This window comes from Sabethes cyaneus, chromosome 1 (assembly GCF_943734655.1).
Source record: "Sabethes cyaneus chromosome 1, idSabCyanKW18_F2, whole genome shotgun sequence".
Lineage (NCBI taxonomy): Eukaryota > Metazoa > Arthropoda > Insecta > Diptera > Culicidae > Sabethes > Sabethes cyaneus.
In genome coordinates this window covers 31,755,975-31,878,086 of record NC_071353.1, presented here as the reverse complement: position 1 = coordinate 31,878,086, position 122,112 = coordinate 31,755,975, and the positions used below count along the sequence as shown (strand labels likewise).

Here is a 122,112-nt window from a genome sequence, read left to right as displayed (position 1 = left end):
TACAAATGACCCTACAATTAGATTATCATCTTATTTTCTGCTCTTTCCACAAACAAGGTTTTGTTACTATTTAACCATTTCTTTAGTCTACTGTAAAAATTGTCGTTATCAAAAGTTACTCAAAATGTCTGACTTTATTATCAAGTCAGTACAAAAGCACAAGACTAAGTCTATCGGGAAGTTTCCGTTGAGCTCGTCTGTGCGCTGCAATTTCGATCTGGTTGAGTCATCGTGAACAATGTGCTTCTGCTGCCGGAAGGTCTCCTGAGGAGAAGAAGCCTTTTAGCCGAATTGTTGGTCGATAAATTTGCGCTGCATCCGGTCCACCTTAGTCACCTTAGCGCGTATAATTCTTGATTCATGCTTCGCTATGCTCCGTCTTACGTAGATAGTCCGTAATATAGCTACTCCTATATCTACTCCGTGGTACCAGCCGTGCTACAAGCAACCATCAAGTATCCAATTCCGTTGGAAACTGAGGAAGGAGGTGTAACAGCTTCAAACTAGACGGAGATATATGAAACACGTGTGGTTCGAAAGGTAGATTCAGTAAGAATGTATTATGTCTTTTATAGGTTTTATAACTAATGCGCATAGCCTACTATGATGGTCAATGTAAATGCGAATGAAGTTATTTGTATTACAGAATTACGATACTACATTTACTATCTATTTTTTTTTTATTATTAATCCTAAGCATCATTGGGATCAGTCAATACTGATTGTACATAGTCTTGCATATAAGCTGGTTTACGGATAATTCGTTTACATCTATCAGATTGCTTCTCATTGCTTGATTTAGTAGATAATCCTAGTTCATTAGTTTCTGAAAGTGATTCTCGAGGAATTGGTTTTAAATGAGAAACGTGTCTACGGTACTTTACGCCTGAGTCTTTTGAAGATACTATAACTTCTCCTCCTTTTCTTTTCAGGACCTTGTAAACCTGCGGTTCGTAATATGGGGATAGTTTATTTGTTCTTGTCATTTTCTTTACCAGAACATCGTCTCCCTCAGCAATATTATTTGGTTTAGCATTTCGTCTTATGTCTGCATATAACTTTCCTCGTTCTTTAGCCTCCTTATCACGATCTACCACTTCCTCATCTTCATCTGCTGGCTGATAAATTGACGGAAGCCGATCACGTATGTTGAAGCCAAGAAGCATTTCAGATGGAGTTTTTTTTGTAGTTGAGTGTGGAGATGAACGATACATTAGTAAATATTTATTTAATTCTGCAATCCAGTCAGAATTTGTTTCTTGACTAATTATCAGTCTCTTTAAAAGAGATCGGTTTTGTCGCTCGACTTCGCCGTTTTGTTGGGGCCAATACGGAGTTGTGTTAATTAGTTTTATATTGTTGGAACTACAAAACTCTCGGAATTCATCACTTATAAATTGAGGCCCATTATCAGCGGTGATGGAAAGCGGCAGACCAAAACGAGCGAATATTGCATTTAAACGTTTAATAGTTTCAGTTGTATCTGTTTTTGTCATGATTTCTACCTCTATATAACGGCTGAAATAGTCAACTATCACGAATAAAAAATGAGCGGACGGCAGTGGTCCAAGGAAATCGATAGCTACATGCTGCCATGGTCCTGAGGGTAATTCCCTTCGCTTAATCGGTTCTGGTGCAGATGGTGCTCCGACCAGCATGCATCCTCGACAATTTCTGACGTATTGTTCAACTTGCGTATCTAACTTTGGCCACCAAACCTTTGCTCTCAATCGCTGTTTCATAATAGTCATACCAGGGTGACCCTCGTGAGCTAAGTCCAATGTCTGTTTTCTCAGTGATTCTGGAATTACCATTCTAGTTCCTCGTAACAGAATCTTTCCAGCAAAACACAATTCTGTAGCAAATACCTTAAACGGTAATGCACTTTCTGACCAAATATCTTCTTCTATGCCAAGACGGACTGACTGAATAATATTGTCAATTTCAGATGCTGTTTCAATCTCTGTGATTTTCAGAGCAACCGGCGATGCATTAGAAACTACCCAAGCTATGTAATGTTCTGTATATTCGTCAAAAGATTTTCCAGTCACATTATCTGTAACGGACAACCGTGATAATGGATCTGCTATATTTGATTTGCCCGGGCGGTAGACAACTGTTGCTTTGTATGATTGTAATCGAACAACCCATCTTTCAATCCTGGCACATGGTTTGGATCTTGGACCGAAAAGTGCCTCCAACGGTTTATGATCCGTTATTAATTCGAATGACCGACCATATAGATAGAAGTGAAATCGCTCAACTGCCCAAACAAGAGCAAGTGCCTCCTTTTCGATCTGAGCGTACCTCTTTTCAACATCGGATAAGCTTTTACTTGCGTAAGCAATAATCCTTGGACCTTGTTCATTAATTTGAAGCAGGACTGCGCCCAACCCAACCGGGCTGGCATCAGCAACCAGCTGCGTACGATCAGATTCATCGAAATATCCTAATGTAGTAGGACAAGTCATATGCTCCTTTAACTTAGCAAATGCTACTTGTTGCTCGAGTCTCCAAACGAAACTTTGTTTTTGAACCGTTAATTGTCGTAATGGATGCGTCAAAGTTGCCAGATCGGGAATAAACCTGCCAAGGTAATTAACTAAGCCCAAGAAACTTCTTACCTCTTCTGCAGATTTTGGTTCTCGGAAACGACGGATGGAGTCTAATTTATCAATGTCTGGCTTGATCCCATTTGCTGACAAGATATGTCCCAAAACTCTCATTTCAGATACTCCATAGATACATTTTTCTTCGTTTAGGATCACATTCCATTCATGTAATCTTTGAATGACTTTTTCCAATCTTATATTATGCTGACTCTGATCAGATCCATGAATAATTATATCGTCGATATAAATCAAACACCCTTCGCACCCGCTCAGAATCTGTTCCATTGTTTTTTTGGAACAGTTCAGGCGCGCAGTTTATACCAAACATTAGTCGGGTATAACGAAACAAGCCTTTACGCGTAATGAACGTAGTAATTTCGCGGGATTTCTTTGATATTTCAACCTAAAATAAAACATTAAGATCTTAGCTTCCGAAACTTGAAAATTTATTTGATTTAATTCAACAATCAAAACCAAAACTGATGCAATATATATGTTATATATACTAAATATCGTCAGACACATCACCTACCTGGTGAAAAGCATTTTTTACGTCTAAACGAGAGAAAACCTTTGCCTTTGCCAAATGTGGCAAAAAATCTTCAAGAGTTGGTAAAGGATGATTTTCTCTTTCTACAGCTTCATTTGCTCGACGCATATCTACACATATGCGCACGTCGCCATCATTTCCTTTGGGTACCACTACTATAGGAGATATCCATTTCGCTGGTTCGTTCACCGCTTCGATAACACCTTGCTCAAGCAAGTTGTCCAGTTTATTATCCACTACCTTCTCTAAAGCCACCGGTATTCGTCGATACGGTTGAACAACTGGTACAGCATCTGCTTTAATCGGAATATCTACGATTATATCTCTGATTGTTCCTAGCTTCTTACTTTCAGCATTAACTTCTACTTTATTAACAGGCATTCCTATCTTTAGGACACCCATAGCCATTGCTGTATCTCGTCCAATCAAAATTTTACCATTTCCTTTTATAACATAGAACTCAGTCGATAAGCTAGCATCACTCAACTTGACCGTAGCTGTAAACACACCAATTAGCTGTAACGATTGTCCTCCATAAGCTTTGAACACCATTGACGCTTCTCGACGTTGGTTTGACACATTTATTTTTTTTTCTTTTAATCTTTCCCAATTTGATTCACTAAGCAAGTTATACTTAGAACCGGAATCTATCACTGCTGAAACAGTAACGCCACCTATTTCACACCGAATTTCTACATTGCCATCCAATGTTGTAATGTTGAAAACGTATTCAGTTTGTTCATCAGCTATGTGCTTTACAACGTTCATTTGGTCGTTCTTATGGCCCATATCAGTATTATTAATATTTACTCGGCTTTCAAATCTTGGATTACTATTTGTTTTCCTCGACTCATTCCTTGATTGCTTGCTACGGCATTTCTTTTGAAAATGGTCCTTTCCACCGCACTTATTGCATAGCTTCCCTTTTGCTGGACAACTATCATCTTTAGCAACATGTCCAAAGTAACCGCAACGATGACATTCAAACTGTTTCGGCGCGTCGAATTTCCTCCTTTTTCCATATGTTGTTTCAATCTTATTACCATCCTGTGATTTCAGTTCACCTACACCGGCAAACGATTTTTCTTGTTGAGAGACGGTTTCGAAAATTTTTGCTATTCCTAACACCTGGTCGAGATTGACATCCCCTTGTTTTAGTAATTCGCGACGTAGTTTAGTTGATTCACACTTCTCAATAATTTGATCTTTTATATTTTCTTCCGCTCCATCACCGAACCCACAACGTTCTGCTTGAACGCGTAATCTAATAGTGAAGGCGTCAATATTTTCCCCAGTTCGTGGCTTCATTTGACGTAGCAAGTGTCGTTCATAGGTAGAATTTTCCTTTGGCAAGAAAAAGTCATTCAACTTACTTTTAGCTTCATCGTAAGCAGTCATATTCGGTGTATAATGCTCAACATTCAGCAACGGTCCACGTTCGTTAATTCCTGGTACCTCGGGTAATGTATCGAAGAGTTCCTGAACGCTCGGTCCCGCATAGTGCAGTAATAAATCTCGCTTCCATTCGTCATCATCAATCCGGCTTGCACGAATCATGGCCTCAAAAGATCTTAGCCACTTACGCCACTCTATGCCAACATCATTAGTATACGACGCGTATTCAAACACTCTTAGCTGCAGTCCAAGTGATCGCATTGTTTCTGTAAAACATCAAATCAATCAGCACATCAGTCACTCGACTCCTCAGTTCAATTTTTTTTTAACTTGATTTAACTATAAATGCGTCTCACTATAAAACAATTCTTCAACGTATATCTATTACTTTTAAACAACTAACCGATTACTTGACATAACAAAAATATCTTGTATGTCTTGACAAATATGTTCTACTTTGCTCGGCTCGTAACTACTTTGTCTCTGCAAGTTTCGTTCTGCTTTCATAACTCAACCCATAGTTACCGTAGTAACCATTGTTACTAAGGTAACCATTTTTTGTTTATCGCCAAACGGTTCTTGTTCGAACTGCATTATTCTGATTTTCTCGCATCATCAAAGTAACCATAGTTACTATGGTAACTATAATTGTGCATCACCTAACTTTTCTTGTTCGAAGTGCATTTAAGCGGACATTTTGAAACCAATTTCTACAAAACAAAATTCACTTACTGCATTTAAGCAACGAGTCTCTTTTTCACAAATCACAATTCTGTCTACTGCATTTAAGCAACGAGTATCAGCTTGTTTCGCTTTGTCACAAATTAAATTTTCTGTCTACTGCATTCAAGCAAGGTATCTCAAACCAAACAGTCCTTTTTTTTATTTTATAATTTGATCGTGCTAGAATCATTCACATCAATATATCTGCATTTAAGCAATCTACTCGCGATTTGTTATTTTCCTAAGTATTTTATACATACCAAACGAATTTGCCGATCCCATCCTCGTCGCCAAAATGTAACAGCTTCAAACTAGACGGAGATATATGAAACACGTGTGGTTCGAAAGGTAGATTCAGTAAGAATGTATTATGTCTTTTATAGGTTTTATAACTAATGCGCATAGCCTACTATGATGGTCAATGTAAATGCGAATGAAGTTATTTGTATTACAGAATTACGATACTACAGGAGGCATTCACGCTTCCGCTGTGTGTTGGCGAAAGCAATAGGCTTGCCAGTCGTGGGCGCCTGTCTCCAGGTTAAGGGCGGCTCATAACGGTGATCCCACTGCAGGGTGGTTCGTCGTAACCAGGTACACGGCAGACCTGTCTGGGAGACTAGACATCGCAGCTAAGGCTAAGGCGATATGCTTAAAAAATGTATACCAAATTTTTTTTTCGGAAATGAATCCCAACGGAATAATCGGTATACACTCAGGCGAACTAAAAAGGAAAACGATTATTGGTAACTCTGTACTTGGAATGTCAGGACTGTACTTGAACAGGCACGCGCTGGTATCCTGACAAGAAAGCTGCAGGAAACGCAAATTCCGCGCAGTAGATCCTACTGCGGGCACGACATTCAAGCATCACATCTACTATAAAAACGGCAATTAAAGAAAGTATGAAGCCGAATTTACAATACATGGAAAACAAATAAAGTGTGTCACTAAGTGGAGGCCTATGCTAGTCGAGCATCAAATGCAAATTCGTTAGCTACAGCCTGATAAATCTGTACGCACCTACGAACGACAAACCCGATGACGTGAACAAGGAGTACTATGATCTCGAAAGGATATATGTGTTTGACATGACATAAAAATAGTCATCGGGAATACAAATGCACAGGTCGGACGGTAGGAGTTCTTTCGCCCCGTTACCAGTAGCTAAAGCCTCCATTCTACTACAAACGAGAATGGCCTGATGCTAATCAATTTCGCAGCCATCAGATCAGGCTATTTGCTCTCAGATCGACCATGTTCTGGTTAATGACCGGTACATTTCTGACGTCGCAGACGTGCGGTCCTTCCAGGGACAAAACCTCGACTCGAACCAATGGAGACAAGCGCGGGAGATATGGCTGAACACGCGGCGGTTATCTTTGGGGCGAATGACCGTTCAATGGTCAAAGCCCCGTAACCAAAAAAACTCGGCGGTTATCAGCGGAACCTGGAACTGCTGATCGCTGAATTTCGTTGGTTGCGACAGGGTGCTGCTCGATCAGTTAGAACCCCGAAAGTTTGGCATCGTGGCACTGCAGGAGATCTGTCGCAAAGGCGAGAAGGTGTAAAGGATCCGTGGCGGCAAAGCCCAATTTTTTCAGAGCGGTGGAGCAACCAACGAGCTGGGAACGGGCTTCGTAGTGTTGGGCAAAATGTTGAATCACGTAATGGACTGAAATGCGATCAATGAAAAGATGCGCATATTGAGGATAAAAGGCCGTTTCTTCAACTACACCATCATAAACGTGCGTTGTCCACACGAAGGTAAACCCGACGACGAGAAGGAAGCATCCTATGCGCAGCTGGAGGCAACGTACGACAGCTGCTCATGACGAGACATCAAGATCGTCATCGGGAATATGAACGCCAAGGTTAGCAGGGAAGCAATGTATATACCGGTGATCGGATGCCTTAGCTTGCACACCGACACGAACGATAACGGCCAGCGATGAATCAACTTTGCAGCTTCCCGAGGCTTGATGATCAGAAGCACTTTCTTTCCTCACAAATATATCCACAAAGCCACCTGGAGATCACCTGACCAACGAACTTCGAACCAAATCGACCATATTCTCATCGAGGGCCGGTTTTTCTCGAACGTCACCAACGTACACTCCCTACGGGGTGCGGATATCAACTCGGATCATTACCTAGTAGCAGTACACGTGCGCTGAAAACTATCGACGGTTTATACCTCGCGCCAAAGCCGCCCCCCTCGGTTAAACATTCGGCAGCTAAACAACCCGCTAGTTGCCGAAAACTACGCGCGTACTGCATGAAGTTCTGCCTTCCTCTGTGGAGCTAGATGCTTCGACCCTCGAAAACGGATGGAGTATGATACGCTCGGCCTCGGTGTGGAAACCTCGAATGCACGAAATGATTGGTTTGACGGGAAATAAAAACAAGCGATAGAAAGAAAAAAAAACTATTTAAGCATATCTACGAGAAAAAATTTAGTCAAGTATCGACGAGCACGGAATGCGTTGACCACAATCCTGAGAAGGAAAAAGCGCCAGAAGGAGAACAGGGATCGTCAGGAGCAGGAACAGCTATTCCGGGTTAATAACACGCGCAAGTTTTACGAGAAGATGAACCACACTCGTAAGGGCTACTCATCTAAACCTGACATGCGTAGGGACGAGGGTGGGGATCTAATCACAAACGAGCGCGAGGTAGTCGACATGTGGAAGCAGTACTTCGATGAGCACCTCAACGGCAATATAGCAGAAGGAGACGCAACAGAAGTTTACCTAGGAGTGCCTAAAAACGACAACTCGAAGAGACCCGGCGAGAAATTCGTCAGCTGAAGAATAGTAAAGCCGCCGGAAAGAAACGACTCCCGGCAGAACTCTACAAAAATGGTCAAGTACCGCTGCTAGCAACGGCACTTCACTGGATAATTTGAAGGATTTGGGAGGAGGAGAAACTACCGACGGAGTGGATGGAAGGTGTAGTCTATCAAATCTGCAAAACGGGCGACCGGCTAGATGGCTGTAATTACCGCGGTATCACGTTGGTCAACGTCGCCTACAAGGTTCTCTCCCAGATTTTGTTGTGTCGCCTATCCCCAATAGCAAGGTGCTACTAGGGATCACATTTTTACTCCCCGACAAATCCTTCATGTCAATGTCGAGAGTATAACGTGCCCTCGCCTCATATTTTCGTCGATTTCAGAGCAGCTCGTGCATTATCGTATGTTGAACGCAAATAGCTATGGCAGGTAATGCAGGAGTACGGTTTTCCGGACAAACTGACGCGGCCGATCAAAACTAGCCTGGAGCGAGTGATGCGCTACGTACGCGTTTCGGGGACACTCTCGAGTCCTTTCAAATCGCGCAGGGGGTAGCGGCGAATTGAATTGAATTGAAGGCGTGATCCGGCGAGCGGGCATCGAAACGAAAGGAACGATCTTCAGCAATAGTAGCCGACTCCTAGGCTTTGCAGACGATCTCGACATCATTACTAAAAACCTTGGAACGGTTGGGGCAATTTGCGTCATACCAAAAACGGTGGCTAGGAGGATAAGGTTACAAATCAATGCGTCGAAAACCAAATAAATGGTAGGAAGTGGCTCCAGAGAAAGCAACATTTGCCTCGCACGGACAGTGACTATTGATGGTGATGAACTGGAAGTGGTTGATGAGTTCGTATATTTGGAATCTCTGGTCACCGCCGACAACAGTACAATAGATCCAACGACGCATTCAAGATGGAAATCGAGCCTACTTTTCCCTCCGCAAAACGCTTCGATCAAGGAGCATACACCGTCGCACAAAGCTGACCTCGTACAAAACGCTAATCAGACCGGTAGTCCTCTACGGACTTGAGACAGTAATTTTGCTTACGGAAGACATAAGTGCACTTACCGTATTGGCACGAAAGGTGTGGCGGACTATTGTTGGTGGATTATAAACGGAAAGCGGAGAGCGGCGAAGGTGTATGAATCACGAGCTACAGGCACTGCTTGGAGAGATTCCCATCGTACACCTGGCGATTGGCGAAAGTTGGAAGACTACGGTGGGACGGCCACGTCGCAAGGATGCCGGACGATTGGTCAGCAAAATCTGTTCTCTTCAAAAACCCCGCCGGCACTATGAATAGAGGGCCCAATGTGCTGGATGGCTCGGCCAGGTTAAAGCCGACTTGCGACGAGTAGCCCAAGACCGAGTTCAATGGAGAGGAATTCTTGATACGGCAAGAGCCATCTCGGCTCTCGCTCGGCTAGTAAAAGAAGGCAATCTTTTGTGCGATCTATGGACGGAACACCTTTGATAGACACATTTAAGTGTGGCAGCTACATCTTGTGCTGCGTTGTTGGTCTGACGTATGATCCGGAAGAATATTTGAGAAAACATCATTAAAATTTTTTTGCAGAGAATTCGGCGGTAGCTTTCGTGGAGTCTGCGCAAGCGTCTTTGTAGAACACATCGCTAGAGTTTTGAAAATTATGCTTCTTCTGCTGCAAAAGTGTGCGCTAAACCTAAAATCTATGGATCCCCATTGAGCGCCCTTGATATGACAGATGAAAAGTCAGAGCCAGTATTACATTCTTTAAAAATTAGTTTTTCATACTTAGCTTATGTTGGTTGCATTTTACAGGAATATATGGTTCTAGGCGATTATTGAAAGGCTCAAAATACACATTTTAACAGAAGGTTGCTGATCTCTAGGACCTTTCTTTACAAAGTTATTGCTTTTGGACCGTGAAGTTAAGGAAAAATAAAGCTTAAATAGGCGATTGCTTTGTAAGGAAAGGTCCTAGAGTTTTGCAATCTTCTGCGAAAACATGTGTTTTGAGTCTTTCAGTAATCGCCTAGAACTATATACTCTTGTAAAATTCAATCAACATAATCTAAGTATGAAAAACTAATTTTTAAAGAATTTCTAAAGACAATGCGCTACAGCTCTGCACTCGATAGAGATAGAAATGTCATTTCTTTAGCAAAATTGTTTATCTTTATACTTTCTATACGTTCTATAACTTTGCCGAAGAAATTATGTGTCTATCTAAAACACAAAAAAAAACGAACGTGTATCGAGCCTTTCGCGAACGCGAAACACATAAAACGTATTCTTGCCATACTCTCATTTGGGTGGTTGAGGACAAGCGGAACGCATACAAGTTTATAGTACTCGACTTAAGCTTTAAGATGAAGCGCTGATTTTATAAATCCGCTTGCCCCATTTTACCCCATGGGATCGTAAAGCTATGGAAATTTAAAGCTTGAATATACGATAACTCAGCAAGTAAAGGTCCAATAGATTTGCGGTCTTCTGCAAACACGTGTATTTTGAGCGCTTCGATAATTGCCTAGAACATTATATTTTTGGAAAATGCAACTAACAAAAGTCAAGTATGAAAAACCAATTTTTAAAGAAATTTTAAAGGATATAGGGCCTTCAGCACTCGATAAAGATAGAAATTTTATTTTCTTCACCTAAGTTGCTTGTTTTTACAATATTTACAACTTTGCCGACGAAACTATGTCTATATTTCCTAACACAAAAAAGTTATTTTTTTATTTTTATACGCGATAACTTTCTTTTGACAGTTTTATATTAGGGGGGATATTCATACGAATAAAAGTGCTGAAGACCATAAATGATAAAATGAAAACAAGAGACACTATGAAAAAAGTTCCACTTTTCGCTCTTTTGGACTACTGTGCAGTGTTTTACCAGAGTTTTACAACTCGTAGAGTATCGTAACTGTGCAGGACCAGTTCGAGCAATTTCTTCAAATTGATAAATTTAATTCATCAGAAACACGAGGGATGTTTTCGCAATAACCGATCGATAGGCAGTTCACACAAAATTTCGATATCATAACGAAAAATGCACAGTTTCCTATTCATGACAATTTATTTGGTTGACTTTCTATCATTATTTACAGCACTTGTCTTCTTTCACTTTGTGTGGTAGTAAAAACGTTTCCTATTCTTAGCTTTTCGGGCCGTTTTGTTGTTTTCCGCTTTCGGTTAGACAAATATACAAGACAAAAAGCGACTGGTTGGTTTACAATACATAGCGATTATGGTTGTTTTGTTTTCTGCTCACATTTTTACTAGAACAGCATTCGTTCTCCGCTAGTCTGCTACATCGTTGCATCATTTTTTTTTCATTTCTGTTGTTACTGAGTATCACAGATTACAAAAATTTTGTTTATTTACTTTCGTTTGACAGTGGAAAAAAATATTTTCTTGAAACATGCGACCTGTTTGCTGTTGCTGAAAATTGCACTGACTGTTTCCACAAACGAAGGTAGGATAGTCTATTGAATGAATTCTATTCTGTTCCTTCCTTTTCAGATGGATGCTATGCATTATACTGTGTGTTTCTATGATCATATCCTGTTTTCTTTTTCCAACAGCTCAACATACGTATCAGTAGTGCCTACTACCAGTTCGTCACGTTCATTTGATTTATCTTTTTTCTATCTAAATCCTGCATAGGCATGTTCTATGTTTCGCTAAAAAATAGTGTATACCTGAGTTTAATTATACATTTACACATACTTTGATTTTATAAATTTATTTGTTATAAGTCAGTTACTTGGTTCTTCAGCGTTAGCAATGGAATTCCTACTTGTTTGTGTTCTTATGCTTTAATGAAACGTATTTGTTGATCTTTCAACCGCATTGTAATTTCACACTTTTGTTACAGCTGCAAATCTACTATTAAGTATGCAGCACTACATAATGTCTTCCAATCAAAACAATTCACGGATAGTTACGTATTAAAAAGAAATGGACAAATGCACTAGAAATGGCAAAAATGCACTTTTTGGGTTTGGGGTTTGTTTTTCTCTCTCGTTGATGTTCTTATACTGTGCAGTTACGGATAATCCTGTTCGCTTGATCGCAACAAGTACAAGTTGAACAAAAATTTTCAGGAAACTGTTGATTTACACCAACAATAATTAGAAAAAGATCAATCGCTTGAATTTTTCACGGCTGTTAAGATATCAGAGATCTTTCCCCTTTCGTTTTCTAACATGCTGTGACAATCCCCTCCACCAGTTTGGCCTTGCTGATCGAACTTAGTCCGTTGACGGCCGTTTTCAGTAAACTGGCGGGAGAGTAATTGACGCTGATGTTGATGGGATGCAGTGGGGGCATCTGCGTGTAATTTTTGCCAAACAGGTCGATTCCGTTCAGATATGGCAGTAGAGTGTCATAATCCACATTCAGTGGCACGTAGAAGCCTTGCGTGTGACAGGCAAAGATTGGAACAGTGTACGAGGCAAAGGCGCTTCTCGCAAGGTGTTCAGTTTTGAACTCGGTCAGGCCATTTTTGGGCTTTTTTTCTACCATGAAAAGCTCATCGTGCTCTCCCTCATGTGCGATCGGTAGCGGAGATTTTTCCAGGGGGGCTACCTTTCGTTTTAGAGACAGTGGCTCTTCGCTCTCCTCTGCACTTGGAAGGCATTCGGTTTTACGCTTCGAACATAGGCCATTGGGAACGGAATTGCCTTGAACTTGCGATGGTGCTTCATTCATCGTATGATCCTCGGGAATTGAAGATGGACTGTGCGGGCCATCCGTCATGTGGCCGTTCTCGTGACCGTGGGTATCCTGCGAGAAGCGCTGCTGAATATAATTCTTGAACTTGTAGCTGTTGTGGTTGTGCTCGTGCTCTGGTGATTGTGTCTCTGAGAACTTTCGCATACGAATGTTTCGCAGTACGCTTTCATGCTGAGCATTGATGTTGTTGTTGGTATCTTGCGGGAAGTGATGCAGTGGTCCATTTGCGGAACTGGTGGAAATTCTTGAAGGTGATGATGCCTCAAAATCAACCGTCGAGTGATTGCTTGAGGTATCCAGATGCTGCACACTGTTCGGTGCGGTCGAGGTGATAACGGCGGCTTGAGGTGGATTACTACTGTTACTATTGGTGCTGCTGCGAAAACTCAGATCCTTCACATCGTGATGGTCGTTACTGCTGTGCTCCAAGTCGGACGGACAGGAGAGCATATCACGAAGCTGCGATAAAGGTCCTGGATGCAGGTACACTGGGCTGCCACCGTTGGGTATCTCGGAAGCACAACGGGATTTTAACAGTTCACCTAAAATGACGATAATGGCTTCATTACTACACAAATCAATTTGGCAAACGGGCAAGGTTTTAGCCTACCTTTCATAATTTCATTGCAGTGCTCCTTTAAATGAGTCACCATCCGGTAGCACATCTCTTCGCCTCGCTCGCGGAGGATAAATTTGGCGGCCTCGGTCAGGCAGTCGTTGTATCCCGACCGGTACTGTTCCGCGTAAGAAGACTCGCGAACGCACTCCTGGCTCTGCAGATTCTTCAAGTGGCGGATTGCCATTTCGATGATTTCCGTCTTCTCGACACGGCCACGGCCCTTGCGCATGTAGTGCTGTGGAATCAGGCGCGACAGATCCGCCAGGCAGGAATTCATTCGATCACGTCGCCGTTTTTCTATTATTCGATGTGACAGTGGATCTTGCTGGAAGAAGGAAGAAAATAACAGGTTAAGCTAGTTCATAGTTTCCATAGCAAAGAAAAGAAAAAGTCATTTTATGTAGGATGCGCGATTTGCCTAGCACCATTATTGTCCGTTTGTTATGCATAAACTAGCTGACTCCTTCTTCCTCTTTTTAACGTTTCTCCCTTGTCACCTTCCCTCATTTGTTCCCCCTCCACTACTCTCCCAGCAACGTTTACATTTGTTATTGAATCATAAATTCGTATAATGCAGCACAATCAAAGGGTTTTTCCCCTATTTGGACCTCCTCCACTTTGTTAAGGATAACCTGCCCTCCCGCCTTTTTATCAATCCGCCTTTGCTGATTCCGTTGAAAAGTTATCGAAAATGGAACGTGAGAGCTGCGAAAAAATCTGCACACTCACGTGGAAAGTCCTATGTGGTCAGGAGGAATGATCGCCATGGTTCTCAAAATTCCTAAATCGACTGTGAATACCGTACTCAAACATTACCGGGAAACATTGACTTTATCTCGCGCACAGCAAACCAAACGTAGTAGTGGAGCATATGATCGGAAACTATAAGCGAAGATCGTTAGGGCAGTCCGAAACAATCCAGGGGTTTCAGACGTGATTTAGCTAAAAAGGTTACTGCGGCGCACAGTACGGTTCAGTGAATCTGCATGTAAGGAGTTCGGTCATACCAAACCAACGGATATCTTAACAGGACGTTGAAACATAACCTGGTTGCCACAAACTGTGCGAGGAAACCGTACGACCAAGATTTTGGCTAAAAAAATTTACCTTGCTAAACGTAAGCAGAATTCTTCGGGTAAGCTAAAATTTGTCTTCGCAGATTAATTCGCTCACAAGTCGATGATTTGGCAAGGCAACTGTAGTTGTGGAAAGAAAACATCGGATTTCATCACTGGAGCAACTAGGAATGGACAACTTTACATGGAGAAAAGTCTTCAGAAGATAATTTTGCCAATTCATTCGATCACACGAAGATCCCGTGAACTTTCAGACCGACTTAGCCAGGTACTACTGCAGCCCGAATGCCCTGGAATGGCATGAGCAGAAATAATATGAATTTTATTGAAAGAAGTATGAATCCACCAAACTGTCCAGATTTTCGTCCCATTGAAAATATTGTGCAATGGTTTAACGTATAATTTTTTTTTTCAATTTCTTAAAGCTAACCAAAAACCCAATATATTTTTACAAATTTTGTACTTTATTTTTTCATGGAGAAAGTGGAAATTTTGTGCAACCATACTAAATGGAGCAAACTTTGTTACATTTGGTAAACAAAAACGTAGTCCTATGTCAAAGCAGACTTTACCGAATATAATGCACAGTATCAGAAATTATACACGATACTCAAAGCTCACAATTATGCCGCAGCGAATTGAGGCAGCCGACTTAAAACTGGCTAAACAAATACAGACGTTTAATTGTGTTTATTTGCTTAGTTTACGGCTTACTACACACAGCGTATCAGTGCTGAGTTGGCAAGATATAGATAAGCTTTATTATAAACAACTGTGTGACTATTCAGATATGCTTCATTTAGCTCGGTAATTTGGTTTATGATTTTAATTTTAGGTTACAGTCTGTTATTTCTGTACTTGTTAAAAAACAAAAGATAATAAAGATTGTACATACTACATTTTCGTAAAAAAAACTATTCAAGAAAATGTATCCCTCCAATCTGAAAATGACAATACTGTGTCCAATATATCTAGTCGGTGTTAAGTCAGACCGAACCAAGTGACAAAACTCTAATTTCGAGAAAAACGCTTTCAAAGTTTGTTGCTCTGTAGAGTTTATAGCTATCAATCATTCGAAATCATCTCATAACTCTGGCTGTTTGCAACATTTATGTAATCTGGTTAGAGTAAAATGTAGCTTGGAAATTTCTTGTTCGCTTGCAGTCATTAACTCATTTTTGCGACTTGGTCCGGTCTGATTTAACACTGACCATCTTTTCTTCTTCTTTTCCTTCTTCAGCATAGAGCCGGGGTAGCTCGTGCTGTTTTAAGCACTCGTCTCCATTCAACTCGGTCTTTGGCCACTCGACGCCAATTTCCTAGTCGTCTCAGAAGTCGCAAATCGCGTTCGACCTGGTCGAGCCATCATGTACGTTGGGCCCCCTGTTCCTGGTGCCAGTGGGGCTGTTGAAGAGGACTATTTTCGTCGCACTGTCGTCCGGCATCCTTACGACGTGTCCGACCCACAGTAACATGCTAACTTTCGCTAGATGTACGATGGGAGCAAGCCCCAAACAATGCCTGTAGCTCGTGATTCATACGCCTCCGCCACTCCGCTTTCAGTTTGTACTCCGCCAAATATCGTCCGCAGCACTTTTCACTCGAAAACGGCAAGGGCGCGTATGTCCTCCGTTAGCAGCGTCACGGCTTCAAGTCCATAAAGAACTACAGGTCTGATAAGGGGTTTGTACATTGTTAGCGTCGTGCGGCGGCTTATGCTTCCTGATCGTAGCGTTTTACGAAGGGCAAAGTAGGGCCGATTTCCCGCTTGGATGCGCCGCTGGATCTCCTTACTAGTGTCGTTGTCCGCGATCACCAGCGATCCCAAATACACGAACTCCTCTACCGCTTCTAATATGTCGCCGTCAACGGTTACCGTCCATGAGGGACGCGCGTTTGTTTCCCTTGAGCCTTTTCCTTTCTTGTATTTGGTCTTCGACGGTAGTTTTAGCCCAATTCTCCTAGACTCCGCTTTCAGTCTGGCGTAGATTACTGCCGCCGTCGCAAAGTTCCTGGCTATGAAATCGAAGTCATCTGCAAAGCCAGAAGTTGGCTACCCTTGGTAAAAATCGTGCCTCTCGTTTCGATGCCCGCTCGTCGGATTACCCCCTCAAAAGCGATGTTGAACAGCATGCAGGATAAACCGTCACCTTGTCTCAACCCTCGCCGCGTCTCGAAGGGACTCGAGAGTGTCCCAGAGATGCGTACGAAACACATCACTCGTTCCAATGTAGCTCTGATCAGTCGCGTCAGTTTGTCCGGAAAACCGTGTTCGTGAATTATCTGCCATAGCTTGTCTCGATCGACTGTATCGTATGCTGCTTTGCAATCAATAAAGATGTGATTAGTGGGCACGTTGTACTTCCGACATTTCCGCAAGATCTGTCGAATAGTAGGAAAATTTGGTCCGTAGTTGCGCGAGCCTCCATGAAACCCGCCTGGTAATTCCCTATGAAACCTTGTGCTATCGGTGACAACCGGCGTATACCGCGATAGTTGCTGCAATCTAGCCGATCATCCTTTTTGTAGATGGGACAAACCACTCCTTCCATCCATTCCTCCGGTAGCTTTTCCTCCTCCCAAATCCTAGAAATAACCCAGTGTAGAGCCTTTGCTAGCGTTTTTCCGCCATGTTTAAGAAGCTCTGCCGGTAGGCGGTCCTTCCCAGCGGTTTTATTGGTCTTCAGCAGCCCGATTTTTCGTTTGACTTCTTGGAGATCAGGTGCTAGGACATTACTATCTTCCATGGGCGCTCCTAGGTTAATTTCCGTTCCACCTCCTTCTGCGACTTCGCCATTGAGGTGTTCATCGAAGAACTGATGTCAGGTTTCGGTGTGTAGCCCTTCCGAGTTTGGTTCACTTTCTCATAAAACTTGCGCATGTCATTAGCTCGGAATAGTTGTTGTAATTCTTCACGATCTCTGTCCTCCTTTTGGCGCTTTTTCCTCCTCAGGATCGTGGTCAACTGGTTTCTAGCTCGTCGGTATTTGGCCAGGTTCTCTTTAGTGACATAGATAATTTTTCCAAGCAGTTTTTTCCCATCCACCGCTTGTTGGCATTCCCCATCAAACCAATCATTTTGTGTACTCCGAGGCTCAATACTTAGTGGCTCTCCGATGGCCGAGCGTTTTCTGTCCCAACCGTCTTCGAGGTTTGAAGAACCTAAATCCTCGGAAGAAGGCAGTGCCTCATTCAGTACTCACGCGTAGTTCTAGGCAGCTTGCGGGTTATCTAGCTGCCTAATGTTCAGCCGAGGAGGGCGGCTTTGACGTGTCCGGTATACGGTGAACAGCTTTGAGCGCGCATGTACTGCTACTAGGTAATGGTCAGAATGAATATCCGCACCCCATCGGGAGCGTACGTTCGTGATGTTAGAATTGAAGAAACGGCCCTTTATCCTCAATACACACATTGTCTCGTTGATCGCCTTCCAATCTATTACGCGATCCTGCATTCCGCCCAACACTACAAAGCCCGTTCCCAGTTCGCTCCCACCACCACCGTTCTGGTAAAACTAGGCCTTTCCGCCACGGATCCTCCATACCTTCTCTCGTTTGCGACAGATTTCCTGCAGAGCTACGATGCCGAGTTTGCGGGGCTCAAGCTGTTCAATCAGCACCCGCTCGCAACCTACGAAATTTAGCGATCTGCAGTTCGCCGTCCTCGTTCCGTCGCCTAGGTCGAAGCCAAATATTTCGCTCCGAAATTGCATGAATTTTGAAAGTGTGATTTAATTTAGGTGTGTAGCCATACTGAGGCAACGCTACCGAGTCTCGCGATGAGGCTGCCATCTTATAGTGGCGAGACTTACTATGCATCCTTCCCGATTAGTGTACGACCTTAGTTTCCATCGGGTTTGGTTATCCGGTCTCCGCTAAGGTTGCTCGTATTCGGCCTGGTACCACGAGGAGGTCGGGATCGGAGTTGCTGGATAAGAGGCTAACGACCACTATGGGGTCTATATTCCGCATTATCCAGCCATTTACCACTTTCAATATATCTCATCAGTCTAAATAATGATGCTAATAATGAATTAATAATTGATTTTACAATAGGACTCCGTGGCTTTTCACGAGATGACGCTTTTCTAGTGGCAGTAAAATCAAAATTTCTCACTTATCTATGTTTACCTGCCTAAAAAACAATCACTAATCCCATTTGTGGTACGGTTACTTTGTTATGCTTAATTTTTCATAACTTCAGCCTAATTTTGATAAAAATGAGACTTTTCCTATGCTCTCCATTGCATCTTACAGTACCACCCCGCTAATCCGACAAATTCATAGCCGGATTAACGAATTTTGACTCGATAATCCGGCAGTCAAACTAACGTCAGTAGGGTTTTGAAATGTCGTGTTGTTTACATCCAGACGTAAACAACTCCGGAAATTTCCGAAAAAATTGTCGCAAATACGCGATAAATTTGTGTTGAACTAAGAAATACTTAATTTATTCTATAAAATACCTTTAAATTCTTGTTTAGTTTAGAAATAAGCGCAAGGCCGATAATCTTTTGAGAAGAGTGATGAAAAATGGAGCTCCTGGCAAAATAGAACGCAGTTATAAGGAGCATCATTTACCCTTTCCATTTAGTTGGAACGAGTAACATCTTGACCCAAATGAAGAGCCCCATGAAAGGCAGTGTTCGGTTGAATGAAGCTGAGTACAACGCTTTTTAATTCGGAATTTTCCGGATTAGCGAGATCCGTACTATCGAGTCGTCGGATTAGTGGGGGGGAGGGGAAGGGGGTACTGTACTACCATTCTTCCGTGAACCCGGAAGGGTGATTTTGATGCCGTGCGAGAGCTGAATATTTTTGCGACATTTCAATTCGAAAAAATTAAATTTCGTGACATGGACGCGATAAATAAAAACGATGTTGACCAGCTATTTGTTGGTTCAGGTGTTAAACGTTATATTGCCTTTAGCGATATAAACACTAAAAAACTGACAGAGTGCTGTTGTCACGCTGAGTAAATTTATTGTCGCGCAAAATTGGGTGGTTTTCAATATGTACAATATGCGTTACCAAGTAACGATATCTGTTGTATTCAACAGCGCATGGCGCATGATGAAACACTAGCGCCAACTTCTGCTTTTTATTATCAGAAACTAGAGGCGGTGTCCTATTGAATTATTTAGAGTAAAGTCTTGGTAATAAATTTTGCTCTTAAAATTCAGAATCGCTAGTAAAAAATAGTCGCAGGCTCGAGATGTGTGAATAAAAACAGAGACAAACAGCCGACAAACACTGGCGTTAATTTCATCGTCCACGCAAGACGACTCATTTCTTGAAAAGGTATGTTTCGCAATATGGCCACATCGCGGCGCTAGAGTGTTGCCTCGTGTGCTGAGTATAAAACCGTACAAATGTGAACCACCTGCAGTAAAAAACCCTACAAATATAAGTTACTCCGCAACATGCATTGTACAGAGGGCGTTAGTGTGCAAACGGAATGTGTAGTACAATGTCTTTTTAAGGATTTTCTTCTATGTCAGTTCGTCAGTGATAAAAAAGTACCGAATGAAATTATTTCAACGCCAGTTTGATTCACACCAACAAGCTTTCCGATACCATCAGCTATAGATAGGTATAATCCATTCAGTTCACTTAATTCCACCGGACCTACTCTATAATGACATTTTCTAACGTAATTGTGCTGTTACTCACCCTGGACGTTTTTCCCCGGCGACCGGGTGCGTAGTCGGCGTCATCCTCGCTGTAGGTGGTGTTGGTTGTGGAGAAATTTAGCTGCTCGCTGCAGTACGAGTATCCGGGCACGGATGCTTCACTGGAAATAGATAGTGCAAGAAAGAAAGAGAGAGAGATATAATATGACAATCTGCTCGATGTTCCGGTCAATTTTGACTAACGTAGCATATATTGTTTCTATCATGTGTGGCGGGACAAAACTCTATTATTGGTTTAATTGGGTTTGTTTTTCTATTATGTGCGGGTTCGTGAATTGATTCTAAGAAAAAAAATGAGGGAACTAAACAAGATGGCATTAAGTAAAAGTTCGATGAGATTCTGGTTCAAAATTAATTCAATTGCTGGAACATTACCGATATCCAAAATGACTGATGTGATGTGATCAACAACACATGTGTGATGTGATGTTAATCCACAATCTGCTTATAATTGCGATCTCTGCATTTGTGCGTGCATAATTGCGCATGATTTTAACAGTTGGTATACCTTAACATACTTGGGTAAAGTTCGCCTGCAAATGAAATTGGCCAACTGACCTAGTAAACAATGCGAATGCATAGTCAGAACTTATTTCCAACAATTGCATGAATAATAGAGAGTTCTGTAAGCTTTTCGTAGCTGTATCACTTTGTAACATTTTTCTAAGACAAAGTAACGCAGCTGAGTTCACATACCTAGTATTTTAAATTCGTGAAACGAGACTGAATGCAACGATTTAGAAATTCTCTGTTCAACTCTATACGATCAGCATTGCTGTGCGCCGGTAGATAAATATTTCCTGTGCTGGTTAATTGCCTTGGGTTAGAACCATTCTATTGAATCATATTGCACGTAACACGATCCCACGTTCACCGTATGCACCCTCGCTGCATTAGGGTCAACAACCGTTGCAGATGCTGGCCGTTGCCATAGCCGTTCCTCGGTCGGTGCAGTACGTATGGCTCGCGAGCAGAGAAGGTGACACAATGCTCTGAATTAACAATGGACGTTGCAATCGCTAGAAGATCATAATGAGATTTCGTTCTTTGAAGAAAAAACAACTATATGACTCCAAACGTGCTGTACACGTTGAGAAACATGCACTTGCATCGGAAAACGTGGAATTCTGCTTGAATGATGTTAAAAGATAAGGTGTTGCCTACATATGTACATAGCTGCTTTGTGACTCCACAACGGCGTGAGGCGAACAGCAGCGAAAAGGCTGCCACGTTCTGTTGCTGCGCTGCTGTCTACTATTATAGGAACACCGCCTCACTCGTTGCGATGTCGTTGGAAATTTTCTGCTCACCTGTGCTTGTGCGTGATTACCGGTAAAAGCACGTGTGAGCGAATTGTTTGCTTCGCACGATATAAATACGTAGGTACCCACACCGCACCGGTAGCTTCCGATCACTGCTAAGGCCGTTAAACGAAAGTTCGTTCACGTTAATGCGTTGCGTGATGCTGACGCTATTGAGGCGGCATTCGCTGTCGAAAATTGAATTGAATTGACTTTCTTAGATTCGGTTGGAAAATTTATAAATTTACTCACTCATGCTTTAGTATGTCCCTGACACCATTGTGTGACGTTCTTGTGGATTTTGAAACGACACGTAGATACGGTTTTAAAATACTTTAGAGTACATATTTAGACGTTTAGTTTTGTCAGCTATTGACAATTTTTGGCAATTGGATAATTTCTAGGATTTGAAAGGAGGAGAAACCACTGGAAGAGTGGATGGAAGCAGTAGTCTGTCCCATCTACGAGAGGGGCGACCGGCTATAGATTGCTGTAATTACCGCGGCATCACGTTGGTCAACGCAGCCTACAAGGTGCATACCCCAGATTTACTTGCGTCGTCTGTCCCCAATAGCAAGAGAATTCGAATGGCAGTATCGGGCGGGCTTTATGAGGGCCCGTGCTACTACAGATCACATTTTTACTCTTCGACAAATCTTCTAGAAATGTCGAGAGTATAACGCGCCCACGCATCATATTTTCGTGGATTTCAGAGCAGCGTACGATATAGTTGAACGAGAACAGCTATGGCAGAAAATGCACGAGTACGGTTTTCCGGACAAACTGACGCGGCTGCTCAAAGCTACCCTCCGAAGTAACAATATGAATTTTATTGTACACTTATGGTGGTATTCAAGACCATTTTTGGTCTCAAATACCATTATAAGAGTGTAATAAAACCCAAATTGTTACTTGGGCTGGAGCGAGTGATGTGCAACGTGCGCGTTTCTGGGACACTCTCGAGTCCTTTAGAATCGCGCAGAGGGTTGCAGTAAGGGGATGGACTGTCCTGTATGTTATTTAATATCGCTATTCAGGGTGTGATCAGGCGAGCGGGCATCGAAACGAACGAGAGAAACGACCTTCAGCAAGAGTAGCAACAAGACCTCGACATCAGAAACCATGGGACGGCGAAGGCAATCTACGCCATACTAAAAACGGCGGCTGGGAAAATAGGGTTACAAATCAATGCGTCGAACACCAAATATATCGTAGGAAGAGGCTCCAGAGAAAGCAACGTTTGCCTTCCACGGACAGTGACTATTGACGGTGATGAACTGGAACTGGTTGATAAGTTCGTATATTGGGGATCTCTGGTCATCGCCGACAACAGTACAATAGATCCAACGACGTATTCAAGATGGAAATCGAGCCTACTTTTCTCTCCGCAAGACGCTTTGATCAAGGAGCATATGTCGCCACACAAAGCTGACGATGACAAAACGCTAATCAGACCGGTCTTGAGATAGTAATTTTGCTTACGGAAGGCATACGTGCACTTGCCGTATTTGAACGCAAGGCGTGGCGGACTACTTGGAGAGGTTCCCATCGTACACCTGGCGATGGTTGGAAGACTACGGAGTGACGGAGACGTATAAATCACGAGCTACGGGCACTGCTTGGAGAGATTCCCATCGTACACCTGGCGATAGTTGGAAGACTACGGCGGGACTGCCACGTTGCAAGGATGCCGGACGACTGTGCAGTGAAATCCGTTCTCTTCAAGAACCCCACCGATACCAGGAATAAAGGGGCCCAATGTGCTAGATGGCTCGACCAGGTTGAAGCCGATTTGCGTGTGTCGAGACGTCGAGTAATTTCATAAAAAGGGGAAGCTTCAAATCGATTGCTTGGAAAATAACATAGTTCTAGATATTTATCAAAGTCGGGCCACATTGTATAGGTTGGACCATCTATGAAAATCGAAGAAATTTATATTGAAAGGATATGCGGTAACATGAAAGGACGTTTTTTAATTTTTTATAATAGTTTTTTTACCATTGACGGAAGGACGGAAGAAAGTAATGAAACAACGGTATTGATACCCAGCTAGCACCAACTCGTATATCAATGTACGAAAACTATCGTAAATATCTCCTAACAAACTCGAAATCGTAACTAAAGCTGGATAAAGTGGGATTAAGGTGATTTTCTGTCGTATATAGTGATAATGACTGACATACATACGATTTTCAGCACAAAATCGTAGAGCAGTACGGAGCGACTCGCGCTTAATCGGATATTATCGTATATAAATACTTATATAGTCGTAACGCTTAAAATTATTCGTAATCACGTATATCGCCTCCAAAATAGTACGGATATGCCAATTTTGCGCATGAAATACGGTTTGTTTAGCATGTATATCTGTACGTAATGCTGATTTTTACCTTTTTTATACATATAAAAATGCAAATCAAAAACAAAAGCGGGCCTAAAATTGACCCTTGCGGGACTCCACTTGTTACGCTAGACAAGTCCGATTTTATGCCATTGAACTCAACATATTGTGATCGGCTGAACAGATATAAATGAAGGAAATTGATAGCACAGCTTTGGAGTAGAAAAAACGCTTTAGCATTATACAAAGTAAGGCATGGTTAATTGAGTCAAAACCTATGCTAAAATCACGGAGTACCATAACTGTAGCAAGCTTTCGATCCAACGCGCAACGAATATCATTTTCAATTTTGATGAGCGCTGTGGTTTTGCTGCAATGTTTGCGGTATCCTGAGCAGACTGTCAATGCGAATAGTATCCAAAGCAAAATATGGTTGAATATATAAAACACACAAGCGTGAACGATGTTAAACAAAGCGAGAGCTACAAAGTTAAAAATTTTCGCATTCTATGAGAGATACAACACGATGCTATATTGTTATTCACGTGCGCATTCGTAAAAAATATACTTGTGCTACAGTTTTAGCTTGGCGTATTGTTATTCCCCTAGGACCTCCCAGGGCCTCCCCCTGGCTACGTGGCTGTGATTAGCCAAGCTACCGAGGTCTCCAGCCTTATCCCCAATCACTGTTTTGAGCGCGTGACGCATTTACAAACTGAGCACATCCCCCATACCAACGGCTGTGGTCAACCCTAATTTTATACGTTGAAAAATTTCTCGAAATCTCACGGTGTTTTCACACTAGTTTTCAAAATAACACGTTTCCCGGAGCACGGAATCTCAACGAAACAACACGACTGTTTTACCGTTTTTCACACGGTTTCAGCCAAGTAATTCATTCGCACATAGCGATCATACATCGGTCGAATTTACCTATCTAGCGTCTACATTCGTGTGACCTTCAACAAAGCTGCTAACTTTCTAGCGACGGCGACGGGAGTTAGCCAGAGCCACTCCCTGTGAATGAATGGAAAATCCTCACTCGCGGCGGATGGACCGGGATTGGGCAAGCACACGTGATCGAATCGACGCAATACGACACGAAGCGGCAGCAAAATAATGCCGAACAAACAAATTATCCCGGACGACAGATGCAGAATAGGACACATTCTGCAGGCGCACACAGTACAAAAGCGTAAGGAATTAATAGCCCTACTCAAGGCTAGGCGAATCATGATGAACGCCGAAGCCTGAACTTCTAGAAGCGTTCGTTACCGTCGCCGTCGTCGTCGTCCAGTTGACTTAGGTGAAGGGGAGCAGACCGAGAGTGAAGTAAAAGTGTTTTTATATTTATTCTACAATTATTCCGAGTAGCCTCCGGAGGGAACACTATTCCAGCTTAAGTTGCATATTCCTCGATGAATAGCGCGGCGAGTGAAACCAGTAATAGAATTAATTTGCAATCAGTCACGAGGCGAGCTCGCTGGTAACTGCATTCAGACTGGTTCGCGTCATGGCGTCACGTGTAAGCCAAACATATACAATGCGGGTGTGCAAATTGCCGGCCATTGTATTCGAAACGTCGTAGACGGCGAGCGATATTGGAAAACATCATTTTAATCGCTACGAAAATAGATTCCATGCGGCAGAAGACGGCATCAGGGGTTTCTGCCTGGCTGGACGATGCCATTTCCGTCGAGTCTCAGGTTTGACGAACTTGTTAACGGTTCGGTTCGGACGGTGGTGGATCAAATTGTATTGGAATAATATTTGTCGTTCAGTTCATCAATTTCTGTTCAACGTGTGGAGATCTTGGCACACATACATTACGCACAAATTATTTCCGCAAGAACGGTTTTATTTATTGTTTTTAACATGTAAAAAATGATATCTATTTATCTTTTCAACAACACGATGTTCACTTCTAATGCCTGAATTAACGATGGAGAAAATAATTTAAAAACATGCTCATTTTTCTCTCAATGAACTGATTATTTTGTGCACAGTATAGCATGTGGCGCCGTCTTGTTGAAACTACATTTCTTCAACATCGATACCAATTAAATGTTGAAAGAAAAAATCGTTGATTATCGCCCGAGAGTCAACACTACCGATCGGGAATTGGCTACGAATTAATTTTTAGAGAAATAAAATCCGATGCTTCCTGCTACGAGTAAAGCAAAATGTTGGTTATAAACATCTTTAAGACCTGATCCTTCTTTATAGACAGACTTCGGAAATTTGAAAAGAGTGAAAAGCCACCAATCAACACTCTGACAGGGCTTTCGATAGGAAAAGTAAATGGACTAAATCTTTCATATTTACAGGAAGTTCCTACTTTAAAAGCATTGCTAAGCTTAATGCTAAATGTTTAACGCTTGTCCTCACCCTTCACCCCGCCGCGTGGCCCCGCGAGCATCGAGCGAGTAGGAAGTTCTAACATCGGTGCTGCATCATGGAATGGTCAAAAAATGCCAACTCAAACCACCCGTAGGGCAGAACTTGTACATTGTCACGTACCGATTCCAAACACGTCGCAACCAGTCGCCGGAATTGCTTTCGGAAAGTCTAAGCGAGCAATGGCACCGTGGCCGGCAGCACCACATAGCAGTTCCGTTAACTGGGTCACCGGTGGGCAGTGGCTACAAAATTACACGTGACCATGGCTGTGGTTAGCAATAAAATCAAACGACAATCTTGCAACACGAATCGGGTTACCACTTGACGGAAATTTGCAGTTATGCACGAGCACGTGAGTCACTTCATTCAACTTCAACCGTAAGACGATGGAGCACGCCGTTTTGACGGTAACTGCGCACGGTTAACCGTTAGCTTTGTTTACTGTAGTTTGTTTATCGTAGATAATTATCTAAGATAACGAAATTTTGTCGAAAAGATTACTTGCCTTACATTAAACGCAAAGTGTTGAACACATGATTAGTCGACCAACTAATCATATACGCAATTCCCAAACCAAGAGGAATAGGAAAATGCTAGTAAGATACGTTAAACTCAACCAACATTACCAAACCAAATCGATTGTAGGTGTATTTTTCGATTATTCAAACGGATTTCGACAGTGCTTCTCCTCTGTGTGCCGCCACCCAGACCATTTTGCGCCACAAGGCAAGTCAAAAGCAGTGTTCGACTGAAGCTCACGTGCGTTTGTTTTGTGCACGTGGGTATAATGGTCCGCCATCGGTACAGATTCTCATAACGGTACACTATCGAAGGCTATAAATTATAACTTCTTACTGGCAGTTAAAAATAGATTTTCCAGTTTTCGAGTTTACAGAAACAGCACGACAACGAGTGCAGAGTGTATGGCGAAATCAATTTACAGCACCGTACACCTTCTATGAATGTTCCTTTCTTAGTTTGCTTATTTTTCTGTCCTTGTTTACAATGGAATTCATAACAAATTCGTTTTGTTGAGGTTCGCACGAAAAGAAACAGGAGTTTGTGAATCAAATTCGTGAGAAGCTAAATTTACTAGTTTTTTTTTGGTTTTGAGGAACAAAAATTTTTTTTTTCATTAATATGGAGTTATCTTTGTGGTCAAGAAAGAAATATAATAAAATTATCAATCTTCGAAAGAACAGCAAGTGATTTTTTACCCTCTAAAGTTGTTCTTACGGCATATCATCTCAACCAGGAAAAGCTCAACAAGCCTCCAGCCTCCTCAAGCAGACGTGAATGTATAGCTTACTTTACTAAAGTACCACATTATTCTGAGCCACAGCGATTTCGCTCATTGCGGAAAAGAACGCATCGTGTGCGTACATATATGGATGACGGGCTGTCAATGCAGACACTTGGGAGAAACCGGTTATGTTGCCCCATACAGGCGTTGGTGCTAGAAAACTTTATTCCGCCTGTTTCTAGCTTTATTGTCTCAATTTTGCTAGTGTAGTACTAAATGAAATGTGAATTGCTACTGAACGCACGACGCGGCCGGTGCTTCACACTATAGTTACTATATATATAGTTCGGCGGATAGAAAATCGGGAGCCAAATAAACGTCAAAAGCGGAGCCAAAAGCTTTTCAAAATCCAAAATGCAGGAGTAATGGTAAAAAAATACACTTTATTTTCATAGAACTAGTCATTTTCAACACCCGCCAGTGATTATTTTTCGTAAAAACCTGCACATTTCACCATAATTTCAAATTTAATTTCATAAATCAGGGATGCCAATTCGCCTAGTTTTCTATCCGCCGAACTATATATATAGTAACTATACTTCACACCCTCGCCCATGCAGGGCTGGCAGGCAGGATTATAACAGGTTTTTTTTTATTTGCGTTGTCTGTACTGTCGCGGAATCTTGTATCGTTCGCAGCCGCCGTCAATAAACTTTAGAAGGACTTTGTTACGGTACAAATAGGTAGGAACTGTTACTATGTAGACGTTAAACCGCCGCATGAAGTATCGGGTTATTATTGTATTGAGGCGTTACTCATTTCCATTCTCAAGTGATGTGAACCGTTAGTTGAACGTGCCTGTTTGATGGCGAAAAACAACAAAGCGTTAGTGAGATGCAGAGTGAGTTGTTTACTAGCAAAAGTGCAGATTATATTCGCTTGTTTCCATTTATAAAACTATTTTGACCCTTCCGATTTGTTATTATAGTCCGATTGTTTGGAAATGATGGTATGTCAGAGCAATAAAAAAGTGATGCCTTCGTTGGAAGCTGTCCATAAACCACGTAAACTCGATAAACGTGCGTTAGGCGTTGGTTCACGAACGAATGGCTATTTTTACAGTCAAAAGAAGTTAACGCACGTAGCTGTTGACCTAGGTTGACATAACAGAACTCAATTTTATTTTCTTATTTTCATTAGGTGTTCATAGGACCAAAGTCGATGGACATGAATTCCGATTTGGCTATGGCCAAAGTTCTTGGTATGTGGTGGAGCACTACGGTCTTTCGATACAAGCTTTGCACGGACCTGAACAAGGACCTACTCTCCGGCGAGAAGCATCCAACCAAGCGTGATATGCTTCGAACGTCAATGGCTATCTACGATCCGCTAAGACTTTTACCTCTCTATTTAATGTATCTGAAGGTACTTATCCAGAAGGTCTGGAGAACAATAATTGGATGGGATGAAAAAGAACGAATCCCTCGGTGCTATTGTCGACCAGAGTTGAGTATTGCTGAAACAAACATTGAGCTACAGCTAGTGAGCTAGGGTACGCGGCTGTTTCCTAATGCCGTTTCGAGTATAACGGACTCGTTCATTGCGCGCTGGTTGGGACCAAGACTCGTGTAGCCCCCCTTAAATTCGTCTCCATTCCTCGCCTGGAGCTGGAAGCAGCTGTTATTGGTACGCGTTTGGCTAAAAGCATTGCGGCAGGTCATTCAATCACGGGGAATCGTCGATATTTCTGGGCAGATGCGCGGAACGTTATGTGTTGGCTTCATTCAAACCACCGTAGATTCTCTCAGTTCGTAGCCTTCCGGGTGGGAGAAATATTGGAAGCGACGGGGGTTACGGAATGGAGATGGTTAAGCTCGAAGGTGAGCGTGACCGACGATGATACTAAATGGAAGAACAAGCCGGATCTTTCGTCAATGAGTCGATGGTGCCAAGTCAAAGGAAGAATGGCCAGAGTTACTGCTGAATATTACTGAAACCGTTGATGAAATTCGCCCGAGTATGTTCCACCATACCGAAGGGAGAATTCGAACCATTCGGTTGCTACAGAACTTCTCCTCGTGGTAGGCACCACTTGCGTTGCGCAACGGTTTTCGTTCTACGTTTTGTAAATAATATCCGCCAGAAGAAGCACGATCAACAAACGTTCATCGGAGCACTCTCTAGGCAGGAGCTGCTCGAGGCTGAATTGTTCCAGATCAAGCGAGCCCAGGAGGAAATCTATGCGGACGAGCTAGCAATCCTCGCAGTAGGCGTCCGTTGTCTCCATAAGAAGAACAGTCTGTTTAAGCTCAGTCCATTCATCGATGTCCAAGGTATGATGCGGATCAATAGTCGTTTAGGCGAATGCGATTTCCTACTCTAAAGCAACAAGTACCCTATAGTACTCCCCCGAGATCATCCTGTCACGACACTTATCGTACACGTTCACCTGCGTTATAATCATCAATGTCACGAGACCAGTGTGAACGAAGTTCGCAAGGACTATCATATCCCTCGAGTTCGCAGAGTTTACGATCGAGTTCATCGAGTTCTAAATGCCGCAAGCCTGCACTTCGGTAGAGAAACTCTACCTACACGTTAGCGGCATTTATACGTTCGTTTTCGTATGTGGGCGTTGATTTTTTGGGCCCCTGCCTGTCGTCGGTGGTTGTCATCACGAGAACCGTTGGGGCGTAATCATAACATGTCTTACGACAAGAACGATACTTCTTGAGCTGGCCGCTTCGTTAAATATCAATTCGTGCATTTTTGCCCTGCGTAATTGTTTTGCTCGACAGGGCACACCAATAGAAATTCTAAGTGATAGAGGAGCGAACTTTGTGGGCGGGGAGGAGGGAGCTGAAAGAAGCGGTAGTGACACTGGACCAGGATAAACTCATGAAAGAATTTACCACGCCAAGAACATCTTGGCGCTACAACCTTCCCACAGCGTCGCATATGGGCGGCTGTTGGGAGCGGCTAATCTAATCCGTGAAGAAAATTCAAGCCAAAGTCAAACCCCAACGAGTACCTCCGGAAGAAATGCTGAGAAGCTACCTGATTGAGGTAGAAACCATCATCAACAGTCGTCCGTTAATTTTACACATGTGCCCGTGGATGATTGTTCTTCACCAGCGCTTACCCCCAACGATATTCTGTTGGGCTCTTCAAATGGCTCAAAACCGCTAGTTCAGTACAACGAGTGCCCGTTGACATTGCAGTGCTCGTGGAAGGCATCATAGGCTCTTGGCATAGGCAATGTTGCGCACGCCCTCCGTGCTACGCCGTATCTACACATTTACACAATTACTTTGAGAACGCGGCACTTCACCGTGCTGGCAGAGACAATCCATTTGTCAGTGTCAGTTTGTTACAGAAGAAAACAAATCACCAGGAAAAAACGTCGAGTCATCAAGGAGAAAAATGGCGTGAATTGCCTACGAGTTGGTCATAAAAATAAGTGAATAAAATCGTGCTTAACTAATTATTGATAAAAGGTCATTCTTGAATTGAAAAGCCCTTATACAATAGAAGTTAAAACATATTTACAGTGCTTCAAGTAAAGTAAGTTTATTGAAAGACTAAACTGGAAATGGCGTTAAAATTAAATCTAAGAAATAAAATCTATAGGTTAGAATGAGGAATTGTCTACTCGCGAAAAGGATAAAGCCTTCCGAGTTAGTTCTTTCACTTGTAATTAATCACATGCTAGTTTGAAAAGTGGATTCTAACTATCGCGATTTTAGATATCGGATCTTAAGCATCCACGAACCTAAGCTCAGCATCTGCGAAAATAAAATTCCTGTAAGCGAAAAAACACGCACAAACGTTAGCTAATAAGAGTTTAAAATTATACAAAGTATATAACTATGGTATTATTGCAGGAAATTTTTAATCGCGTTAAGCTAAATATACGGAAAACTGTTTCCTTGTTGCATCTGCAACAAACCCAAAGCACGAATGGTATGCAGCTGTTAACACTTCATAACAGCGTGGGCCGAGTGGAAGAGAGTCGACGAAAGCCAGTTGGAGTGTCCGAAGACCCAACAGTTAACAAGCAAGTCTTGCCTCCAAAAACCCCCACATGCCAAATGTGGTTCCATTGGCTTGATTATTTCTCGAGTCATGTGGAAATTTGTGTTTTATTAATATAAGAGCCCCCGCCCTCTTAGAGTGGAGAGGAGTCTCAATTTACTTTAGGAAAAAATCATGCCTCTAGAAACCCTCACAAGCCAAATTTGGTTCCATTTGCTTGATTAGCTCTCGAGTTATGGGGAAATTCCGGTTTCATTGGTATGGGAGCCCTCCCTCTTAAAAGGGATTCAATTCACCAATTCTGGAAAAAAATCCTGCCTCCTAAAACCACCACCTGCCAAATTTGCTTCCATTTGCTTGATTACTTCTCGAGTTATGAGGAAATTTAATTTGTATTTCATTTGTATTCGAGCCACAGCCCTCCTCCCTCTTAGAGCGGGAGGGGTCTCAGTACACCATAAAAAATACCTACTTCCAAAAACCCCCACATTTCAAATTTGTTTCCATTTGCTTGAATAGTTCTCGAGGTTGTATTTCATTTGTATGAGAGCCTCTCCTTTTAGAGAGGGAGGGGTCTCTAACCATCATCAGAACCTTTCCCGGCCCCAAAACCCCTACATACAAATTTTCACGCCGATCGGTTCAGTAGTTTCCGAGTCTATAAGGAACATATAGACAGACAGAAAATCATTTGTATAGGTATAAATAGACATGGCGCATTTTTTTTACTTGTATCATCTTGGTATTGTGTAATAGCATAATAAAACCTGAAGTAGTGACTACTTACTGGACTTACTGAGACAGTGTTTCTGATGGTGCGTTTAATACAGTGATTATGCGTGACAGTTTAATACAGTTTAATGCGTGACAGTTAATTTGGTACGATAATTGAAGCATTCGGCAGATGGCAACAAATGGCAGATGGCTTCTTTTAACCAACATTTTGATTCCCGGTGACCTCCGAGATCATCATATGGTGGTAAGTTTTGTGGGTCACTCGATGAGCGCGTTCCACGATTGTCACACTTTGTGATACTGACATAAAAAATAAATCACACTTTAAAAAATTATTAACGTTACAAAAATACGATGTACAATACTAGCTGTATCCCGCGTGCGTCTTCTTGCATCTAATGGAGAGTGAATCGAAGGTGCCTGACCTAACTTTCTATAATTTCGACCAAAAACACTTTTTTGCTTTGTCAATCTAGATTCACAATAGCGTAGATAAGTGGAGTGTATGACCAAAACACCCAAATGTACCTTTTACACTATGTAACTCTATTAGTCTCAACTAAGTTACGGAGGCTTGTCTTGACGGCAATCTGGCATAACTTGTTTGAGTGTTCGCTTACATTTATATAGTATTTTGTCACTGTCAATTGTGGCACTGTTATTTTAACCAGGCTACTGACATCTGCACATCGTTGTATCACAAATATTGTTATGTTTGTAAAGCCAGTTTCTTCACATATGTATTAGTTTCACCTTTATGTAAGGCATTTTGAGAGCGAGCTGCGATTCTTGCTACGAATACATTGCATCCTGTCAGGGGTCTGGTTTTCGTTACATACAGAATAAGGTAGTTTTAAAAGTTTTTTTATGATATTAGCTCACTGACGAACTGACAAGACACTGGAATTTCACTTTTGGCGAACAAGATCTCGCAAGCAAGTGATCACTTGCTTACAAGCGGTCGATCGCTTATGTCAAACAGTAGAGAGCTGAACAAAGGTACGGGTGACACGTTTATGTAAAATTCAGTTTGTTTTAATTAAAACATGTATGAATATCGGAAATAGCCCGGTAATTCTTTGATTTGTCTGTTCTACAAACAGACAATAAAGTAATTTTTACAAAGTGTGTTTTTTAACGTGTCGGTTACGTAGTTAGTGAAAACATACTTCCAAACCTGTTCTCTATTTTTCCAACAATAAATAGCGAATTATTGAGCAGATGGTGTTACTGTTCAATGTATTTTGATTCGACTTTCCGGGCACATGTTTTCGAAGGAAAATGTATAGAATGGCATGTCGGTTCATCGGTGATTAGTGTTTTTGAAATGAAAGAAGTTATTTCTGGAGGTGACGGGTTTCTAGAAGACTATAGTTACTTCCATAATATAGTAATAACAATAGAACAGTAACCTAAAATTTGTATGGAGAACAGATCCTTTAGACTTCTAGGTAACTTCTGTAAACAAAAGACAGGAGCACCTATGGGAAATCCCCCTTCGCTATTGTGGAGATTCCACCTATTTAGACTCCAACGCGAAAATTATTAGCGCGGTTATTCTCTGCGTATCCCACACATGTTTGCAGTTTAGCAATTTGAATCATCAGTTTCTCATTATTGCCTCCCTACTGCACCCCTCCTTGCTTGATAACCATATTTTCAATGTAATTGGTAAGTACAGGATAATTATTATTAATATACGCATTTGCGTAAGACTCGTAAAATTGCTGCAAGGCACAATATGTCTATGTAAGTATTTTATAAGAAATATAATAATTTTAGAAAACTTTCATCACTTGTTGCGACATGTGAAAAGTTGTCAATAATACCTATGAATATTTTAGTCCCGAACAATAATAGAATAATAGACGTTATAGCTGCAAGAATATCCACAAAGTTGGAATTAAAAAAACTTACGAATACCTAATGGACAACACGCAGTTAGTACTTCAAACCGCCTATCTCAGCATATGAAAAATGACTGCTCTTACCCATATTATACATCGGTTAGAAACGTTACCTGTAAATAGAAAAGCAAAACAAAATTAATTAAAACATATTTTTTGAAATTGCCAAGCATATTAGCAAAAATGAAAGTACGTTAAAAAGAAACAAGTTCAAATAAGATAATCTTTTTGAATAGAGGAAGCTGTAAAGGCTATCTATTATTGTACAAAAAGCACCACTTTTTCCCGCTTTCTTTTTTTTTAAATTAACAAATGCATATAATAAGTTTAAATTTAACAATGCGATCATCAGCATTAGGTACGTATTTAGTTGTAATAAAGTCAGTGTTACAAAACAGTGAGGATCTTTTTATCTTGCTCTTGATGTGAGCGTAAATATTTACATGCTTGTTTAGCCGGTTGTTGGATTCAAGAAACCTTTACTCGCAACTAGGTACCGTAAATTTTTGCTTGTATAAAAAAAGTTAAAACAATTGAGCATGAATGTTAGTTCTGATTTTGGCAAACCATATGCAGCAGCTTTTTCAACACGTATCCGTTATCTATATTAATTTTCATCCTCATAGGTGCGTATATCTTTGTTGCAATATCAACTCGAATTAATTCATTCTGTATGCGGATCCCATGCCGTCGCCGTTGCCGCCAGTTCGGTTCAGACGGAGACACAAAGAACACCAACGGAATATCCGTGCGCAATTACTCCCCCTCGCGAGAGTAATTCTAGCCCATTCGGCGACCACGGCAACTGCGCCGGCCCACCGGAATGAAAGCATATACAGTTTGCTGTTTGTTTACGACGAAACACGTTTCGCGCGCACTCATGCTTGTACCAGACTCGTGATATAATTTAAAATTTAAATTGCAAGTGTCTTTAATTGATTTCCTTATTCCGCGCTGTGGCACAAACGAGCGCGTGGAGAGCCAACCCAAACTTAACGGGCTTGCTGTTGTTGTACGCTAGAGCTGTTTGCAAATCGACTGCGATCTGCTGGGGCACTCAATAGTCGCCAATTGGGCGATTAATGCAGACCAGTACCGATCGTACTGGCCGTAGGGTGTCGTAGCAACTGACACATATATACGAATCAAAGGCAGAAACAACAGGTCTTGGATCTATGACATTCACGCCTTCACCGCGCGCTGCCGGCAGCTATTCGATATATAGGTACCAACACATTCCGTCACGATCGTGGAATGCTGTTCTGTGGCACCATCCATCGCGCCTGCTTGCAGCGTACCTACTGCATTGGTTCTTGTTACCTAGTTGAAGGACGCTGCGCACGACTGGTATGACCAGTCCAGTTTGGTAGCTGGCGTTTGTTTACAGCAGGAAATTGGTTTTGTAGTGACATTTTACAGGCAGCATGTGTTTGCAAACTGAGATGCAAGTCACAGTTGTATCTGACGAGATGACAACAAAGATGGTTTTATTAATGGCAGATAGTTTGCATACTGAATGGTTAAAAAAGAAACGTTCTTGGGCTCACTACGTACTATTGTAGAAGTTTGTTTTTAAACCCTTTTGCACGTCGTTGAAACGCTTCGCTACTGATGACAATACCTTGTTCCGAGTAGAGAAGGTTGATTCTGTGTACAGCAACTTGTTCAAGGGATTTGATTATCAGTTGAAACGTTTGAGTACCATACGATATTAAAATCTTAAAATTACAGCGACTAGGATTTTTAAACTGTATGATTTAAACGTAAAGACAACTATTCAAATTGACTAATCTCAAGATTTTAGTCTTGACCTTGGAATGAGGTCATACATATATTAATATTTTTTTTTTTTTTTTTTTTTTTGAAACGATTGTTCTACAATTGATGAAGGGACGGTAGGGGAAAGAAATGAAAATTTTGGTGAAGGAGGGGAAAGAGCGGAAAGGAAGGGGGGGGGGGGGGTATTGGTAGCTATGCTTGACAAGTAGTCATTTTGACTCCTACCTTTTGTCCAATACTGGAAGGTGCATGAGTCGAATCAAGCTGTAATCTGAGATTATAACCGGATTCGAACCCACAACACCCTCCAGGGCATGTGGTTCGCTGGTACTTGTACCTTTGAACCATAGAGGCGCTGGACCCCCCCCCCCCTTCCTTTCCGCTCTTTCCCCTCCTTCACCAAAATTTTCATTTCTTTCCCCTACCGTCCCTTCATCAATTGTAGAACCATCGTTTCAAAAAAAAAAAAAAAAAAAAAAAAAAAAAAAAATATATATTCAAATTGATTTAGCAAGTTTCGTTCGACTGTTTTTGATGCGTGGCACAGAGGAAGAGCTACTAGGACCGCTCGTTTATCGATTGGTCATAGCAAATTCTGCTATCTTGCGATTAACTAATTTCTATTAGCATCTTCAGAATATTCAAATTATTATAAAGTTGTCATACTGCTGCATTAGCAGCCTATTCTTAGGTTTTAGAGCTCCGACTCCATTCGTAATCGTATTATGCCAAAGTGGCAGTAAATTAACGAATCGTAATTTTTTATTCGGCGCTAACAGTGCCTTCAGGAATGGAGAACCAAAAACACTCATTATCTACGCTGTTCCGGGGCATGCCAAAACCTCTTGCCGTATCAAGAATTCCACTCCATTGTACTCGGTCCTGGGTTACTCGTCGCCAATTCGTTGCGCGTCTCGACTCACGCAAGTCAGCTTCAACCTGGTCGAGCCATCTAGCACGTTGAATTACCCTCTATTCCTGGTGCCGGTGGAGTTCTTGAAGAGAACCGATTTCACTGCACAGTCGCCCGGAATCCTTGCGACGTGGCCGTGCCGCCGTAGTCTTCCAACTATCGCCAGGTGTACGATGGGAATCTCTCCAATCAGTGCCTGTAGCTCGTGATTCATACGTATCCGCCACTCTCCGCTTTCCGTTTGTACTCCGTCAAAAATAGTCCGCAACACCTTTCGTTCAAAAACGGCAAGTGGACGTATGTCTTCCGTAAGCAAATTTACTGTCCCAAGTCCGTAGAGGACTACCGGTCTTATAAGCGTTTTGTACATCGTCAGCTTTGTGCGGCGGCGTATGCTCCTAGATCGAAACGTCTTGCATAGGGAAAAGTAGGCTCGATTTCCAGCTTAAATGCGTCGTTGGATCTCCTTACTCGTATTATTGTCGTCGGTGACCAGAGATCCCAAATATACGAACTCATCAACCACTTCCAGTTCTTCGCCGTCAATAGTCACTGTCCGTGGGAGGCAAGCGTTACTTTCTCGGGAGCCTCTTCCTACCATACATTTGGTTTTCGACGCATTAATTTGTAACCTTATCCTTCTAGCCTCCGTTTTTAGTCTGGCGTAGATTGCCTCTGCCGTCCCACGGTTTCTAGTAATGATGTCGAGGTCGCTTGAAAAGGCCAGGAGTTGGCTACTCTTGCTGAAGATCATTCCTCTCGTTTCGATGCCCGCTCGCCGGATCACATCTTCAATAGAGATATTGAATAACATACAGGACAGCCCATCCCCTTGCCGTAGCCCTCTGTGCGATTCGAAAGGACTTGAGATGCGCACGTAGCACATCACTCGTTCCAGAGTAGCTTTGATCAGCCGCGTCAGCTTGTCCGGAAAGCCGTACTCGTGCATTATCTGCCATAGCTGTTCGCGTTCAACGGTATCGCATGCTGCTCTGAAATCCACGAAAATATGATGCGTGGGCATGTTGTACTCTCGACATTTCTGGAGGATTTGTCGGAGAGTAAAAATTTGATCCGTAGTAGCACCGAAACCGAAATGTTACTTCCCCTATATTGTTCCATTTCTTTGAATTCAAATCACATTTTAGTATGCAGTAACAATGGCTTATTTGGTTATAGCTTGATTTGGTTATACGAAAATTCAAGTAATTCTGCATTAAGCACACGTTTGTCTCCACGGATAGCGATCTAAAAAGCAAGACTATGATTTTGGTGCTGTCCAAACCTGTTCCGTCCAGTTCAAATGCGTTCTCTTCTGTTTGTTTTCATTAAAAAAATGTATGGAGAATTTACACTTTCTCAATAATCAGATATTTTTATTTGATTATTAAATAATTGAAATGCGATCTCTGTTGTGTGCAAGCTCGTAGATGAATTTCTGATAGATTGATGCAAAAATCTCGCATCCATCACAATATGAAAAATTATATGACCATTTTTCCATTTTTAAGATTTTGGTTATACAATTTTACCTTCCTGCAAGTCGTAGTCCTACGTCGATAATTAGAAGGCTAGGTTCCAAAATCGGAATATAGCACTAACACTGCTGTTTGTTTTGCTTTGTCCAATATAATCTTAGCCCTCTAACGGGTAAGACCGTCTGTAGACGGCCTTCGCTTTCTGAGCTCCAGAGCCGAATACGAAATTTGTTTTTAATTGGCAATATGCAAAATGTATTCAGAACAGATTTCTTGACATTTTAATACTAATATCATAACATTCTGACCATGCATTCAAAAGTTATCATTTTTCAAAAACAAAAATTCCGAAAAATTCCGAAAATAATTAATGCGCGAATATTCCCTTTTTTACTTTTGAAGGAAAAGGACATCTAGAACAAAATGATTGACCTAAAAGAAATTTCTATGAGTAAATTTCATGCATTGTTTTAATTTTGTAATACAGTGGTAACCCGATTTTGTCACTCCCCGATTTTGTCACCCCCGATTTTGTCACGTTTTTGACCCGATTTTGTCACCCCCGATTTTGTCACGTTTTTTACCCGATTTTGTCACGCTTTTGATTTATCAAAAGCTTAGTATGTCAAATGTGTTAAAACACTGTGAAAAGAACTGTGTTCAACAAGTTGATTATCGTGGAGTTTCCACAAAAGTTATAAACAAACTATAATAGCTAGAAGGTTACTTTCTTTGGCAAAGTTCTTTATAATAATCTTCTCAAAAGTTTTGTAGAACATTGTTTTGCTCTATCTCTTAGTGCCTGAAAAATAAATTTTCTATCTTACTTTTAGGGGGGTTAATCAAAGAATCGTTCATACCATAAGAAAGAGCTTTTTATGCTGTGAAATTTCTCTGAACATAGTTAACCAGCATAATCAACCATTTCGGCGCAATTAAAAAACGCGTGTTTTCATACCTTTGGGAGTGCTGTGAAAAGGTGACAAACGTCCACAGAGAGGTAGAAGGAAATGCGACATGTCCTAAAAGTGATCAGAATGAAGTATATGTAGGTCGTTCTAAGTTATCTGCAAAAACATAAAAATTGAAAAAATACCGGATTTTGTCACTGCCCCGTTTTTGTTAATAAAATAGATAGCAGAGCGTAGTTTAGCACGTGTTTATTGAAAGGTAGCTAATTGAAGAAGAATATAATAAATACATTACAATGGTTTATAACCTATTCAGGTGTAACACAACGAGTGTCTATCTGTTACTGTCAGTAAAGGTTGCGCTAGGGTTGTACATCTAACACCTCCGCTCAACCCAATAATCCGAGTTTGTTCCGCAAGTGTTCGAAAGCTCCTCGTGCCAGTCCTTTTGTAAAGATATCTGCAAGTTGATCCGACGTAGGTAGGTAGAATACTTTCAAGAGACCCTCCTGAATCTTCTCCCGTATAAAGTTGTACCGGATGTCGATGTGTTTCATCCGCTTATGATCCCTTGGCTCCTCTGCGACGCGGATACAAGATTGGTTGTCTTCGAATAATGGTATAGGGTTGTGAAACGTGACTCCAAGATCGATGAGTAGATTTTTGAGCCAGATCGCATCACAAGCAGCTTGACTCAGAGAGATGTACTCCGCTTCAGTCGACGAGAGTGAAACAGTTGGTTGCTTCCGAGTCATCCATGAGACAGTAGCTCCATAAACCTGGAATACATTTCCGGAAACGGATCGTCGATCTTCTTTGTCGTTGCCCCAGTCAGCATCTGCGTAGCCAACTAGTGGTTGTTCTTCACTGCGCTTATCGTAGATTAATCCCATAGTTACGGTCCCTTTCAAATACCGTAGTATACGCTTCAGGTGGTTCCAATAAACATTCGTTGGTGCCGATTGGAATTTACTAAAGAAGTTCACAGCAACGCTTATGTCTGGTCGTGACGCAAGTGCCAGGTACGTCAAACAGCCGATGAGCTCCCTGTACGGTTTCTTCGTAGTTTCCGGTTGATTTTCAGTTTCCAATTTTAAATTGGGTTCCAACGGAGTCGCAACTAGCTTGCATTCAGTCATGCCGAACCTTTCCAATAAACCAGTTATGTATTTAGGTTGGCTAATCTTTACAGTACCTCCGCTGAAATCTCGATCCACCTTCAAACCAAGAAAGAGTTTCAACTCGCCCATATCAGACATCTCAAATTGCTTTGATAGTTGTCTTTTCAACTTGGTTACCAGATCGATTCGATCTGAGACAATAATAATGTCATCGACATATAAAAGCATGTAGATAACAGCTCCCTGCCAGTTCATTTGATAGAGACAGCTATCCACGTTAGACCGCTTGAATCCAAGCTTCGTTACGAATAGATGGAATTGGTCATTCCAGCTTCTCGGGGCTTGCTTCAAGCCGTACAATGATTTTCTGAGACGACAAACGAGATCCGAACTGACACTTTCAAGACCTTCAGGTTGTCGCATGTATATTTCCTCTTTTAGTACGCCGTTGAGGAAGGCAGTCCGAACATCCATCTGATGCATATGGTATCCTTTCTTGTTCGCCACTGCCAGAAGCGCCCTAACGGTAGTAATTCTGGCCACGGGTGCGTACGTCTCGTCGAAATCGAATCCTTTTCGTTGTGAGTAGCCTTTTGCCACTAGCCGGGCCTTGTAGCGATCCACATTTCCTGCATCGTCGTACTTCATCTTGAAGACCCACTTGCAGTCCACAAGGTGTTTTCCTGCCGGTTTGGGTACAAGTTCCCATGTCTCATTTTTCCGAAGCGATTCCAGCTCACTCTCGATGGCCGCCTTCCACTGACCCCAGTCTGCTCGCTTTCTCAGCCCATCGATTGTTGACGGAAGATCATCTACGAACGCTTCCGCGTTCAACGCAAAAGCCATTACAGCGTCTGTCGTCTGGGAACCGCCAGTAGAACCTGCGAGACACGAACTGCCAGTATTTGTTTCAAAACTAGTAACGTAATCGATAAACTTACCGGGGAGTCTGCGCTCCCGTCCACTTTGCCTCGTGGACATTTCTGCAGGGCAGTTGTTCACTTCTGATTGTGGAGGGAGCGCACCGGCAGCTTCGTCCCATTCTGTATCATCAGAATCACTATTTTCGGATAGTTCAGCTTCTGCTGCTCCAGTCGCCGCGGACAAATTGTCCTCCTCCAGATCAATTTCACCTTCGTTTGAATCATAGATCGCCTTTACCGGTTCTTGATTCTGCACTGCCTTCTTGTTCTCGTCGAAAACAACATCACGAGATGTAAAAGTAGTCTTCTTCCTTGGATTCCAAATCCTGTAGCCATTGGTAGCATATCCGACCATAACGTTCTTCTCACTTCTTGGATCCAATTTACCACGCTTCTGTTGTGGCAGCCATGTGAAAGCGGTTGAACCAAATACCCGCATCTTATCTACGTCAGGTTTCTTATTGTACCACATTTCGAACGGGGTTTTCCTTTCCTCTAGAGCAGCAGTCGGGCTTCTATTCAGGATGTAAGCAGCAGTGAGCACAGCTTCACCCCACAATGATTTCGGTAAACCAGCATCTAGTAACATGGAGCGAGACTTATCCAACAGAGTGCGATTTAATCGCTCGGCAACTCCGTTCTGTTGCGGACTATACGGAACAGTAGTCTCCATACGGATTCCCTCAGTGCGGCAATAGTTTTTGAACGATTTGCTGGTATACTCCCCACCGTTGTCGCACCTGAGTCTCGATACCTTTGTGCCAAAGAATGACGTCGCCTGTGCACAATACTGTTCAAATTTTTCCTTCACCTCATCTTTCGATTCAAGCAAATAGACCATCGTAAAATGGCTGTAATCGTCCATAAACGATACGTAAAAACGCTTCCTATTCCACGTAGTCGGAGTGAATGGTCCACATACGTCAGAATGGATGACTTCTAGTGGTCGAGATGATCGTCTCTCAACAACATCATTGAACGGTTGTCTCGTCTGTTTACCTGCCAGGCACACTTCACATATACATCGATCGGGCCACTCACGAATTTTCACCGCCGTCTCAATCATATCGTGCTTCCAAAGATTCTTCAGATTAACCTCTCCTAGATGGCCATACCTTCGATGCCATAAATCGAAGTTGTCGATTTTTGTTGTCATGGCACAAACATCTGCTGATCCCGTATCATCACGAGAATACACTTCAAGGGTATACAATTGGCCTTTTCTGTATCCGACGCAAACAAGCCGCTCAGCCTTCCGAATTGTCACTTTTCCTCCAGCAATCTTCACGGTCATGCCGCTGTCTTCAACCCGACGAACAGAAAATAAATTACATTGCAACTCAGGCACGAACAAAACATCCTTTACCACCGATGGTTGCCTTTTCCCATCGATCAGCATGTCGACACGGATTGTACCTGCAAACTTGGCCACAATAGCTTGTCCAGATTTGGCAACAGAAATGTACACTTTTCGTTCCAGTGGGTGCAGCTCGTCGAATAAAAATTTGTCTTTGACCATATGATCTGTTGCACCAGAATCTAAAAACCATGCAATTCGCTTGCTTGACGTTTCAATTGACGTAGAGAATGCACTCACGCCCGTGGTAGCCGTGGTGGTAGCAATAAACAAAGTGTCACTGTCATACGTAGCGTGTGCGTTACCTTTAGACTTTCGGTTCATTTTTCTCTTTTGCCATACACTTGTTTCGCGTTCCTTCTCCCTCGTCGATCGATAATCGGGACAGTCAACTCGCTTGTGTCCAAATCGGCCGCATTCAAAACACTTCAGTCCAGATTTCTTCCCAGTAAAAGCCGTTTCGCCTACGTTATCTTCTGCAGAATCCGTTTGATTAGCCCGTTTTACTGACTCGTCCATTAGCCGCTTTTTGACATATTCCAAAGTTAGCTGCTCCGGTTGGATGGTTTCCAAAGCCGTAATCAATGCGTTATAAGACTCCGGCAGCGCCAGCAAAAGTTGGCAAACGACATCTTCCTCGTCAATTTTCACTCCGGCAGCCTTCATTTCACGTAGCACTTTTTCGAACTGTAGCAGGAATGGTTTAACATTTTCGCCTTCGATCAACCGTAACCGCTGGAACCGTTTCTTCAGGAACAACTTGCCGGCGATACCAACGCGCTCGAATGCGTTCTTCAAAGCGTCCCACGCTTCTTTCGCCGTTCGCTTGTCCTTCACGTAATCCAGCTGATCCTCTCCTATTCGGTGGATTAACAAATTTTTGCACTTCCGGTCTCTAGCAATTCGCTCGTCCAGTTTCTTCTTCTTCTCCGCCTTGACAGCCGCTGTGTCTTCCGGGAGATCCATCGCGTACTCCTCGTCAGCAATCGCTTTCTGCAGACAGTCCAACAAATTTTTATCCTCCATCAGCGTCTCGATGCGAAACTTCCAGTTTCCGAAATTCATTCCGTCGAACAGCCACAGTTTTTCTTCACTCATTTTCACGTGTCACGCAATGCACTTATATTCCTGTTGGATTTTTCTTCCGACTAAGTGCTGGGCCCATAACCTAATAAAATAGATAGCAGAGCGTAGTTTAGCACGTGTTTATTGAAAGGTAGCTAATTGAAGAAGAATATAATAAATACATTACAATGGTTTATAACCTATTCAGGTGTAACACAACGAGTGTCTATCTGTTACTGTCAGTAAAGGTTGCGCTAGGGTTGTACATCTAACATTTGTCACCCCTAAATTCATCATGGGGGTGACAAAATCGGGTCATTACTGTATATCTGAATTGAAAAAATATCTGGGCAGAGCGTTAGACATGAAAAAAGAAAAAGAGAAATTGGACTTTTTCTTACCTGGCACTGCTCCAGATAATTATTTTTGCATGAAAATCAGAACTTAAGGTTTTTTTGTGTGTACTTTCATGATAAAATAGTCATTAGCTTGATCGCATCGTTTTTACGGTGTTGCCCGTTAGAGGGTTAGTATAAACGATACGATCGAAAATGAAGTGATCAATTGTTCACTAATTACCATGCGCCTGCATTTGTTCGTATCTGATGGAGGAGCTCTGTAGTTTGCTCTAAATTAATGGCGGGCAGCCAGAACTAAATTCTTTGAATTCCATTTATTTAAAAAAATACATACGTATTTACGTTTAACGTAATACTTACGTCTACAAATACAGTAACAAGTAAATAAAACTTTCCATGGAAACAATTCACCCCTAGAAAGTTTAATCTGAATGCGAAAACAAATGAGTTTATATTAAGTTAGTTCTTACGGTGGAACCGTGACTTGTTATTCCTTTTTTTTTTTGAAGATGTCATGAACAAAGAGAATAAAAATAAATCCCCTATCATCCACCGATGCAATCAATTCAAGTTTATTTTTCTTTACGTCAGAGCGGACGTTTGAAACTGCGCCGTCATGGCAAGCATCGTCCGTATCTGCAGATGATGGAAGAATCAGGTAATTGCTGAAAGTTATTTTTAGTTTACATTCTGCTGCTGTTGAGGTGTTTCATTTTTAAAGCATGACCGTAAGGCACGTTTTGCATGTTTGCGTAAACAGCGCTATTTATGCAGATGCATAAGGGTAACCTATTAATGCGACACGCCGGAATTCGTTACAATTGGTTGGGTATTGGGTTACTTTCTATAACATTATCAAATTAAAGATGAGATGACGTTAACAATGACGATGATTCAGTATTATTATAGCTAGTTTCTTTAATTTGATAGTGTTTACAGATGGCTGAAAAGATTTGGCCATAAGCTGTCAACGCTGTTGTTTTCCTCACACATGAACAAGTCGTCGAAATTCCAAAATAAGAAACAAATAAATGATCGCAAACACCACGTGATCGTTTGTTTCAATCGTCAGTAGCAACGCACATTCGAGTTCATAAGATAAACAGCCAGCAGGCGGAAAAATATATTAGCGGATGAAGGGGTGCATCGGAATCTATATCAAGATTCTTTCATGTGAAATAATTGAAATTCAATTGCAACTCTCAAAACAATAAAATACAATGTTATCATGCATAATGTGTACTTACGAGTTTTTCACTTTAATATATTCCGATCAACTAAATGCGCACTTTACTCGTACCTCTCATCTCGACCTCCATAATAAAGTAATCAACAAAGAAAAAAGACGAGGATGGTAACCCACCGCGACTGGAGTTCGCGTGATGAAAACGTGACGTAAATTACAAAAAATAGAACTTTGTGCCGCAGACACAGCGACCGGTGTGACTGACAACCGACGAAACGACGACGGCTGAGTGAGGAAATGGAAACCTTTTAATGGGGAACGGGGGTCGTCGGTTGCCGGCCGGACAGGGTGCATGGCGAGAGGAATTCGGTGAAATGCGACACATATGTATTTTCTGCCGAGGCGAAAATAGAAAAAGTTTTGCCACCGTCGGAGGAAAATCCGTGGGGAAATCACTTCGGCGGAGAATACCGAGCGGAACGGAACAACGTAGCGTTACCAACGTCAAGTGAGTCCAAGTGGTCACATGTTATTGCACATTCAAGGCCATGTTCGCACTTTTCCGGTCTCCATCGTTTGACGAGGACCCAAAAACGGTACGTGATTACGTCACTTCCCCTGGCAGCTGCGGCAGAAATGCGTGCTGTCAGTAAATCTATCACGGTTAGCTGGTGTTTAGCATAAACAGTACTTCCTACACTCTATACTGGCTAACGGTACACCACATGGCTAGGGTGAAGAGAAAAAATAGAAAGAGAAAAACGTTCGGATCGGGTAAATCGTAATCTGTGGAATGCAAAACAAGCACAAAAATAGCCATTCTTCAGGTTTTTAGTAATTCGCCAACACAACACATGGCGTTGCTAAACCATAACATTTCAAAGAAATGACAATATCCGCCAAGCATTCCACTTTTTGTTTACCATAACGACAATTTTAATGTACATGTTAAATTCGATTGGCACATGCAGTCAATTTCTTGTACAAGCTATCGTATCGTTACTTTGACCATTGCTCTTAAATCTACAAATGGTGCTTAACAAACAGTTGGTGACTTAACCATGCCCGTGCTATATCACGGGCTATTATTACACGTTTCTAGCGGAAGAGGTTCCGTTGCTACCACACGTGTCTGTTAGACAAATGAAAAGTTTCCTTCGAGCGTATCCAGAACTCTGAGCCGCGAATTGGACTGACCAGGCCTAGCGCGAAAAGGAAATTTAACGCCTTCCAAAGGCACGCAAGAAGTATAGATCAACAAAAAAAGTTATTTAGCGCCATAGTGGCGATGACTTCTTCCAATTTCCCCTTCTATTTACGTTGCCTGACAAACGTGAACAACCACATCCTTGCTATATAACTACAGAAATATCGCTATATCGCTCGCCACTTAGCGCCGCGGTGGCCACCTCACACCGCAATCCCACCGACAGCCGAGCTTCGCTGATCGATCACTAAATATACAGGCTGGCGAGAAAATTGGGCAGCTAAAAATAAACCCTGTGTATCGTGCAGGAGCCACCATTAAAAAAAGAACCCCTCGCGTACATCGCAAAAATAGCGATGGTGGATGACATGAGCAGAAAACACGAACCGCGGGTGAAGACACACACGCCAAAAAACAAAATACCAAACCTACCATATACCCCTGACAGCAGCAAAACAAGCCGAAGAAATTTCCGGTCCGCCGAGCCGTGTGTGCGGTGCGCGGTGATTTTCTACCGTGCGATCTCGGTTGAGTCGTCGAATTGCACTACAACCCCCTTTCGTGGTGTGATCATTCCGCGAACCTAATCACGTCGTTGACCGCTAGCCGGGCGTGCACACCGTGCGCCAGCCGGATCGATCAAACACGTTTCGGTGATTATTTTTAATCCGGTCCATGCCATTGCGCCTACCGATGACGACGACGACGACGACGATGATGATGATGATGATGGCGGTGATGATGATGACAGGATTCGAAATCGATCGCCATGTTGTTTCTGACCGTCTAGCCGATTATGTTTGAATAATGAAGTGAAGAGTCATCGGTTTCAAAGGGAGCACAATTTCTTGGTATAGATTGGAGTCGGTCGATCGGTTCTCAGAATGCAAGTGTTGTTTGTTTTTCAATGATAATGCTACGTTCCAAAAGTAAATAGAAATACAAGTTTGAATCCATCTTGCAGTAAACATGTGCCTCCATTGGATAGCTACATATAGTATCAAATTCTCTACTAAATAAAACCGAAAGAGCTCTGATATACTTCTGCGTGTATTAAGGCCAAGTTTTGAACTGTTCTGCATCGAACCTAATCGGTATCTTCAAATCAGGAACGCCGTTATCCGCCGTTATAAAAATTTAATCCGACCATCGTGGAATTGCCATCATCAAATGCATTCCTGGACTATTTGAATCAATTGTCAGTGAAATTTTTTAAGCAAAGGCCGTTTCTAATCTTCGGAAATTTGTATCTTTCACCTTGAATGGGATGAATGATGGCAACCACGTAGAAACTATTTACACAGACGCACCATTAGATATTACTCTTCAAATCAGCAAAAATTGTAATAGAACCTAAACTCCCGAAATGGCTTCTGTCTTATTTAGCGGAACGCAAACAAATTGATCGTTTCCAAAATGCACTCTCTGGCCCTTTTCAAGTCATCTCTGCGGTTCCCCAGGGTTACCACCTAGAACCACTTCTTTTTGTTTTGCACGTAAATAACATTTCCTTTATACTTGAGCACTCAAAAATACTTGTATATGCAGACGACACAATCCCAAAAAATCACAAGGATTGTGTTCCAGACACGACCAGTTGACGTAAACTATGTTATGCAGTTTTTGTGATGAAAGCTTGAATATAAACAACACTTTTTGCAATTACCCATGTAAACTAAAACAGCGTAAAGTAACACGAATAGTATAGTAATAGATATCTTTTGTTTATTATTGTTATGTTATAGCACAACCACAAGCCAAACATTATTATGTTTATTACTATGACAGTATATCAAATCGTTAGTAGGTGAGTTAGTTAGCTACATTTTTGCCATTACCAAAATTAGAGTAATCCAAAATTAAAATATGCCTTCCAGTCGAGTAGTCGAGTCGAGGAGTCCAGTCGATTAGCCGAGTCGAACGTTCAGTTGAGCAATCTAGTCGAGCAGTTGAGTCGAATAGTCGAGTTGAGCAGTTAATTCTAGCAGTTCGGCCGAGCAGTCGAGTCTTGCATTCGAGTTGAGTCGAGCAGTCGAGTCGGCAGTCGATTCGAGCAATTTAGTTGATTCGAGCAGTCGAGTCAAGCAGTCAAGTCAAGCAGTCGAGGCGAGCAGTTCTGTCAAGCAGTCGATTAGAGAAGTCCAGTCGAGCAATTGAGTCGAGCAGTCGAGTTGAGCAGTCGAGTCAAGCAGTCCGGTCAAGCAGTCGAGTCAAGCAGTCCAGTCGGACAATTCGTGTGTGACGCGTGACGCAGCAGCGAAAAACAGAATCATGGCTGAAGCTGATACAATAATTTTCCTGAATATAAAAAAAAGAAAACTTTCGAAAAATTAAATTCTACTATATATTAATACTAGCTGACCCGACAAACTTCGTATTGCCACAAATTAACCTGTGTTGTACATAAATTCGCAAAAATTTCTGTTTTATTTGTATGAGAGTCCATATCCCCCTACCACAGGGGTGAGAGGTCTCTAACTATCGTAATATAAATTCAAGACTTCAAAATCTCCCACATGCCAAATTTGGGTCCATTTGCTTGATTAGTTCTCAAGTTATAAGGAAATTTGAATTTCATTTGTATGGGAGCTCCCCTCTTAAAAGGGGAAGGGGTCGTAATTCACTATAGAAAATATTTCTGCCATGTAAAACTCTCACATGCCAAATTTGGTTCCATTTGCTTGATTAGTTCTCGAGTTATGAGGAAATTTGTTTTTCATTTGTATAGGAGCCTCCCCTCCTAAAGTGGGGAGGGGTCCCAATTCATCATAGAAAAAAATTTTGTCTCCAAAAACACCCACGTGTCAAATTTGGTTCCAGTTGCTTGATTATTTCTCGAGTTATGAGGAAATTTGTATTTCGTTTGTATAGGAGCCCGCCCTCCTATAGTGGGGAGGGGTGCTAATTCACCATAGAAAATATTCATGCCCTAGAAAACTTTCACATGCCAAATATGGTTCCATTTGCTTGATTAATTCTCGAGTTATGAGGAAATTTGCATTTTATTTGTATAGGAGCCCCCATTCCTAAAGTGGGGAGGGGTCCCAAATCATCATAGACAAAAATTTTGTCTCCAAAAACACCCACGTGCCAAATTTTGTTTCATTTGCTTGATTAGTTCTCGTGTTATGAGGTAATTTGTATTTCGTTTGTATAGGAGCCCCCCCTTTTAAAGTGGGGAGGGGTCCTTATTCACCATAGAAAATATTCTTGCCCTCGAAAACTTTCACATGCCAAATTTTGTTCCATTTGCTTGATTAGTTCTTCAGTTATGAGGAAATTTGTATTTCATGTGTATGGGATCCCCCCCTCCTAAAGTGAGGAGGGGTCCCAGTTCATCATAGAAAAAGTTTTTGTCTCCAAAAACACCCACGTGCCAAATTTGGTTCCATTTGCTTGATTAGTTCTTGAGTTATGAGGAAATTTGTATTTCGTTTGTATAGGAGCCCTCCCTCTTAAAGTTGGGAGGGGTCGCAATTCACCATATAAAATATTCATGCCCTAGAAAACTTTCACATGCCAAATATGGTTCCATTTGCTTGAGTAATTCTCGAGTTATGAGGAAATTTGCATTTCATTTGTATAGGAGCCCCCCTTCCTAAAGTGGGGAGGGGTCCCAATTCATCATAGAAAAAATTTTTGTCTCCAAAAACACCCACGTGCCAAATTTGGTTCCATTTGCTTAATTACTTCTCGAGTTATGAGGAAAATTGTGTTTCTTTGGTACAGGAGCCCCCCCTCTTAAAGTGGGGAGGGGTCCTAATTTACTATAGAAAATATTCTTGCCCTCGAAAACCTTCACATGCCAAAGTTGGTTCCATTTGCTTGATTAGTTCTCGAGTTATGAGGAAATTTGTATGGAAGCCCCCCCTTTTAAAGAGAAGAGGAGTTATAATTCCCCTTATAAAGAGGGGAGGGGTCTCAATTTACCATAGAATAACTTCTTGTCACCGAAGACACCCACATGCCAAAGTTTGTGCTATTTGCTTGATTAGTTGTCGAGTTTTGCAGAAATTTGTGTTTCATTTGTATGGGAGCCCCCCCTCTTAGTGGGGGGAGGGGTTTCTAACCATCACTAAAACCTTTCCTGGCCCCAAAAAACCTCTACATGCGTATTTTCATGCCGATTGGTTCAGTAGTTTTCGATTCTATAAGGAACATACGGACAGACAGACAGACAGACAGACAGACAGAAATCCTCCTTTATAGGTATAGATTTATTCGCGACAGACACGTATTTCGCCTACGACTTTCAGGCTTCATCAGTGTCTGTTTTCGAACTTCCAGTATCTGTCGCGAATAAATGTTAATAGCAGAATTTATTTTGGAAAAAGTCTTCTTTTTTTAATTTTAGGTTTCGTATTCTACTAAGACGCTCCAAAAACTTAAGTTACCACACGACGACGTCTAAGCCGGATTATCACTGGTGGGGTTCAAGCTTAGATTGAAGAGGAAAATTGACCCAAACGAGCTCGAGCAGCGAATGAAAGACGATAACGGCTTCGGCTTTTCTTTTTATAGGATTTCAGGTGCCCTTACACGTCAAGAAGGCAGGGCAACGCAAGTTTCATAAATCTATTCTTCTTCTTCTTCTTCTTGAATCACCAACAGCAGCCGTACGCTTGGTGTATGTAATAGTCGTCCGTGCCTGTGAAGCAAAGTTATCGCACGAAAAATGTATGGGAAAATTTGATCTTGAAAGTTTTCGTTGATTTTCACTATCTATCAACTTGGCAAAAAACAATCTTTTCATAAAAACCATACAATTGGTGCATCTTTTGTGAATCGAATGGCATACGAACCGACAAAATCCATTCTGCATTGGAAGAGCTATTAACGGTCAAAATTTTTCATTCTTTCGTGACGCTGGCCTAAATCTAAATTTTGGATTGATACCCTGCCTGCGGTAAGACGTAGTTCTATGTCAAAATGCTCATGTCGTCGCAGTGTTTCAGTATGAAGTCAATGTATTCTACACTTGTATTCTGCACGAGCAACGAATCTATGCTAAAATTGAACGGGTGTTTGATGCGAAGAATAATCATTTGGATGAACTGGAAAATTTCGATATAGAATAGAAATATATTGGGTTGTGCAATGGCAGGTGGGGTTCGCCATGCTCTTTCGGTTGGTACTCGAATGTTTAACTCACTAAACTACTGTCGCCAATTATATTAGGTAGTCTAATACCTAGGTGTTGTTTATTCCAATTCTGTATGACTGTTCTTTGTATCTACTGCCACGAGCAGTCATAGATGCACGAGTAGCTGGACGACAAAGGGGGAAGGTTTGAAAAAGGGGTGTGACCATTGTTAACGGGGGAGGTCCAAATTATGAGAATTGACTTTGGTTCTCTTTCATTCTTTCAGGGATTGAATTTGAGAATTTCCGAAACAAAACGTACAAATGTACAAGGGATCAAATTTGTTTGGTTACCACGAAAATACGAAAAAATGATTATAGGTTTTCAATTTGTTTGCAATTGTAGATTTTTTATAACGGTTTTTACAATCGACTGAAGGAACGGTAGAGAAAAGTTATGAAACACTGACACTATCTCAGAGAGGAGACAATGCGTGAAGGGGAAAGCGCGGAATATTAGGTAAGAGAAGGTCATTAAAGCAACACCGCTTATTCAGTTTTCCGGTTATTAAGATCCAGTCCGCAGTGGTTTAAAGGTTTACCAATATCTGCGATCGGCAGGGCCTTTCCCAAGTAACAATTTGGGTTTTATTACACTCTTATGGTGGCATTTAGAACCAAAATTGGTCTTGAAGATCACCGTAAGAGTACAATAAAACCCACATTGATGCTTGGGTTAGCAAAAGTTGGGTTCGAATCCGGCTATAGTAGGCTTCCATTACAGCTTGGTTCGATCCGCGGATCCCCTCGCGATGGGTAAAGAGGAACGTTATACAAACTTAACAAGACGTGCTTCAATGGCCCTTCCCCTTCACGCCTTGTCTCCTGTGAGATACTATCAATACCTTTGTTTCATTACTTTCTTCTTCCGTTCCTTTCGTCGATTGTAAAAAGACTAGCGCTGTAAAAAATTAATTAATGGCTGACCGCATATAAAGATCAATACAACAAAGCACGTGGTTGCTCTGAATATTTTTCATAAAAAGTTTATAAATATATTTTCCGTTTAACACAAAAATATTTAAAATTAGTTCAATGGTTTAAAGAGAAAAATTGATGATTTTTTAGACTGTCCTAACTCGAAAAGGGCCAAGCTAAACGCCAAATAAAGAAATATGTGTCCGGAATGTTAGGAAACAGCACAAGTTGTAAACAACATTAGAGCATTTTTCAATTTTGGTATGTCTTTATTCTATAGAATAGCTGAACGAAGCAAAATTAAAAAAAAATCCTAAAAAACAAAATTTTAGTGCATAATTTTTAAGAAAGGCTATTTGATCTACAAATTTGAAGATACGAATTATAGAAATTGTAATTTTGATGTTTAGCACTCTTCCCTTAAAAAATTAGTCGTGATTCAAAACGGCGCACTAATAGTTTGACACAGCAAACTTTTTAGCCAAAAAACACAAAGCAATACAAAACAATAAATAAAAAGAGATGCAGCAATTATGTCAAAATTAACTCAAGGAAGTCCCCATTGAAAAGAAAAAGCAAAAAGTTGAAAAAAAGTGCAGATTTCGGATAAATCGAGATGAAATTTTAAAAATTCATGGGACGCAATGTACGTTTGTTGCGATACATTTTGCGTTCCCCGGGGATATATATTGTGACCAATTTTGTTCGTAATTTATATTGTGGAAAGCTCTACTTTACTTTACTTTACTTAGCGGACTAAACAATACAGTCAGCTATTTATGAACATTTTAGTTTAGAGTTCGACTTTGTAGTAAAACAAACCATTGTTAAAGTTGAAAAGTAAATCGTAGAGCTTTCTACAATATAAATTACGAACAAAATTGGTCATAATATATATCCCCGGGGTTCGAAAAATTGCGTTGGCAATGGGGCCATAATCAAGGTTACAGAATCGTGTCTTCTGGAACTTACTGCACGAATTAAAAGTGCAACATAATGAGCCAGAAAATAAAATTATTTAATACGGGCTCACAAGATTATTATTATTATCGTAGGCACAGTGTTCTTTGATATGCCACAAACAGTTTCAAATCATTTAGTTAAAAATGGATTGGCTATAATAAGTTCAATGATTATCTCCCATTTGGCCTCGAGCTATGATGCAGGTCTAATGTTCGAATCTTGGCTGGGAGAGGCTGTTAGAGTCAATAGGATCGTAGTAATTGGCCCTGCAATTGGCCTGTACTTGCACAGTCTGTCATACAATATGGGGCCTTTTTAGAGCTTATTGTTATCTATAAAATTACTAAACTAAATATTGCTCTATCTCAAGTATTTACGGCGCACTTTCAGTTCACACCAGGTAGTGCACCAAGAGCACTCTTTGCGTAGCACTCAGTGTAAACCGGGAGTGCGCCGTAAATACAAAAGATACAGCAGTACTTAATCCAAGAATTCTGTAGATAAGCTCTGTAAGTCTCCCATACATAACCTTTCAAATTTAGCTTGGTTGAAGTGATACAGTTAAATAAACAAAATCGGTGCACTAAGAGCGAGATAGCCCCACTGCCCTGTGGCAATATTTATATCCTTCTATGAAAAATCTCCAAATTTTCAACAAAATTTTGCTGATCTTATTGTTTTTGTCCATCACTGCCTATGTCACAGAGTCATAAAATCTGCTGTCATTAATATAAACATTTAACAAAATTGACCCGAAAACACTTCCTTGCGGGGCATCAGTTGTATTACCAATGGAATAAAACAATTGAAAAGGTTCTTTCAAGGTTTACCATACAAATAGCTTTCAATTCATTCATATGCTGCGAGTGAAACGTCCAATCAAGCACGAAAAAATAGTTTGGTTAGGTTCAAGATGTGAAAAATGACGAACTACGTTGGGCTGGCCACTTTTTTGCTATACCCATTTCTTTAGAATAAAAATCAATGTCCTGATTGAAGGTGAAGCCCGATTGTATTCAAGTGTTCTTTTAGTGAAACTTGAAAAGAACATTATGAACAATAATTTTAACATTACATGGCGTTTATTATTTTTATCTGCATACATTCCGAAATAAATTCGGCAGGTAATTGAGTGGGAACTTTTTTGCCGATTAGTGATATCTCATTTAGTTTGAGCTCGCACGCAACCACAGCAAAAACACTGTTGAAATGACGGTCTGAATCCGCGGGATAACTATCGAACCACCATACACAATTTGGGCTTTTACGTGATAATCAAGTTATTTATAAACCTACACTACATACACTACCGCAAAAAAACGGTTGCTAGCGTTTGGCTGTTCGAGTGTGAAAAACCAGTTTTTCGCTAAAATTTCGAAAGCAAGTTTCGGTGGCAAACCCCAGCCACCGCGTTCCGTTCGGATTCCTGGTCACACTTCATATCGCTCGACCGTCCATCGGTTCATCAGTTTATCGAATTGCAAGTAGCGTCGACTCCGTACCGAAGCGGACGCAGGAACGAACCAATGACAGATATCTACACACAATTGAACGTGATTGGGATCCTTTATGTCGAAGCCAAAACAGAACCAACGCAACGGGGTGGGTGTTCCTTTAGTTTTACTCGTACATAAATATCGGCCCGGTGCCGGGAGCGTCGCCGCACCGCGCCGTTTCGACCGCAGACTCTGCTCTTGGTGGCATATTTTACCGAATCAATTAATCCAGTCACGTATGAACGATAAACGAGAAGTTCGTGACGGGTGGGTGAATCGAACCACATACACCTTAATTCACAAGTGTGATCTGTGAGTGTGTTTTATTCTAGACTTCAAAAACTAAGTTGAATATTACATCCTCCATTATTTCGCTAGACGATTGGCAGCCTAAGGACATGGTTTTCATTGAATGCTGTCCACTTTGTGGGCTGAACTGGTTTTATTAACTCTCGTACGGGAATCATTATTCCATGTTACATTGATGACTTTCACACAACTGCAAGTTGCCATTAACCATGACTGGAAGCTTAGCTTGAGGAATACTAAAAGCACTTCGATACAGATGCAACAGTTGCGTACGATGCATGCAGATTCGATACTCCTAACTCGATTTTCTAATTCGATATAATGCTGTTCGTGGTGGTACTGTTAATTTATGCGTTAGAAACATGTTTATTTCCTCGCCTTTTGCCATCAGCTGTGTCAGCCCAGTGAACAATGTGTTTGTATCGAATGACGTAAATTGCTAATAATACTTCTTCTGTTTTCTTGGAATGGAAAATTTACCGGTGAAGTAGTGCAAACAACGTTCCAATGTCCGATACCGGAAGGTAAAGGAATTTCCCAAGCATACCAAAAATCTTATTCCGTGTTGCGTGTTGTCCATTATTCCAGAGAACTATTGTTGGTGCTAGAAAGTTGCGTGACCTGTTTGCGCCGCGCAGCGAAACACCTGTGGGGCACAGGTTCGACTCACACATGTCACATGACTCGTCAATTTCAGTTCCCTGTAAGCGAACGCGTTTCGCTCTAGACAACAAACCAAGCTGCCAGTTTGGGTCGCTGCGCGATCGGACTGGTTTTCAGCTATAAATAGCTCATAGTAAACAGAATTTTTCGGAGCGATTGGGACGATTTGCGTAGGCTTGTTTGCCATTCCAGCGCCCAGTTTCGTTCGCAAAAAAGTGTTGGGAGTTTAGAGTGCCGCACTACTACTACTACTGATTAATCGTACATTTCGACTGTCAGTGGTTGTTTTATCGCCATAAGCTGTTTGTATTCTTTTTTGAACCGAGACAATCTTTACTCATGAAATGTTATCAGGTGGTTCTGTTTTAAGGGACTGAGTGGGGGAAATGTGTACAGTGTAAATTCCATTGATCTACAAGCATTTTATCAAATGAATCTAAGTCACCGTTTCACCTGGGTCGCATTTTGTTCAAGTTTGGTACTTAATACGTACCGTCAGTGCCTTATGCGCCTGTAGGTATTAAATAGATGCCACAGTGGTGCTCAATCTCTTATCCAGCAACATCTATCCCTACATCCTCGTGGAGTTCGGGTAGCCAACCCCGCTGCAAACCAAGGTCGTATGCTGATGCTGACAAGACCAGGGCTTGAAAAGGGATCGCAAGTTGAATGTGACTGCCGTGAATGCGAACTTTCCGCATTCAAACTCCGCTTTTTGAACGATCATTTGACTGTTTTTCTTATCCAGTCAATATGCCGCTTGCGCTGCTGCCGTCTTACAATTCATGCGGCATCTCAGCAAAAGCAAACAGTCAATCTCCCGTTTTGCTTTGCGCTTTGAGAATATAAACTGCAAACTGACTGGAAGCATACGGTGACGTATTTTTTCGTTTCTCTTTTTGTCTCCAAATCGGCTGCTCACAGTAATAGTTTGTCACCCGGACGTCGGTCCGACGCAAGCAAAATATTCGTTTGTATTGGACGGAATCCGACCGACTTCTTCCATGCACATGTAGTGGTTGTTTTTTTGTAGTATTGAATCATACGATTGTGCGGTTGCTTTTCGTTAGCGTGGTGATTGCCAGTCATTTGACTGTTTTGCAGTCATTCGCTGCTCCAAACGGTAAAGGCAACTTGATCGAAACGAAAATGTCAAAAAGCATTAGAACGCATTCATACTGTTGCGTGCATTCGGCGTTTGACTGAGCAAACTGCCAGTTGTGTTATGCATAGCGTTCGTATTCCACCTCTAAACGGACGGTGTGAACTTGAATGCGCGTTGGTGTGACTGCGGTAGAAAAAAAGGATCGATCGAAGCCCTGGACAAGACAGAAGGCACTCATGCCATGAGCTTGGCTTCTTGTTGGCACGAAGGATAGGCTGCTAGCCTAGATAGTCAGATCTCATGTCAGGGACGGCTCTCGAAGACGTTTACAATATCGTTATCTCCTCCTCGTGAGCATCGGCACTCCATGTTAGGAGCGGCTCACGACAGTGTCTGTCCCGGAGCGGGCGCCTGCATTATGGAACGTCGGTCGGTTCATCTCGGTAGCATGGCCTTAGTAAGGCAACCCACTTAAACCAAACCATTACGAGCTGTATTTAAGAAAATACAACCCGAAACATTCGAAATGGAATGGAAGCTTGGTATTTGGAATTAGGTGCTACTCCAGCAGCTAGAATCGAAAGTTCGGTATAGCAGCACTGTAGTAGATCTGTAACAAAGGCGAGAAAGCGCGCGTGTGACCCGTAGTGGTATGGCCCAATTTTGCCAGCGCGTTAGAGCCTTCAACGGGCATATTGGGCAGAATGCAGGTTCGCGTAATTGACTTGGAGGTCATCAACGAGAGGATGGATCTGCTAAGGATAAAATGCCGATTCTTCAATTACAACATTGTCAACGTGCATTGCTCGCACGAAGATAGACTCTATGGAGCGAAAGAAACATTCTACGCATGGCTGGAGACCCCTTACGACAGTTACTCGCCCGAACACGGCACATCAAGATCGTCATCGGGGATAAGAAGGCACAGGTTGATAGGGAAGTGATGCATAGGCCGGTGGTACCGACAAGAACCATGACGGCCAGGCCGTGGTGCATCATCTTCGCAGCTTGCCGAAGCCTGGGGGCTTCAAAACTTCAAAGAAATTCACAAGACTTCTTTAAGATAACCTGACTAACGTACAATCAACCAAATCTACTACGCTTTCATCGTTGGTCGGTTTTCTCGAACACTACCAAACTACGCACCGCACCTATGGAGTACGGATATTGTCTTGGATCACTAACCAGTAACAACTACTGACGGTATACCATGTACGACAAAGCCGTTCTTCTCGGCTAAGCATTCGGCAATTGGAAAACCGGTAATCTATTGAGGACGGATGCTACAGGATACACTCTGCCGTGTGAGAGGACATTGTCATCAGGGAGAGAATTTGGCCAAGTACCGACAAGCGCGGAGCTTTCTTGAGGAGGGAAAAGCACCGAAAACGATCGTAAAGAATAGGGAAAAAACTATTCCAGGCTAATGTCACGCATAAGTTCTTTAATCAGATGAAGCAGGAAGAACGGAAACTAACCTAGGAAGATCCACGAATGACAGTAGCGCCCCAGTTCGCGATATCGAGGAGATGTGGCAAGAAATTGGATAGCTGCTGATTAATAGGCCCACTGGAAAGGATCGATTCCCGACAGAACTCTACCAACATGGCAAAAAACACTAGTAATGGCACCTCACTAGATAATTCCTAAGATTTAAAACAAGGAGAAATTACCGGAGGAGTGGACGGAAAGAGTGGTTTGTCCCATCTACAAAAAGGGTGATTTACAATTAGCACGACATTAATCACACTGATCAATGCCACCTATAAGGCGCTCTTCCAGATTTTGATACATCGTCTATACTTTAGTTCAAATGAATTCGCAGGATAATACCCAGTAGATTTTTCGAGGCCCATTTCAGACTCTAACAAGTCCACCAGAAATGTTGGGGCTTGGGGTACAACCTGGCCATGTATCAAATTTTCGATTTCAGGGATTTCAGGGCAGCATACGATTGAGTCGAATGCGAACAGCTATGACGGATAAGGCACGAAAATGGATTCCCAGACAAACTGAAGTGGGTGATCATAGCTAGGAGTGTTACACTACGTGCGCCTTTCGGGGGCACTCTCGAGTCCCTTCGAACCGCGACTACGGTTGCGGCCAGAGGATAAATTATCCAGTGTGTTGTTTGACTTTGTCATTAGAGATGTGATTCGGCGAACGGGCATGGAAACGAAAGGCTCGATTATCAGCCAGAGTAGCCAACACCTAGATAACCTACGCTAGAGTTCGCGGACGACTTCAATATTATCACTAGAAACTTGGGAACGGAGGAAGCAATCAACGTCGGACTAAAAGTGGAGGCTAAGAGGATGTGGTGAGAATTAATGCATCGAACGCCAAATATATGAGAAACATACGTTCGAGAGAGGACAACGTTCGCCTCACGTGGACAGTGACTCTCGACACGAAAAACTCGAATTCGTTGATGAGAATGGATCCCATTGTCAACACCGAAAATACAGGGTGCGTGACGCATTTTTGCAGTAAATGACATGTTTTAGAAAATTAACGCCAGTTAGTCAAAAAAGCGAGGAATGTTTTGTGGATTATTTTCTTTTCTAACATATGGGAATTGTAAATTATTTCAATCAAAAAAATCGCCTTCCTTCAATGACTGTTGATAGACGCTTCCGGAAACTGCCGCACGCACGTTTTATCGTGTTTCGATCCATAGATGTCATCACCTCGATAATCTTAGCTTTAAGCGACCTAAGCGTGCTGTGAGGCGTCCTATTGTTATCCCGCTCGACGACGCCCCACACAAAATAATCCAAATGTATTAATGTCGGGACTGCTAGGGGGTCAAATTTCCTTTTTCCGAAAACTCCGGAACATTTTCAGCAAGCCATTTTTGTGTTATGTTGCCATTACGACGGCCAGCAGCAACCTCCTTCATCCACAACCTCCGTCGGAACCTTTAGGTATACATCGTCGGCTATTACCTTTAGTCCTTGTTCAAAGAAATACGGAGGCATTACATCCCCCTCGCTCGACACTACACCTAGAACCATCACATGGGTCTGAAACTTTGTTGATATGACGATAGGACTACCTGACTACGATCTGATGCAAGTTACCTGTCATTCTTTCGACTCACCTTTTGCTCCTGATTAAAGTTTTTTCATCAGAGAAAAAGATGACAGAATCATTATGATGAGGATGCTTCAGAAATTTTTAGCTTTCTCCAATCGCCCTGATTTGGTCGCAGTATTCATAAATTGATCTCTGCGTATCGCATACGACTTATAACCAAGGTTTTTGGCCATTACTCGCCGGATTGAGAAGTCCGTACAGCCGGTTTCCCGAGCCATAGAGCTCATTGACCTCACTGGATTTTTTTAATGATTCTACTTTTTCGGCCTTGTTCCGTTCAGCGGCAATGGACCGGCACTTGCATGTGTTCCGAGTAGAAGTGTAGGATATAGCTTATCACTTTCCCAAGCCTTCTTTATATCCCGAGCAGGAGCGAAGAGCAAATTTAATTTTAAAATGTGTTATGGAAATCGAAAAACTCATATCAAAATTTGATCTTGTCTTGGCTGACATAGTTGGTAAAATAACAAAAAATAATACCAACATTTTGGTCCTTTAAGGCCAAAAGAATAACTACTTGTATTATTTGAATAACAAAGCAATAACATAACTGTATTCAGAGTTTCGAATAACATATTTTAGTATTATTAAGGTATTGAATAACAAATGTAGTAGCATATGAAATATTAAAAAATTGTTTTATAAAATATTTATAATTTAAAATCCCTTTAATCATTAAAATTTTTTTTATGAAATATATCGAATGTCATTTTAAGATCACAATAGGATATGATAACAAAATCAGTTATTAAACTCATCTAACAAACAAAGTTTTAAATATCTAGTCAACTATCTATCTATCTACTATCTATCTACTATGTATCTCTATATCTATTCAATAACAAAATATAGTATTATACCTTAGTTTGATATAGTTTTGATATTATTTTGCTCTTCGCTCCTGCTCGGGATAGTACACTGTTCTTTGCGACACTTTTACCGACCGAGCTATCTCATTTACGCTTGCTCCGGTGCGCAATAAAACGACGACGGCAGATTTTCTTGTTTTGACATCTTTCAGTTTACTCAACATTGTTTGTTTACATCTGACAACCAACAGTATAAGCTATTCAGTGCTGCCAGAGATATCTGAATATTGTTTCGCAAGTATGAGAAATTATTATTTGAAATTTGCTGCAAAAATTTGTCATGCAACCTGTAACACAAATAACGACGCATTCAAGCTGGAAATCGAACGAATTTTGACGAATTTTTAAGGGTTCTGGCTTCTGGATGACAATTCAGTGAAGTCTGTTTTCTTCACGGTACCCACCGTCACCTGGAATAGAGGGGCTTAACAGACTAGGCGGATCAACCAAAGGGAAGATGACCTACGGGTGGCGAAAACCTCGAGGAATTGGTGACTTTTTGACACTCGCACTTAATATAATATAAGCGAAGACCCCATTTATTACAAGACCTTGTCCTTTCTTATTTTTCCATATAAACGCCATGCGCCATCAGCGGCGCTTCTTTTAGCGAAGGCGGTAAATTTTGCATCAATGTTAGTAAGCTCTCCCAAATACTGCCGTGGTCGTGGTGTTAGTTTGACTATGTTGGCATGGCGATATGAATAATAGCACTCACTCCTCACACAGATGCATCCAGGGACCACCTTGGCCGGCAGAGCGAGCTACCATCAATGTCTCCCGAATATTGGCAGAGCTGTCAGTCTTCTTGTTACGAGGTCTTCGATATAAGGTACACGGTAAAAAATCATCACGTCTAATTTAAGTGTTCTTGCACTTAATTTCGTCTGACACGCCGCACTATAAATTGAAGGGATTTCATATTGATTTTCAAGTGATTCTTAATTTGTGTCGAAAGGATCTTTCATTGAACACAATTCAATAGAAATCCCCATCGAATTATAATGCATATTAATTGAATTATCACCACTGTTTTCACACATTGAATTTGAAATAGTTTGCATTTCACAAATGTCAAAAATGTGCATGTCAACGAAAACTTTCACAAACTCGTGTAGTAGGTAGTAAAACGTTGCGTTCGAAGTGATAAAGTAATATTACCGCGTAAATTCCCTTATGATCTTGAGCGTGAGTATAAAGAAATTTTATCTGTGATCAAGATTAATAATTTAATATTTGTTTTCAGATTACGGAGCTGATTACATGGACAGGGCAGCACCAGCTAATTTGCCAAAGGCAATTCCCCCAGAGCAGTATTATTTACCATCAGGACGCAGCTTTTGCAAGGAGCGCACAACAACTAGTGCTGCTAAATATGTTTTATATTGTGCCATTTATTAAACTAAATATATATATTTTAAAAACTAAATCGTACAATTTTGGTTAATGTGGCTGACATTCTAATTTTAAAACATGGCACATAAACAAGGATGTCCTTCAAGACACTCGCAATTGAAGTGATTTTCTGTTGATTTCATCATGCTCTGTATTGATTCTTTTCAAGAGATTTGCATATCACATTGAACTGTTTGGCAAGTAGTGCGAATTCAATAGTAAATCACTTCACTCCAGCGTGATATTTTTTTACCGTGTAGATTCAAAAATTAGAAAGTATGTCGTGCATGTAATATTTTATTGACATAATCTTCAGGAATGGATTGATAAGAAATAACTGTTCGACGTGATCAAGAGCATGATGCCTGCAAAACAGACTTTCTAAAAATGCCCAACAAGAGTGATCAACGAAAATTTGTACATTCATTTAATGATAAGCATCGGTCACAGAAAGTCGCGACTCGTGAATTGCTACACTAGTATTAAGTTTGGACGGAATATTCGCACTTCATGCCCATCGTAAACATCGACGCAGCGAAGCGGAGATTCTGAACAAAAAATAAAAATGAATTTCAAACAAACTGCGCTGACGATGGCGTCTCGCAGGCGGCCACATGACCGCGCAGATAGAAGAACAGAAGCAACGACGCAAAGAAGCATTTATTTTTCTCAGCACTTTTATTCACTCTAATAGAAGCATGATTTAATTTACCGCACGTGTCTGCTGGCTGAACAGAGCTGACAGAGCGAAACCGCCGGGACACGGAAGGGACAGACAGGCGAGATTGCAAACGGTTCGAGTTTGGTGCCCTGAGTCACGAAAGAAGGTCACGTATCACGTGATTTCGTGTAGGTTTTCTCTACTGGCAACGGCCGTTACTGCGTTAGTGAGAAAAGAACGAAACGGAACTATAGTTGTTTGTTGTGTTGAATCAATCAGAAGTTCCGTTCAGTGGCAGAATGAAATAATTTCACTTGTGCGTTTGTCATCTGCAATATTTCCCTCGACCGGCAATATTTCCTTATCAATTTTAAATTATTCTCATAATATAATGATCAATCATATTTAACACGTGCCTGTTTCGATGTTAGAATAGCGTACCCCTTCGTTTGGTTGAACTGCGAATCTCGCAACCAACAGAGTAAGACGTCAATAGAACCACTTTTAAGCTGCCGAGGGTGTCGTCACCGTCACCGACAACTAGTCCCACCACTACCACCATCAACTTTGGGTGAACCACGAGACCGAAGACGGTACGCGGTAACGCGGAAATCGCAATCTCTTGTGCCACGTTCTTTGTTTGGTTCGCTTTGATTTATTGATCCGCTTGGATCGTGATCGCGGCTTGCTTGCGCCACCACACATTTCTTGTTCGCGATGGTTTGAAAAAAACCGCTGATCGAGTCGATCGATTCACGCGAGATTCTGTGGCTAGGAGAAGCTAGGGGCTGCCCTCTTCTGGCGCTCCATCTATGGGTAGCAGCCAGTTTATTTATCGCTCGTCAAACCGGTGCTGCTGGTCGTGGGCTTGTTCGCAACGTTGAATCCTAAGTGCGAACGAACGCAGTTTGTCTATGGTTCCGTAGAAAATATAGCCGCATGCGCGGCTAAGTCAAGGTAACCAAACAAAAAGTGCGTGACATTAGTCCGTAGTGAATTAACGGGTGAATTCCGTTATAATTGCACCCATATCGGTGAATGGCATTGCGTTCCAGCGTGGACAGTGGGGACGAATGACTGGAGATGAAAAACGGAACTTTTTTCTATGCTAACTGTATAAATTAAACCAATACTAATCTTGCGTCTTTATAATCTCATTTATAAATGTCATGCAAATTGAATTATATAATTACTAGCTGTAACCCGCGTGTGTCGCTTCGCGTCTAATTAAGGGCGATTCGGAGGTACGCTGTGTAACTCAATGAGATGCAACTACATTACTTTTTCTCGTCTTAAATGTAATTTGGTATAATTGGTTTGAGTCTTTGCCTAATGTGGGCGATTCTTACCAGGAAAATATGGCGCCCTATCAGGAGCTTGGTTTTGGTTACAGACAAGGCTCTTACATATATAGATAAGACAGATAGATTATTAGATGTTAAACTATGTACATGATATAAATTAAATGTGAAATTTTCACATAACCAATACCCTACTACATACTACCGTTTCTGGGAACGGTCAAATAATTTTGGTTGATATCGGTGTAGGCAATGTTTCACGTATGACTTATAAACTATTGTTTGCAATTAAATGATGGTCAAATGAAAATATTTTCCTGATAAAACAAACAAACGAAACAAAATCTGAAGCAAAAAGCAGGAATTAATGCTGCGCTTCGCTAATTTTTTGCATCATGATACATTGTTTAACACCTTCGCACGTTCGGTTGGACGAATGGAAGATTTTCAAATTCAATTTTAGCAAATTAGCACAAATGTTTGCTAGTAAGCTAAAGTTAAATTATCCTGTAACTTTGTTTTTTTTAATACATTGTGAAAAGCAAGTTTTAGTCTACAATAAGTTTTCGGAAGAAATCTTAAGTTTTCCGGTGTGCAGTAATCAGTGGCAGTCATCTGGATGATCTAAAGCAAATCTCTTTTTTGTCATCTCAATTATCTTCATACTTTTGTTTTGGAAGAACTAATTTTATTTTAAAATCCATAGAACAGGCAGACCATAGTTTTTTTTGACTTTCCTTTTGAGTTTTCCTCCACTGTGAAAAAATTTGTGAAACAACTTTTTACAAATGTATTACAGCAAACCTTTTTTTTTGTTTTGCTGGTAGAAGTTTAGAACAGACTTTTATAACTTTTAAGATTTGTAAACGAACCTCTGCTTGAGAAAAAAAGTTGACAGAAAAATAGAGTTTTTTCTCTTTGTTTTTCTCTGAGTGTGCAGTTTGTGTACAAAGGTTAAAAGTTATAAAGTGTTTTACAAACCAAACCAAACAAAAGTTTGATCTGATCCGTTGATTAAGTTTCGAAAGAAAGGCGCATAAAGGTTGAAAATTGTGTTTTTACCGGAACAGCGTTTTATTCCGTCGAAGTTGTTCCATGTCGCGATTTTCATCCCGCGGTCGGATCAATACAAAATTAGTATCAAAAAGCAGAAAAAGCTGTAGAATCAAAATCTGAAATAAAGACAGTATTTTTTACGAAGGTAAATGTGCAGATGTAAAGTGCTATTCAATTTCAATTTAGTAGAAATTGAGAAATCAAAAATTCCCACATGTTTTCGATTATTTGAACAGAAAAAAACATATTGGTTCACCTGACCAGTGAATCAACATAAATTCACACATTATTATCAGCACATCGCGACCGAACTAGTAGCTTCGTTTGCAAAGCTTGGTATCTATCCGATGTGTAAAATATTTTTAAACGATAATCGCAATCTTTATAGGTAAATAAAACGATGAGTAATCGTGGTAAAAACGGAAGCTCGTAAATAGCGCAGAATATAATTTTAGAGAATTCTTCCGCAATAAAAATGTAAATTAGCAAGTCATAAGCTACGCCACAGGGAATCAGCTTTTTTTCTTTTTTCACAGAATAGTACAAACATGAAAACCAACACATAAAAGTGGGAGAGATAAACAAATTAGTTTATGGACATTTTTAAATCTTTGTCTTCTCCCAAATATTTCCTAAATAGTTTACCACATACTATTATAGACTGCTCGTGGGAATGAACGTCATACGAAAAAGTGCACTAAAAAATAATCATAAATCGAGTTTCATATACAGCAATACCTGTTGGTAAAATCTTTGTAGGTTCCACGTTCCAGTTCCACGTTGTCGGTCTCCGTTAACATGTAAACACCTGTAAGCAAAGCTTGCTGTGCTTGCTGTAGAAGATAAACGATCACGTGAACGTACACTTATCGCACGCAAACCACCCAGCCCACTCTGGGATCCACCTCGACAGGTTAAACAAGGAAGCGGAAACTCGCCTGCTTTTACTGCGTGTCCACTTGACAACGATGATGTGCCCCTAACGACAACTAGAAAATAATACTAAAACACCGCAGGCAAGACAAAGGCGACAACCGACCGCGCATCGTAATCGAGAAGGTACCTTCCTACCAACCTACCTACCTACCTACGGACAGACAGCGACAGGATTGTGCAAAAATAACCGACAAAACACCGGCTCGTATTCTCTCGTTATCTTACACACCTCTGGCCGTCGCGTCGTGCTGTTCCCCAACCCAGGACGTCTCCCGCGAAGCGAACACGCGAATCGGCCATGGTCACGTAGGCAAATTTTCTTTCGAACTGAATCACAACTGCCGGCTATGGTGCTTGCTGGTGACGATGTGGAATCAGACGCGTGCGGGGGTGGTCCTTATCAGCAAAACTTGCACCGATTGTTGGCATAAATAGCTAAGCACTGCACGGGAAAGTGTGAGTGAGCGTGACTTGTTTGCGCGACTCAGCAGAATCGGACATTGAACTGGACGGGTTCGGATTGCGGCGGTTGGATTGGATCGTTGTCGTCGTCGTCGTCGACTGTTTTGATGAAATACAACAAAAAAAAAAGAACTGCACCGTCCTTGTTTTACTGTTCAGCGAAGGATAGGATGGTTTACCATGGTGAACAGAGGCTGATGGTCGAGTCTGAGAAGGTTAAGAGGACTATAAGGTGGTTCGATGAGATAAAACTTTAACTTTCGATTTTCAAAGCAAGAATATTCGACATCGCGGAGAAGTACACTGTTTAGTTTAGATTTATCGGTTATTTTAATATCGACATCACATCTAACAAACCAGCTGTCGCAGATTCGAATCTTAGCTGGGAGAAACTGCTCGAGTCAATATAATCAGATAATCAACTAGCCCATTGTTCTATCCTTTACGTAATTATCCAGTACACTATCAGCTAGTTGTGAAGTTTGTCGAACGAAAGCTGAAAGTCACATTTCGGTAATGAAATGTAACATGTAGGCTTTGATGTAGATTTGTTGTCCTAAGATTTGTTTGACACAATTATACGCTATATTTATCCTTTCTACTTTATGCTTTAAACTTTTAGTTATTAACTTTTATTTTTTACTTTTTACTTTGTACTTTCTACTTTTTACTCTTTTTTTAGCTTTTTGACTTTTACTTTTTACTGCTTGCTTTTTATTTTATATTCTTCACCCTTTACATACTCTCTAAATTTTGCTATTAGCCTTTTGTTTTTAACTTTTTGCTTCATATTTTTTACTTTTCACTTCTTATTTTTTTATTTTTACTTTTTGTGCTCGAAAAAATTGACAGACCTGCGAATATGAAGGCGAATATAAAACGCATTCAGCGCATACAGTTTTACCGCTGGTAGTATTCTGTTTTCTGTCAGTCCCATGGACCTGACTACTGAACTGCTGACAGTGTTTATCTCTCTCAGTTTTCTACCCTTCAAAACAATTTATCATGGATTGCAGCGCTGAATGATTCCTTGACTAACCTGTCAGTCAATTTTTTGGTCTTGAGTAATATATTTTTTGAAACGATGGTTTTACAATTGATGAAGGGACGGTAAGGGAAAGTAATGAAGAAGGATTTTTTTAGGAATGGAGGGGAATGAGTGGAAAGGAAGGGGGGAATAGGTAGCTACGCTTAACAAGTTGTTGTTGTAACTCCTACCTTTTGTCCAATGCTGGAAGGTGCATGGGTCGAACCAAACTCTAATCTGAGATTATAACCGGATTCGAACCCACAACACCCGTCAGGGCATGTGGCTCGCTGGTACCCGTGTACCTATGAACCACAGAGGCGCTGGACAAAAGGAGACTACACATCCCATCTTATTAATGTAGCGACATGGGTTGGGCTATTTTTAGACATAAATTGTACCTCTTCCTCCACCTACTGTAGAAACCACCAACCGAGAAGTTTAATCTAACATTGTGTTTACTAGCGGGACGACTACACTATGCAGGCCCCTGCGACTTGCGACAAGGTACTGCGTGTGAACGCTGTTCGTCTGTCAGCGTGTTAGCCGCGATTCTCAGCGCGGGGTTTCGGGGGAAGGCCCCGTTCCTGTGAAAATAGACCAAACCTCGAGATTTTAGCCATGAAAGTTATATATGATACACAACTTTGTCATATTTGGATCCGCTGAGACGGTACTGTTAAATGAATCAAAATTGAGTCAAAGTGGTTGAACCATCCCTGCTTGATTCTATTATAATTCGAACCCACGACCATTTGCTTATCAAAGCAGACTCTGTACCCTTGTGGCTACCGAGCCCCCCAGTGCCAGTGAGTGACTGAGATAAGTGAATGAGTTACTGAAATGAATGTTTAAGACAAGTAAGGGAGTGAAATAGATAAGTGAGTGAGATAAGCATGTCAGTGAGTGATTGAAATAAGAAAGTATGTGAGATAAGTAAGTTATTGATGGGATTAGTAAGTGACCCAAGTAAGTTTTTACGGAGATTGTATTACTGCTTACTTCGAAATCACATATGGAGTGCCGCAGGGCAGCCACCTTGGGCTGTCGATAACTTTGACTCAATTTTGATGCATTTGACAGTAGTTAAGCAGTTAAGCAAAATTCGAAAAAGTTATATATGAGACATTTGTAGAACTTTACTTAACTTATATTAGCTGGAGAGTTAATGTTCGCTTAACTTTTCCGAACAATTAACTTTTGTGTGAATCCACTGTATTAAGTTTTGCTGATTAGCCGTTAGTCTTAGTTTTATATATGTATCATTTGGATTTCTGTAATTTGTTGATACAAAAGGTGAGGTGGTTTTATGCCTGTATGAGAAAGACGTAAGGCAAATAATGAATAATCCACTCAAAAGGGCTTTTCCCTGCTCCAAATAAACGAAGAAACGAATACTACCAATATTGGTCCAATACTGAGGGATATGTTTTGATACAGAAATATGTTAGACTCGCATGCCTTAGTATACAAAATAGAAGTTGTCCCTCAACCGGTGACGATAATAATAGTCAACTGGTTTGAAAAAATCCGCACACCTGCTAACCGGTGCTATGTAAAGCCGATAGGGAGAGCAAGGGACACAAGTAAGGCAATCTACCCCTGGATCCCAACGTTCGAAATGATTCCGCATAGGCTGTCTCTGTTGCGATTGCAACAACAACAAAAAATACTCCGAACCCCAAAATGTCTCTCTGCACCCCTGCCAAGTTGGCATCTTCCTGCGCATTATTCATCCGAGCTTCAACGGCAAAAACGACCGGCAGCTCAACGTACGACGGAAAGATGTTGGGGATAAACCCCGTTTTGCGAGCACTTATAATTGTATCATTGAACTCACACTCGCACCAGTGGAAGGCAGGTCCATTGGCACCAAGCTCGGCAACTGTAAACTGTTTTTATTTGCCTCAATGAAATGCTACTGGTTGGAACAATCTGTACATATACGATAGGGTGAGTCAGGTTTACTATTTCCTTTCAACACACGGATTCTAATGATAGTTGCGACGAGTGATTGTTTACCGGGCAAAATCTGTAACCGCTTGAGAGAACCTGATTGTTGTGCTTATTCGATTGAAAATTACGTCGAGGAAGTCATGAATAACAGTGCAGCTCTATCTAAACGAGAATGGAATAAATATAGAGATACCAATTAGTATCCAGATTGAAGGAGTAAAGTCAGGACACGAGCGACAAGTTGTTTTCGCAGTGATTGTAGCTCTGGTTGAACTCGATTGTCCGGTTACTGGTCAACAATATTGTACTGTTATCAGCCCAGACTGTCTGACACAAGCGAGTGTCATTCAATGTATGCCTATAGATGTTTCTAGTTTGAAATATTTCCCTTTCTGGAATCAATAAATTGAAATCGCTCTTAAAATTGATTCGCCAGAAAGTAAAAAGTTTCTTTTCTGCAGCCATTCAATTACGGTAAAAATAATATTGGTTTTTTTTTGAAAACTCAGGAAAATTTACATGATCTTACGTGTTATGTTGTTTACCTTGAAAACATTCTCACAATTTTGCAACGTTCTTTCTACAGTACAACTTCCGAATGTCAGCTTGATTTACTTGATTTCATCGAAACTTATGTTTTATTCTAAAAGTAACATACCAAACGGGTTTGCTTCATAGTTTTTATGGCTTTTAGAGCTTGTGTAGTTTCCCTCTCATGTAGAGGATAAAACTCGAAACACCCTAAGCTTGTACAGATTTCCTGCATTATTTCCATTCTCACTTATCCGACCACCATTCTGTAAATGCCAACCAATTGAATTCCGCATGTCAATTCCGTAATAATAATTCCACCCAGAACAATTTAATGCCCGTGTCCATCCATCCACTCCTGTAAATGACATCGAGCTTTGGCTGACAGAGTGACTGTAGCAACTAGCAAGTAAACGTGATGCATTGTTTTTGGCTTGGTGTGGTAGTCCGGAGACCCCACAATCAACAGCAGGGGAGACGATTGACTGTATATACTAAAAGCGCAGGGTTCGTACTTCGCAGTTCAGCGCGACAAAACCTATCACGTTTCTACGCGGTAAACACGTTTTATTCGTGCTTCATTCTCGGAATGTGAAGTGGCAAACTTGCCAAACAGGTAGGTGTGTATTGAAGTGCTTGCCAGCAGTACAGGTACAGCGATGCCGGTAGCGATCTTATTCACCTATTTTCCGGTTTTAACTAAAGTATCCAGATCCCGATAGACGGCAAAAAAGCACGAATTCGATTGAGTCAAGCAGCGTAATGTGTTCAACGTAAATTAGTTTCGTCTCTCTTTAGCAGAATCACAAACAAAAAATAATTTTATGTTTGACTGATAATAACACTAACATAAGTTCTCCAATTAAAATGCTCTTTGATGAGTTGGTACTCTTGGAAGTTTATTGAATGAATTTGAGCTTTTAACACTTAAACGTGACAAGGCACTAGAGATCAGAATTAACGAACCTTAGGACTGATTTGGTAATCAATTTTTATTTTTATTCTGTGCCACGGAAAAGAAATGTTTCACCAAACTAGGGGTGTTACATCATCTCCCGTTGTCCTTTCACCACAATATGTATCATCGTTAGCAGAATGTTAATATTGACTCAAATCTAACCGGCACTTTCTCGAAACGCTGCACCAGACACACCAAAGTTCGGATCTGCCCATGCGTGCAGACCGGCAGAGCTAAGAAAGATTAGCGAAACGCAGTTAATTAAAATGTTGTTTGTAATCATGTCTGCTTGCAAAAAAAATGTGATCGGCGGGAGTAAAATAGAATAGCCGCCGTGAGGAATTTTTAATTTTATCCGATTTGAACGACCAAAAATACAGATACCAACCAACTAGAAGTAAACAATATTACGCGATGTCGCCGAGCAGCACTTCGAGATGTATCGAGACGCGACCTTGCTAGAGGTCGAGATTGGCCAATGATCGAAACCTTTGCTTCTAAGGTTGAATTATTCTTTTAGAAAAGATTTTAAATGAATCGAAAATTACCCCAAAACACTCTTTTCTCTCATCAAAAGCGAACTATTAACGGAATTTAGTGAACACACGATCGCTTACCTTTCATATTTGACGGGATGCGCTACGTGACCGTTGGGTGTTTCCCAATAGCCTTCCATAATGGTTGAGTTTTCTGTGGTCCAATCCGTTGGTAAACTTCCGGGTTGAAGAAAGCTGCCCTCGCTTGTCTCAGATTACCTGCTTAATGACCGTAACGCTCAGCAGACTGTTGTTTGACTACTATACTGCTGACACCTAGCTAGGCCTTTCTGTTTACAGTTCCAGACGATTGACTGGCAGGATAGCTAAGAATGTAACCGAGATGGGCACATATACTGCCGCGGAGACTTGTGTTTCTAGAAGCTCACTCACTCTCCAGCGGTGAACAGTTATCCACTGTGTCGATTTTCCTCCCTGTCAGCACTTTACTTTTTCTATTCCCGCTATTTCAGACAACACTGAAGCACATTGCCGCACATGTGATTCAACACTCAGGTGGTCGGTAGCACTAGCACTTTCAAGCTGAAGCCGGCTTTTGCGCCCCAAAGTTACACTCGCGATACCTCCGCGCGATATCTGCTGCAACCGGAACGCGCTGCTGTCCGATCGTGGATTATATAAAGATTCGCAATCAGACGGACAAATACGCTTCCACAGGTAACCGGTTGGCCTGCCAGTTTACGGCTTGCAATAAGTCTGGCTTGACGTTGGAGTTCAGGAAGTTTGCACTATCGAACAGAGAGTATATGGAATGGGACCGACTAGACTGTGCGAGCTTTCAAATTCTTCCAGTTAATGTTGGACGTTTGCTTGAAGTGATCGATTCAATACTCAGTTGATCCGTGCCCGTCTATCTGCGCCGTTGGCCGTTTCCTCCTCCGCTGCTACCGCTGCCGACTGTATGATATACCAAACCGAACAGTAGTGTGTGTATTTTGGCTTCCGGAAGAAAAGTCTCACGCGTTTCTTGTTGTCAAGAAGGATCGAATTTTTCTTGCCTGCTAATTTACACATGTAATTAACTGTTTTGTAAAATCCGAGCAAAAAAATGGTTTCGGTTTTCAGAGCACTGTTCCGTACTTTTTTCAGTTTATTCGTTGATGCGTTGTTCTTCACAGTTCAACCGACAAACACCAGACTTGCAGAATGTGGTTTATTTTATTATATATTTTACGTTCGAGTTTACAAAGAATTTATACATATGGAAGTGGAAGGCCGCGAGGCAAAACACTTTTTCCAGGCGAAAAATCTGCCCAACTTACTATGACTCACACGGCACACCTGTCACACGTGAAGTGCACACTTTTCAATTTTCTAGCCGGCTTTCTAGCAGCTACGGAACCCAATTATTTGTGTCGGGAAAATGTCGTATCGATTTCTTCTCAGACAGCACACTGACGGCTCTCGGTATCAACAGAAAAAAAACACTAGTTTCCTCACACCCCGAACAGCTTTTCAATTTTCCGAAAATAACTCTTCGGCTATGAGCTCACACGCTTGCTGCAAGCCTGTTTTTCGTCACACACTATCAAAAGCTTTTTCTTCTGATTTGAAACTTAATCACCCACTAGCAACTGGCGACACGGAATCGATTCCAAAAGCGAACTGGCTGACTGTTACTATGTACGAAAGCGCAAGTAACTGCTGATAGGCTAAGGTCTAACACGTTTGATTGGCTCTGACTGACTGACCGAGAGAAATTGGCTCCCGCGAGTGTCATTGCTAAAATACCATCACCAACACTGCCACATCGAGTGGTACCACACAGCGCACAACGATAGGAAACTTTGAAACGATCTCGCTTGTATAAATAACTTGTTGAGAACCGACGAGAAGAGAGTCGACTTCATATATGGAATGTAAGTATACGTGCACGAGAGGGAAAACGTGCGGCTGAACTTACTCGTTCATTGATAAGTGCATAGTATTACGGGCGACGAAGCGAACCGATGGCGTCACGTGGTGGTCTTTCATAGAATCCCACCCAACCCGACTGGAGGAGTACCCGATGGAGGAAAAGTTCAGCATTAGAATATAAAACAATGACCAGCGCGAACAATTAGGTTCGCTGTACTCGAAAAAGATTGCTTCGCGCTATACTAAACAATATACTATTTTCGCCTCTACAACGGTAAAAACAATACAACTAAAAACGTCAAATTTTTCACATACACGGGCAGCGTTTGCTTATCTCAGCTTATTCTCTCAACAATTTGGTTACGAAATTTGGCTAATTCTGCTACAGTTAGTGACCGGTAATAATGTAGGATTTGGCGACTCTACCATTATCTTTTGATATGGTGCAAACAAATGAAATTGCCTTGCCCTCTAGCTAGAACATCGACGATTAAGCATATGTATTTCTACAATAATATATCTTAAAATATTTACATTCACAGTAGCAGCTGAGTGGTTTGGTGGTTATTTTCATATCACAATATATAAGTGAGAATGGCTGTCTATCTGTCTATCTGTCCGAGTAAACTTCGATAGCAAATTGAAAACAAAATTTGATATTTTGATGTTCAGGATATTGGTTACTCGGTATGACTGCGTTTTGTTGAGTTAGTGGTTAAATGAATAACAAAATTAGAAACACAAATTCGACATTTTAAAATTCCGTTGAATAGTAAATTGACTATTAAAATATCGGATGAATTACTACACTTGATGTTAAACAGTAGAGTAAGACAGCTATTTTGGACCCCATCTGCAGCTATACAGTGTGACACATATATATTCAAACAAAAATCATTTTATGCTTGCAGCAGCATTACAATTATTAATGCAATCAAACTAAGACCATGTGTGTATCATCATGACTCAAGTCTTGCATAACGTAGCTTCATTTTCGTAATGTGTCTCGTTCGGTGTGCACGTACCAGAGTTTGAGTTACGGTCGTTGATAATAAATAAATTCCGAAACGGTGCTACATGCGGTTTTTCAAAAATAAATGGAAATCTCTTTAAAACACAAGCGAACATTTTCAAAGTTTTTGCTTTCATAAAAAGTGTTGACTATCAGTTCAAAATCGTCTTATATATAAAAGAGAAGTTAAAAACTTCGACCGCGCATCACTTGAGAACGGGGCGTCCGATTTGAGCCATCTTGTTTTTTATTGTGTTCCACCACCACTCCCAAGCAACAATGTAAGTTTTATTGTACATTTATTTTTATTGTACAATATGAGCACATATTTGATTCAGGATTTTTGATAACAAACTGGAAAAGCGCAAACTCAAATTGAATTTTAAATGCAAAAGAAGGAACAGTATGGAACAAAAAATAAGCGCGAAAATTGTCAAAACGTTGTCGTAGACTATGAAAAAGCAAAAGTAAACTAGAATAACCGACTAGTTTAAATTTACTGAAAGCAACTATGTATCATTTCATTAGGATCTTGCTACATATTTCTTTACATTACAACTTCCAGATTCCTAAAAATGTGTATCCTGTATCCGAGAATATATTTTTCGCTTTTGTATTTATCATTTTCGATGATTCTTAGGACTACTCAGAAAAGTTAATTTTTCGGAAAAGTTAATCGACCCATTCCCCAATCGATTAACTTTTCCGAGAGTCCACTGTATAAACAAAAGTTATTTATATACTTTCATTTAATCGTTTCAGATATTCTACTAAGACGCTCAAATAAACATTAGTTAATTTGACTTCCCAATCGTCAAATGAAGAATACAGTTTGCATATGTAGTTAAACAGAGTATCAAATCAAGCTAATAAATCAACAGTACGAGTATATGTTTGAGAATTTTAAAAGAAGATGTATTTATTATACGTTAAATAATTTTTAGTTGATTTCACCCTTGACAGTTGACGTCACCCTTTCGTACAACCCTTAGGGTTGTATACCTGGTAGTTTTTTTGAATGGATATTACTGATTGAGGCCTAGTCAAAACGTATTTTTAGGCATAATTTTTGAATTGTTTGTTTCATTCTAATTAAGCTTTGCATTGAATTTGACGGTAATAAGACGTTTCATTTGGTACTCATTTCGTTTGGAAATCGTAACACACACACACACACACACACACACACACACACACACACACACACACACACACACACACACACACACACACACACACACACACACATACACACACACACATACACGCACACATACACACACACATACACACACACATACATACACAATATGCACACACATCGATCGGTATGACATTTGGTTCTATTTCATGTTTTTCGACCACTTTCTATACATTTATTTTTTGTTTTTCAGAAAAACTATGACGTTCTATATCGCTCCGCCGGCTGTGCCTCTGGTTGTTTGGAAATTGAAACGCACCAGTGGAGGTGCATGATAAGCCACGTGCTTCCGCCCCGGGTAGCAACGTGAGAATAGCGGAACGGTGAAATGCAGTTCTCGTTAGCGTGAACCCGTGCTCATTACATGAATCGCAATCATTTCCCATTGGGATGAGTGGGTGAGGGTGTGAGGAAAGTACCGCTACCGGCACGACAGTAGTCGTGTTTAAATGTCAAACGTCGTTGAAAACGTGCAGGAAAGTGCGACTTTCACGGGCAAATAAGGAGCTGCTGACTAATATGTCCTGGTACCAGACCACGAGATTTTGACACCATCGTGGATAAAAGAGCTTTATTGCTATGCAGGGATTGTTCAGACAGGTGGTAGAAAAAGACGTTAATTCTACCTGCGTCGCATGTGTACTACAATACAGCCATGTGACCTGTTTTTATAACGAAATAGTTTCATAGACTGTGCACGCGTTCTAGAATGTGTAATCGGTATTATTTACTAACTCATGCAATTCGTTTAAGGAAATAATGGGGTTTAATCCTAATTGAGAATTAAAAATCAGAAAAGTGCTGTTTCGTCCGTGTAATTGACGTTAGGCGGGTTCTTGCGATGAAATCTTGAATATCAAAGAAAACTTTTTACACCATATTATTGCTTAAGAAGCAATAATTTGATAGATGGATATTTTGTAATGCAATAAACGAATACAGCCTCAATTCATTAATTGGGCCACGACTTAACTCCAGCTGATTCGCTAAATGGGCCGTTAGACATTTCTAAACTCGAAAATTCCATACAATTTTGACATTCAAGTGGTCACATAGCCCAATTAGCGAACACCCAACTAGTCAAAACAGAAATTTTCCTGCAGCAGCTAGCTCTACTAAAAAAAATTAGGTGAAAATTTATATTTTCACAGCAAAATAATATGTTATTAGTAATAATAAGAGCCGTTGATTAATCTGGCTTTACGAAAATCCAAAAAATTCTCACATTTGTTCGCACTGGCAATTATCAAAAAGCAAGATTGTCGTTTAGGTACGTCCAGGTACGAAAATTGTTCCACATTAGCCAGTCCGTGATTGCATATGTCACCTGTTTGCAGCATTATGAAACAAACAAAAAACATGCTCGAAAGTGAAGCTTGTACAATAAATTACCAAATAACGACATCTAAGTCGGATTACAACTGGGGTGGGGTCTGACGTTTGAAGTTGTTGAAATTGAACTGAATAGCTTGGGAGTCGAATGATGTCAATACAGGGCCACAGGGCCTTGCGTTTTCATGTCAATAAGGCGGGCCTACGCAAGCGCCTTAAGTTTCTTCTTCTATTTCTGGAAGCAAGGTATCTATCACGGAAAATGTATAGGAAAATTTGACCTTCAAAGTTTTCGTTAATTTTTACTATTTTTCAATTAGAAAATAATCGTTTCATGAAAATCACACAATTGCTGGATCTGTAACGAATCGAATGGTATAAAAAAGCAAAGCCTGGGTGGTGCTAACTCCGTTATCGAAATTTGACCTTCTATTTTAATACGACAGACTTCGCAACCAGCTGTTAGAATACAGGACAGTGCGGGGTCAGTGCCACGATCCTATTGACTCTAACAGCCTCTCAGCCGAGATTCGAACATACGACGACTGACTTATTAGACCAGCGTCTTACCTCGAGGCCAACTGGGAGGTCGAATGGTATACGAACCATCAAATTGTATTCGGAAAGTGATAAGATGTAGTTCCACGTCAAAAACTGCTGGTGGAGCTTTTCAGAACTTTTCGCCTCTGCTCTCTTCAGCTTATTGCGGAGATACAAATGCACTCCAATGCATCTGCATTCCATAAATCGATTGCTGGCTCTGGCATCATTAGCTAAGTAATCCTTAAGAAATCTTGCCATGAAATTCGTTTATATCATCGTGATAATCAGAAGAGTCGGACATTGAAGGGAATCTCTTATTGTTAGATTGGACCTTTTGAGATGTTGCGAGTTTTATAACCATTCATTGTGCAAGGACATGACCAGTACCTTCATTGGCCGCCGTAAGACGCAGATTTTCAATTTTTAAGACACCAAATTATCTTAAAAATCTTCAATTAATCTTAACTAAATTTTTACCAGCGCCGATTAACCTCATGCTTAATTTGTTTTTTGTTGTAAAAATCTGACAATCTGTACGGCGAGGAAAAATATCTGTGCAAAAATCTGTCCAATGCAAAACAATGAGAGTGAAAGAGATAGAGATTCATTTTACTGACTATTTTCGTCTCTTTCACTCTCATGGAAAAGCTCAAAAATCTGTTTAATGTGTGTAATTTGGCGAAAATTTGTATTCTATGCATACAAATAGTAGAATCAATATATATAGAATGCCAGTGTCGCTGCAGTGCTCGTGGTAAACATCACACATTTGAAAATTATGTATTTACATTGTATGCGCATATGTGTGAGTGATCGATTCGAAACGGGAATCTGATTGTAGTTTGACAATCAGGCAACCCAATAAAAAATCCTTCTGCTTTTCCGTAAATCACGTAGGATAAATCACCCGATTTGGTCGTTTTGGGGTATTTCGTCGGCAGGAAAATTTTCTATTGGGCAATTTGACAATGTAGTTTCCGTATCCAAGACACGAACCAGCAACATGTTTGCCACCAAAATATCCATGAAACACCAGCGACACTGGCATTCTATATATATTGATTACACTATACAGATTCTGTACAGGCGATTTCTTTCAAATATCTGTTAAACACAGAATAATCTATGCATGTGGCAACCCTGGTAATGGGTTGTATTCTCAGTCACCTCTCTGGTCGACTGCTGGACTGCTCGATTGCTCAACTGGTTGACTAGACTGCTTGATTGGACTGGTCGATTAGACTGCTCGATTTGATTGCTCGACTGGACTGCTTAACTGAACTGCTCAACTGAACTGTTCGATTCGACTGCTCAACTCAACTGCTTGATTGGAGAGATCGACTTGACTGTTTGACTGAACAGCTTGATTCAACTGCTCGAGTGGACTACTCGACTTAACTGCACGATTGAACTGCTCGACTGGACTGTTCGATTCGACCGCTCGACTGGAGTGACAGCATGACTTATCTGCTCGACTCAACTGTTCGATTCGACGCTCAACTCAACTGCTCGATTCATCTGCTTGATTCCACTGTTCGACTGGACTACTCGACTGAACTGCTCGACTCGACTGCTCGAATGAATTGCTTGATTCAACTACTTGATTGGACTGTTCGAATCGGCTGCTCGAGTCAAGTGCTTAACCCGATTGCTCGAATCAACTGCTCGACTAGACCGCTCGACTACTCCACTCAACTAAGTCGACTCAACTCCTTGACTTAACTGTTTGACCTGACTACTCGACTAGACTGCTCGACTAGACACTCGATTCAACTGCACGACTAGACTGCTCGGTTCAATTGCTCGACTGGACAACTCAACTTAACTGCTCGAATAAACTGCTCGTCAGGACTGCTCGATTAAACTGCTTCACAGGAGTGATCGATTAAACTGCTTGACTCGACCGCTCGGTTCAACTGCCCAACTCGACTGCTTGACTGAACAGTTTGATTTAACTGCTCGACTAGACTGCTCGACTCAACTACTTGACTTCTGTTTGATTCGACAGCTCGACTTAACTGCTTGATTTAACTACTCGACTGGACTACTCAACTGGACTACTCGACTCGACTGCTCGACTGGACTACCCGACTCAACTGCTCGAATAAACCGTTTGACTGGACTACTCGACTCGACTCGACACAAATGTTCAACTTTACCGCTTGACCCGACTGCTTGACTAAACCATTCGTTTCGACTGCTCGACTCAAGTGCTCGACTATTCGATTCAACTGCTCGACTGGACTACTCAACTTAACTGCTCGATTAAACTGCTAGACTGGACTGCTCGACTTGACCACTCGATTCAACTGCTCGGCTCGACTGCTCGACTCGCTGTATTATGCAGGGTATGAAATGGGAAAGGCAAACGAGAAAGCATCCAATATAGCTTTTGCTAGCCCAAGCTCCTACCTAGCGCTTCCCCGCGGCCATACCCGATAATAATCTAGTGAGTCGCTAAGCTAGGTGGTGCGATGCTGTGTGGTTCCCAGATCCAGACCTCGAAACTGAGATTTTGCGCAGACGGCTTAGCCACCCGGCCTTGGTAGCAGTTAAGCCTAATATGTTATTTTAATTATTTGTTTCATTTTAGCTCATCAAGCACCTCCTACTGTACAATTAAAACTTTGGCCGTAACAAGTTTAAATAATACATATGGATATCAGAAGAAAAATTAAATTATTAGATATTAGATGCACTGATGGAAATTCAACTGACGCAATTGTATTTCACGCGACGGATTGCTGGTGAGATTGTTCTATTTTTGCCCATTTATACTCAATATATACTACATACAGTTTATTATTGAATAAATCTTCCTCATGATTCCTATTGCTTACCTTGTCCTACTAATACGATATGTTCTGTTTTCCTGTAACATCTATGAAGGTAGTATGGGTTCCCTGCACTTTCAAAAGTAGATGCTACACTAACATTCCTATCCACTTCCCCTGCGTTTGTTCGGACGTAGCTAGGTGCGATAGTGCGATTATATAGCCACCTGTAATGTGTGCAGCCTCATATGCTAATGCTAATGCTAACATCTTAGAGCTATATTATGCAATATAAGAACTCAAAGAACTAATACAAAGATTAAACATCTTCACAAACACTGGCCAATGGAATGTAGGCCAATCGGTATTCTGAACAGGCATTTATATTTATATTTATATCGTAAGATTCGGGCTCAACTAGTATGACAAATAAGTGTCAAAATATAAAAATTAAACTCCAAGCCAAAGAAAGCCCCATTTACCGTTATCAAACAACTTGGGTCACATCCGACAGGGTAGCAACTCCTCTTCTGTTAGCTTTTATTTCGAACTTTACCTATGGCCTATCGGGTTGTTACATACATTCCCTGCAATGACCGCGCTATTTTTAACTAAAGCTGCCGGGTGAAGTTTTCAAGGCATGCCCTGATACATTATTATCGCCTTCGAGCAACAACAAAAAATCTTCAGTGAGTAACTTGTTGAAAGCTATTGAACAGTACTGACAGCACAACGGTGTTTATCTTTGGGAATCCCACCACTATCTTTAACAGTATTCGGTTCGGACAACGATGGAATCACGTGTCATAACGCTAATCCACAGGGTGCTTCTATCGGAACAGGGTACGAACGGTCGAAGTGGGAAACAAGGATTAGATATTGCGCACAAAACAATACTGTCTTATCACGATACGAAGATCCCGCAACTGTGCGGTTCCCAAGCTAGACAGGGGTGTAATCACGAGATACAGGATTGATTGCATGCTAGAAGCAGCAAAAACATTTATACATACAACACAATGGGTCGACTTTTAATTATTGTTATTGACGCTTATCAGTTTTGACGCACACTTCAGTGAGGGATCTGTTGTGCTGATTATATACAAGTAAACGTAAATGAGCGAGTGATCGTTATAAAGTGATGACGTGTAATTTCTAAAAATGTGTGCTGTAAGATTTTCGAAAAGAAATTAATGGTGTCAATCCTTGATGATCATTTTCATGATATTTGTTCCCTGCTCTCGTTAGTCCAAAGCTCATGTAAGGAACGACAAAATTGAAACAACATTGTATATTCGAAACTATCGTTCATGGATCTTCCTCAATTCAATACGAATAAATCGTGCTTCATCCGCGAAAATTTGATTAACACCCTGCCCCGCTCATTGACAGTCCAAATTTACACAAGAATAAACAAGTTGTCATGCAAACAAAAAACCAACCACAAGCTAAAAATACATCCGAAGATATTAATTCCCCCCAATTTTCGTTTTGACCTTTTCCGAATCCACCCCGGGGGAAACATCGCAAAACTGGCCGTCAATCGGCGACGCGACTGCGATTCTACCACGATTTTCGTTTAGTTCAAACAGGGCTGCTCTCGTTTTTCTGTTCCATGAAATTATTGACGCTTCAGACAGCTCACATTTCCCCGCTGGAATCCACGTGATGCGAAACTGAAAATACATGTTAATTATCGCGAACGTCGCTGACGGCGTGATTTCACTGTGTTAGTATAGAGAGGTATTTGCTCTGCGCCGCGTATGCTAAGTGCATAGTGGGAGTGGAGTGATATTATTTCATTCGACGAGAAATTAATCCTAAGACAATATTTAATGGAACTACTCGCCCTTTCGGGCTCGCTTTTAGAGCAATTGATTTGTGTGTTGTTTAAAAAAAGTTTTTGCCTGTTGAATATTAAACAATATTTGTATTCTACGCGTATTTGTATTTGATTGCAATTGTTATTGATATTATTTCCAATAATGTACAAACTACATTCCGTGTATCATTCTAAACCGCATGATAAATATAAATAGATACATAAAGAGACTGATAAAGGTAAGAAAAATGTTATGCTAAAGTCCTTTGGATTTTTTTCTAATGAACAAACTTCACAGTTATCTTGTTGGACAGACGGGTTGAACTATCGCATCGCAAACGTGTCGAATGAATTATCAGCTTTGATAGGACTTTGTTCGTCTTAATTTGATCCATACAGGCCACTGTGCAATCGTGAAGCGCGGAGAGGCAGTAAAAATGTGCTGATGTGTTCCCAGGCCCCACCAGCTTATCACGACCTGCTCCACTACATGCTTCCGAGCGCTGATCCATGATAATACGGTATGACTGTGTGCGAGCAAACGTCGAACAGCCTACCCAACCAACCAACCAATACCGCTTATGAATTGGTCGGTAAGGTCGGTAAAGTAAAGCATGCTCGAAAGCAGACGAGCATTTTTGCGACATCTTTCGCCGGCCGGTTCAGCAAGCGAGCAAGCAGATGTAAGCCAGGGTATGTCGGCAGCTGAGAGCGGGGTAAATCGGGCGCGATAAAAATCATGTGCGGAATGTGTGATCCGTACCAAAAGTCACGTTATTTTCCACACGGCCTGAACACAAAGTAAAACGCAAATTTCCAGAACACATTCGAAGCAGCCGCTTATCATATGGATGTTACTGTGTGACCTAACCAAGCTGAGTCTCTTGGTAAGTTTTTTTTTTTTTGTTTCTTCTCTCATCCTGTGCAGATAATCACTCGACAGAGATAAGATTTGTGCCTTTTTCATGCCAGGAGAAGGGTAGACGGCAAATTGATATTGCCTACATGGAGCTTGTGTAGCCTAAGATGGATTGATTGTCATTACGCATGACACGTGTCTCAACTGGGAGCTATCTACATACCACGTGATTACAAAATGCATGATTTTCTGCACGCCCTCCTCCGGACCGGAGGACATTGTCTCAACCATCTTCACGTGATTCATTAAATGATGTTCAACTTGCACTAAATTTTGCGTTATTTATTAAAATTTGTGACCTGTCTGTAACTACGAATTATTTATTAGTATGTCATTCTAATGCAATTAATACTTAGCCATTATTCATTATAGGTTTATCAGAGTGCTGTAAAATCAAAACATTGATTTAAATGTAGTTCACAATACTACCAGCTTGATTTAGGGTGTGACATGTCTCATGATTATAAAAGCATCTTGTTTGATCTGTTATTTTTGAAATCAAATTAGACCTAAAATAGTACTAATCATATTAGTAACATTTCACTGAATTAGGTTAAACCCTCTAAGCTCTAATAAAAAAAAACAAAAAGATTTTTTTTAAACAAGAAAAATTAAACAATTTAATGAGTTAACACTTATTTTTTGAGTTCTTTAGACTATGAAGCCTACAGCTAATTAATTTTTTGCAAAAAATTTTGACTCATGTACAACAAATCCCGCCGATTTTTAGAGGGCTGACAAAAGCTCTAAAACTAATTTGCAATGGCCTTATTGCAAATTTAAAATCTGAAAATTATGTATTAGGGTCATTCTCACCAAGTGATCAAGACCTATGTTATCGTCTTTCATGCCTTAACTTAATTTTGTCAGCTTGTTCGGTTTAGGTCTCTTGGTATGAATGAAATTGCGAAACACATGAAACATGAAAAAATTGCGGGCTGCTTGCTTAAAACACTGTATCTCGGGATCGACACGGAACACTTCGTGATAAAAAGGGATTCTTATGCAAAACAAAACTGGAAAACACGATGGGATTGAAGTTTTTTTTAAACAAATTATACTTACTGAGGGAAGAATATAAATTAAGTTTTCAAATCGAATTAAAAAGTATTTGGCAGGGTTTTTTGAGTAATTTTCTTAGAAAATGTGAAAATAGTTTCTTCCAAACCTCATTTTTCTGGAGATATAAGCAAAAGAAAATTTGTGGGTTTGACAAAAACCTCTTTTCATTAAAAAAGTCGGTGCTTCCATTAATCGTGTGGAGGATCAACTGGCTCCAAACTTAGCTTTTTTACTTTCTGACGTAAACCGAACAGCTTGATAAAATTTGGTTAAAATCCTTGAAGGTCAATTACAGCACGTAAAACCAATCTGATACCTACATAATTCTCAGATTTTAAATTTGCACTTGAGTAATTCTCGCTGAAACGCTGCAATGGCATTAACTGAATAAAGCAACCAGTTATTTGTAGGAAGGTTCACAATCTTCTTATATATAAAAAGGGATTTTTGTCTGTCTGCCCGAGCAGGAGCGAAGAGCAGAATAATATCAAAATGTGCTATGGAAAACGAATAACTCATATCAAAATTTGGTCTTGTTTTGGCTGATATAGTTGGCAAAATATCAAAAAATAATATCAAAATTTTACTCCTTTAAGGCCAAAAGAATAACTACTTGTGTTATTTGAATAACAAAGCAATAACATGACTGTATTCAGAGTTTGGAATAACATATTTTAGTATTATTAATGTATTGAATAACAAATGCAGTAGCATATGAGATTTAAAAAAATCATTTTATAAAATATTTATAATCTAAAATCTCTTTAATCAATAAAATAAAGTTTTATGAAATATATCGAATGTCATTTTAAGGTCATAATAAGATATGATAACAAAATCAGTTATTAAACTCATCTTACAACCACTGTTTTAAATATCTACTCAATAACAAAATGTGTTATCAATGTATCTCCATACCTATACAATAACAAAATATAGCATTATAACACAGTTTGATATTGTTTTTATATTATTTTTCCCTTCGCTCCTGTTCGGATGTCTGTCTGTCTGTCTGTCGGAATGTTCCTTATAGAATCGAAAACTACTGAACCAATCCGCGTGAAAATTTGCATGTAGGGTTTTTTGGGGCCAAAGAAGGTTCTTATGATGGTTAGAGACCCCTCCCCTCACTAAGAGGGGAGGCTCCCATACAAATGAAACACATATTTCTGCATAACTCGAGAACTAATCAAGCAAATGGAACAAACTTTGGCACGTGGGTGCTTTAGGAGACAAGAATTTTTTCTATGGTAAATTGAGACCCCTCCCCTCTTTAGAAGGGGAATCATGACTCCTCTCCCCTTTAAGAGGGGGTGCTTCCATACAAATGAAATACAAATTTCTTCATAACTCGAGAACTAACCAAGTAAATAGAACCAAATTTGGCATGTGAAGGTTCTTGGCGGCAAGAATTTTTTCTATGGCGAATTAGGACCCCTCCCTACTTTAAAAGGGGGCGCTCCTATACAAATGAAATACGAATTTCCTCATAACTCGAGAACTAATCAATCAAATGGAACCAAATTTGGCATGTGGGGGGTTTTGGAGGTAGGAATTTTTTTATGATAATTTGAGACCCCTCATCCCTGTGGTAGGGGGATAAGGACTTTCATACAAATAAAACAGAAATTTTTGCGTAACTCAAAAACTAATCGAACTCGAGAAATTTTAGACTCTTTCATAAAACATTAGTCAATAACAAGACCACCAGAAAGTATCAACAGTAACATTAGATGATTCATGGCGAGACGGACACAGGCCGGGAGTGTTGCCGGCGACCTGCCGTCGGAAGCGTCGGCCACTGCGGAGGGGGTGGGGGGAGGGAGGGGCAGCCTCCCGTAGAGATCACCTCTATCTAGGTTTATTTATTTTCCTAGATCTACTGACCTCTATTACTTTTCTTCAGTTGGGTCACCTCTGCGATTTGTATGAAAAGATTTTCCGTGAAATGGTACATCCCGCGTAAGGGTTTTCGCGAAATGGTATTCTGCGAAACTCTATATTCTGCGTAATGGTTTACCGAGAATTGGTATTCCGCAAAATCGTATTCGGCGAAATGGTTTTGGTTTGTAATGATGGCGAATGTTTAATGCTATCCGCTTTATTATACCAGGTTAAGCAATGGGGGAGTTGTTTTCTATTTTACTATGAGGAAAACTTGTATATTAAAACACTCATGAACTCTTCAGAAACTTGCAAAACTCGAGATGGTGATAAAGGTCATCCGAGATTCAGGATTTATGTACAACACAGTTTAATTTGTTTAATTTATTTTCAAAATTTGTTAAGAAACCAACTGCAAACGACACGGTTTTGTAAAGAGAAGTAATAGGGTTTATAACGATGTGAAAAAATCGACGGCCATCTTGGATTTGGCTGCCATGCTGGATTTGATCAAGAAATCGTTGTTTTCACCATGATATTTCCAACCGATTTTAATTTCCACCATCGGAAAGCTGAGAAAAAATGCTATAAGGATCATCCATCAAATTACATGTGCAGTGGCATTAAATAAGCGAAACAATTAATTATCTGTATCAAGGCTTACAACTCTCATATAATGGAATATCTTGCTACAGAAAATTAATTGTTTTATTTAGTTAATGCCATTGCACACCTAACTTGATTAATGTTTCTTATAGCGTTTTTTCTCAGCTTTCTGATGATGGTTTTGAAATTGAAATCGGTTGGGCGAAACATGGCGAATACGGTGATTTTTTGATAAAATCCAGCATAGCGCCCAAGAGATGGTCACCAATTTTTTTCATTTATAAACCAAATTCTCTCTATCTCTCCTCTTTACATTACCGTATCGTTTGTTGTTTGTTTCATAGCAAATTTTGGAAATACAGTTCGGACTCGATTATCCGGGGATTCGATTATCCGGGTTTTTAGACTTGATTATCCGGTTGAAATATTTTTTATCATTTATTTTGAACAAAAATGTCATAGCTTTCACGTTAGATAATGATTCTAGCATAACAAAGACTTCTTCACCTCCCTAAAGGTACAAAATTCCTTTCCTATATATTTTTATCAGCGAGTAATGCAGATAATGGTATCAATTTTTAAATTGTTGTTTGGTATGATACATAATCCATCATCATCATCATCATCATCATCATCATCATCATCATCATCATCATCATCATCATCATCATCATCATCATCATCATCATCATCATCATCATCATCATCATCATCATCATCATCATCATCATTATCATCATCGTCATTCATCACCAACAAAACTATCATCACAATCAACATCATCATCCTCATCATCATCATCAAAATCATCATCGTCATGATCATCATCATTATGATGATTATCATCAACATCGTCATCATTATCATCATCGTCATCATCATCATGATCATCATTGTCAAAATCATCATCATCACCATCATCATAATCCAGCAACATCATCATTAGTGAAAAAATCAAAGACAGGAATTTTCTAACTTTAGGGTAAATTGTTCAATAATAGAACCCATTTCTGATAAGTAAAAAAACATGGCATTTAAAAAAATCGTACCAAAAATAAAATTAATCATTGAAAAAAATTAGAGAAAGGTATTTTCTAACTTTAGGGGAGATTAATCAATACTAGAAATAGATTTATAACACCTACAAGTCAATAAATATGACACTGAAAAATAATTATGTTCCAAAAATAATGATTTGATTATCCAGGTGATTCGATTATCCGGGCTGAAAATAAAAATGAACACCCGGATAATCGAGTCTCGGGCTGTATAACAATAATTATATGAAAATTGTGAACCTTCCTACAAATAACTGGTTGTTTTATTCAGTTAGTGCCATTGCACACCTAATTTTAAGAATGTTTCTTGTAGAATTTTTTCTCAGCTTTCCAATGGTGGTCTTAAAATGAAAATCGGTTGGGGGGCTCGTGGTGAAAACGGCGATTTTTTGATAAAATCCAATATGACGACCAAATCCAAGATGGCCGCTAAATTTTTTTTTTATTCCATTTGAAAGCCCTGTTCTTCTTCTTTACAGAACTTAGTTGTTTCATGGCAAATTTATGAACTATCACATGATATAGATCTCAAGGTTTGCTCCAAATTCAACTTTTTATGAACCTGTCAGGCCCCTTGGAGAACATGGGGTCCACTCTTTCGAGGTATTAAAAGTGTAATTCTTATGTTTTAACCATTTTCAACCAATTAAGCGCAAAAGTTCCAATATTTGAACACCTCGTGGCAGTAGTGGCCCCGTTTCAGCGAGAATTACTCACTTACTCAAAAACTGCTGAGCCTAAGAAAAAAATTTAAATGAAAGTTTTTTTTTAATTCGAATGAATGTCCATAAATAGCTCTTCACCAGACTTTAGGGCATAATTTAAACTATCTTTAAAAAAATGAGGTAAATTGGAAGGGACATGTTTTGAGAAAATTCACATTTTATGATTTTTATCACGACTTTGCCAAATTTTTCATTTAGTGCATTTTTTTCTGAAAATCATTTAATTTCCTACAACGAGCGCGGCATGAGTTAATAAGAAAAATGCACTAGAAGGAGGACAGAAATCGTGAAGAGCTAGTTCAATTATTCCTGGCTAATATAAGATGCGTAGCTCTATGAGTAGGTGAACCAATTTCGTAAAAGACACATCTGATATGCGTAGGGACGAGCAGAGAAACCTAGTCGCAAACGAGTGCGATGAGGTCGGGGTGGAAGCAGTTCTTTGATGAGCATCTCAATGGTGATAACAGAAGGAGACGCCACGAAAGTTAACCTAGGAGTGCATACAAACGATAACACCGTGCCGTGCCTTCCGATCTCAAAGAGATCCGGCGAGAAATCGGTCAACTGACGAACAATCGAGCAGCCAGAAAGGTTCCACTTTTGGCAGAGCTCTTCAAAAAATCGGCCAAGAACGGCTAGCAACGACACTTCACTGGATAATTTCAAGGATTTGGGAGGAGAAACTATCACAGGAGTGGATGGCAGGTGTGATTTGTCCCATGTACAAAAAAGGCGATCGACTAAATTGCTGTATTGACCGCAGCATTACGCTGGTCAACGCCATCTACAATGTGTTCTTCCAGATTTTGTTACGTCGTCTATCCCCAATAGAAGGGAATTCGTAGGGCATTACCAGGCTTCATGGGGACCCGTGCTACCAAAGATCAAATTTTTTCTCTGCAGCAAATTCTCCTGAAATATCGGGAGTACAATGTGCCCACGTATCATATTTTCGTGGATTTCAGGGCAGCATACGATATAGTCTAGGGCGGACAGCTATGGCTGGGATAATGCACGAGAACGATTTTCCGGACATACTGGCGCGGCTGATCAAAACCAACCTGGAGCGAGTGATGTGCTACGTGCGGGGGCACTGTCGAGTCGAATCGCACAGAGGGTTGCGGCAAGGACTGTCCTGTATGTTATTCAACTTCGCTATTGAAGGTGAGGCCCGGCGAGCGGGCATCAAAACGAGAGGAACGATCTTCAGTAAAAATAACCAAATCCTAGCCTTTGCAAACGACCTCGACATCATTACTAGAAACCTTGGGACGGCGGATTCAATCTGCGCCAGACTAAAAATGGAGGCTAGGAGAACTGCGTTACAAATCAATGTGTCGAAAACCAAAAATATTGTAGGAAGATGCTCCAGAGAAAACAACGTTTGTCTCGCACGGAAAGTGACTATCGACGGCGATGAACTGGAAGTAGCTGATGAGTGCGTATATTTGGGATCTCTGGTCACCACCGACAATAATACGAGTAAGGAGATTCAACAACGCATTCAAGCTGGAAGTCGAAACTACTTTTCCCTCCGCAAAACGCTTCAATCAAGGAGCAGACGCCACCGCACAAAACTGACGGTGTTCAAAACGCTAATCCGACCGGTAGTCCTTTGCGGACTTGAGACGGTTACTTTGCTTACGGAAGACATACGTGCACTTGCCGTGTTTGAACGAAAGGTGTTGCGGACTGTTTTGGTGGAGTACAAACGGATAGCGGAGAGTAGCGTAGACGTATGAACCACGAGTTGCAGGCACTACTTGGTGAGTTTCTGATCGTACACATGGTGGAAGACTACGGTGGGCCAGTTACGCCGCAAGGTTGTCTGTGCACGACTGTGCAATGAAATCCGTTCTCTTCAAGTATCTCACCGGCACCAGGAATAGAGGGGCCCAACGTGCTAGATGGCTCGACCAGGTTGAAGCCGATTTGCGCATGTCGAGACGCTCAACGAATTGGCGACGAGTAGTCCAGGACCGAGTACAATCGGGAGGAAATTTGGAACCACTGAGCTTCCTACAACTTTTCCTTTGACGTCATTTTCATCAAATAAGTAGTAGGTTTCTCAATTTTTTTAGACCTCGATCTCAGTATCTTTTTGTTTGCCCTGGCAAGCGCCTTCATTGTTGGTAGAGCAGAGCTCAGCACTAAGGGGGTATGTGTTTGGGAACCAAAGAATAATAAGGCGTGTGGCTTTTATCCTTTTATCTTTGAAACTTTGGAAGTTTGCAATACAAATCTCTTTAGTAGGTCAGTGAAGTGGAAACAAAATATAATTTGCAATGAACAAGAATTCAGTACGAGCGAAGAAGGGACCCGCGTATAAGTCAACTTTATGTCACTTGACATCGAATGGTATGATTCTACAACGGTTCTAACCCACGAGCATCCGTTTGTCAATGTAAAGTTTGAGACTTACAGCACAGTTCCGGTGTGAGCCACCATGTTTGTTTAGCAGTGACATGGTGGCATACGTTTCACTCGATAATGTTGACAGCAAGGCTTAGTATGCTCTTTTCGCTTCTATTTTGCTCTTCTGATAACAGACAAAGCAGCATTTGAAAAAGTGGTGTGTGGGGCATTTGTAAAATTAGCTCTTTCTTCTGTCACGTAGCTAATTATGCATCGCTTTGCTCTATGAAAATTTCTATAACGGAAACGAAATAAAGGTTTTTCTTCATTTATTCTTCCTCGGTAGAACGCCCCTCTTTTCTCACAGTCACTTGCACAACTGCAATAGGTCTAAACCCTAGAGAAACGCTACCCTTTTTACTTATGTGGACCTCCCCTCCTTCCGTTTGTCAACTTCTCTGCGCTGATACTTTTGCGTCAAGGAGCATGTGTGTCAAGTTTGATGAAGAACCGTTCAGGCGTTTCGATGTGATGGCCTTTGCCCCTGTAAGGGATCCTCCCCCTTTTGACAACCCCAAGTGCTGATTTTCTTAGGTCAAGGTACATGTGTGCGAAGTTTGGTGGAGAATGGTCAAGGCGTTCTGGAGCTATGTCTCCCTGTTAAGGACCCCCCTCTTTTTGTCAGTGCTGATTCCCTTATGTCAAGGAACATGTGTGTCAAGTTTGGTGGAGAACGGTGAAGGTGTGCTGGAATTATGGCGGAACATACATCATACTCACGCTCACTTTATAGATATAGATATATAGAAGACTAGCTGACCCGACAAACTTCGTATTGCCACAAATTAACCTGTGTTGTACCTAAATCATGAATCTCGGATGATCTTTGTCACAATCTCGAGTTTTGCAAGCCCCCCAGTGGGCGGCGCTTCCGACGGCGGGTCACCGGCAACACTCGCGATCGTCTCGTCCTGAATGATCTAGTGTTACTATAGATAGTTTTTGTGGTCTTGTATTGACTAATGTTTTATGGAAGAGTCTCGAATTTCTCGAGTTCGATTAGTTTTTGAGTTTCGCAAAAATTTCTGTTTTATTTGTATGAGAGTCCATATCCCCCTACCACAGGGATGAGAGGTCTCTAACTATCGTAAAATAAATTCAAGACTCCAAAATCTCCCACATGCCAAATTTGGTTCCATTTGCTTGATTAGTTCTCGAGATAAGAGGAAATTTGCATTTCATTTGTATGGAAGCCCACCCTCTTAAAGGGGAGATGGGCCATAACTCGCTTTCTAAAGAAGAGAGGGGTCTCAATTCACCATAGAAAAAATCTTGCGTCCAAAACCACTTACATGTCAAATTTGGTTCCATTTGCTTGATTAGTTCTCGAGTTATGAGGAAATTTGGTTTTTCATTTGTATAGGAGCCCGCCCCCCTCTTAAAGTGGGGAAATCCATAGAAAATATACCATAGAAAATATTCTTGCCCCCAAAAACACCCACATCATAAATTTGGTTCCATTTGCTTGATTAGTTCTAGAGTTATGAGGAAATTTGTATTTCGTTTGTATGAGAGCCCCCCCTCTTAAAAAGGTAAGGAGTCCTAATTCATCATAGAAAAAATGGTTGCCTCCAAAAACACCCACATGCCAAATATGGTTCCATTTGCTTGATTGGTTCTCGAATTATGAGGAAATTTGTATTTCATTTGTGTAGAAGCACCCCCTCTTAAAGTTGGGAGGGGTCCTAATTCACCATAGAAAATATTTTTGCCTCCAGAAACCTCCACATGCCAAATTTGGTTCTATTTGCTTGATTAGTTCTCGAGTTATGAGGAAATTTGAATTTCATTTGTATAGGAGCCCCCCCCTCCTAAAGTGGGTAGGGGTCCCAATTTATCATAGAAAAAATTTTTGTCTCCAAAAACACCCACGTGCCAAATTTGGTTCCATTTGCTTGATTAGTTCTCGAGTTATGAGGAAATTTGTATTTCGTTTGTATAGGAGCCCCCCTCTTAAAGTGGGGAGGGGTGTTAATTCACCATAGAAAATATTCATGCCCTAGAAAACTTTCACATGCCAAATTTGGTTCCATTTGCTTGATTAATTCTCGAGTTATGAGGAAATTTGCATTTCATTTGCATAGGAGCCCCCCTTCCTAAAGTGAGGAGGGGTCCCAGTTCATCATAGAAAAAAATTTTGTCTCTAAAAACACCCACGTGCCAAATTTTGTTACATTTGCTAGATTAGTTTTCGAGTTATGAGTAAATTTGTATTTCGTTTGTATAGGAGCCCCCCCTCTTAAAGTGGGGAGGGGTCCTTATTCACCATAGAAAATATTCTTGCTCTCGAAAACTTTCACATGCCAAATTTTGTTCCATTTGCTTGATTAGTTCTTCAGTTATGAGGAAATTTGTATTTCATGTGTATAGGATCCCCCCCTCCTAAAACGGAGAGGGGTCCCAATTCATCATAGAAAAAATTTTTGTCTCCAAAAACACCCACATGCCAAATTTGGTTTCCTTTGCTTAATTACTTCTCGAGTTATGAGGAAAATTGTGTTTCTTTGGTACAGGAGCCCCCCCTCTTAAAGTGTCCCCACTTTAAGTCCTAATTTACTATTGAAAATATTCTTGCCCTCGAAAACCTTCACATGCCGAATTTGGTTCCATTTGCTTGATTAGTTCTCGAGTTATGAGGAAATTTGTATGAAAGCCCCCCTTTTAAAGAGGAGAGGAGTTATAATTCCCCTTATAAAGAGAGGGGAGGGGTCTCAATTTACCATAGAATAAATTCTTGTCACCGAAAACACCCACATGCCAAATTTTGTTCTATTTGCTTGATTAGTTGTCGAGTTATGCAGAAATTTGTGTTTCATTTGTATGGGAGCCCCCCCTCTTAGTGGGGGGAGGGGTTTCTAACCATCACTAAAACCTTTCCTGGCCCCAAAAAACCTCTCCATGCATATTTTCATGCCGATTGGTTCAGTAGTTTTCGATTCTATAAGGAACATACGGACAGACAGACAGACAGACAGACAGACAGAAATCCTTCTTTATAGGTATAGATAGAAGATAGATAGAACAGACGCGCTCTTAATGAGGAAACAGTGATCCAGGATGTTCATTGTAAGGATATATCGCCGTAAACAGACATGAATGGAAACATCAATACTCAGTGACAGGCGTAAGCCATCTGCATCATACAAGTTTTCGGTAACCCGGGAGGGTGCAGCAAAGCGGAGATTTTAAACTGGGAGGATACAGTAGAGCAAGACAATGTAGTGTAGGCTAGGTCGTTTACCTGCTCCACCGTTAGAGGATTCCATCGAAAAGCCCCATTCCGGAAACAGTTTTTGGGCACAAAACAGGGGTTTTAAATTTTTTTAAAAATGTATTCACTGCGTTCTTCTTATCAATCTGAACACAGCGAATATATTTTCATGAACAGAATTTTTGTCGAAAAGTTAATGATTGCTGTAATTTCCCATTAAATCCGCTACATCTTCCTCCCCTTCAACTTTCTAGACTATCCGAATACTTGAATACGTTATCTCTCCAATAAGTTTCATTGCATTCCGGTTGATCTCGATAGGAATTTAAAGGCAATTAAATAATTTAGTTTCAATTGTCAATTAGAATCAATTTGGCATTGCATCCATTTTTCGAGGCCAACTGTCAGCTGAATAATTTAATTTCATATCAAGGAAGTAGGATTATAAACATATACCAAGCAAGTAGAACATATCAAGGAAGTAGAATAATAAAAGGCGATAAAATCATGCAGATAACACTATTTGATTAGACTTGCAAGACGTTCATCAGTCGATTTTTTTGCGAACCAGAATACAAAACAGTCATCTGGCCATTTTGGCAACTTCAAAAATAAATCAATCCATATCAGCTTGCTTACGCAACGGACGCACGAGCTGTTTTGCTTATACACTTATACGATTCTAATTCGATTATTTCTACCATGTAAATTTTTCTTTCTACCGTTCCACGAGCAATACTCGAACGTTAATCGGAAAGTCAACCCACGAGGTTATCAACGTCTGTACAGCAATGGCGGTTGCCCGATGTTGTTTACGCTCCGATGGCAACCTGACAGGCTGGACCATTCGTGGTAAAATATTGAAAGTCTAGCAACGAAATTCCTATCTCTCGGCTCGGTATATTTGCTCACGCCAGCTGTATACCTATACACAACTCGTAATTTAGCTGAGTTCATGTCATAGGAACTGATAAGATATGATGGGTACTAACGAAAAAAAAGTGTTTGCACCGGTCGACAGGAGAATTTTGGATAGATCTTAACCCACTGTAACTATAAATATTGGCCTGATTCGGTAACAACCTAGTGGAATGCAAGTACATAAACAAAATCCGATAGGGTTTAAAACAACGATTAACAGGAGCAGTTAACAAAAGATGGCATGGCTAGAGAACATTGAAGTTTTTTTCTCTGACAGCAAATTTACAGTATCTATAAGCTTTTAAACATATACTAATATATGACTGAATCTGATTATTTTAAAATTTTAAGAGTTCATGATTCTAATTGCTTAAACTGTGATTAACAAATAGTCAATTTACTAGATTATGTATGTAATGATGAAAATGCTATAATATTACAATAAAGAGCTGAAAAGACTAAGTAGACCTTTTTAACTGACGACTGAATGCTTAATTTTTTTCTATTTTACTCAAAAATATATCGCACAAGAATTAAATGCGTTTTACCTTTCAATCACGCCTTACCATTAGGCAGGGAATTATAAATAAAAGTGACGAGTTCGAACAAAACAAACCTAACAATTGTTGATATATTTTTGCAGGGAAATAAACCTTACTGTCGTTGGTATTGGTTTTCTGTTATCAGTCAATGAAACATTTGCTAAACTTAGCGCTAAGCTGCCTGAGTACCCCCACAACAAGCTAAACCGATGAGAGTTACTGAACTGTGGACGTCAACACACGTGACAGGAATCTTAAAGCCTACCTCCGATGTCGTTCAACAGGCTTGTTACCTACCCCGTAGTTTACTACTGAGCGGTAATTAGTTGGACCCTGTGATGATAAGAGCCTAGTGAGCTTGGCGGTAAATGCGATGTTATCGAGCTTAAAAAATCGGTCTTGGCATTCATTGCGCTTCCAAAATAATACTTTTTGTTTCCAGCGATACTACGGCATCCTAGACGGCATCTCTATTTAATTATACACCGTTTGACTCCAAGTAACATTTTTGTTGTATAATAGCTTATCAGGCACTTGTTCCACCGGGATCTGCTGTACAATAGTTTAACAAGCTATTGGGACGTTCCTATTACATTGGACCTCTCGATACTGGGCCCCTAGCAACAATGGCCGCTTTAGTGTGAACTCTATCTAATTTTAGCCACTTCACCATTCAAACAAGTCTAGCGACAATTTACTGTATCACTTATGTACATTAGAGTATGATTTTGAAAACTTGGTTGGATGTCGTGGAATTGATTCATAGTGTACAAAGCATAAGTATGAAAAGATAAACAGAGCTAATGTCAATTGACACTATCCTAGGCTGACCAGACGTCCCGGATTTAGATGGCTTGTCTCGCATTACCAACCGTCCCGGAAAGTGTCCCGCATTAATTAATTTTTTTATCATGCCAAAAAGGTGCAGCCCCCGCGTATGGGACTGCCGCGGATCCACCTGGAAGAGGGGAATCCGCGAACTTAAATCTAAAGAAACCAAACACGTACGATCTATCTCTAGATTACGACTGTCTTTATTGAAACTAAATTTACAAACAGGAAACTTAAGACCAGGTAATAAAACTGCTGTCGGTAGGCTTCGTTGGAAATTCCATGGTTGTGAGTATCGGTCCGCCTATTTTGATGCTTCGTCCAGACGGTGTGAAAACAGGCAAACGTCCTGCCTATGGAATGTTGATAGATATGATGATGATGGGCAAAGCGAGATGGGCGGCAGGTAGTGGCCAACAATAACATATCCCTTTAGTTTATTTGGCGCATAGGTAGCAAGCGCCGTTAAACAAAACAAAATCAAATTAAACCTTATGTTGTGAATGGGGGTTTTCCCCGCCAGAAGGCCGATCCTTCAATCAGCTTATTGTAATGCATCTGGGGAATTCATATCACACCGCATATACTTTAAAATACAGGTAGGCAAATTAAGGAAGAGTGGCGCTGCATCTCCCCCCTCTTATTGAGCTGCAAGACATACGTCTTGCAGTAGTTAGGTGTTTGGTGATATCCGTTAATGCCTTCCTGGTGTAGTCAAGTCTAAATAACTGAATGGAGTATGCTGATATCATATAGCTTGACCAGCGATGTTCGTATATATTGTCGTTTCTCTTATTCGCTTCAGGTTTGTTTTTATTTCGTTAATTTTTTAAACCTTTGATAATGTCCTTTTGATATTGACGTTTTTGTCTGCAAAACCTTCTGCGTTGGATTTTTGATTTCGCCTTTTGAAGCAATATTGTTGCCGCTTATGACATAGTTGATAAAACGTTCTTCTCGGTAAATGGTGTTGGTATCAACTTGATATTTATAATAATTATAATATGTATTCTCGTTTGACATTCCTTTTCGCTCGCTGTTTTTGTTGTCGTAGTACTTTGCCATTTGCTACTTCTCCCACTTCCGTTGCCTTTCGCTGCTTCCGGTTGATCTAGCATTCAGCTCGTCGGTGCCTGGGTACGGCACAACATCCTTCCTTTGCGGACTGCAGAGTCGTTTTCTTTATCGCAACGCTTCATTTTATAATTGTACTTATTTTTCTATCACAATATAGCATTTGCTCATGAAAATATACATTTTTTTTTGTTTGAATTTCTTAAAAGTGTCTAAAAGTGGCTGCACGCTTTGCCAAAATATTAATCACTACTAGCAAAACTGCGAATGGGGAATTTACATTGTCATTATATCTCTTCTAAATTCATTCCAAAAATATTTTTAATCACTCAACTGTACCTATTCGTTATATTATTTAACGTGAAAGTTAAGCCTATCAACTACTAACGATTTCTTTTTTATAAAAATATAACATGACGTATAAAATGCTATTGAAGTTGTAATATTGCCACGTAATGTTGCATGTTTCCTAGACAAAGGTTTGCAATATATTATTTAGTATAAACCATAGTAATTTAGTATTAGCTGTGACAACGTTATAAAGAATTTCATATTATAATATTTTCTTCGCTTTTCCATAATTAATCATCAACAATCATCTCATTTTTTTTTTAATATCTACAATGCAATTTTACTCTCTCTATGTTCGATAGTCACTGTTATTATTTTACTTTATTTATTATCTTTTCCTATTATAAATACTACTGGTCTTTTGATTTTTTTTTTATCAAATTACAAAAATATAGAAGAATGGGCAAGTTAATTTTGTATACTTTCTAGCTATGCAGTTTTAATGAATAAAAATAGGCAAATGTATATTAATAACTTGATTGAACATAGGTTCATGAGGAAGTGCCCACCGGCGAAATATTTCTCAAATTTTCCCATATTGTTTATGTATTTAGTCATTTTTGGTTTTTATATATATAGATTATTTTTCATTATAACGTTTTTATAAGAGTATGCATTGAAATTTTGTTTTTACTTTTATTAGTTTAATCATTTGTTCTGTTTAAGTCGTACTAAATTTTTTTAGATTTGTTTCATATTTTAAGCGGTCTCTGTTACCCGTTAATTTTCTTGTTTCCTTTATCTTCGGTCATTTGCCTTATAATTTTTTTTTTCGTCATTATCCCTCTTCGTCATTATCTTCTCTTCGCGAAATTCATGTATATTATTTATATAGTCGTCAATAACTGTCAATTCTACTTGCTGCTGAATCGCTCTTTACGTAATTTATTAAGTCGTTTTTTCATTTTTTTATTATTCGTCCTCGTGTTCCTTCTTTATCCACTTTACATATGCAGGAAACTGCATATCTCCTCCCCTCTCCCTCTGTAGGTGCGTCCACCTATTTTAAGGATTCTGGCAACAGGCTTGGGTAGAACTGTCATACATGCTTACATTCATTCCGGGTGCCGAAACCCGTTCATTTACTCATCACATTCACACACACTCGCTTACTCCAGTTATTCGGCTAACTGGTGTTTGTTTTGCAACAGTCTTCCTAGCCATCTTGCACTAGAAATTCCCTTCAGGAGATTCAACCAACAATCCAATTACTGTCCTTACATCCACCTCCCTTTCTTTTACTTATTACTTATAACTTTCTTGTACTCATAAATGCCTCTTTGTACCGCATATCTGCTTCTATCTGAAAGAAAATAAATTTTATATATAAAAAAAACAAATGCCAGACAGCCATCTGTCTGTAAATATGGTTTGCTCCTTTCCCTCCTTTGTTAAATTCACCTGAAAAATAGATACTTAGTTAATTTTTTTAAACATATGTTATTAATTATTAAATTTTCTTTTCTTTTCTGAAATTCCTTGTTACGAAAGTTCTAACTATCAGTCTTCCCAATATTCTAGCATACAATATAAAAGCAGGTCAAGTCTCCATCCCTTTCATGTCAATACGCCATATTCTTTATATACCAACTTTCATGCAGTGTCTTCCTTGAATTGTCTTTTATGTCCTTTTATATTTTGAAATATGCCATTATATTCGCGTATGATCTATGTATGTTTTTTTTTCCTGTATAAATGTGCGTCATGTAGTCAAATAATTATTCCTAATCGCTATATTTCCAACTAACTATGTTAAACCGTTAATCCTTTTTTCCTAAAGATCGACATATGACAACAAAAAAAGTGTCGTCACAGTTTAAAAAAAATATGTTTTTTTAATCATAATACCGTTTCAGACGGTTATTATGTACTTTTTCTAACTTGTTTCCGTTTTTAATGACTGTGGTCATTTCACTTGGTAATTCGACCACCTCATATGGTCCCCGCCAGTTATTTTGCAATTTCTGACCTGCACCCGTATGGACGGCCTTTACTAAAACTAAATCTCCCCACATGGGTTGCCAATTATTAGTATTCTTATCGTAGAGCTCTTTTCGTTTCTCTTTGGATAATAATAGATTCCTTCTTGCTTTTGCGCGTGTTTCAAAAAATATACTTTTCAGTTCCTTTGTGTAATAACCATAGCTTAAATCGTCAAAGTCTTGTCGTTTATATACCGATGCCGGGATATTAGCTCTCCGGCCGTACATTAATTCGAACGGCGTGTACCCCGTCGATGAGTTCATTGTTGTGTTGTATTCGAAAGTGAAAAAGGGCAGATGTTGATCCCATGTATGAGGCTTACCGCCAACATACTGCCTTAAATACATTTTTAATTCACGATTCGACCTTTCTACCACGTTCGCCTGTGGGTGGTATGCACTTGTGGTTATTTTTTTAATTTTCAAAATTTTGCACACATCTTTCATCAATGTGCTAACGAAATTTGTTCCATTGTCGGTGACTAATTCCAGAGGAGCACCATATTTGCAAATTAAATTTTCTACGAAAGTTTGGGCAACCGTCTGGCTCTCCTGATTGACCATCGGCGCAATTGTTAAAAATCTTGTTAAGTCGTCTTGCATGACTAAGCCATATTTATTCCCCCAATCGGACTCGGGCAATACGACGATGTCCATAAATAATTTTTCAAATGGTTCTGATGCGGTTGTCGTTATCCGCATTGGTATTTTATTCATTTTGCAAATTTTATTTTTCTGGCAGGAATCACACTGCCTTACGTAATTTTCAATATCCCGGCGCATATTTGTCCAGGTATACAAAGTTCCAATTTTCTGACGCATTCGCTTAGCGCCTACATGCCCTCCAAGTGGGCTGTCATGAAATTCGTGCAATACCGTTTCAATTTGATCTGCCGATAAACTAGTTCGCTCTTGATCAGCATTAAACAATATAAATTTTTTTCCGAAAAATCCCGCAAAAAACGTTATTATGTCTACAACGTTCTGCTGTTTAATTTTTCTAAATGAGGTGATATTGACCATCTCCTCTGATTCATACAATCTTTCCCCTATTTGGAAACTTCGCGCAAACTTTTCGAAAAAAATTTCGCACTCTATCATGGAGTTGTTTTTTCCGTTTAAAATCATTCCCCATATTTTCTTATCTGGGATAAATACTACGTCGTCTTTTAAGTAGTCTTTCATGCCGTTTGGTAGATCGCATAGCTTTGACAGCTCACTATGGGCTGTACGGCTGTTTAAAATTACGAAATTGGGAGTGTTTGCGTCTTTCCCTACAATTGTACGTGAAAATTTTATTTTATCTTCGCAAAGTGGCCTTTGCGTCAAGATTTCTTTATATTCATCAAATGTAATACCTATGTCGTTGGACGCGGTATCCATGTTCTGGCTATCTGAAACATCGATATTTGACAAGTCTTGTGCACCATCAGCATTGTTGTTGCCGCCATCATGCGCATTTTGCGCGGCCTGCTGCCGTCGCTGTAGCCTGGTTACGGCTGCAATTTGATTCGGTTTATTTTTCTCGATTGTCTCGAGCTTGTTCAACGGTATACGGGATAAGAAATCTGCGACAACGTTCTCACGCCCGTGTTTATATCTGATGTCACACTCGAGTCCTTGAAGTTTTAAGCGTAGTCTCGTAAGTGTGGACGAGGTTTCCTTTAACCTCCAAATGGATACTAGTGGTCTATGGTCGGTGTATACGATAAATCTCTGTCCAAAAATGTAATGTTTGAAATAATCTACTGCCCATACAATGGCAAGTAGCTCCTTCTCGATTATATGATATCGAGTTTCGGCACCTATAAGTGCACGACTCGCAAAAGCAATTGGTCGATTTGTCGACTTTTCGTTTGATAGGACGGCTCCAATAGCATGTTTGCTAGCGTCCGTAGTGAGCACAAAAGTATCTCCATAATTTGGCCTTATTAAGAGAGGTTCTGAAATTAATGCATTTTTCAGTTCTTCGAATGCATGTTGGCATTCTTCACTCCATGCAAATTTTACATTCTTTTTGAGTAGATCGTTTAAAGGTCTACGAATCTCAGCAATGTTGGGTATAAATTTTCCATAAAAGTTCACCGTACCAAGAAAGGACCTAACGCCTTTCACGGTAGTAGGGGGTGTTAGACATTGAATTGCCTTAACATTTGCATCAGTGGGCTTAATGCCGTCTTTATTGACAACATGCCCTAAATACTCGAGCTCGGTTTGCAAAAAATGGCATTTTCCGGGCTCTATCTTTAAATTATGTTTGCGTAAGGCTTCCAGCACCTTGCATAAATTTTGGTTGTGATCCTGTACACTACCACCAAATATAATTATATCGTCGAGATAAACGAATGCTTTTACTTGTCCGATCTCGAATAAAACTGTGTTCATTAATCTCTGGAATGTTGATGGGCTGTTTTTCAGACCCATCGGCATTCTTGTAAATTCGAAATGCCCCATAGGAGTTGAAAATGCTGTTTTAGCAGCGTCTCTCGGGTGAATCGGGACTTGGTAGAAACCTGATTTTAAATCTATGGAGGAAAAATAGTAGGCGTTGCCTACATTATCTAGGATTTCGTTTATTAGCGGGATGGGGTAAACAAATGGTTTTGTTACCTCATTCAAGGCTCTGAAGTCTACCACGATGCGGTATTTCTTGTTACCCTCTGCATCTAGTTTCTTCGGTACACATAGCACCGGTGCATTCCATGGGCTTGTGCTTGGCTTGATAATGCCTTGGGCTCTCATTTCCTCGATTTCTTTGTTAATGTGCCTCTTAGTGGCTTCTGGGAATCGGTATTGTCTTTTATTAATCGGAATATTGGAGGAGGTCTCGATCTCATGCACTGCTATATCAGTGATGGTCAGCTTATCTCCCTTAAGAAAAAATAGGTCCGCAAAATTTTCTAAAATCGATTTTATTTCTGTGAAATCCTTGTCTGGTAGGTGTGCTAGGTTAATCACCTTCCTCAATGTCTCCACTCGCTCGGCTCCGATTGCTCGGGAAATGTGTTTGTGTTCCAGAAGATCGCAATCCATTCTGGAGTCTATTTCGAAGAATTCAGGGGTTTCTTCCGCCCCCTCACTAATGTCAGCTTTATTGTGCACCGAGTCGCTTGAACACATTTTTAGTTCTGCTCGCGCGCGCGCCCTTGCGTTAATGCGCCGGTCTCTTAGCTCAGTAGATGAGCCCATCGGCTGCATCTCTTCATTTTCTCTATACAATGTGTAATGTGTTTTGGCATATTCTGTTCGCAATAAATTAATCCGAACATTTTGTCCTGCCCTAGACCTATAACCGTCAGGATCTACTTCTCCCTGTTTTGGGTAATAGTTTTGTAACACAATGTAATCAAAATTATTGCTTACATGTGCCGTGTGTTTCCTTAAGAAGCCTGACCCTAAAATCCCCTGTATATTTCCTGGTAGTTTTTCTACTACATAAAATTTTGTTGGGAATATCAGATCTCCAACAGCTAGATCGAGCCACACTGTCCCCAAGGTATTCAGGTGACCATCTCCAAGTCCTTGAAAAGTTGTGGACTCTTGGATGTTAGGTGTCTCTTCATAAAAATACAGCATGTCCTTTTCGATCAGGTTGTCACATGCTCCTGTGTCTAACAAAACCGTGAATGTCACGTGATAATATTGTTTTGCCGTAAGATCCATTGTAAGTTGTCTATCGGCATTATAATATATGCGTTTTGCTACGCACGCGCTGTAGTCCCAGTTGGGTCCTTGATTTCTGGACACGTATGGGAAAAAATTATTCTCCGGTGGGGTTGATTTGCCACCTCCGCAGAAAGTACAATGATTATGTTGTACTTGCCAAGCGGCGAGCACTCTATGGTCTAATTTTCTGGGTCGATTGTGATAGCCTGTGTGTTGCTGCGGCCTTGGTCCCTGGTTATTTTGAGCAAATTGATCCGATCGGTCACGCCGGCTATTTGAACCTCCACCGCTCTGTTGTGGCCGATGTTGATCATGCTCCCTAGGATTATTTCTATTAAAATTATAACAATAATTCCGATGGTTTTTTCTGGAATTATTACTGTTAATGTTAAAATTAGGCGCGCTTTGGCCGTTATTTCTATAGCCTCCGCCGCTTTCATATTTCGGGTCATTATCGTATCTGTAGTCATTATTCCGATATGCCCTGTTGTTATCGTTATAGTTATTGTAATTCCCGTTACCCTTACTACGATAAGGTCTCTCATTATCATTACCTCTACTATAGTTAGAATAACTAGGACCATCGTTTCTTGGCTGATTTTGATTGCATGGGTAACCGTATCCATAATTACGATTGCGCCCGTCCTGTGTACCCCAGTTCATTTCCCTGGGTATGTTATTCAAAACCTGCATTACCGAGTCCATTCGGTATGGATTGCCTTGATTTCCCGCACCTTGAACCTCCGGTTGTCCGGGTCGGAGCCTGGAAGGACCTGAGTATGCGAATGCACCTCTTGCTTGATCTTCTATCAACCTTCTTCCCAAAATTTTGGATTCTAAGACTTCGATCTGTTCACACCAGTGTTGCTCTGATTCCAAAGAATCTATAAGCTCTTCCAGTGTGAGCGTCTTTTTTGTCTTTGCCATTTTTTTTAGTTGCGGATTACGCAATCCGCTAATGAAATGCCATTTAAGATTCCTGGCAGTAATCGACTCTCTTATTTCATTCGGGGGGTCAAAAAACTCCGTCTGAATTTTAAGTTGCTTTGCCCTATTTGCGAAAGCTGAAAATGATTCTCCCTCTTCTTGTTCCAGATTATCAACTCTGGCTATCACCTCGTCCATTTTAACCGAGACGCCGAAAATTTTCTTTAAATTAGCCTTTATGTTCTCCCAGTTATCGGCTTTTATAATATTAGCTTTTCTCGCCGCATCACTTTTTAGTTTGCCCATTACAATTGTAATGAGCGGGGACTGTGGCTCGCCCTCTGCAATAAGAGACGCAAAATAGTCCACTTGTCCGATAAATCCATCAAGCTCCTCCACTTGTCCTGAGTAATCAGGGATAAGCTGGTGGGCTAGTGCTAAGGGAAAAGCCATAATTTCTGGTTCAGTATTTTCCAATTTTAACTCTCCCAAAGAATCTTCAAATTCTTTGCTGATTTCTACAAACTGCTTTTTTAATTGCTTTAAATGAGTCTCAGTGTCTGAGTTCTCTTCGTCGCTATTACCTAAATTCTCGGCAATTATTGTCGACGATAAAATATGCTCATTAACTGATAAATTTTGTACCGGCGAAGAACTTGAAGTGATGACTTCCCGATTTCGTAATCGAATTATTCGGTCGGTCATTTAATTTAAAAAGAGAGAAAAAAAAAAAAGAAATGACCGAATAAAATTAGCCCCACACAGAAAAATTAATGATCGTTAGAAACAACAACATGTGTTGTTAAGTTCGCCTTGTATCATATTTTTTGTATGAATAAGAATAATATTTAAACCGAATTTATGCTCTTGTTCCTTGTCAGTCCGGAAACCCTCATTGATAATTATAGTTTTTTGTTTGTTTTTAAACTAGGTATTGATCAAACAAAACATGGCAACATCAACGTAGTTGATCGATTTTTTAAAAATGTAATTCAGTTGTGCACTTAATCATATATTCAGGAGTATTTAGTTGCGTGTTATAAAAACTACGCAAAATAGAATTACAAATAATTGTAGAAATTTTCGCACGTATATCGCCTCCACTTTGGTACATATATGTTCTTATATGGCGTGAAATATAACTTTTTCGTTCAGATATGATTTCGTATGTCTCAGTTGCAATCGAGATATACAAACCAAATGGTTTACTGGGAATAATATGGCAAATAATCTTTGACCAACAAACGTACCTTAGTCTCTACAAAAATAAAAAAGAAAAAATAAACAAATAGACTTACTCCACAATCTCCTTTTTTGTGATTAACTCAAAATTCAGCAGCAAGAACAAAAAAAAAAGTGTCGTTTGAACAGATTAAAAATTTTGCTAACCTCAAACACAGCCAGTCCGAAACAATTAATGCGAAACGTTTTTGTTTTACTTCACTTGAGCTTCTGTAGCATACACCGACTTTGCACTCACTTCAAGCACTTTGTTTCCGAAATGAAACAAGGTTTTTCGACTTTACAAAATTATGTTTCGTACTACTCCCGCGGCACTAAACACAAAATGGCACGGATTCCGCCACCAGTCAGAAACTACGTTCGGCTCTCCTTCAGGGTCACCGCTGTCACCACAAAAATGCAGCCCCCGCGTATGGGACTGCCGCGGATCCACCTGGAAGAGGGGAATCCGCGAACTTAAATCTAAAGAAACCAAACACGTACGATCTATCTCTAGATTACGACTGTCTTTATTGAAACTAAATTTACAAACAGGAAACTTAAGACCAGGTAATAAAACTGCTGTCGGTAGGCTTCGTTGGAAATTCCATGGTTGTGAGTATCGGTCCGCCTATTTTGATGCTTCGTCCAGACGGTGTGAAAACAGGCAAACGTCCTGCCTATGGAATGTTGATAGATATGATGATGATGGGCAAAGCGAGATGGGCGGCAGGTAGTGGCCAACAATAACATCCCAAGTAACAATTTCAGGCTGATCAAACGCTTTTATAGCTGATTTTATTCAACTTGTGGAGAATCTATGGTTTAGGTTTAGAAATGAAAACCTTTTTTCAGCTCTTAAACATCTAAATCTGGTGATTTTATCAAGCTTCAGGCTAATTAATAGCTGCTTTCGAAGCTGCAATGAAGCTTAATAGAAACTTTTTTGCACTTTTAAATAGCCAATTTGCGCAATGCTGTCAATTCTATTTTTAGAACGAGAAATAGTTTTGCAATCTACTTTTCCAGTCGCTTAATCAACGCTTCATCAACCTTTATGCAGCCAAAAAAAATCTATTTTCAAATTTTAAAAAATGGAACGCTTCATTTTTATTTCGCCGTGAACGCGATATTTTTAATTTCGAATAACTTTAATTCTTACAAGTAAAGCTAGCTAGTTAAAAATGCATGTCTTTTTTCCGGGAATTGAACCCGCCATCTTTTGATCCATAAGCACTCACCGTATGATCCGCCCCATTTGCATCTGCAGAACAGACAGTGAGAATATCTTTACCCCTGAAGCCTAGCCCGTCTAGCGTGTAGCAGTCGATAATGTCGATAACTGACAAACTTTTGCTGTCAGCCAAATTGCGAAATTCTATGATCTGACAGTATGTGTGCTGTGAGCCGAATGAAAACTTGGTAGAAGTTTGCAAAGCCACTTTAACACCCTTAAGCAGACTTAAAGTAGTTTGAAAGCTGTGAGCATAATGAAAGCTTCCACTCTACATTTTAACACCTTTAAGCAGCCGTAAAACGGTTTGATGTTTATGGCTGTTTAGAAGCAGATTGTTTAGCAAAAAAAATCCGCTATTAAGCTTTTTTATCAGCTTTTGGGAGAGAACTGGTTTGAAAAACTTAAAGTAGCTTACACATCGCTTATTTAAACACCATTTGAGCGCTTACTTTATGCAGCTTTGATCGCCTTAAACCAACCCGTAAACAGCCGTTGCTCTTGCAATTCAGCTACCGTTGTTACTTGGGATATCCCTTTAGTTTATTTGGCGCATAGGTAGCAAGCGCCGTTAAACAAAACAAAATCAAATTAAACCTTATGTTGTGAATGGGGGTTTTCCCCGCCAGAAGGCCGATCCTTCAATCAGCTTATTGTAATGCATCTGGGGAATTCATATCACACCGCATATACTTTAAAATACAGGTAGGCAAATTAAGGAAGAGTGGCGCTGCAAAGGTTTTGCAAGGTGACGTCACGAATGAACCGGAATGAACGCAATTCATTCATCTGACATCCACTCGTGGTTTGTTTACTATTTGTTAGGCGAACGCGTTATGCACAAAAGGGAGTTAAACGTTTTAAAAGCGTATTATCCAGCAGTGTCACTCTCCAAACTACTCGGAATGCAGTTTTTGTGCTTTTCTGACTGCCGTTAAGGCCTTTAAGCAATATTCAGTTTCAACATGTTAACCCATATTCTAAGTCCATGTAAACAAACCACTGATAGACGGCAAAGAAGTGAGGTTATGCTCGTCCGTGCAAAACCTTATTGAATGTAAAAATGCTCAGAGAAATGGTACAGGTGAATTCTAGGAGCTTTACATGAAATTCTTTATTTACGAATTATTGTTGAAACAAGTGCATTTAGCTGAAAATTCTATGTAATTTTGTAATAAAAAAAATTTATATACCTACTACAGAACCAATTTTGAAAATAATCCATTCAATATGTGCGATCGTCGTCGTCGTCATCAACAGAGAACCGGGGTGGCTTGTGCTGTTTCAAGCAGCCGTCTCCATTCAACTCGATCTTGGGCTACTCATCGCCAGTTTGCCAGGCGTCTCAGGCAATGTTGCAAATCGAGCGAGAAGTAAACGATGCCTACTATCACGTGAGCGAGTATGAGAAGCATAGCACCCAACGCTTACGCCACTGACCCAAACGTGCGACGATCAGCCGCCTTTGCAGTGTGCAGACATCTTACTACCTACACACTCGCGAACGTACAGCCTTGTAGCGTCTTTCTGCATAATCCACTCACAAGGCAAATAACTCGTGAGCAGCCAGCTGCCCGTGAGGGCTAGTGGCACACTGGGATATAGATTTTGCATTACTTTTTCTTTGCTTCTTGGTCTTACGCCCTCGATTCTACTTGCTGATGGGAGTGCGTGCCCTCACGAGTGATCGGTGTCGGGCTGCAATGACGAGCGAGAGTGACGAACGTGGCTGTTAGTTAAATACGCACTCGCAAAAACTCATCGCAGTGCATGAAGAAATAAGGGATGCTTATGCCGGTGTGTTCGTTGGAACGAGTACGCGTGTATGAGAAAATTAGACCACACGATTGCGAGCTTCGTAACACTGCTTAGAGTTACTTAAAGTTGCTTTCGCACTATCTTCCGGTATTCCTACGACATGTCCGGCCCACCGCGGCCTATCGACTTTCGCCAGATCTACGCTGGAAATCACTCCAAGCAGTTCTGAAATAAACAGAAAATTCTACTATCTATGTTTATTCGCGACAGATACGTATTTTGCCTACGACTTGCAGGCTTCATCAGTGTCCGCGACGCTTAGGCAAAATATGTGGCGGGCTGGCTTGCTAGCTCGAGAGCTGCATCAACTCGGAGTGGAGAACGCTGCTATTCAGGAAGTTCTGTGGCCAAATTCCCGAGAAAGGGAGTTCCGTGCAGTAGACCCTATTGCAGGCACTTCTTTCAAGTACCATATCTACTACAGTGGCGGCAAAAAAGTAGAACATGGAGTCGGTTTCGTAGTGTTGGGAAAACAAAAGCAATGATTTATCCGGTGGAGGATCGTAGATGACCGTATATACGTGTTGAAGATTCAGGGCAAATTCTTCAACTACAGCCTAATCAACTTATTCGCACCGACAAATGATAAATCCGATGATGCTAAGGACGAGTTTTACGACAGGCTGAAGAGGACCTGTAGTATCTACTTTCCACGTTTGAATATTCGGAAACACACGTGGAGGCATCCAAATGGAGATTCTAGCTCTCAGATCGATCACGTCTTGATTGACGGTCGACACTTGATGTTATCGATGTACGGTCTTTTCGGGGACCAAATATCGACTCTGACCACTATGTCGTAGTGAGTAAGATTCGCGCAAGGCTGTCGAACACGGTGAATGCTCGCACTGAGATGACGCTGCGTTTCAACATCCAGCGGTTAACGGCAGACGACGTAGCAGTGGAGTACGCCAGGAAGCTTGACTAACGAATCGCCGAGTAACAGGTGGCAGGAGAAGATATAAATGGGCTGTAGAGGAACCCCAAGCAGCACTTGCAACATCTTCCATGTGGCTATTAAGTCTTGTTTAAATTGCAAAAAACTTCACCGGTTACAGTATTGAAACAGTCAACAAATAAGCAACTTCATGTTATTAATATGTTGGATTCAGGTTATCCAATACTTATACTGGCTGTCACAAATATATTTGTCTATATCTAGTAACATGAAACTTCATCGCAACATCGTGTTATTATAATGCCACTGTTAAACAATAATGTCACATGATGTTGCATCATGTTGATTACGGCATATTGTTAAATAAAATGTAACCAAACAAATACAACCAATGTAACATCATATTCCGCCATATTTTTATGAAAAAATATTTTTCAACGAAGGAATGTTTTTATTTTAACAATAATTACACGAACATTCATCAGGAATCCATGGCATTTACTAAAATATTATTTGATTACAGTATCTAGTTCGATTTTACACCGCATTTTTCCATGGTAAACGAATTCTTAATCTGGCTGGGTTAATTCTTTAAACTTGAAAATTAATAAATTAATAACTTTCACGAGGCGCATCAAATAATACAAAGCAAAATTATATTTTGCACGATAAATTTTGAATGGCATGGAGATTAGCTCATAATAGGCCCAAAAAACTAAAGTCGCATTAAGAATATTAATGTAAATAATTTTCGTCTTGGAGCCCAGAGAGGAAATCCCCGTTCCCGCTAAACATAATTCGTGATGAAGTTGCTCATAATTGTTTGGTTTTTGTGCGAGGAAAAAAGAGAAGAAAGTATTTTTGTTTTTGTTTTCACGCAAGTTTTGACAACGCGGCATAGGATTTCGTGGGAGTGCGAACAGGCTTAAAATCTCTTTTAGTATCGTAGTCGCGAATGGATAGATAACGCGCATTGATGTTCCATAAAACATCTGTGTAACAATTGGTTGCATATAGGCTCCACCTCTTGCGCTTTTTCAATCACATAACAGTTCGATAAAGGTAACTGATGCGAACTTTTACCATATTTGAATGTTTCAATTATAGTTGCGTAACCCTTCATGCAACAAATGGTGCTGCTTGGGACATCCATGGTGCCATCGAAACAGCTGCGAGAGAGGTGGTACGCACGACGCGTGGAAGACAGCGTAACAGCTCGTTTGATGCCGAATGCCAGAGTGTGACAGATGAAAAGAACCAGGCCAGAAGTCGCATGCTCACTGTGGCAACGCGTCAAAACAGAGAGAGCTTTTCAGACAGAGAGGAGTTTCTATAAAACGGTGAGATGCAGGAATTTTGTCATACCTGTGATGTGCAATGATAGTGCTGGCAACCTGCTTACCGACAAAACGGCGGTAGCAGCCAGGTGGAAGGAGCACTTTCAGACACTGTTGAATGGAGAGGTAAACGCAAAGATCAACAGGGACAGGATAGGAATTGTAAGCGATGGTCAAGCTGTGGAGCCACCAAAACAGGAGGAGGTTAAAAAGGCAATCAGTGAGCTGAAAAACGGTGAGGCTGCTGAGAAGTATCGGTATCCCGGTATCCCGGCTAAACTTCTAAAAGCGGGGATCGAACGGCTGTACGAAGCAATCCACCGGATCATTGTCGGGATCTGGGAGGAAGAACAAATGCCAGAATGGTGGTTGGATGGCCTCATTTGCCCAATTTTCAAAAAGGGACACCGACTGGAGTGTAAAAACTATCGAGGAATTACATTGCTCAATTCTGCCTACAAGGTACTTTCCCGTATCCTGTTCTGCAGACTGAAATCGTTGGCGGAGTCCTTCGTCGGCGAGTACCAAGCTGGTTTTCGTGAGGGTCGCTCCACGACGGATCAGATGTTCACCCTGCGTCAGTTGCTTAGCAAGTTCCGGGAGTACAACTTGCAGACACATCATCTGTTTTGTGGGCTTTAAAGCGGTGTACGATTCAGTTAAACGAAATGAGCTGAGGCAGATAATGCTAGAACATGGTTTTCCGACGAAACTAGTTACGCTGATTTGCGCGACGCTGGACGGATCTAAATCATGCGTTAGAATAGCGGGTGAGACCTTAGCTGCTTTCGTGACGTTGGATGGACTGAAACAAGGGAATGCACTCTCTAATCTGCTATTCATCATTGCCTTGGAAGGTGCATTACGAAAGGCAAACGTGGAAAGGAATGAAACTATCATCACGTAATCTCACATGCTTCTTGGTTTTGCGGATGACGTCGATATCATCGGAATCAACCGTAGAGCAGTGGAAGGGGCCTTCAGGCCTTTTAAAAGGGAAGCGGCGAGATTGGGACTTACCATTAACACCGCCAAAACGAGGTACATGGTTGCTGGTAGGGAACGTGGGAGCCCACGTGGTGTTGATGCCGAGGTGGAGTTAGATGGGGAACGATATGAAGTAGTGGAGGAATTTATATACCTTGGTACACTCGTTACATGTGACAACGATGTAAGCCGCGAAGTGAAACGACGAGTTGCAGCCACGAATCGGGCTTTCTACGGATTACGTAGTCAGCTGAAGTCCCGTAGTTTGCAAATTCGCATAAAACTGGCGCTCTACAGAACACTAATCCTCCCGGTGGCCCTTTAGGGACACGAATCATGGACGCTAACGGATGCTGATCGACGAGTGCTTGGGGTTTTTGAGCGTAAAATTTTGCGATCTATACTTGGTGGCAAAATGGAAAATGGAGTATGGCACAGATGCATGAATAACAAGCTGTACCAAGTATACAAATATGCTGTTATAGTGAAGGTAGTGCAATGTGGCAGGCTGCGGTGGACTGGACACGTGGCCAGAATGCCCGACGAAAGAGTAGCCAAAACTATTTTCCGCAGAGAACCAGGAAGAGGCCGTAGGCTCCGAGGCAGACCCCGCACCCGGTGGGTGTTTGCTGTCGAAGACGATGCACGTTCAGCTGTTGTTCGTGGGGATTGGATAACAGCAGCCTAGGATCGACGGTACTGGAGGACCATAATTCGTTCAGCGCAGGGTCGGTAACGGACCGTTGCCACTAAAGTAATTAAGTTTTCGTTTTATTTAATTTCAGGTTTCGTATTCTACTAAGACGCTCCATAAACAAACTCCAAGCAGAGCCTGTAGCTTGTGATTCATACACCTCCGGCACTTTCCGCTTTCAGGTTGTACACTACCAAATATCGTCCGTAGCATCTTCCGCTCGAACCCAGCAAGGGCACGTATGTCCTTTGTGAACAACGCCACAGCTTCAATTTCATAACAAACTAGCACCCTAATAAGTCTCATTACTAGTGTCATTGTCTGCGGTCACCAGTGATCCCAAAAACACGAATTTATCTACCACTTCTAGATCGTCGCTGTCAACGCTTACCGTCCGTACGAGGCGCGCGTTTGTCTTCTTTGAGCTTCTTCCTTTTATGATATTTAGCCCTTGATGCATTTATTTTTAGCCCAATCGTTCCAGACTCCACTTACTTTTAGTCTAGCGTAGATTGCCTCTGCTGTTTCGCATTCAACCAGAAAAAATCTGGTCACTTTATCCCTAACTTAGCATGACTAGTTCACACTATTGGAGCGGAGCGGATATCAACACGCGAGGCACGACCCTAAACAAATGACATCGGAGCAGATGACATCGGACTAAAACGCGAAGCAGGAAAGATTCGGTTAAAAGGTACGTGCGTCTAGAACAAAGTACATGTTACCCGGCGGAACTCAGGCCAGCCGACGCCGGTTGGGCAGTAGTGCCCGTACCAAGTGTACCTCGAGCAAGACGCTCATTAGACCGGTTGTTCTCTACGCCCCCTAGATTTTGCTACATTGACTGTGATATCTGTTGCCTGGGAGCTCTCGGAGAGGTCATCTGTATCTCGATGCGGTGGTAGACGAGTAAGGCAATGCCGTTGGCTGTCATGGTCATTTAGCTGCTCCATCGTTAGAAGATTCCAACACGCGTCTACGCTCCGATGTTTTCATGGCTCCAGATGTTTTCATGGTATAACCTAGTCGATCTTACAGAGTCCTTTAGAGTTATACAGAGGCCTCCTTTTTAGGGACTTCGGCCAAAATGCATCCAGTCCAATGCGATGCAATGCGAAACACTGCAATATTCCATATATTGCTGAATAGCTGATGCATAAACGGAGCTGAAAAGGAAGGACCAGCTTTAAGTATATCGGCTCAAATGTACTCTATCCCTGGCGCTCTGTTGGACTTCATATTTTTGATTGCTGCTTCAATTTCATCCGACGAGGGCGCCTTAGCGTTGACACGATTAATGCGACGAATTATTGACGCCATGTGCTGCTGGTTTTGTTAATCTCTGGCATTTGATATTCGAAAAAGTTGTCCAAAATGTTCAGTCCATCGCTTAAGCTATTTTGTAGGAGACTTAGCAGCTCTGTTTTTAGCTACATCGCAGATGGTCGATTCAACAGGTATGATCATTTGAGAGGGATGACCCCTATGTAACTTTTAAAATAGGATTTTGTAAAAAAAACCCTGTGAAGAGAAATTTGAGGAACGTTTCGTTAATCAAACCGCGCTGATTCCGAACTTCGCTTAAAGAAAAATGCAGTAAAATTCAAATTCGCGGAAAAAATCACTTAAAAACTGCGTTGAAAACGACTTCAGTGTACTGTAAGCTGGGATGGAGATTTGTTGTCAGAAAATATAACACAAGTTTAGTTCAGGTATCGACAGAAAGAAGTAACTCGAGCTAGTAGACGCCAAATTTATATCCAAGAGGTCTATGACAGAAAAAGGATCCACAATAGTGAAAGGGCCCCTTACTGGTAAACTGACCCTATATAGTTATGTTTTGAAACAGTCTGCACATAACAACGTAAAAAACGCACACTCGGTGGATTGGATTGCCTGCAAATGGAACAAGCTGAACCACTGCACGTTTGCATGTGCATCTATCAACCGCAAAATGTTGACTAAACAAACATCCCCGTGCTAGCGAACGCAGGATATTTACGAAAACGTGAGCCATAGCGTGATTCGGTCTATTGCAACGGGTGACTGTAATGGATTTATTCGTTCACATGAGCCCCGTCATGTATGGAACAGACCGGGAAATTATTCAGTACCCCTCTTTGTGTGTGCATCTAAAAGGTGACTATTCCCAGCTTACAGGCTAAAAACCCCGGCTGTTATCGGTTGCTAATTTGTTTGTTTGTGCTTAATTCGGGAAGGCAATTCTCCATGGATGGCGTTCATCCAGTTCAGTAAAGGAGGAGCAAAGTTATCGCACATGTTTACTAAAGTTTGAAGGATTAATTTTCAAACGGCCCACGTCTATATCATCGTAGGAGAAACGTGAACATCACTCACTGTCCGCTAATATAACATATGTAGACGTACTGAATAATTTCCAGAAGCACTTGAAAATCCATCTTTCCTTTGTTCGACTGATAAGCGACCGTTCAGGTTTAAATCCATGAAATCACATGATATACAGCAACAAATAACAGCTGATAGTGAACGCAGATTATATATCAGTAAACATCGCTATTTATTTCTCATCGTTGTATGGTGTTATTGACTTATTCTTATGTTTTAAATAAATAAATCATTAAATCTTTAGTCACCAAAAAATCATTCACGGAACTAGATTTCTAAACGAGGACGCAGGCCTTGCATTTTTACCGACCATTTTTACGTAGGACTATGTCTTACGGTAAGGTTTTGGATAGGGTGTCATGCGAGCGTCACGAAAATATGAAAGATTTTTAACGCTAATAGCTCTGTCACTTATGAATGGATTTTCATGCTTTAGAAACCGATCGACTCATAATAGATGTGGCAATTATGTTATTTCTATTTTAACTAGGAAATCAAAATATCATACGCCGAAATAACCGATAAACCAGTTATTCTCTGCCTATAAAACAAACATACGTAGCAACCAGAATCTATCACGATAACAAAATATTAGGACAAATGAATATCCATTCACACCAGCAAGCAGGACAACTTTCGATGAGAATATATTTTGATAAACACTCGCTCTCACAAGCGCTTGTTGTTGGTGATGCAGGTATACAATAAAATAAGTCTTTGTCGCCAGTCGGCTGGTTAAAGACAATACTTTATCAGCAACTTAAACAGAAGGGACAAACAGCAAAAACCTTAAGAAAAAGACCAGCTTGCTTTGACCTAAAAACTGGCGTACAAAAGTTACCAACGTTACCTTGGTAACTAGCAAACACTGCCGCTGCCGACACAGTGTAACATGATTAGGATTGCTTTTGTTGCGTAAAATACGTATTGCATTGCTGTGTCTTTTTCGCAGGCAACAATATAGTTGTTACGAAGCATCTGTATCCACGATAAACAGCCACGATAGCTTCCCAGGTAACCAATAAGCATTTCCAATGTAATTGAAATGCAAGCCAATAAGCAGTAAAGTTGTCTTAAATGCTACTTAAATACTATTTTGGCAAAATATGCGGCTACTTTACTGCTAGCCCTCTTATAGTGCTGACAATATTTATTTGCAGCTAGTTACCAACAAGAAGAATTTAAAAAGAGGCGAACCAGCCGCAGGCTGAAAACCTCTCTAATATAGAATTAAAAAAAAAAAAAAGAAGAATTTAAATAGAATTGTGGATGTCAATTTACAACGGGTATGAAATGGGGATGGCAAACGCGGAAGCGACCAACATAGCTTTTGCCAGCCCAAGCTCCTACCTAGCGCCTCCACGTGGCCTTACCCGGTAATACTCTATTGAGTAGCTAAGCTAGGACGTGCGATGCCGAGTGGTTTCCAGATGCAGACGGCGGAGCCACATCTGCCTGGTAGCAGGTAAGTATAATATATTATTTCAATTATTTGTTTCGTTTTAGCTCAAGCACTTCCTATTGTACAATTAAGACTCTAACCGTAACAAGCTTAAATAATGCACATGGATATCGTAAGGAAAAATTAAATTACTTATTGGATATTAGATGAAGGAAACTGACGCAATTTTTCTTTTTCATTCGAAGGATTGATGGTGAGATTGTTCTATTTTTCTCATATATGCTTCATTTAATTTTATTTTTAATATTTTATTCATATAGGGTAAACGCACCATTAGTGGTGGTAGTACCAGTAGTGGTGGAAACTCGAATTACTCCATTATTTTTGAAGATTTTGGTACAAGTTTGATATTTATCAAATAATACTGTTACTGGTGGTTCGATACTTATCAAACTTGTACCAAAATCTGCAAAAATAAAGGAATAATTGAAGTTTCCACCACTACTGGTACTACCACCACTAATGGTGCGTCTACCCTAGTATATGCTTTTTTTGTTAGATTATAGTCACTTTAACACTTAGGTCATTCGTGACTTCTGCGGGGTTGGGATTTGAACCCGGGTCCTCGGCGTGAGAGGCGTGAATGCTAACCAATACACCGGGACTGACCCCATATCGTATATACTGGGTTCAAGAACACCTATGAAGATTGCGTGAGTTTTTGCGCATCCTCTTAAAGTAGGTGGTCAACTAACGTACCCATTTCTACAATCGTAAGGACATGGCCAGGTGTATGGTGTACTTACGGGTACATCATATCAGCCACCCATGATGTGTACGGTTGTCTATGCTATGCTAATTGTGGATGTCAATTTACAACAGTTATGCAGTCAAAAGGCTGATAAACAGCAACCTGCAGTATAAAACGCCAGGGATGCTAATAAACGATAGATTTACTGCTTATACTAATGCTTATTGGTTACCTGGGTTGTATTTGTCCTAAATTCCATGCAATAGTGACAAACTTCCATCATACATTATCGCAACATTTTGAAGTAGGGACAATATCTTTGTCTCTTGTGCGTTCGTGATTTTTTCATTCCCTGATTATAACTTTATTTTTCAATTACGAATGAATGAAAATTAACGAAAAGTTTCAAGGTCAAATATCCCCTGACTTGCTTCACAGGCAGAGACGACAGTTAAACACACCATCTTTTTACTGTTATTTCGATTTTTTTATTTTTAGAAGAAAAAAAAACAACAAAATCCCCTCGTCCCAACAGGTCGAAGATTCTTTATAGACGTCTAAAGCTTTACCAATATGATATCTGTGCTTAAGAAGCACGCCAGAGTGCAAAACCTCTCTTCTTCAACCGATGTTATCGTTTGAACATTTAACTCGTCTTTAACTTTACGGAAACAGATCACGTAACGCAACAAAGCGAGGAAAATCAGCAACTCCCTTATCTGAGAATAGTTTTGAACGATTCATTTACTACTTTGCGTCAGAGAGTTACCTGCAATTCTTTCTTCTTCTTCTTCTAGAGCCGGGGTGACTCGTGCTGTTTCAAGCACTCGTCTCCATTCAACTCGGTCTTGGGCCACCCGTCCCCAATTTCCTAGTCGTCTCAGAAATCGCAAAGCGCTTTCGACCTGGTCGAGCCATCGTGCACTTTGGGCCCCCCCTGGTGCCGGTGGGGTTGTTGAAGAGGATTATTTTCGTCGCACTGTCGTCCGGCATCCTTACGATGTGTCCGGCCCGGCGTAACCTGCTAACTTTCGCTAGATAAATAACTCGATTCAATAACTCGACTCTGACCCGGATGTTTGACGCGAAAATAATTATTTTTATTTCACTCGAATAAATTTAATCCTCACACATTTCTAATTACAAACATAAGTTAGAATAGTTCTTCATTATTGTGTTGTGTAGCGTATGCTGTCGGTTTCTCACTACTAGTTAATTACCTGGCTCCAAACTTTATGTTCTATAATTAACTCGCGCTGCATAAAGCTGCTGCAAGTTCTAAAACGAACTTTTACTTAAGAACAACTCATTGGCAAAATTCACATCGCTTGTATACGACAAAGGTGACGCAGTGGATCGGAACAGGTTTACAACGCGGAACACCCGGGTTCCAATCCCAACAGCAGGCAAATGCAACGAATATAGAAGTTAGGTAGAAGTATAAAAATAGAACATAGAAGTGCTGCTAAATTTCAGTTTTTTCTTAGTTTTTGACAGTTTATTTCGAAGCTGCTTAGCGTTCTTTGCAGCGAACCCAAGACAGCTTGAAAGTTCGGTTAATTACCTAAGAGGGACGCTGCTTAGTAAGTTATAGATTAATATACATAAAGCTGTTTAACCCTCGTTAGACACAGTTATTCGTACTCTTGGTTACTTGGCTAGACATGTTCTGTCAAACACACTCGTCGAACATCTGTGATCGATTGTCAAACTGCATTCTAATCTGATTGGTCCACCCAAAAAGGCCGATTCAGATTAACCGTTATCAACCGTCAACAACAACGGAACGGCAAGCAATTATGACGCGTAATCTCTATCAGCCTTAAAGTTTACTCTACACTCAATATAATTTTCACGTCGAAATTACGTGAAAAGTTATGTGATTATTTTCCATCTAACTTTTCCCGTACTATTTACGTGAATTTAACGTTTAACGTTTGCATTAGTATATGCGTGCATTTACGCGGAAATCAGATGGGATGTTATTGTCAATTGCAAGGAAAATTGTACCATCCAAAGTGCGACATCGCTCATAAAAGTGCTATTTTGCATTAAATCGTTTCGGTATCTTCGGCGCACTTATTGCTTGGAAGGTAACGAAAAAGTGCGCCGAAGATACCGAAACGATTTAATGCAAAATAGCACTTTTATGAGCGATATCGCACTTTGGATGGTACAATTTTCCTTGCAATTGGGTATTTTAATTTTCCCAAAAAAGTTGCTTTTTTGCCTCATTTGATAGCCCGTCGTTTTCTGAATCTAACAGTTCTTTTTTTATTTCAATTAAGTGAATATTTGATGAAAAAATTAATAAAAATCAAAAATAGAATGATTTGCTGTTTGACAGATATCAACCAAACCGATTGATTGAAATGATGTCAGAAGTTCTCTTCCTCTCTTCTATCTTTCTGATAGAGCTTTTCATTTTGACAGCTCCCATATGAAACCTGTATCGGCTGATGACCATAGTTTATCTATCCACTGTGTTGTCTAAGGCGACCTGAGAAGAAAAATGGTTTACTTATAAGCTATCGTCTTATCCTAAAAAAAATTTTTAAATGAAAAAATGCTTTTTTTATTACTTTTACTCGTCAAATTTGAAAAAGTCTTCATGTGACTTTACGGTGACATCATATATTATCATAATATGTGAGAATTTAAATACCGCTAAAATACCCAATTGACAATATTGTATTTTCCAATAATATTCAACTGAAAGTCACGTAGCTCCCTGTAGAGAAATTTACGTGATTTTTCACGTCTGATAATATTTCCAGTGCATTTCATTTGGTTAGTTTTTATTTTCAAGTATAGAGGGCATGCAAGATCGACCGGAAAACAAAGAAAACTCGACGGTTTGGCAACATTGTATGTATAATTTAATGTTGTCTTGTCAGATAGGTAACGTGAATGTCAAAAGTATAGTTACTATATATATAGTTCGGCGGATAGAAAATCGGGAGCCAAATAAACGTCAAAAGCGGAGCCAAAAGCTTTTCAAAATCCAAAATGCAGGAGTAATGGTAAAAAAATACACTTTATTTTCATAGAACTAGTCATTTTCAACACCCGCCAGTGATTATTTTTCGTAAAAACCTGCACATTTCACCATAATTTCAAATTTAATTTCATAAATCAGGGATGCCAATTCGCCTAGTTTTCTATCCGCCGAACTATATATATAGTAACTATAGTCAAAAGTATAGTTACTATATATATAGTTCGGCGGATAGAAAATCGGGAGCCAAATAAACGTCAAAAGCGGAGCCAAAAGCTTTTCAAAATCCAAAATGCAGGAGTAATGGTAAAAAAATACACTTTATTTTCATAGAACTAGTCATTTTCAACACCCGCCAGTGATTATTTTTCGTAAAAACCTGCACATTTCACCATAATTTCAAATTTAATTTCATAAATCAGGGATGCCAATTCGCCTAGTTTTCTATCCGCCGAACTATATATATAGTAACTATTATAGTTACTATATATATAGTTCGGCGGATAGAAAATCGGGAGCCAAATAAACGTCAAAAGCGGAGCCAAAAGCTTTTCAAAATCCAAAATGCAGGAGTAATGGTAAAAAAATACACTTTATTTTCATAGAACTAGTCATTTTCAACACCCGCCAGTGATTATTTTTCGTAAAAACCTGCACATTTCACCATAATTTCAAATTTAATTTCATAAATCAGGGATGCCAATTCGCCTAGTTTTCTATCCGCCGAACTATATATATAGTAACTATAGTAACTATAGTCAAAAGCATGGCGAACATAAAAGTTACCGACATTTAAGCTTAAATAAAATTCACCCTGTCCTTTATTAACATTGTCCTCAAATTGGCGGATTTCACGAAAACAAGCTAGTTGATTGCTGGGTTTACCTAAAATAAATACCAGGTAAGAGAACTGTTAGTAGTCTTATTTCCTTAAAAGGTTTGCACACCATTTAAAATTATGTAACTTGTCTTGTTTTCTGCCAGGATTCTGAAGTAAATTTGAACACTCAGAGATGGGCAACACTATAACGGTGGCCGAGTTTATGGCCTCAAATATAGTACATACCGAGGCAGGAGCTCTTCCTAAGGAGCATTCTCCCATTAGCGTTGAAGACAGAATGAAAGCAGGCGACTCACCTCCGCCAGAATGCCCGATGCATAAAAAGCTGCCCGATAAAAAGGAAAAACCAGTGTTGGTATCCGAGTGTCCTGTCGTACAAGACAATTCCGACATCAATCCACTAAATATGGTAAGTATGTCGGCACTTGAACCGTAAATTGTAAGTAACGATCAATATCTTGCAGATGCCACCGATGAATCAAAACCCAGCTCCAGACCAGCCATTTGCGCTACCAAAGGATAGGCAAGTGTCGTCTATCCCGAAAGTCACTGAAGATGGTCGTCAGGAATTTTGGGTGTATCCCAGCCAACAGATGTTCTGGAATGCCATGCTTCGTAAGGGTTGGCGTTGGCAAAAGGACGATATTCAACCCAAGGACATGGACGATATTATTAAAATACACAACGCCAACAATGAGCAAGCCTGGCAAGAGGTTCTCAAATGGGAAGCGCTGCATGCTCGCGAATGTGGCAATCCCAGGTTGAAGAGTTTTGGTGGCAAAGCGACAGAGTATAGTCCTCGGGCACGTATTCGAAGCTGGATGGGTTACGAGCTGCCGTTCGACAGACACGACTGGATCGTGGACCGCTGCGGAAAGGATGTTCGCTACATCATTGATTACTACGATGGTGGAATGGTGGACGACAGATATAAGTTTGCACTGTTGGATGTGAGACCTGCCATGGATTCGGCTGAGAACATTTGGGA

At 40.6% G+C, this 122,112-nt stretch overlaps 2 protein-coding genes across 3 annotated transcripts in view; one reads left to right on the top strand and one right to left on the bottom strand.

The window, feature by feature from the left end:
- Positions 1 to 11,017: 11,017 nt before the first annotated feature.
- Positions 11,018 to 73,559, bottom strand: LOC128734411 (transcription factor cwo). 2 transcript variants are annotated; one of them, XM_053828619.1, is made up of 4 exons: positions 24,769 to 24,992; positions 20,174 to 20,294; positions 13,417 to 13,750; positions 11,018 to 13,348 (listed from the first exon to the last, which is right to left on the bottom strand). In XM_053828619.1, exons 3-4 carry the CDS (start codon positions 13,700 to 13,702, stop codon positions 12,273 to 12,275), a joined length of 1,362 nt encoding a protein of 453 aa, XP_053684594.1. In that variant the 5' UTR covers positions 13,703 to 13,750; positions 20,174 to 20,294; positions 24,769 to 24,992; the 3' UTR covers positions 11,018 to 12,272. The 2 variants fall into 2 exon arrangements, with proteins under 2 accessions (XP_053684594.1, XP_053684587.1); XM_053828612.1 differs by lacking the exon at positions 24,769 to 24,992 and adding an exon at positions 71,919 to 73,559 and having other exon boundaries at positions 11,020 to 13,348.
- A 47,256-nt stretch (positions 73,560 to 120,815) lies between these two features.
- Positions 120,816 to 122,112, top strand: part of LOC128743834 (holocytochrome c-type synthase) — a 1,550-nt gene continuing 253 nt past the window's right edge. Inside the window, exons 1-3 of the mRNA XM_053840516.1 lie at positions 120,816 to 121,184; positions 121,268 to 121,533; positions 121,589 to 122,112. The exon at positions 121,589 to 122,112 is cut by the window's right edge and continues 253 nt beyond it. Of these exons, the coding sequence (XP_053696491.1) occupies positions 121,297 to 121,533; positions 121,589 to 122,112 (761 nt within the window). The 5' untranslated portion in view covers positions 120,816 to 121,184; positions 121,268 to 121,296. The remainder of the gene's footprint in view (positions 121,185 to 121,267; positions 121,534 to 121,588) is intronic.

What these genes read in the sequence shown, in the direction of transcription:
- LOC128734411 (XM_053828612.1), bottom strand. Translation starts at nt 71,977, where the DNA reads ATGGAAGGCTATTGGGAAACACCCAACGGTCACGTAGCGCATCCCGTC. An exon ending in CATCCCGTCAAATATGAAAG is followed by an intron (nt 20,295 to 71,918) that starts GTAAGCGATCGT and finishes ATCTATTTCCAG; the next exon opens with TGAAGCATCCGTGCCCGGAT. An exon ending in CTGCAATGAAATTATGAAAG is followed by an intron (nt 13,349 to 13,416) that starts GTAGGCTAAAAC and finishes TCGTCATTTTAG; the next exon opens with GTGAACTGTTAAAATCCCGT.